The sequence below is a fragment of the Aotus nancymaae genome, unplaced genomic scaffold, assembly GCF_030222135.1.
Source record: "Aotus nancymaae isolate 86718 unplaced genomic scaffold, 86718_ANA_hifiasm-v0.15.2.pri h1tg000108l, whole genome shotgun sequence".
Taxonomy (NCBI): domain Eukaryota; kingdom Metazoa; phylum Chordata; class Mammalia; order Primates; family Aotidae; genus Aotus; species Aotus nancymaae.
This window is the reverse complement of record NW_026988523.1, coordinates 36,961,350-37,105,528: the sequence shown is the minus strand read 5'-3', so window position 1 is coordinate 37,105,528 and position 144,179 is coordinate 36,961,350. Positions and strand designations below refer to the sequence as shown.

The following is a 144,179-nucleotide window of genomic DNA, read 5'->3' as shown; positions in this document are numbered from 1 at the left end:
TGCCTGCAGGTGTGCAAAATGCAAGAATGAAGGAGGCTTGGCGTCTCCCACCTAGATTCCAGAGGATGTGTTGGAAAGCCTGGGTGCCCAGGCAGAAGCCTGTGGCAGGGGAAGAACCCCCACAGAGAGACCTTACTAGGGCAGTGCTGAGAGGAAATGTGGGATTGGAGCCTCCACACAGAGTCCCCATTAGGGCACTGCCTAGTAGAGCTGTGGGAAAGAGGCTGCTGTCCTCCAGACCCACAAATGGTAGAGCCACTGGCAGCATGCTCCTGAATCTGAAAAAGCCACAGACACTTAACTCCAACCTGTGAGAGCAGCCACAGGGATGCACCCTGCAAAGCCACAGGGGTGGGGCTGTCCAAGGCCTTGAGAATCCAATTCTTGCATCAATGTGCCCAGGATGCAGGATGTGGAGTCAAAGATTGTTTTGGAGCCTTAAGAGGTAATGATTGCTCTGCTGGTTTCAGACTTCTGTGGGGCCTGTTGTCCCTTTCAGAGCGGAATGTTCACCCAATGCCGATATCTCCTGTATCACTGTTGTATCTTGGAAGTAAATAGCTTGTTTTTGATTTTACAGACTCATAAGTAGAAGGAACCTGCCTTGAATCTCAGATGAGACTTTGGACTTTTGATTGAGTTGAGGCTGGAATGAGCTATGACTTTTGGGGACTATTGGGAATGGATGATTGTATTTTGCAACGTCAGAAAAACATGAAAGCTGGGGAGCCAGGGGCCGAATGATATGGTTTGGATGTTTTGTCCCCTCCAAATCTCATGGTGAAATGTGACTTATAATGTTGGAGGTGGGCCTGGTGGGAGGTGTTTCAGTCATGGAGGCAGATCCTTCATAAATGGCATGGTACCATCCTTGTGATAATGAGTGAGTTCTCAGTCTATGAGTTCACATGAGACCTGGTTGTTTAAAAGAGCCTGGCACCTTCTCTTTCTCTCTCTCTCTCTCTTGCTCTTTCTCTAGCCATGTGATACACTGACTTTTCTTTAGTTTTCCACCATAATTGGAAGGTTCTGAGGTCTTACCAGGAGCAGATGCCAGCACCATGCTTCTTCTTCTTTTTTTTTTTTAATAGACGGGGTCTCACTATGTTGCCCAGGCTGGAGTGCAGTGGCTATTCACAGGCGCTATCCCACTACTGATCCGCACCAGAGTTTTGACCTGCTCTGTTTCTGACCTGGGCCGGTTCACCCCTCCTTAGGCAACCTGGTGGTCCCCCGTGCCCACCATATTGATGCCGAACTTAGTGTGGACACCCGATTGGCATAGTGCACTACAGCCCAGAACTCCTGGACTCAAGAGATCCTCCAGCCTCAGCCTCCCGAGTAGCTGGGACTACAGACACGTGCCACCGCACCTGACAGCACCATGCTTCTTATACAGCCTGCTGAGCCAAAATATACCTCTTTCCTTTTCTTTTTTCTTTCTTTCTTTTTTTTGAGACAGAGTCTCACTCTGTCACTAAGCTGGCGTGTAGTGGCACGATCTTGGCACACTGCAACCTCCGCCTCCCGGATTCAAGCAATTCTCCTGCCTCAGCCTCTCCAGTAGACTACAGTGGACCACAGGCATGTGCCACCACACCCAGCTAATTTTTGTATTTTTAGTAGAGATGGGGTTTCACCATGTTGGCCAGGCTGGTCTCAAACTCCTGACCTTGTGATCTACCCGCCTCGGGCTCCCAAGTGCTGGGATTACAAGCGTGAGCCACTGCCTCTTTTCTTTATAAATTACCCAGCTCCAGGCATTCCTTTATAGCCATGTGAAATGGACTAACGCAAATACTTTGAAAAGATAAGTCCCAAACCAAGTCTTGAAAGATAAGTGATTTTTATCCAGGGGAAGAAAGAAGGGAATGGTATTTCAGGTAGGAGGGAGAATATAAATCAAATCATGGAAGCCTGAAACAGCTTGTTGTGTGTGGAAATCGCAGAGAGTATAGCATTTCTCTTCTAGAACTGAACTGCCTGGGTGTGACTCCAAGACTCTCTGCAAGATATGTGATATGTGACCTTGGGCACATTACTAAACCACGATGCGAATCAGTTTCCTCAGTCATAAAGCGGAGAATATCATAGTGTTTGCCTCATAGGGTTGTCATGAGAAGGAAAGAAATCAATTCATGTGAAGTGCTTGGAACAGCGTCTGGCACGTCGTAGATGCTCAATAAATGACAGCGTTTCTTATCACCGAGTGCAGACAGTGAGGCAGGGATTAGATGGAACACGAGATTGAAAATGTAATTAGCCAGATGGAGAAGGTCTTGTATGCCATACCCAAGGTTTTGACTTTGTCCTGGGGATGCTGGGAGCTACTGCTGGATTGTAGCCTAACAATATGATGGGATTTGGTGTTTTAAGTGGCTCACTATGGCCCCCTAGTGGAGGATGGTCACGGGGTGGGGAGTTTGGAGGCAGGATTTAGAAGACTGGACTGTAAAATCTGGCTCAACACTTGCCAGTGCGTGAGTCATTTCCTTCTTTGAGCCTCAATTTAATAATCTGGGAAGTCGGAATTGTAAAACACATCCAAAGGGCTGTGTTGTAAATTAAATAACAGAATGACTGAGTTGTAAATTAAATAACAGAATGAAAGTCCCTAATCCAGCGCATGACACATATAAATAGGTTGGCAACAAATATTTGTTTTGATTTTAGTATCAGAAGTCTTACATGAGAGGAGCAAAAAGCCTCTCAGTTTCCCCATCTTTATGCCCTGTCCCACCAGGCCAGCTCTCCTTGCTTCTATAAATGTGCTAGAAACAGCTGAACTGGCTCACAGACCCGCACGGTGAGCGTCGTCCTCTCTCCTGCTGCGTTCTCCTCACCTCCATACCCGTCCAGCTCGCCCCGACTCGGTGGTCGGAACCCTGACCTCTCCCTGAAACGTCTGCCACATCTAAGGCTAGGACCACACCCACCAGGCTGGAAAGTGGGTAAAAGAAACTTCTGATGTCACAAATCTTTTCTTTGTCTGCTTATTGTCATCAGAGAGCTGTTTTCAACTGACCCTCGCCACAGTCAACACCTGTTTTACACAATCATTTTGCAACACCTCTGTCTCATCTCCCCTAAGAGTCTGTACATTTCTAGGAGGCACAAACTGCACAGTAAACATGTCTTAGTACCCGCCTCTTGCTCGGGCCAGAGGCTTGCCGTGGAATGAACCAAATGAAGAGTTGACTGATGCCTACGCAGGGCTGAAAGCCTGCCAAGCTGTGAATAAGTGTGAGTTGGTTTGATTATGAAAGATGGGAAATCATGTCTTCTTTTCTAGAGTGGAACATAAAGCTTCCCAGCCTCCTCAGGCTTGCTCAGGCAGAGCAGGTAGGGCTGCGGCCTGTGAGCCGAGAACTGTACCCTTGATCATCTAAATGACAATCAGCTCATTAAGCCTCACAGTCCCCTGTGCAAGCTGATGAAGGAGGCTGGGAGCCTCAGTGGTCAGCAACAGTTCAGGGATCTCCTCCCAACAATAGCTCTGTGCTTCTACGAGGCAGTTTGAAACACTCACAGAAAACCAGCCGATTTACACACGCTCCTTCCTGCTGTTCCCTTGGCACACATTTTGTGCTGACGTGGTAGCCACAGGGACAGATGTCTCTTTGGCCTCTGGGAAGGCAGAGGAAACCCAGGCCGCATCTGAAGCTCTTCCTCTGCTTTCCGGGCCACCTGGAACCCAGGCCATGAGTCATGTAGGACTAGTGCAGAGATATGGTCCAGGAAGGCCACAAGGCGTGGGGGTGATGACAGCTGGAGAAAAGAATCAAAGGCGTCGGTGGGGAAGGGGAAGTCGAAGGATTCTCTGGCCCAGCCCTCGGGTTATTAAATAGTATTATCGCTCCGGTTTTGTAGTGAAGTAACCGAGGCCTGGGTTGGGGGAGTGACCCGAGCAAGGCAAACGCTTCATGTGCGCAGAGAAGACAGAAGATGGTGGCAGCTCAGGCCTGCTGCAACGCCCATCACTGCCACCTGCTTCTGACCGACGATGGTGGCGGTGGTGATGGAGAGAGGATGTTGGAGAGGACGTTGTTACCTCAGACCAAGTTAACCAGTAAAGGTGAGTGTGCACGTGCTGGTGGGTGTGACTTGCTCTTCGATATTCAGCTTCAGAGGTCCACTTCTGCAGGACACTGCTGCTGCTGTCACACCTCAGGATAATTACAATGGTAATAACAAAGGCTAACAGAGCAACGGGGAATTTACCATGCGCCAGGCATGGCGCTCAGTGCATGACACAGATGATCACATTTAATCCTCTGGGAGGTAGTCCTTACTATTCTTCACCCATTTCATAGCTGAAGAAAGTGAAAGGTAAGTTTAGGAACCTGCTCACAGATGTAGAGTCTTGCTTAGATTGGGTTGCTATGGCAAATACCATAGACAGGATGGCTTAAACAACAGAAATGTATCTCTCACGGTTCTGGAGGCTGAAAGTCCAAGATCACGGTGCCAGCAGATGGGGTCCTGGGCCGCTCTTCCGAGCTTCAGCAGATGGGGTCCTGGGCCGCTCTTCCGAGCTTCAGCAGATGGGGTCCTGGGCCGCTCTTCCGAGCTTCAGCAGATGGGGTCCTGGGCCGCTCTTCTGAGCTTCAGCAGATGGGGTCCTGGGCCGCTCTTCTGAGCTTCAGCAGATGGGGTCCTGGGCTGCTCTTCTGAGCTTCAGCAGATGGGGTCCTGGGATACTCTTTTGAGCTTCAGCAGATGGGGTCCTGAGCCCCTCTTCTGAGCTTCAGCAGATGGGGTCCTGGGATACTCTTCTGAGCTTCAGCAGATGGGGTCCTGGGATACTCTTCTGAGCTTCAGCAGATGAGGTCCTGAGCCCCTCTTCTGAGCTTCAGCAGATGGGGTCCTGGGATACTCTTCTGAGCTTCAGCAGATGGGGTCCTGGGCTGCTCTTCTGAGCTTCAGCAGATGGGGTCCTGGGCCGCTCTTCTGAGCTTCAGCAGATGGGGTCCTGGGATACTCTTCTGAGCTTCAGCAGATGGGGTCCTGGGATACTCTTCTGAGCTTCAGCAGATGGGGTCCTGAGCCCCTCTTCTGAGCTTCAGCAGATGGGGTCCTGGGATACTCTTCTGAGCTTCAGCAGATGGGGTCCTGGGATACTCTTCTGAGCTTCAGCAGATGGGGTCCTGAGCCCCACTTCTGAGCTTCAGCAGATGGGGTCCTGGGATACTCTTCTGAGCTTCAGCAGATGGGGTCCTGAGCCCCTCTTCTGAGCTTCAGCAGATGGGGTCCTGGGATACTCTTCTGAGCTTCAGCAGATGAGGTCCTGAGCCCCTCTTCTGAGCTTCAGCAGATGGGGTCCTGAGCCCCGCTTCTGAGCTTCAGCAGATGGGGTCCTGGGATACTCTTCTGAGCTTCAGCAGATGGGGTCCTGAGCCCCTCTTCTGAGCTTCAGCAGATGGGGTCCTGAGTCCCCCCTTCTGAACTTCAGCAGATGGGGTCCTGGGCTGCTCTTCTGAGCTTCAGCAGATGGGCTCTGAGCTTCTTGCTGGACTTCTTGCTGTGTCCTCACATAGTGGAGAGAGACAGAGAGAGATCTTCTCTTTTGTGTATTTTAGGGCACTAATCCCATTTGTGAGGGATGCACCCTCATGACCTAATCACCTCCCAAAGGCACCACCTCTAAATGCCATTGCATTGGAGATTAGGGCTTCAGCAAATAAAATTGTAGGGAATGCGTGCATTCAGTCCATAGCAGTTCCTAAATTCACAGGACCAGAATTTGCACATGGGGTCATCATTAGGATTGTTCACAAATCCTTTGTATTTTCCTCTCTTTTTCCCTAGGTTAGAATTTCCTATCTCAGTTTAATTAAAGCATGACTATGGATCTTTTTTTGACCCATAAAATGTGAGTGGAAGTGTCACTTCTGGCCAGAAGTTCTAGGAACCAAGTTATGCTCTGCCATGTTCTCTTTACTCTTGGTCACAGAGACTAGCAATAACCTAGATGACATTGTGCCATCAGCCCAGGTCCTGGGGAGGAGGATGATGGGGTGAAGCAGAGCCCTCAACTGACCCTCAAGATTGCATAGTGAGAAATAAGCCTTTGTGGTTGTAAGCTACAGAAATTGCAGGGCTGTTCACTATCATAGCGATAGGGCCCAGCCCATTTGGACTGAATTGGAGTGAGGCTTTTCTAGTGCAGAATGAAACTCAAACCTCATCCTTTACCATCTCCTCAATTTCACCTGAGCTAGATATTCCCCCAGTGGGCTCAAGTAGTGCTGTGGCATGGCATCAATTATATCGCATGTCCAGCCTTCTTTCCTTCGTGCGACCAAGCCCACTGGGGCACACTTCTGTGTCTTTGGTGTCCGGGTATCTAACACAGAGCCTGGGACACAGGACATGATAAGTACATGCTCATTGAATGGAGGCCTGTAAAAAAAAGATTCTGGCTCTGCCACATTGCCCTGTAGGACAGACTCCAAGTGGCCCAGAAGGTCAGCCCACCTCTGACCCCACATTTTTGTCAGATGATGCAGAAGACTTGCCATTTCTGGTATCCTCATCCCTGGGGGCTTAGCCAGGTGGCTTGGCACCTGGGGAGTCTGCCCAGCTGGCCAGCAGAATTTGTATCACCCTGTGCAGACCTCAGCAGTAAATCAGCAGGTGTGAGGAATTTACCCCAGAGAGTGACCCAGCAGTGGCATGAATGAGTAATTTACAAAGCCCATTAAGGCGACACAGAATTACTTATTTATGGGAACTTTTTGACAGATCTGTGGCTTAATCATTTATCCCTGTGAACATTTAGCCAGGGTCATTGGTAAATAATTCACTTATTACACACTCTGGAGTGGTTTATGGTACTGTGACTTATGATCTCACATGAGTTCGCAGCTGGGGAATTGGAATGTGAAGGCCGGGGAGGGGAGGGGGAAGTGGGGGCCTCTGGATGCAGGCCCCAGTAGAAGGGCCGTCTGCTTTAAGTCACAGGAGGATTTTAGTCCCGGTCTAACCTTTGGGGAGATAGTGAGGGGAGGAAATAGGTGTTAAAAGACTGGTCTGAAAATGCTAGGTCTTAGCTTCAGGCAGAGTGCAGACAGGACTCCAGCTTCACTAGCTCTCCAGGGCCTAGTGGAGAAATCTGAATACCCCTGCCTGACATTCAAGATCCTCTAAGAACTGTCTCCATTCCTTCTGGGTCTTATCACTCATTACTTATCTCAGCAATAGCCACAGGGGCTGAGATCTAGCACATCTCCCCAAGTAAATCTCTCCCCAAGCATTTACTCGTGGCATTCCTCCTGCCTGCCTGCCCTTCTCTTCTTATTGTCTGCTACTTAATATTCAGCTTTCAGCTCAAACCCCATCTCCTACACGAAGCCTTCTTACACTACACAGCTACATTCACCACCTCCACGGAGTTCTTGAAAACTTGCAAAGTGCCATGCACACATGAAACATATTATACCTGCCATTGATTATCCTGCTCGCCTGGCTGACTAAGTGTTCCTTCAGCGCCAGGACTCAGACCCCAATGAATATGGTCCCACGAGAGCCAGCCCAGAGCCTGTCCCGCAGTGAGCGAAATAAACATGGACTGTTGTTGTTGATGATGATAATATGAGGATGCTAATGAAGATGGTTGTCAGGCCGACTTCCTCAGCACCTCATCACAGCCTCTCTTTTCTGTCCCACGTTCCCCAGGCCCCAAAGACAGTGGAAGCAGGTGGTCACATCTCTAAGGTTCTTCGAGATTCTAACTGATACCATAAGTCGAGAGAGGCACTTAGATGGAGGAGGAGTGCATTTGGGCATGTCCACCAGAGAGGAGTCAAGTTGTGGGGGAAGGAAATCCATGTGCAAGCACCGAGCTCTTCCCTCTTATCGATCCATTCCAAGCCACACCTGTCTTGCCCATAACCTTCCAGGAAGACCCCATGGATTCCAAATGTGTTTCCCAGAGCTCTAGTTTAAAAAGATTCACTTGACTTCTTGAGGTTGAGGCCAGTTAAATAAGGTCTTCTCCCTTTGTATTCATACCAATTGTGGCCCAGATGGTAGAAAGATTTAGCAAGATGGCTTCCTCTTCCCACTGGAGTTTTTAGATCTCCCAATGGGAAGTCACAGGAGACAATTCGCTATCTCCCACCTTCTTCCCAGTGCTTCTTGCCCACCAGGAAGTCCTTCTTCAAGCCTAGTCTCATGCAGTTTTGCTGTAATGGTGAAGAAGCAGCACAGGACATTGGGCAACTTGTATTCCAGGAAGGGAAATCCTGGGCTTGTCTGAGATGAGCTGGGAGATGGGAAAATATAGAAGTGGGGTCGTTCTTAAGCACAGTGCTCTGTTCTTCCCTGGGTCTTAGGGAATTTTAAACAAGTTTCTAATCACTATCTAGAGTGGCCAGAACCATACAGTTTGTTATCATATTCACATATTTTTACATGCCCCCATAACAACCATGTCAAGTAGGTATTCTTGTGAGCTTATATTATGGACTGAATTGTGTCCTCCCTGAATCTATATCTATATATTTATCTATATCTATCTATCTATCAATCTATCTATCATTTTTTTTGAGATGGAGTTTCGCTCTTGTTACCCAGGCTGGAGTGCAATGGCGCGATCTCGGTTCACCACAACTTCCGCCTCCTGGATTCAGGCAATTCTCCTGCCTCAGCCTCCCGAGTAGCTGGGACTACAGGTGCGTGCCACCATGCCCAGCTAATTTTTGTATTTTTAGTAGAGATGGGGTTTCACCATGTTGACCAGGATGGTCTCGATCTCTTGACCTCGTGATCCACCCACCTCGGCCTCCCAAAGTGCTGGGATTATAGGCATGAGCCACCGCGCCTGGCCAATATATGTATTTTTACCTTTCAAGATAAGGGACTGAATCTATATGTTGAAGTCTTAACCCCCAGTTTGACTATTTGGAGACAGAGCCTTTAGAGAGTTAATTAAGGTGAACCAAGCTCATAGGGGTACAGCCTTAATCATATAGGACTGGTGTCCTTATGAGAAGAGACACCAGATCTCTCCATCTCTCTCCATCTCTCTCTCTCTCCTTCTTTTCCAGAACTATAAGGAAATCAGTTTCCGCTGTTTAAGCCACCTGGCCTATGGAGTTCTGTTACTGCAGCCTGAGCTGATGAGACGGCTTCCTTTCGCAGGTGAGGACAATTCAGGCTCAGAGCAGAGAAATGACTTGACCAAAGTCATCCAAATACCAGGTGGCAGGATTTGAAATGAGGACTGGATGCAAGCGTGGACGGACCAGATCCTGCATACTCCATCCCAGGATGGAACTCCGCAGTCTAGACCCTGCATCTGGCAGTCTCCCTGCCGGCTGTCCTGCTGTGGGTTGAGGTTACAGCTTCTCCCTCAACTCTGCGCTCCCACTCCAAACGTGCTTCACTTTGGGTCGCTCCTCCCCTTCTGTCTGCTCAGTGCTCATCAGGTTCTGTGGTGTGTTGCTGCCATCTGCTGGCGGGAGGCACCAGCTGCTCTAACTGCCAGGGCGGGATTCTTTCTCTCTTTCTTTTCTTTCTTTATTTCCTTCCTTCCTTCCCTCCCTCCCTCCTTCCTCTTTCTTTCTTTTTCTCCCTTCCTTCTTTCCCTCCCTCCCTCCTTCCCTCCCTCCCTCCTTCCCTCCCTCTTTCTTTCTTCTTTTCTTTTTGAGACAGAGTCTCCCTCTGTCGCCCAGGCTGGAGTGCAGTGGCACAATCTCGGCTCACTGCAGCCTCCGCCTCCTGGGTTCAAGCAGTTCTCCAACCTCGGCCTCCTGTGTAGCTGGGACCACAGGTGCATGCCACCACGCCTGGCTAATTTTTGTAATTTTAGTAGAGACAGGGTTTTGCCATGTTGGCCAGGCTGGTCTCGAACTCCTGAACTCACGCGATCACCCGCCTCAGCCTCCCAAAGTGCTGAGATTACAGGGGTGAGCCACTGAGCCTGGTCCAGGATTTTCTTTACTATATCTCTCTCTTATTTCCACATACCATCCACCTCTCCCTCCTGAATCCAATCCTTTTCACTCTCTCCTGTAGGCAGGTGGCTAATATGATAGGTCCCTGGAGGGAAAATAAAATAAAAGGAAGTGGGTACAGAGAACGCTCTTGAGTTTGAGAAGGAAATGGATTATAAAAGGGAAAAGATGATTGATTCCCAAGGGGTGAATTCCCTGCAGAGTATCAAACCAGGCCCTTCCAGCCTAGGTTAGAGAGAGGGAGAGGTCTGAGGCAGTGGGCGTGGTGCCCTTTGGCCCCTGTAACCACAAACAGGAGTACTGAAAGCCTCCTTGCATGTCCTGTGGAGGTGGCAAGAGCTCCTGGAAAGCCTGAAGGAAGAGGCTACAAAGAATAAAATACTATCATCTATCTATCTATCTATCTATCTATGAATGAGACAACACTGTTACCCAGGCTGGAGTGCAGTGGCACGATCACAGTTCACTGCAGCCTCCACCTCCTGGGCTCATGCCCCATTATCCTGCCTTCACCCCCTGAGTAGCTGGGACTACAGGTGTCATGCATGACTAATTAATTTTTTTTTTTTTTTTTTTTTTTAGAGATTGCGTTTCACTATGTTGCCTAGGCTGGTCTTGAACTACTGGGCTAAGGTGATTCTCCTGCCTCGGCCTCCCAAAGTGCTGGGACTGTAGGCATGTGCCACCAAGCCTACTGTCCCTTTATTCCAGAGAATGAGGGTGATCTTACTGATTGGTTTCTGTTCGGCATCCTCCAATAGTGACATGTGCGGTAAACAATCCCTCCTCACTTGACAGATTTGGAAACTGAGTCTCAGAGTGGTTTATCAATCCACAGATTAGTGTGGATGAATCATATCATACTTTGGGGGTGTGGCTGTTGAGGCGGAATGTACTTCAAGGGCACCTGAAAGCTCTGAGTCATCTCATGCCAGCGTGTGAAATATCAAAGTCAGTGCTTAGGTGGGATCTCACTTTTTCTCCCCACACAAACCCTAGCTTCGGTGTCTCTCTGTGAGGTCACCCAGAGTCTAGTTCATAGGGCTAAAAGGCAGATATTACAGGCACGGCCACAATCAGCAGCTGGCTTCTGCTCTCCTGTGTCACCAAGGCTCAAGGCAGGAGAAGCAGGTTGGTGGATGGGAGCCAGAAGGGTGCAGAGAGGAGGAATGTCCAAGAGGACCGAGCATAAAAGAAGGGCAAGTCATACAGAAGGAAAAAAGTACAGACATATAACACAAAGATCAGAGCTGAGTTTGCACTTACCAACTTGTGTGTGTTCAGGGAATTCTTCATCTGTAAAGTGGACATAATACAGTCGTGCCTGCCTCACACATCTATTTTGAAAATTAAGTGAGCTAACATGAGTGAAACCACCAGCCCCAGTGTTCAACTCACAGTCAGCCCTGGAGTATGTTGAATCTGAAACCATGAAAGGGAGAGGGCTGATTCATTGTCCCCTCATCTCCTGGGACTGCTGACCTATATCAACAATGAACATCCTGGCAGCCACTCATCACATGCACAATACCTCCTGAATGAAGGCTCTGAGCCAGTCCCAGCATTCCAGAAGCCGGGAGATGGTCTTGCTCCCTCCAGCTTTGCTCTTCACAGGTATGGGCTTTGCCACATTCTTCTAAATGCATCAGTATCGCAGACGCCACATCCTGTGTGCCAGAATGGAGCAGATTCTGAGGAGCCACAGGGAGTCACGTGCCTTCAAATGGAAGGGGGTAATTTTGGTAATTGTTGTTTTTTTTTTTTTCTGAGATGACGTTTCACTTTTGTCGCCCAGGCTGGAGTGCAATGGCGCAATCTTGGCTCACTGCAAACTTCGCCTTCTGGGTTCAAGTGATTCTCCTGCCTCAGCCCTCCAAGTAGCTGGGATGACAGGCATCTGCCACGATACCTGGCTAATTTTTGTATTTTTAGTAGATATGGGGTTTTGCCATGTTGGGCAGGCTGGCCTTGAACTCCTGACCTCAGGTGATCCACCAGCCTCGGCATCCCAAGGTGCTGGGATTACAGGCGTCAGCCACCGCATCCAGCCAGTTTTAGTAATTTTGTTTCCTGGGAAGGACAACTCATTTCCATGGCTTTCCAACATGACTAACGAGCCTCGAATCTAGTCAGGAATCTGGCTTACCGTCCAGTCTTGGTCACCAGTTTTATCACCCTGGGCAGGCCCTTTTCTTCCTTCATTCTTAGAAAGTTCATCTTTGGACGGTATCACTAAGTAGGGTGACAAACCATTCTCGTTTACCTGAGACCGAAAAAGCTCACAGGGTGTAGGACTTCCAATACCAAACCCAGGAACGTCCTGGGCAAACGAGGACAAGTTGGTTACCCTGTCTCTAAGCCTCTTTTTCTCTCATGTTTCAATCACTAGCCTACCCAATGTTACCTCTTGGAAATGTTTCCAGTTGCAAGAAACAGAATACTCAACTAACATTAGCTTTTGACAAAAGAGCGTTTCGTGTTTGTGCACGAGCACTCTGGACAGCGGCAGGCAGTCTGTGTCATCGCAACAGCACAATCAAGGACTCGGGCTTCATCACTGTCTTTAGTAGAGATCTTGGCTCCTGGTCCTCATGACTGCCACCTGAAGTCACAAGATAGCTACTGCAACTCAGGTGTCACACAACTATTACAGGCAGAAAGAAGGAAGGAGCTGGCATCAAATGCTCCTGTTACTTATGTCAGGAAAGAAAAAGATTTTCCAGAAAACCCCTAGCAGACATCTCCTTTGCTTTCATTGTCTAGAACTCTGTCTTATGAGAACTTCTAGCTGCCAGAGAAGCTTTCTACCCTCTAAGCGGGAAGCAGCATGGGAGATCTCACAGTCCTTCCACGTGCCACCCTGATGAGCGTATATTCCCTGGTGTTGCTTTCCTGAGAGCAAGGATGAGGAGCCAGCGAGTAGCTCTTGATAAAGAGGGCAGGAAAAGCCCTGAAAAAATTTAGGCCTTCCCCATGGAGGTTAGACAAGGGTAGATATAATATGAAAGCCCTGGAAACCATGAGGCTCAGGGCCCTGGGGTTTGGAGTGCTAAAAAGAGGAGTCTGAAGGTCTGGAAGGTTGCATTGGGTTTTGCCTAGCTTTATTACCCTCAAAGCTTAAGGGTGTATCTAGGGCAGACTCCCCAGCTGTTCAGCTGGCTGGAGCATCAGGGGCTGTAATGCGTTTCTCTCTATGGAGCCCCAGAAAGCCTGACAGTGATATCCTCTTCTATCCTCCCCTTGGGAGACAAGGGGCTCCGGAATCTCTAGGTGCCCAGGGCTGTGCCATGCACTGATGTTGCTGAGTCCTGTAAATGCCACTATTGTACCTCCTCCCAGGAGTTTCACTACTTCCTGACCTCATTGAAGTGGCCAGATAGGTTCTTCCCATGCCTGAACAACTGTGCCTGTGGGATCTTGATAAAGCAGGACATTATTTTTTCCATAATAAGCATAGCTATCATTTACTGACTTACAGCAAAACAATTCAGAGATGACCAGCCCAGAGTCACACAGTGACAGAGCCAAGATTCCACTCAGGTCAGTCTGATTCTACTGGACTTACCTTTCTTTTTCTTTCTTTCTTCTTTTTATTTTATTTTTTGAAACAGGGTCTCACTTTGTGCCCGGGCTGGAAAGCAGTGGTGCGATCTCTGCTTACTGTAGTCTCAACTTCCCGGGCTCAAGTGATCCTTCCACCTCAGCCTCCCAAGCAGCTGGGACTACAGGTGCACACCACCACACCAGGCTAGTTTTGTTTATTTTTGGAGAGACGAGGTCTCACTATGTTGCCCAAACTGGTCTTGAACCACTGGGCTCAAGCAATCCTGACCTGACTTCTCAAAGTTCTGGGATTATAGGTGTGAGCCGTTATGCCTGGTCAACCTTATCTTTCCTGTTGCAGCAGTCTGACTTCGGAGTGGTTTCCGTAGACTTTGTGCAATATCCGGCACACGATATATGCGTGGGATTGCTAATTTCCTCCACTGGTTTCTTTCCATTTCCTGGTTCCTGAAGAACTCAGCTTTCTGTATAAAAAGACTTATATCCCCGTGCCGGGAGCAGTGGCTCACGCCTGTAATCCCAGCACTTTGGGAGGCCGAGGTGGGTGGATCACGAGGTCAAGAGATCGAGACCACCCTGGTCAACATGGTGAAACCTCGTCTCTACTCAAAATACAACAATTAGCTGGGCATGGTGGCGCGTGCCTGTAATCCCAGCTACTCGGGAGGTTGAGGCAGGAGAATTGCCTGAACCCAGGAGGCGGATGTTGCGGTGAGCCGAGATCGTGCCATTGCACTCCAGCCTGGGTACAAGAGCGAAACTCCGTCTCAAAAAAAAAAAAAAAAAAAAAAAAAAGACTTATATCCCCGATACCTTTCAGAGTAGTGGCTGGCACCCAGTAATGCACATTTGTTACATAAAGAAGTTTCTCATTTCCCAGGCTTTCCAGATATTTGGACTCATAGAAAAAAATGGGTCTGTCTACATGTGGGTCTGTCATTCTAAGAGATTATTAACTTAGTTATCCATTTCTGCAGTGAGAGGCTGAGATTAGGGGAGACGAAATGTTATGTCCAAAGCTCATACAGCCAATTCGGGAAGCACCTCTTCTCTGTTCTACCCCCTCAAGCAGGTACAGCCAGAACAAACACTTCTTTTCTAAATGAAGCCAGCGAGGTGACAAGTGAACCTGAATGTTTTCAGGTTAGACTGCAACATCCACAGGTGGATCCCAGTTTCCTGTTGGGGGACTTTGCCTCAGTGAAACTGTAAAGAAATCTAGCTTTCAGCCGAGTGCGGTGGCTCACGCCTGTAATCCCAGCACTTTGGGAGACCGAGGTGAAGACTATTTCACTTTGACATGTCACTTTCCCATGTTGTTTTTTTTCTTGCTGTGGGAGGGTTTCTGCAGCTTCAGAAGGTCACTGACGTCTGAGGTTTGGATCACCTGAGGTCAGGAGTTCAAGACCAGCCTGACCAACATGGAGAAACCTCGTGTCTACTAAAAATACAAAATTAGCTGGGCGTGGTGGCACATACCTGAAATCCTAGCTACAGGAGGCTGAGGCAGGAGAATTGCTTGAACCAGGGAGGAAGAGGGTGAGGTGAGCCGTGATTGCGCCATTGCACTCCAGCCTGGGCAATAAGAGTGAAACTCCATTTCAAAAAAAAAAAGAAAGAAAGAAAAGAAAAAGAAATCAAGGGCCGGGCATGATGGTTCGCCTGCGATCCCAGCGCTTTGGGAGGCTGAGGTGGGCGGATCATGAGGTTAGGAGATCGAGACCATCCTGCCCAACATGGTGAAACCCCGTCTCTACTAAAATACAAAAAAAAATTAGCCGAGCATGGTGGCTCAAACCTGTAGTCCTAGCTGCTCAGGAGGCTGAGGCAGGGGAACCACTTGAACCCAGGTGGCGGAGGATGCTGTGAGCCAAGATCATGCCACTGCACTATAGCCTGGGCAACAGAGCAAGACTCCGTCTCAAAAAAAGAAAAAAAAAGAAATCTAGCTTTTTCTTAGAATAAAACATCAGGTCAAATCACAGTTTCACAGGGAACTAGCCTGATGCTCTGGGAGTAAGTTATTTAACCTGGTTAGGTCTCTGCTATAAAGTGGAAAAATGAAGTGTTTACCTTGTGGGATTGCTGTGAGAAGTAAAATGTTTTAGCACAAACGCATACCCAGAGTGATCATTCAGTCCATTGCAGTTATGGTCATTACTGTCATAATTAGACTGTGGTGTGTTGAAGAATACTTGACTTTGTCAGTTTCCCATGTTGTTTTTCTTCTTGCTGTGGGAGGGGTTCTGCAGCTGCGGAAGGTCACGACGTCTGAGGTTTGGTTTTGTCTTTCTCCTCTGTCTCTTCTGACACATTTTTCTGCCTGTTTCTGTCCTTCCAACCCCCCGGGAACCTTCCACTTGGCCCAGATGAGCAGCTTGCTGGGGTCACAGGGCTGGCCTGTCAGAATGCCCTGACATCCTGCTGTTGAAATGGGTGACCCTTCATTTCTCTTGGGCAGAGGCTGGCCTGTCAGTCAGCTGGTAATTAACAGAGCCTGGAGATGAATTGCCAGAGAAAGGGCTCTGGCCACAGCCTCCCACACGTCGCTTTTCTGGTGTGCTACGGCCAGCAAAGCCGATGGTTACATATCCAGGAATTCGGCAAGCCAGTTGTTAAGCTGCTGAATATCCAGGAATTTTGTGAGCCAGTCGTTAAACTGTTGGTAGCTTGAAATCAATTGTGGTGGGAATCTTTATGCCATGGAGATATCAGCAGACACTACAAACCAGGATACTGTCTCACCCTGCAGCAGCGAGTTTACCAGCACATCCCTGAGCAAATTCTCTCCTAAAACTCACCAGCTGAGGGAAAGACTACAGGATTCTGGGCTTGACATGTGGTTAACATCCACATTTTAAGAAAATTAATTCTTTTTTTTTTTTTTTTAAAGACGGGGTTTCACCATGATGGCCAGGCTGGTCTTGAACTCCTGACCTCAGGTGATCCACCCACCTCGGCCTCCCAAAGTGCTAGGATTACAGGCATGAGCCACCAGGAGAAAATTAATTCTTTTAGTTACAAAAGTAATGCAAGATTGTTACGAGACATTGAAATAATATAGGACAAAAAAAAAAAAAACACCTGAAAAGTAAAGGTCTCTGTCCATTTGTCCCTCCTGGTGGCAGAGATATCCACTCATTTTTGTTTCTTTCTTGAACTCTTTTGCAGAGAAGGAAAAACAGCTATTTTACATGTCTACTGGTTTATTGGATGGGGCTGAACTTGAAAGAAGAAACCGCTTTATTTTTCTCTTACCTCTGCTCCTGCTATGCATCATGTTACACAGAATCTCTCTGACTTGTCCCTGAGGACTGGCTTGAGCAGACACAATAGCTTTCTGGCCATTTCTAGGCATCGGAAAAATAGCGCAGTCCAGTTCAATGTAAAACTTGAATCTCACGTCCAGTTCAACACTCCTCTCATCCCCCAGTCTTAGGCCTGACCTGTGGCCCAGAAACCTGCAGTGGGAAAGGGCTGGGGTCACTCATTTTCCTTCTGTCTCCTCCCACTTAGGGCAGAGGAAGATACATAAAACCCTTTTGATTTAGGGGCTGCCCTCTGTAGTTCTCTTCCGGCTCAGTGGACCCACACACCTCTAGCATGGCAGCAGGTTCTTGGGAGGTCTTTTACCTGGGTCTTCGAATTGCTGTTTCCGGCTGGCTGACCACTTGTAAGTCCTGCCCCTACAGGTATAATCTGTAACCGCTTACTGGCGGTGTCCCATCTCCAATCAGGCAGGCTTCTTGGGTAGAATCTCATCAAAACAGCTTTAGTGTGGCTACTTCCCCAACATCCACTTGGCTCTCAGGAAATTCACGCATCTTTGCCCTGCCAAATGGTAGGAATACAGCTGACCCATCAGCCCCATCTCTTCCCACCTTCCATCATGAGTGGCTCCAGCCGCAGTAAGTAGGCAGCTGTCACTTGCCCAGAACTCTCCCCTAGCTGTGCAGCGGTGCGCGCCCAGGCGAGCTGTGAGTTGCTGCAGTCGGGGAGGAAGCAGCCAGCCTCCATTCCTGTAGGCTCCTCCAGTCTCTGCAGTGATTCTTTTGGGATTTCCCTCTGTTGTGGTTTGAGATGGGGAGAAAGTCACTTCTTCCCCTTTCCCTCACAGCACCCTACTCACACGTGTAACCTAAACGTCCCTTTAAATGTGTAGCCTCCCTGTAAGGTGGGGCTTGGGACTGCGCAAGGGCTGCAGGACAAGTTTTGTCATCTTATCACAAGTTCAACAAGTTGTGTTTTGTACTTTTCTTTAGAATGTGGGGGATTTACTACCTACTCTTTTCAGCTGTGGCATTGGAACTGAAATTTAAAGATGGTCTCTCTATATAATTGTATTAAGCAAATGAGATTACTATATGCATGTTGTTCTACCATTTGCTTTTCTTTCTAAGCAAAATACTGGATTTTAGGTATATTTCTTTGTCACTGTATGTAGATCTTCCTGTTTTTCCTGACATATTACTTCTTTTTATTCTCTTGTGTTCATGACCATTTCTTCTTCTTCATCTTTTTTTTTTTTTTTTTTTTTTTTTTTTTTTTTTTTTTGAGACAGAGTCTTACTCTGTCTCCCAGGCTGGAGTGCTGGAGTGCAATGGCACGATCTTGGCTCACTGCAAGCTCAGCCTCTGGGGTTCCACTGATTATCCTGCCTCAGCCTCTCGAGTAGCTGGGATTACAGGTGTGTACCATGAAGCCCGACTAGTTTTTGTATTTTTAGTAGAGATGAGGTTTCACTATTTCGTCCAGGCTGGTCTTGAACTCCTGACCTCAGGTAATTCACCCGCCTTGGCCTCCCAAAGTGCTGGGATTACAGGTGTGAGTCACTGCGCCCGGCCCATTCCTTAAACTAGAGATTTTAGAACTGCCTAGAGCAGCAAGCAATGCTTCCTCTTCATGATTTTGCATTTCCTTATTGTCACTGGGTGTCTTAAGAAAGGTTGACGGGCTGGGCGCGGTGGCTCACGCCTGTAATCCCAGCACTTTGGGAGGCTGAGGCGGGTGGATCACAAGGTCAAGAGATCAAGACCATCCTGGTCAACATGGTGAAACCCCGTCTCTACTAAAAATACAAAAAAATTAGCTGGGCATGGTGGCACTCGCCTGTAATCCCAGCTACTCAGGAGGCTGAGGCAGGAGAATTGCCTGAACCCAGGAGGCGGAGGTTGCGGTGAGCCGAGATCGCGCCATTGCACTCCAGCCTGGGTAACAAGAGTGAAACTCCGTCTTAAAAAAAAAAAAAAGAAAGGTTGGGGAACTTGAATGTGCCTGTGTTCTTTGGCAGTGGGGTAGATCTTTTTACTCAAGCAGCACAAAGTTTTCAAAACGATTCAGTATTTCCACTAAATATATCACGTGCATGTGTGATAATCTATTGAATTAGCCCCCTGTTAATGGACATTTAACTGTTTTCAATTCTTCCCAATTGTAGATAACATTATACTGAACATCTATCTTATATTCTTGTGCACTAACTCATTGGTTTTTAAGTAAGCAAAAGTTATAAGATGTGATCCTGGCAGAGCACACTGGCTCATGTCTGTAATTCTAGCACTTTGGGAGGCCGAGGCAGGCGGATCACAAGGTCAAGAGATTGAGACCATCCTGGCCAAGATGGTGAAACCTCATCTTTACTAGAAATGCAAAAATTAGCTGGGCGTGGTGGTGTGCACCTGCAGTCACAGCTACTCGGGAGGCTGAGGCAGGAGAATCGCTCGAATTCAGGAGGCAGAGGTTGCAGTGAGCCAAGATTGCGCCCCTGCACTCCAGCCTGGTGACAAAGCAAGACTCTGTCTCAAAAAAAAAAAAAAAAAAAAAGATGTGATCCTTTCCCCTAGGACACTTTTCCGGAAAACCCTTTTGTAATAAGAATGCAGAGAGAAAGGCTAGGATTAGGACACAAGTTCCTAGAAGGGACCTTTGAAGGATGGTGAATTTGTTAACCTTCCTTTTTACCAGGAATTCCTCGAGAGTTAGCACCTCATGGACTCTGAATGTGTCCATGGCCTATTGAACAGAGGCCTGAACAAGACCCAGTGTGGGGCATTCAGCAGGTACTCGATAAATGTTTGCTTAACCTGAAGCATATTAGCCATCCTTGTATAATGACAGGCAGCCCAGGATCAGTTGTGCACATAATTACAACTCAGTCAGACTGACTCGGCTGTAAATTGTAAATCAGGCTTGCTTTCCACATCCTCCTGTTCACTGAGCTAGGCCTTCACAGCTCACAGTGCCTGACAGTCATATGACCCCATGAAGGACTAGTTTTTTTTTTTTTTTTTTTGAGACAGAGTCTCACTCTGTCATCCAGGCTGGAGTGCAGTGGTGTGATCAGGCTCACTGCAGTCTCAGCCTCCTGGGCTCAAGCAATCCTCTCACCTCAGCCTCCAGAGTAGCTGCGATTACAGGCATGTGCTACCATGCCTGACTAATTTTTTTTGTAGAGAAAGGGTCTTGCTGTGTTGCCCAGGCTGGTCTCAACCTCCTGTACTCAAGCAGTCCTCCCATCTTGGCCTCCCGAAGTACAGGGATTAGAGGTGTGAGCCTCTGCACACAGCCCCATGAAACACTCTGGGCCCAGAGTATAAATCCTTAGGGTAAAGGGAGGAGGGAGCCTTACAAAATGTGATCAGAATATTGCTTTTTGAGGCTATACCTGTGCCAAGTCACATTTAAGGAAATGGTTGGCTAGTAGAAAAATCTAACTGAAAGCATTTCAAATGTTTAATCAGGGGATACTTGTTCGTATGGTGCATTCCACCTTAGACACTCCTCTTAGTTTCAAGCTCTCTTCTTTGCCAGGCAGAAGGTCCAGAACAAATCCTTTCCTCTCCTTCTCTAATTTTCACAAGCTCTCCTTTCCCCCATCTACTGAGCTCTCCTGCGTATGTCTCTCCCTTTTAGACATCTCCCTAGAATGGTGCTCTCCATTGCTGATGTGCACACACAAGCGCGCGCACACACACACACGCTCACACACACACGCGCACACGCACACACACACGCGTGCACTCACCCACAAGCACACGCACACGCTCACACGCGCGTGCACACACGCTCACACACGCTCACACGCGCACACGGACACACACGCTCACACGTGCACACTCACACGCTCACACACGTATGCTCACATGCGCACACACGCTCACACACTCACGCTCACACACGCTCACACACGCACGCTCACGCGTGCGCATACACACGCTCACACACGTGCTCGCGCACACACTCACACACACTCACACGTGCACACACGCGCACACATGTGCTCACGCACACACACGCTCACACACGTGCGCTCACACACGCACACGCACACACACGCGCGCTGTCACACACGCACGCGCGCACATACACACTCCTCTAGACCTGTGTCTTTTTTTTTTTTTTGGCTATACTCTGTTCCCTGGGAGGTATAGGCCACCCTCCCTGCCCACACAAACTATTGTCATTTTTTTCACAACCTTCAGCACTTTTGGCAATTACAGGGAAGAAAATTTCCTATCACTTTACACATGGAGTCTGATTAGTGAAGGCTGCATTCCCCTGGCTGCCACACGTGGCATTGCAGGTCTTTCTCAGTGTCTCTGGCCGATGCTGTCATTGGACTGTTTCTCCAAATCCTGCTGTAGAAGAACCAGAAACACTCCCAAAGCGATGATCATGAGCATTCCAAAGTCTGGCATTGGTGGCGTTATTTCTGAATTCTTGGGACTATTCGTTACTGTCTCCCTCCCAAGAGAGGTGGGACCAACTGTTCTCAAGTTTCTGGTTTTGAGTCTTGTGGTGTTGTACTGACTTTCTACTTCTGGGCAGTGTCCTCTCTGCCCGGATAACTCCGCTCATACTCAGTTCAGGTGCCATCTACCCTGAAGCTAATCTTGAATATCCATGTAGGACAATGACTGATCTCTGGGCTCTCGAAGGTGCTGTGTTTACCTCTACCTTAACACTCAGCATCGTTGGGGGTGGGCTGGGAAGGGGATATAGATCTGTGATGATACAACCACACCACTTTCCACTGTTGGTAGCATGCTTTAGGAAGACATTACTCTAGGGAGATCAAGGCTGCCTATGGCCAAGGAACAGATTGCTGGCCCTGCCCTCATGGGTCCTGAGCCTGAACTGCATACTTAGGAGGGCAGTGCTTTTCACTCCTCACCCCACCCTGGCCCCCAGAATTTTGTATATATTTTTTTATTTTTTGAGACAGTTTCACTCTGTCACCCAGGCTGGAGTGCAGTGGTGTGAACTTGACTCACTGTAACCTCCACCTTCCAGGTTCAAGTGATTCTCCTGCCTCAGCTTCCTGAGTAGCTGGGACTACAGGCATGTGCCACTATGCAGGGCTAATTTCTGTGTTTCCAGTAGAGAAGGGTTTTGCCATGTTGGCCAAGCTGGTCTCAAACTCCTGACCTCAGGTGATCTGCCTACCTTGGCTTCCCAAAGTGCTGATTACAGGCATGAGTCACTGCACCTGGCCCCATAATAATATTTTTAAAAATAAATTTTTTTCCCTAATAGAAAAATAATAAATGTGAATTACAGAAATACTGAAAAATAGGGGAAACAGAGCATTCTTGTCTCAGCAGCTGAAAATAAGCAAAATTAATATTTCAGTGTATTTCCTACCAGTCTATTTACTGTACAAATTTTAATTTAATTTAATTGTGTTCATGTGGTAAACATAAAATTGTACATGCTGATATATATGAATACACTAACTAGTCCAGCATATTAGAGAAAACACCTATAAATACAGAAGAAATTACAAATAAGGAAACGGTAGCGTTTTAGAATTCCACACCAAGAAACAACCTAGTTACATTTCAGTATATTTTCATAAAACCTCAAAAATTAGCTGTTTGCATAATCTCATACTATGTGTCTTGAATTTTAATCATAGTTAACAAAGGAACACTAATAAAATTTAGTTGGCAGATTTTATGCGAAAGTTTTAGTGACATGCATTTTCCACCTGGTGGTTTATTAGTCTTGTTTAATTAAAAAATGATTCAGGCTATACTGATTGGCTTTGAAGATGTAGAAAGTCATTAATAATATTCTTTAGCAATGAAAATAGTCATTATGCTCTTTTGTGCACTTCTGCTTTGAGAAATGGAAGAAAGGGGGGAAATAACGATTTTTAGTTTAATAACTATCTTGGCTCAGCATCCCAACCATACACATTGTTTGGCCATACTAATCAAAGTTGAAACAGGCCCAGTTAGTGGTTTGTGTAGTCTTTTATCAAATTGGCAAGAGATTATCTGTAAACTGCTTCTTTTACCCCCCCAGGGGGAAGAGGAAGCACAATCAAAATAGAATCTGCAGGAAAGCAGAAGACAGTCTTGGGGAATATACAGAGCCAGACTTTGACCTCAGGCTGGCAAAGCTGCTTGATAACACATTATTCCATTGTTTCTCTTGGTTCTGAGTCTAATTTGAGCAAGGGAAGATCTATCAGTCTTTCATTCCATGACATCTCCATTCTCTACTTTTAAACTTTACTTTCTCTCTTTAAGGACTGGAGAGTATGTTCAAGTGATTTGTTTCAAGATTAGCCCATGCATGACAGGTGCATGTTCTAAAGCCTTTCACTTTAGATATGTGGTTTTTTCTTTCTCTCCCACATAAAGGGAGCAATTTGGCTGGGCACACATTCTTGGGGGGTAACTATTTCCCCACAGTACTCCAGATCTTTTCCATCGGAAATTAAGTGTAGAGAAATCTGATCAGCCTTCAAGAGAGTTCTTTCAGTGAAAAGATGGATGATTTGGGTGGTGGGTGGGCATCACTGTCGCTTCTCAAAGGCAGCTCCCACACAGTCGAGGTGAATGTCCAGGTCTCTGTTTGGTATAGGTTCAGCACGTTTTAACTGGGTGAGGGGAATGTGAGGTGGAGGTAAGAAAATGGCTTTTTCTATTAACTTTCAGATAAGCCACCTGCTCTGTTTTTTTCCAACATACCCAAGGTATACCTCTCTTCTATTTATTTTTCCAGTTCAAAGCTAATGGCCTTAAAGTTCATGCAAATTCCTTTTGCCTCTGACAATAGTTGTTTTTTAAAAAGTCCTCATTTTGAGTGTCACTATTAGGTTTGTCTTTTCCTGGAACTTTATAGGTCTTTCATGTGAAGCTTTAAGAGACTAGGGTAGGAGTGGTTAGCCAGATATTATTTTCATTCATAAGTTTAGCTGTGTCATTCAGCAGGTTTAATCAACCTGCCGCAAAGTTATCATTTGGTTTCAGAGGGAAGGCTGCTCAGAACTACAAAGAGAAATGAGTTTTGAGCCATGTAAGGGTGGGGACAAGCACATATGGTGATTGCTAGATTCAGGGTTGCTAGACTCTGTTCTATCTCACTTTTTAAAAAATTGTATTCCAACTCACTGGATGGTCTATTGGGAAGAAACATGAATATCACCTCAGCTGACAGGGTGATTTCTCTCTGTCATTATCCTTAAGTAGAAGATGGTTCTATGCGGCTCATATCAGTACACAAGCCATGTCAGTAATGGCATGAGTGCAACAGCGTTAAAGCCACAACGGAAAGAGGGCTTGTGTCAGTTCAGGTCCTCTGGGAAGCAGATACTAAAGATGAAATTGTAAGGTCAAGAGATTTTGAAAGATGGGAGAGAGGGAACAAAAGGAGTCAGGGAAAGTCTTCAGATAGTGATGCAGCTGATGCCTGTAAAATGAGAGGGGAAGGAAAAAACTCTGACCCTGGTGCAGCTCTGAGGAAGTCTCTCCAGCCTAGTGGGAAGCTCCAGGGCAGGTTGCCAGTAGTGGAGTCTATGTTAGGAGAATGGCCATGTGGAGCAGAAAATACCACTGCTGTCCCGCTGTGCTCAGTCGCTGACACCGCCTGGGGAGACTTTAGCTTTGGTTCAAACGTTGCAGCAGATCCTGGTGCAGCTGGAGGCTGATGGCTAAGTGTACTCCTGGAGCAGGGTCTTCCTTGAGGGGAGATCTGAGAAGTTCACCTTCATGGCTGCCACAAGCCCCCTTCCATAGTCTCCAGGAGGGACCAGGAGTGTTACTCATCCTAAGCAGGTGATGCACAAGCTTAGCTCCTGTGGCTGGGTGAAAACTGAGCAGGTCCATTCATAGGAGATGCCTGTAACTGCTCTTTGGCAAAGCTGAGTGGGCAACCCTAAGCAGATTATCTCTTGGCGTTGTGATCTTCAGCTTCAGGTGATTTTGAATGTCTGCTTGAATGGGCCCCCAGAACAGCACGGAGCCCAGCCAAAGGGTTAACTAATTTATTTTAATTTTAATTTTTTTTTTTTTTTTTAGTAGAGACAGGGTTTCACCATATTGGCCAGGCTGACATGGAACTTCTGACCTCGTGATCCTCCCGCCTTGGCCTCCCAAAGTGCTCGGATTACAGGCATGAGCCACCAAGCCCAGCCAGGGTTAACTTATTTTTGAGCAGACATTTCATCTCTCCATCAACAATGATTGAATAGCCACAATGAAGCAGATCTTGTACTAGTTACAGGTGATGTAAGAGAGAACAAGAGGAAGCTTCTGTCCTCAATTTGCCTATAGTCTAGTGATGGAGAAATAATATCAAAAAACTGAGAATGGTGATAAGCACAACTAGCATTTGTGATCAGTATTAGGGATCAGATAGGAAAGGGAAGTTAAAAGAGGAGAGACGGCTACTCATACAAACTTCATCTGTTCTCTCTTTGGAAATGAAGTATGAAAAGCATGAGTTTGGGGTTTTGAAACGTCTCAGAGAAGAGTGGTCCAGGATCTAGCCTCTGGTCTGTCCCATTGACTTCCATTAGAGTGGAAGTTAGGTAGGTGGTATCGTGATGGGCAGAGGGAGCAGAGTGAACAGGCATCTGGATCTCTCTCTACTCCACCCTGGTTGGAGATGGAGAAGAATGGCGTCAAATCAGTAGACAGATTTAGAGAACACATCAGGTTTCCTTCCACTGACCTCTTTTTCGGCTTCTGCATCGTGGAGCCATTCCCTTTTCCTTTCCTCCATCCTCTAACATGGATGATTGGGGTTGGACCAGTCTAGGTGTGGAAACATGGTCTGCTGTCTACAGGTCATGGACTAGGCATGCTGTATCTGGACTAGGGCTGTTGGGGAGACACTTGTCCACACTTTTCCTTTTCCTTTTTTTGAGGCAGAGTTTCGCTCTTGTTGCCCAGGCTGGAGTGCAATGGTGCCATCTTGGCTCACTGCAACCTCCGCCTCCCGGGTTCAAGTGATTCTCATGCCTCAGCTTCCCAAGTAGCTGAGATTACACTGGGATTTACAGGCATGCATCACCATGCCAGGTTAATTTTTTGTATTTAGTAGAGATGGAGTTTCACCATGTTGGTCAAGCTGATCTTGAACTCCTGACCACAGGTAATCCACCCGCCTCAGTCTCCCAAAGTGCTGGGATTACAGATGTGAGCCACTATGCCCGGCTGCTATATTTTTCAGTCCTTCTCTCCTTTCATCATTAATTCCTTTTTATAGCATTTTAAAAATTATTAAACAGAAATCAACCGTGATGAATGACATCAATATCACTTTTCCTTATTCTTGTCCTGCAAATCTCAGCAGGGCCAGACCCCTTCAGTCCTCACCCACTTGGTGCCTTTCTCACATCTTTCTTTCTCCTTGGGTCCAATTCCGCAAGTTTAGCTCTGAAGGAACCGCTATCATTACTGCACCCTGGCTGCAGCTCCACTGGGGTGGGTGAGAACAGGGAGCCATCATCTCAGGCTGAGCGGACGCCTTGAGAGCAAGAAAAACAAAAGATGTTCACTGATACAGTAAGTGAGACTGGAATAGAAGCCGGGAAGAAAAGGGGTTGGGAGGGAGGATCTCAGAAACTCAGTAGTCAGGAAAACAAAGGCCCTGCATGGATAATGAGGTAACAAAATGTCTATGGGACCTTTCAACGTGGATCTTACAGTGGGGAGGAATAGGAAGAGGGAGAGGGGGAATCTCAACTGGAGAGCAGATGGGCAACTGGACATGGGGCTAAAGGGTGCTCATCACTCAGTGACCACAAATCTCCATCTAGTTTGAACTTAAAATTAATCTGGATGCAGCAATCAGAGGTGAAGCCCTCCTAGCCAGAGGACTCAGGCTGGGACTGGTTGAATTCTTCTTACAGCTCACACTGTGACACGGATGGTCTCTCTCCATTTACACCAGGGACCGAGACAGCAGAAATGTGTCTGTGTCAGCAGAGGGCACTCCTTACTAACAGGCTGGGCTTGCTCTGAAAGACTGGGCTAATGAAGGAAGGCTCAGCCTCAATCAGGAAGAACCAAATTACTCCTTCCTCTCAGTCAGAGGGGTCTAGGCTACCTTACTCAGAGCTGGGACAACAGCCACCCATGCGGTGCTACTGGCAGGCCCGCCAGATGCTGGAAGAGCAGCAGACGTGGGTTTCTGTCTGTTGGCCTGTCATTTATCCTCTGAATATTTATTGAGTGCTGAGTGCGTTAGCACTCTTCTAGGGCTGGGGACACAGAAGAGATGAATGAGGAGGCAGTATTTTGTGGTGATTAAGAGAGTGTGACCCGGAATATCCTGCCTGGGCTAGAGTCCCAGGTCTGCTGCCTTCTGTGTGAACCTGGGCAATTGACTTCAGTTCCCTGATCTGCACCGTCTTCATCTGTAAGATGGCAAAGATGATAAAAACCATCTCAGGATTATTCTGAGGGTTAAATAAATTAATACAAATAAAGTGCCTTGAACGCTTCCCAGCATATGTCAAGTTTTCGTTAATGCTGGCTACTATTCTTTTCCCATGAAGTGCCTATGAGGGTCAGTCAACAAATATCTACTGGGCCTTCTGCTGTATTCCGGGACCTCTGTCAGGTGCTGGGAATGGTGTGGTGGAGGCAGATGTGACAGTGCCTGTGTGGAGCTTACAATCCAGATGATTGGTTAGAAAGTATCCTAAATGCTGGAAAGCAGTACGTGATGTTACAAGAGCGGGCGCTGGCTCTGCTCCCACAAAACAGTGTGAACTTGAGACGGTCAACTCATCTCTCTGGCCTTCCGTTTCTTCATCTAGAAAGGGAAGGGTCCCTGATGGTAGCATTGCAGCCTGGTAGCCACGGTGATAATAGTACCCTCAGATCCACCTGGCAATTCAAAGGGTCCATCTTGGGGAGGTTCCACTGACTCAGAAGTCCCCAATACATCTTTCTTGACCCCTCCTCGCAGTATCAGTAGGACTTATGGTCTATCATGATGCTTTTGAGGTTAGCGTTGTTTTTCTACCCACAAAGGTGGTGATCCTTGGCAAAGTTAGCCTCTAAGCTTCCTTCCAGCTTCGGTATACAGAGCCCACAAAAACTTCTTCCTTTTGGACCTGCTAGCAAGTCTAGAATCCCCCTTGTTCCTTTCCTGTCAAAACACAATTGTTCCTTGCATAGTGACTTCAGTGGAGCAGCTGTGAGTTGCTAGATCTCATGGTCATATGGGTCCTCCACAATGACAGGTGCTGGGGGAGGACAGTTTCACAATAGAGGACTCTTGGGTCCTGGCTGTCAGAGCCCAGCTACGGGTGAGACTGGCAGTCTGCTTCTGAATAACAAGTGAACAATCAGTTGCACACAGAAAGCGTTGAATGGGCAATGACAGCCTGGCTGCTGTTTTCAGAATTTCTGGTTGATTTGATCCTTGTCTGACTTGAAAAACCATAATGCTCTCTGAATCATCCTCCTGAAGCAGAACGAAGCTCTGCAGTGACATGTGTGTAAAAAACAAAAAAAAAGAGTGAGGTAGGAAAATGGTCTTGTTGGGTGCTGGCGTTACAGAAAAGACACCTGGTGTCTCTCCTTCACCAATGATGGATGTACATGAACTTGTTGGAGAGGAAAGTTCTTCCAAAGATTTATTATATACCTGATAGGTCAATTGCTTTGATTAAATACAGGGTGTAAAAATAAACTCTCTGGGACTTCTGACTCTTCTTGGTTATGGAAAGGGGACTGTGGTGCCCACTGTTTGCTGCCCTGTCCTAAAGCTGCACTGATGTTTGAGTCCGATGCCTGACTGCCCAGCGAGTCAGGGAATTTTCCAAGCGTGTGCTGTGCTAGTGCCTCGCTCCCACAGATGAAACGTGGGTTAACATGGGTTGGTGAATGAAGACTGTGGTTGGGGCTTGTGGACTCTGCAGCGCCGGCGGAGGCATGGGAAAAGTATGGAGTGTGGGAAGTCTCTCTTCCATGTTCCCAACCTCCCCATCAGTTTGTTTACTCTTCGGATATTCCTTCACACACCCACCAACAGGAGTGTCAGAAAATAAGATTACGCAACCTCAGTGGCTTCCTGGCACTAACAAAATAACTCCTTCCTGAAGCATTCAATGCTCTTTACAGTCAAGGTCCAATGTTCCAGTGTCTCTTTCAAGCTATTCTAGTTTTTTTCTCTAAACACACAGTGATGTCTCATATGCCCGTGGCTTTTCTCCTGCCCATCCAAAGTGGTGATATCCTATTGTTATCTGCCATAGACTTTTACTTAAGCTGCCCAATTTAAAATGTACCTTTGGGGGAGGCTAGAGAGAGCAGTGGTTATCAGTCGGGGACAGGCCCCAGTGTGAATACCAGCCCCATCATCTTGGGTTGAGAGTTCCAACAGGTTTCCTGCTTCTGACTTTATAAAAGAGAGAGAACATTATCATCCTTAGAGAGTAGTTCTGAGGATTAAACATTAATATGCTAATGCTTGTAAAGTTGCTCAGCTCACTGTGGGCATGTAGCAAGTCCTACGAGAGCTATTCTTAGTAATTTTGTAGAACCTCATCTTAGTCAGTTCAGGCTGCTGTAACAGACTCCCAGAGAGTGGATGGCCTACATACAACAAACATTGATATCTCACAGTTCCCAACACTGAGAAGTCCAAGATCAAGGTGCTAGCAGATTCCGTGTCTGGTGAGGGTCTACTGTCTGGTTCACAGACAACCATTTTCTTGCTGTGTCCTTACCCGGTGGACAGAAGGGAACTCTCTGGGATCTCTTCTATAAAGTTACTAACCCCATTCATGGGGGCTCCACCTTCATGACCTAAACACCTTCCAAAGGCCCCATTCATTCCCTGATGCTGTCACTTTGGGGGATAGAATTTCAACATATAAATAATTCAGGGGAAACACAAATATTCCATCCATAGCAAACTTCAATAAAACTTACCACCTATAATGATAGACTGTACTTCTATTTAAAATGTGCCTTTTGCAGAGGCTAGAGTAAATGTATTTTTCAAGGAGGACTGTACATATGTGTCTCGTTCCAATTTTAGTATATGTGCTGCTGAAGTGAGCACACATATGTGTCTCATACCAGATTTCTGCAATTTCCCGAGTAAAGGACTCGTCTGACTACTCTTTCTCCCACTATGCTTTCTGTCAAGCATATTATATAATAGAGGTTTAGTAACAACTGCTGCAAGGGATTTATGGTTGATAAGTCAGTTCAGAACATTCCAGTGGAAGTTTAGCACTGTCCCACCAGCACTGAAAATATTGCTTTCCCTTTGGGTGTCTATTCAGCTGCAGTTTGCTTGCAGAATAAGAAGGAGCGAAGATCTGTTTAGCAAAGCCTTTCTTTCTCTTTTTGCACAGGAAGAGGGCAGGTCTATTTAGGGGAGCTCTGAGGTGTCAGAGACCACAGTCAGATTCAACTATCTGATCTCCTAAGAGAGATCTTCAGCCTCCCTGCTGGTGAGAACACTTTCCTAGGAGTGACAATGGTAAAGGAAAGTGTGGAGATGTGTGACAAAGGGAAATTATGAGAGCCTACAGTAAGGAGGTAATGATAGATGCTGTTCTCACTGACTGGCAGTAAAGAAGGGGAAGTGAGAGAATGTTGAAATCTATGACAGAAATAGAACATGAGGAAGGGAACTAGTTCTGTGGAGGAAGAGGTTTTTGATTTTAGATGGGACTGAGTTGAAGTAACCATGGAACAGAAATCTCTAGTAGTTGAAAAGTTTTAAAACCTGAAGCTCAGGATGGAGATCTGATGCACAGCATGCTTGGTGACTAGTTAACAATTGTATTGCATACTTGAAATTTGATAAAAGGGTAGCTCTTAAGTGTTCTAACCACAAAAAATAGAAGAAAACAAATGATAACTATGTAAGGTAACGTACTATGTTAATTAGTTTAATTTGATTACTGTTTTATGGTGATTATTTCACAATGTACATGCATATTAAAACATCAAGTTTCACACCTTAAATATATACAATTTTTGTCAATATATCTTGATAAAGCTGTTTTTTTTTTTTTTTAGACGGAGTCTTGCTCTGTCACCAGGCTGGAGTGCAGTGGCTCGATCTCAGCTCACCACAACCTCCGCCTCCTGGGTTCAAGTGATTCTTCCGCCTCAGCCTCCCGAGTAGCTGGGACTGCAGGCACGTGCCACCACACCCGGCTAAGTTTTTTTGTATTTTTAGTAGAGTTGGGGTTTCATCATGGTGAGGATGGTCTCGATCTCTTGACCTGATAAAGTTGTTTTTTTTTTTTTTTTTTTTTTTTGAGATGGAGTTTCGCTCTTGTTACCCAGGCTGGAGTGCAATGGCGCGATCTCGGCTCACCGCAACATCCACCTCCTGGGTTGAGGCAATTCTCCTGCCTCAGCCTCCTGAGTAGCTGGAATTATAGGCACGCACCACCATGCCCAGCTAATTTTTTGTATTTTTAGTAGAGACGGGGTTTCACCATGTTGACCAGGATGGTCTCGATCTCTTGACCTCGTGATCCACCTGCCTTGGCCTCCCAAAGTGCTGGAATTACAGGCGTGAGCCACCGCGCCTGGCCAATAAATTCATATTGTTTAAGCCAGCCAGCCTGTCCATGGTGCTTTGTTATGGCAGCTCTAGCAATTAGATAAAATGCCGAACATAATTTACCCATCATTTTTATTCTGGGATCCAAAGAAAATAGGAATATCAGTAGCAGACGGGAAGATCATAATAAACACGGCCACATTCCTTCACAGGGTCAGCTGTGCAGGAGGCCTGTAAGACTAAGGCAGTGGTTTTCAGTTTGTCTGAATCTGTAATAACCTGAGGGCTAACTTGAAGTAAAAAATCTTTTTTTTTTTTTTGGCCAGGGCTCTGTGGCTCATACCTGTAATCCCAGCACTTTGGGACACCAAGGAGGGTAGATCACCTGAGGTCAGGAGTTTGAGACCAGCCTGGCCAACATGGTGAAACTCTGTCTCTACTAAAAACACAAAAAAATAGTGGGGCATGGCGGCAGGCACCTGTAATCCCAGCTACTTGGGAGGCTGAGGCCACTACACTCCAGCCTGGGCAACAAGAGGGAAACTCTGTCTCAAAAATAAAATAAAACAACAATAACAACAAAAACAAACAAAAACAATTTTTTTTTTTTTTGACAGAGTCTTGCTCTGTCGCCCAGGCTGGAGTGCAGTGGCGCAATCTCGGCTCACTGCAACCTCTGCCTCCCAGTTTCAAGCAATTCTCCTGCCTCAGCCTCCCGAGTAGCAGGGATTACAGGCGCCTGCCACCATGCCCAGCTAATTTTTGTATTTTTAGTACAGACGGGGTTTCACCATCTTGGCCAGGCTGCTCTTGAACTCCTGACCTCATCATCCACCCGCCTTGACCTTCCAAAGTGCTGGGATTACAGGCGTGAGCCACCGTGCCCTGCCGAAGTAAAAAATCTTGATGGCCCAGCATCATCCCAGACTCCTAGAGAATTTGGAAGTAGAACCCCAACATCAGTACTTTAAAAAGCTCCTCAGGTGATTCTAATGTGCAGCAAAATTGAGAACCAACAATCTAAAGAAAAATCCATCCACCAAAGGCCAGAGGAAACAGACTGGGTGTCTGAAAGTCTAATGGGCAGCAAAGACCCAGCCACACTGAGAAGTCCACATGGAACAGAAGCCTATGAGATACAGACTTTTCAGGACTCTTTGGCTGGGCTTGAGGATGGCACACAGAAGATCATGGCTTGCATGAGACTTGTCTGATACAGAATATGCTCCTTCTGTTGTTCCTTAGAATGTGGTGAAGTCCTGAGAAGTCAGAGAAAAGGGTATGAGTTATGCATTGAGCAATAAAGATATCATTGAATCCTTACTACCCTCTAGGAGTGCCAAAAATTTGTGGAAAAGAAAAGGAACAAATACTTAGTAAGGGAAATTTATGTGTTTACATTTAAGTCCATCTCCCATTTAACAAAACAGGAATTAATATGCCCATTTTATAAAAGAGGAAGCTGAGGGGCTGTGCAGGATTTGTGAATTTTCCTGAAGACATGTATCTGGTGAGTTGTACTTTGAACCCAAGTCTATATGACTACAGTATTTCTTGATATTGCCATCGCATCATGCTTTCTCCCAATGCAAGTATGAGTAGGGGTAGGGTCGGATAGGAAGCATGCTGGACTTTTATTCTGTCAATTTAGCTAAACTGGAACCACATTTCCTAAAATTCTCTGCCCTGCATTGTTCCAAATTACTGTGGGCTACGAGCGACATTTTGTGCAAGATTTGTAAGGTGGAGGTGATGTAGCAGCCATATTCTTGTTTTTCCTGGAGGGTCCTCAACACCTGAGCCTCTCTTGCAGTTCAGTCTCATAGCTTATTTTCTGGCTCTCTGTGCTGGTGTGGGGTGGCAGCCTGCAGCGACTCAAGCTCCTGCAGGGTCTTCTTCCGCTTCTCTGACTCCTGGCCTCATCCATGCTTAGCTAAGTGATGAAAGGTGCCACCTTCATCCTCATCACTGATGAGGACATCCTCATTGTCCTCGTTGATGAGCAGGACATTCTCATCATTGAGGCTGTCAGCTGGAGATGCTGAGAGACTAATACAGGCTCTAGCTCATCCTCATGGGTTTCCACTCATTCTTGCAGGCTCCAGGTTATCCTTACTTTTCCCAAATGCCTGCCCTGTGGACTTCAGGCCGCCACACCAGCCACAGAAGAAATAACCTCCTGTCGACTGTTGAACCATTTCTCACAATTGTGTAATGCCAAATCCCTACAATAAATCCCTTATTATTTATATTGCTTAGTAGGTCCGTTTCTTTTCTTGAGATCTGACTGACATAGGAAGCATGGCTAGGGAAACTTTTGTTTTTTTTTGAGACAGGCTTGCTGCTCAACCAGGCTGGAGTGCAGTGGTATAAGCAGTCCTCTGCGGTCTCGACCTCCCAGGCTTAAGGGATCCTTATGGAAACTCTGTGATGAGAGCACAAAATAGAACCACCACGCTGAGAAATTCTGTTCCTGGATATTCCACACCCAGGTAGCTCATCAGAAACACTGTTACATATTCTGGAATCAGAAAGCAGTTTTGAGCCACGAGATTGGAAAGTATGTTTCAGCTCAGTGGCTTATGGCCTATGGCAGGTGAACAGCCAATCAGTGACAAACAGTGCCACTGCCTCACTGTGCTGGGTGCTGGAGCCATCATCTGCCTCACAGGAGTAGTTTTCAGAATGCTCTGTAGTCAACAAGAGACTGAATGATGCTCCTCTTCCAGAGAGTGCTGAGCCCAAGGGGACATCCCGTGATAAAAGTGGTTCAGGGGCCAGGTGCCAGGGCTCACACCTGTAATCCTAGCACTTTGGAAGCCTGAGGCGAGCAGACCGCCTGAGTTCAGGAGTTCGAGACCACCCTGGGCAACAGCAAAACCCCACATCTACTAAAATACAAAAAATTAGCCCGGCATGGTGGCCGGTGCCTGTAATCCCAGCTATTTGGGAGGCTGAGGCACAAGAATCGCTTGAGCCCAGGAGGTGGAGGTTGCAGTGAGCCAAGACCTTGCCACTGCACTTCAGCCTGGGCAACAGGGTGAGACTCTGTCTCCAAAAATAAAAATAAAATTTTAAAAAGTGGTTCAGGATTGGGAGATCCCCTTCAGGCCTCACAGTGGAGCCCCACCATTTCCCCCATGTCAGCCTGGGCACCAGGAGCTCTGAAGGTGGGAGACAGACATTGTAAATGACAGAGAAAAAGGGACTGTCAGAGAAGGCCCCCGCTGCCTCCACCATCCACCCATCTGTCCATCTACTCAAGGAGGCTAGAGCAGGTCAACAGCCCATTCTCATATCTAAGATCCCCACAGTCCTGATCTTACATTCAGAGGAATCACCTGCAGAGTTATTTTGAAGAATTTTGAGTGACATTCCATATAACTGCCCTGAATTCTGAAGTTCCGTAAATTCCCCATGGCTATCCCTCTAGGACCCTGTAGTACCTTCATCATCACCACCATCGAAAGCAATAGCAGCACCATGGAGCTGGCAAGTTATCGCCCAGGCTCTGCCACGTACAGTGGCTAATTGTGGTCCATAGGGTTGGCTCCTGGGTCCTCCTTGAAACAGTCTCATGATGCCTCTGGGGATATTGGCCATACTTTGAGATTTGCTGGTTGAGATGAATGAAGATAAACGTCCTTCTGATATTGATATTTACCTGCCCACTAAAAATACAGCCTTGGCTGTTCCCAGCTGAACAGCATCACCCCCCACTCACAACAGAGGTCATCTGTTCACTCTCTGGGAAGGCCTAGTGCTTTTTTCCAAACCTTCCCGGTGCCTTCTCTGTACCAGGAGAATGTGGTGTCCCCTGGCACCTTAGACACCAAGGAGACAAAGAAGAGATTCATTCAATCATTCAACCTACTCTAGGGAAGGAAATGGGCTGGGACTCAGGGTTAATGTAAATACGGGGACCCCTGAGTGAACACAAGATGTCACAGGCCGGGTTTCCAGGAAGGCAGATGCCGAGATGGAAATGAACATGTAGGAAGTCTATTAGGGAGTGATCTCTGTATCGAAAGTTGTCGAAGGGAAGGAAACAAGCCTGTGTTAAAAGAGAAGCTGGGCTTTGATGCAGTCTCCACAAAAGTCTCAGCCCACCCCATAGACAGCCTAAGTCTAGGACGATCTTTCAAAGTGGTCCTGAGTTGGGATTTAGGGGCCCTGCCTTTATACCCTAGTGTGGACAGTCACTGGACACAGTGCTCTGGAGAGGGAGGATGTCCCTGGATGGAGGGGCCGAAACCTTTCCTGAGAGGGCTAACAACAGGATTGTCTGCTGGCAGCAATTCTAGTAGCTGGGGAAATAAGTCCATCCCTGACAGGGGACCTGGGTGGCGCATCACAGAACCCACTACGTGAAATGGGTGTCAATTTTGAACCTATTTCTGTGGAGGAGGGTTAAATCCTTGCCTCCTCAAGTAGGAACATGTGGCCTCCAGATACAGATCACTTTGGGAACTCAGAAAGGTTAGGGTGGGCGAGTCCTGAGACATCACAGAGCATGTGTCTGGGAGCTCACTGGGTGGCTCTGAGGGAGGATACTGGAGGATATTAACCCTGGCTTGAAGGTCACTACTGAAGGTCATAAATCCCCCTTGCTTCTCATGTTTACAGACCTATCTCAAGTTTAATAGTTTTCCCGACATTGTTTTCTCTCTGCTCCGACCCATACTAATCTCTCTCTTTTGCATGTTCCAGGTTTGTAGACCATGTTTCCCAGGTGTTTATCAGCTTTTGTCAGAAGAGTTCAGTTCACTTACCCTACCGTCTTCCCCTAAAACCTCCATAGCTAGCTGATGGGCACCCTGTAGTTACCTAGTGCAAATATTTGGTGAAGAATAAGGATATAGAGATATAGAGGCCTTATAAAGCCTGAGATTTGTGGAATATCATGATAACCATCCCAGTTCTTTGCACCATCAGGAAATAGAGGAGACCAGGATGACTGATGGACCTAGATGCTTTTAAGAGGAACTCTGTTTCTAGGAACAAAATAGAAAAGAAGAAACAAATCTCTTCCCCCTTCCCTTCTGCTTAGCCCTCAGACTGGCAGACAGGTCCCTTGGACACTCACTATTGACTTGAATCTGGGGTTGTTGACTTTCTTCCCATACCCTGTGACCCACATATTCTCCCTCTGACATCAGTACACACAGAACCTTTAACTTTCTCCTGTCTCCAGGAATTGCATCAGCTTTGCTCTAGAGCTCTGCCATTTCTAAAGAAGCCAAAGTGAAGCTGGGTCTCCCATATCTGGAAGAATTTGGTTCCTGAACTTTCTTCCATGGGATACTAGTACCTGGCTTTTGGGACAGAAGATTGAATAAGCTCTAGAGAAGATTCAAATGCATTTCCCAGGGCAATGAGCTCAAATTTATGGTCAGAAGCGCACTGTGTTCTCAGTACTAGAACGTGGGACATATATCCCGTGGGACGTAAAGACCATGGCTCACATAGCTCTTTAGGAGACTAGTCTGGGAGAGTGCTAATCAAAGAGCTTTCTCTTGTCAGCACCTTCTCTTTCTTTATAAGCCAGTCCACTACCTCTCCCAGCCTAAGCCCTTGAAGAGAGTTAGCCTTGCCCTAAGCTTTGAGCCTCATTGTTTAGGAGGTGTTGAGATTCTGAGATGTCCTGCAGTGGTACTTGAGTGTGTCACTGGAGTCTGTGATTGACTTGTCAAAACCTGAGTTTTTTACTAAAATAAAAGCTCTTTTCTTTCATCTTAAGGAAGTCCAAGTAGTTAATAACTTTTCCTCCTTACCCAAACATCTGGGTATCACAGAGCTGCAGTGTCTCCGTCAGAGACAGACTGTGTGGCCCTGGACTGAGTCAATCTGTTCTCTTGTTTCAAGTTCCTCTAACTTTAGTCTAAAGGAGAAGAAGCCACAGCCCTAAAGGTGCCTGAAGATGTTCCGCTTCCACATTAGCCACAGGAACCATCTGCCTGACCACTTCTCTGTCCGGACACCCATCTTCCTGACCACTTTTCATGGGATGCCACAACTTCCTTGGACACTTATGCTTTTCCTTCTCCAAGTTTATTCTTCATTCAGAAGTCAGTTTTTTCTTTCTTTCTTTCTTTCTTTTTTTTTTTTGAGACAGAGTTTTGCTCTTGTTACACAGGCTGGAGTGCAATGGCGCGATCTCGGCTCACCACAACCTCCGCCTCCTGGGTTCAGGCAATTCTCCTGCCTCAGCCTCCTGAGTAGCTGGGATTACAGGCAAGCGCCACCGTGCCCAGCTAATTTTTGTATTTTTAGTAGAGACAGGGTTTCACCATGTTGACCAGTATGGTCTCGATCTCTTGACCTCGTGATCCACCCTCCTCGGCCTCCCAAAGTGCTGGGATTAAAGGCGTGAGCCACCGCGCCCAGCCAGAAGTCGGTTTTTTCTTAACTTGAGCTTCCTCTCCTTTTACCTGGAGAAACAGGCAAATATACATGGTTCTTCAGGGAATAATCTGCATTCTCTAGTAAAACTCATTTGAATTCTATTTGAAAGAGATTCTTTATTCCATCATCCCTCCCATTCCTCACTGTCCCAACATATTCTCTTTGATTTAGGAGAGAGAAATTCTTTGCATGTTGCATTGACCTTGGGCTTCTTTGCCCTCAAACCCATTTTTCACCTTGCCCTTGATCTGCTCTTTGTCACAGGGTGTAATAATGGAGTGTTTCTGTGCATGCCAACATTTTGATTTGCTAAGTCAAAAAATACCACTTCATGATAGGCAGCTAAGGTCACATGCAACTTGGTGGCCCAAGGTCAGGGGTTCAGTCTCTATTAGGACAGTAGCAAGTCAGAAGCTAGTTTTCAAAAGGAGACTAGTTATCTACGAAGATGGACGTGGCTTTGCTCTAAGACATGTCCTTCACCTTGGAGAATACATTCTGACATGTCTAGGAGCCCTGGACCGCCAGAAATTTCACCCAAATGGGATTTATTTATCACCCTCTGGCATGCATATGTCCTACCAAGATGTCTAGAGTTGCTGCTTTGTGCTCAATTGGTCTAATCAGTATGACGCCATTGATATAGTGGATGAGTGTGTGATGTCCTATGAAGAGGAGAAACTAATCAAGGTCTTTGTGATTCTATGACAGAGGGCTGAAAAACTGATATAGCTCAACGTCGGGACAATAAAGTGTATTGTAAATGCTTCTGGTGGTCTCAATTAATAGGAATTGAGGTAAAAAGGCATTTGCCAGGACAAAAGCTGCATGGTGAGTGCTAGTAGCAAGATGATTTTCTCTGTCCAACAAAACCACATCTGGAGCAGCTACTGCAATTGTTGTTCTTCAAAATACACCTGTCATTTGCACAGACCAAGTAAGTCAGTTGAATGGAGGCTGTGATAGGAATCACTCCCTGTGCGTCTTTCAAATTAATCTATAAATGTAATAAAATACTACTAAAAAGTTCATCTGGATTTTTTTAGCCATTCAATATACTTACTCTGAAATTTTATAGAATAATAAAAATCTATGAAAGGCCAGGTTAACTTTGATAAAAAAAAGAACAGAGAGGGGTTTTACATGATCAGATATTAAGGTAGATCAGAAGTCCAGGGCAATTAAATCAGCATAATGTATGTGCAATATCAAAGAAATAAATCAACGGAACTGAGTAGAGAGAGCATAAATAGACCTTGCATGGACACACACACACACACAAGAAAACTTAAAGTTGACATCACAAAATAATGGCGAATGCATGGGCTATTTAGTACATGGTTCTAGATTACTCTAAGTAGAAAACAATTTGCACTTATACCTAATATCAAATGTGAAGTTGGACTCCAAAAGATCCATAAAAAGTATAACTATAGAATTAAGGGAAGATAATTGAAGAAGGTATCGTGATTTTGGGGTCAAGAAGGATGAAATGAAACTCTAAAAACAAATGTTAAAAGGAAAAATTGAATGAGTTTTATTGCTTAAAAATTTAAAAAAAATTCTGCTCCACAAAAGACACTCTGGACAAAGCTGACTGAGGGCAGAGTAGGAGATAATGCTTGCAAAGTCTAAAACAAGCAAGAAACATACATAGAAAAAGCAGTAGCTCCTGTATACCAAATAGGAAAAACCGGAAATTATAGTAACAAAATGGGCAAAGGACACAAAATGGTTATTTCATAGAAGAGGAAACTCAAAAGGCTAACAAGCACATGCAAAGATGCTTACACTTATTGATAATTAGAAAAATGGGAACAAAACACCAATTATATCCTGTCTTCATCTGATTGGCAAAGTTAGAACACTAAGCTGTTGAGTGGGATGTGGGGTTAGGGAATGTTCTTGTCCTGTTGGGGCACTAGTAACTTTGGGTATCACTTGGCATTACTTGTTCCATCAATCACTCTCTTAGGTATAGATAGATCTAGAGATGTTCTCACACAGGTCTGTGATGGGACATGAAAAACCACAATTAGAGGTCATGTGCCACCATAAATGAGAACTCATGAGGGCTCCAGTAGTGATGGTAGGAAGATGCAACGTTGTGAGCACGCTCCTCACAGATTTGATTACCGGTTGATCAACCTGGGAGGTACATTATTGGAGATTAAATGAGATCCTGAAAGGTCCGGTTGATGCCTATGCTGTTCCCCATGGATGGCCCAGACTTCACAGGATTTGAAAAGGCAAGGATACCTGAGGCACTGATCTTAGTTATGGAGAAGAGTGACATCTGGTGGCGCTCATTAAGAAAAAAACTGTGAATATGCCATCCTCACTTATCAAGAGGCATAATAGGCAGATGTTCCTACGACAGCAGCCAGATCTGTCGATGTGTTTTCCATCAGGACTGTCATAAATTTCTAAAATCTAAAGTTTTTGAGAGAATTCTGGCAAACGTATGTAGGTTGAGCCAGGTAAGATCACTCCAAAGGGTGGCATAGAGGAGCATGCAAGGACAAAATAATATCAAGGATGAGCATAGACTCTGAAGTTGCAGGGGCCCTAAGTGGCCCAATTAAATTTCAAAAACCTCTTTGAAAAAGTTGCAACAATTTCCCTGGATAGAAAGTTGGCAGGGACGAAAATGAAAGTGTTTTATACACTGCATTTTCTCTATCCTTGTCTTTTGTGGAGGATTCCTTGTTTGCATTGCTCAGTTGGGCTGATCCATGTAACCAAAGGAGAGTGTCAATGTGAGGTTTAGAGTGTATTTGAGGGTGGCTTGGAGACACATGCAAAACTTTTCAGATGCTTACAGTTTAAAACAAAACTTCCAAATACAAGTTTACAAGAATAAAAATTTAACAAGTATTTTGAAAAGGGAATTTTTAAATAGCTTAGTTAATTAAATTTCCTAGACATTTACAACTGCGTTTTAAAATTTAATGCACTGTATTTGATTTACTTTTCCAGTAAATTGTCTAACAAATCTTCTCATGTACTTAAGTAATCACAAATCAAATAACTTGCACTTATAAATAGGGCAACTATTAAGTTCTCCTCAATTATGCTTACAAACTGAGTGAAATTCTCTTATAAATTTTAGCTCCAAACCACAATTCTATTGAACAAATTTTTTCTCAACCCTCTAGTTGTTTGGTTTATTTAATTCGTCACTTAAGAGGCCAGGTCATGAAAACAGGTGTGCTGTGATTTCTCTAAATCAGTGGTTAGGAGATAGAGCATCATCAAGATGGGCTGGTATAATTACATGCTGCTACTCAGAATTCTTGCCTGTGTTTTTACCCAAAGAAGTTTCCTATCAGAGGTTTGGAGTTCTGACACAGTTATGATACTTGTTTCTCTTGAGGGTCCTTTGCTTTTCAATGTTTAATGCATCTGGCAAGTTGTTTGCTGTGCATACCACTGGACATTTTTATAAACACAGAGATAAGGTTTTGCCCTTATTGAATCTGGCTATTCTGTTCTTTGTGGTATTAAACAGAAAAAATGAGAGCTTGAATAAATTATTAAATGAAGAGGAAAATGAGAGCCCAAATGAAGAGAAACATAAAAAATAAGAGTCATCAATTCAAGATGCTAAGATTGAAGTCATGAAGTATTATGAAAATATACTGCATTCAAGAAAATATACTGATAATTGAGTATTTAGGAATGTTTCCCTAGTATACAATGAAAATTCCTTCTTAATTAGAAAACTCTTAGAGCATCATGTGCAAAAAATATTAGAGCCCAAATAAATATTGATCGTTTTTCCTCTCAACTCCCCCCACTATTCTAAATAACATGCTTGTTACACATTTTAAAAATTGGAATCTTATGGCTAATTTATTAGATACTATAATATTCTACATTATCCTATATATTATAAATATTCAAAGCACACAATATACAAAGATCACTTTTCAATAAGTAGAGAAATGTTAATATATGTTTACTTCATCATCTCAAGTCTTATTTTCATCTTCATTGAACTAAGCCCCCTTAATTATTAAAAAAACAATTTTAGCATCTGGATATAATTTTGAGTTACTAAATATTAGGAATTTGCTTAATAGCTAGTTACAAAAACCTGAAATCATGATGGCTTAAATATGTTAGGAACTTGTTTTTCTTTCATGTAAAAGATAACTATTCCTGCAAAGATTGAATCTTTTCAAAGAAGTTCACAAAAGCTTTCCCAGAAGTACCACCCAAAAACTTCAACCGACATATCATTTTGCATATTTACTTAGCATATTATTGAATGCAGCATATTTTACATGTCAGCTCCTGGATTTGAAGTAGCGGCTTTTAGGATCTTTCTAATGAAGAGAGGGAACCAGAAGGTATACAAAAACAAAATATAAAGAAAACTCTGGGAGGTGAGAGGAGGGGCAAGAGAGTAAGGAAACAGGGATAGCAGGTCTAGAGTGAGACTAGGAAGGTGAAGATTTGGGAAAAATAAGAGATTCAGGGTGAGCAGGTGCAGTGATGACTAAATTTGACATGAGATATTTCTAAGGGATAATTTTGGAAAGTTTTTAAATGTGCCATTATTATAATATCCACCATATCATTTCCCAAATTTTCTGTCTCCTCAAGAGACAGTCTATAAAAGTCTGTGTTACTGTTCAAAACTTTTGGAGGTTGAATTTCGGTATTTTTGAAAGTGATACCTTGTCCAAATGGATGTTGATGAGAAAGCAGAACCTAATTTATTGGGATCCAGTGGTGTCATGACATGTGATACCCAACCTCTCTGTTAAGAAATTCAGTGAAGATGCAGCTGTGGGTGTCAGATTCCATTCAACCTTCAGATAAGTTGTGGGAAATCCAATGCATACCTGCTTTATATACAGAGCTCTGGACAACAAGAAATGCTGTATTCTGCCAGGACATAGAAACAGGTTAGAGACTGCTATGTGGGGACACCAAAGAACAGAGAGTCTATCAATCAGCAAACATTTATTGAGCAGGTACTATATTCTAGGTATTATGCTATAAACTGGGAGAACAATGGTGTACAACTTAGGCAGCATCTCTGTTCCTAAAGAACCTATATTTAGTGAACCTGAAGGAGCTCCACAAAATCTCCAGAGGCCACATTTGGGACAAGGAAGCAAATTGCATGGATTGACCTGCAGGGAATATGGACATCTTAACAGATGTCAACCTGGAGAAATGATCTAGCCTGAAGACCAGAAGACATGCTCCAGATGCCTACAGGGATAGAAAGTGACTCCTAAGGACCTGATTCCCCAACATGTGCCTTTCTGCACTGCATACATGCCCCTTATTCTAGAGCCTTTTTCAGAGAAAAATGGGAGAGGGAAATATTGGGCTGAGTGAGAAAACCCTGACATAATTAAAATTAACCTGAGTTGGCAAGATTAATGTCTATTTACTTACTTGGCAGTAGGCAAAATGGAGATTAGAGATAGAAGTTAAATTTAATTATACACATCATAGAAAAGTTAAAATTATTACACACTTTAGTTTATGGTTTTTGGATATTTTTATCCAGTACATCTGGTTAGAAATCTAACTGAACAGAAATTATCTAGAAATAACTTTGAAGTCGATATGTTACATGGTAACTGAGATAAGCATTTGTACAGGCATTAACACATATTCTAGGGGATACCAATTACCAGGGTCATTAGAAAGTTTTTCCACATGATTTTGGATTAAGTAAATATATTATTAAAATAAATTTACTTTTATGTTTTTGACGACATTTATGGGAGTTTTAGCATTAGAGTCATAACTGGGTGTAGGTCTAGGATCCCTTTGGTTTAGGATTGATATCTTGATGTCTTGAGATTTGAGTGTTTATAAAACATTTGGCTTCAATATAAGGCTAGGGATGAAGAGTGAGTTCAGCTTTTGATTCCATCAGGGTTTGCACTGACAGTAACATAGTACAAATGCAGATGTTCCCTTTGTTGTCTTCTTAAGGATGTGCTGAGGTAAAGAGGGTTAAAAGACAGGTTGTTACATAATCAAGTATCTGACAACTTAGGCTATGGTTGAGAGATCAACTCAAGTTGTTTACCATGGATCAGTATTAGAGAAGATCAGGAAATGGTCAGATAAAAAAATGGAAATAGAAACAAGGTAGGGGACAGGGGACCTCAATGAGAAAGGGCTGGGAAAAAGAAAGTGTTAGAAAGCTCAAGAAATGAGAAGCTATGCTCAGAGGTTTGGCTGGTGGCATTTCATATTTCAGAGGAGAAGCAGTTCTGGGCAATGATGAGGTCCAAGACAGGGGACTAGAAGAGAGGGAAGAATTTAGGAGTTAAAACTCCAGCGCTGATCCCTTGCAGAAGCCAAGGGGTTCCGGGAATTGAGATAAGTTTAGAAACAGGAAGCTCTGCCAGCTGAGACAAATGGTGTGGGATTGTAGGGAAAGAGCCCAAAGCCTTCTGGAAGTAGACAGTTTTCTGAAGAACACTGATATAAGACATACACTAAAGGCTAGAAGACGGCCGGCATGGTACTCTAACAAAAAGTGGGCTCCGTATCCTGTTTGTTTGGCATCATTGTGAAGCCCCTGAACTTGAGGCTCTTTGAGTAGTTTCCAAAGTTTCAGTCCACAGGAGCTCCCCTGGCCCAATGTTGAGATGAGCTAATATTATTTCTCCCAATGAACTTTTCTTTCGTTGTTGTTGCTATGTTGTTGCCTAATTACAGTAACCTAAAGGTGGTAGGGGATTTACAATGTTCTGTAAGCACAGTTTCTTTCACCTGAATTTCTATGTATTGCATATGTCAATTACCAGGCTGTGGACTCTGAAAGTAGGAAACCATCTGAGTTGTTCCCCCTTACAATCCCAGTGCTTGGCATGCAATAAATGGTTACTAAATCAATGAATGTTTGAATGAAGGTATCAGCTGTGAAAGAACATCACCAAGCCTTTTGACACAGCAGAAATGCCAACTTTGGCTCGACTTCTGGCCCATTATGTCCACATCGTCTTGTGCAGGCTGGGGGATAGAGGCAGTAGTGACTTCAGGAAGAATAACTGGCAGGAAATAAGTGCTCTGTCAAGATGGAGTTTGCATCATCAAAGACGTGAGAGCTAATAGGTTTCAGGTCATTCAGGAGGGCCACCACTGTAATATTAGTCCAGGAAGATTCATTTCAGTCCTTCTTGGCCAAGATGAGGCTCTTAATATGCACTTGTCCTGCTTAGGATTGATTGGCCTTGGAGCTGGGTGAGGCCCACTGGTGACAGTCACTGGGGGTATGCTTTCTAGGGTGGAGAAGGCGACACCTGATGTTCTGAGATAGTTATCAGAATGACTCTCCTAGGCTGCTGTATGCTTTCTATGAGCTGTAGATCTAGATTCTTGTGGGTTTGGTTGCTCTTTCCTGTGTACATCTGCAAACACTTGGAGATAGGAGCTCTGATTCTCTTCTGTTGCTCTCATTTTTTTCAGCTGCCTCCATCCCTCACAGTGACCAGGATGGAGAATCAGCTCCAAATTATGTCACGTAAAGAATAGATCCAGGACTTAGGGTTCAGGGAAGGTGAACCCAGTCTTTAGATATTTAGGTTAAATTTTCTCTGTGCCATTCCTGAGGAGAAATCTCTACCTGTATGTGGAAACTGTAGGAAAGCATTTTTCTGTCAATTCATCAAAAGAAACAACTGAGAATGGATCAAAGTTGACCCAGATGCCATGAGCTCTCAATGAAGTCAGTGTTTAGTCACATTGTCTGTTTATAGATATTCCGTTACTTGTGGCTGGTTGATTATTCTTAATACATTTTTTAAAATCACAAAATCTCAGAGTCGATTACTGCAAAAAATTTCCAATCACTCACAGGAAAGAGGTCCTAAGGACTTAGGCGTTAAAACTCCAGCACCGACCCTGTCAGCTTGGGCCCGTGTGGATGCCGCAGGGCAGACAGGACTCCTGCGGGGTCATAAGAAAATCACAATGGTTTTCCTGTGGCCTCCCTCGGGGTCATAAGAAAATCACACTGGTTTTCCATTCTTCAGGTATCTGCAGTGTGGGATCCAAGAGGACAGAGAACAGGTGATGGCAGCCCAAAGACTGGAGTCCATGGGGAGGAAACTCAGCGAGCCTGCCCGCCCAGGGTGCCCTGGCCGAACCCGGACTGGCTGCCCACATCCTGCTGCAGAAGAACCATCCCTAGCTGTCCTGTGTCCCTGGTATGCTCTGCCCTGGAACTTCTCCCTGTAATTTTCTGGACTTTCCTGGAACCATTTTAAAAAGCAGCCTTACAGTGCAGAGGCTAAGAGCATGAGTTGTGGAGGCCGGTAGACCCAGTTCTAATTTCCACTCAGTTACTTACTAGCTGTGTGGCCTAGAAAACATATATTGGCTCTTTTTTGGTAGTTCTGGGGACTAGAGTTATGCTTTTTAAAGTTTTGCTAGCGTGATCAGTTTTCATTTCCACCTTTTATCAAATAATTATTTAAGTAGTCTTGCTTAATCCACATTCATGTTCCTCCTCTAAATAGGAAATCAAAAGTGATGGTAAAGCAAGTAGCTTGCAGAGTCACACCTCAGAGGAGCACAAAGCAGGGAGGCCAGCTCGCTTCCTACTGCTCCTTGGCCTTAATTAGCCCTTCTGTGATTCAAAGCTTATTCCCTGGACATCTCTGATTCTAAACTTAGGCCCTGTGAAAGATAGAAATTTCCATGTTAAAAGCCCTTATTCTGTTGATGTCAAAATAAATGATTCAGTATGGGGCTCACAAGAAGAGAGTAAAGCAGAGCTACCTGAGGAGTTGATGTTGTGTTAATGGTGTGATAAGGACTCTGTAAAAAGACACACACACAGTTTACTCATGAGCGCTTTCTACTTAGCCTTGGGAATATCGTACTGTGCAATTTCAACCCTTCCTCAACAAGGAGATGATTTTTTAATCTACGTGATTGAGAGAACCGTCTACTCTATTCAGCCCCAGTTTCTCTTCTTCAGGTTCTGCCAGTCCTCTCTGTATCCACACGTGTTTGCTCCATGTTGTCTGGGCAGGTTTTTCAAGGTCCTAGTTTCTCTTTTATCAGCTGGAGCATGCCACCTCTTGATAAGAGGCTGGAAATGGTATAAAGAGATAATAATTATCTAATTATCTAATCTATCACTTGTATGACAATTTTGATAATTGACCCAATAGTGGTTTTTAATAGCATTTTTTTTCCTCCTGGATCAAGTGGTAGAGGATACAATCTACAGTAATTTAATTGTTAGGTCTTTTTAATCTCCTTTAATCTGGAGCATTTCCACAAGTTTTAGGTTTTAATATACCAATGAGAGAGAGATATATAGGTGTATATATACCTATATATATAGGTACATATATAGGTATGTATGTATATGTATACCTATATGTATAGCTATATATGTATATATGTAGGTATGTGTATATATATACACCTATATATATATACACACACACCTATATATATACCTCTATATATGCATACACGCACATATATACCTATATATATACACCTATATATATCTATACCTATATATATACACCTATATATCTATGTATACCTATATATAGAGATATATACCTATATATATACACACACCTATATATATAGAGAGAGATATATAGGTATATATATATCTCTCTCTCTATATATATATATCTCATTGGTATATTGTTCCTTTGACCCTGTTTTTTTAAGAAACACATGTTTCTCATTTTGAATCTGTCTGATGCTTCTCATAAACTCCCAGCAAGAAAATAGCATATGTGATGCTGTTGCCTTAGTGTATCACAAGTCAAGGCTCAAGATGTCCATCTGCCCCTCGCTGACAATGTCAGTTTCCATTATGCAGTCAAGGTGCTGTTTTTTTTTCTCCTTTCTGTAGTTACACTTTCCCCCACTTGCACCTAATAAGTTTGTGAGAAGACACTCTAAGACCCAGCAAACATTCTGCTTCTCATCAAACTTTTTATCCCACAGGCATTCCACTGATTTCCTGAACCAATCTTTAAGCAATAGCAAAAAAGGATGATTTTCCATCTCCAGCACTCCCTAAACACTCTCCACTGCCATTTACCATTCCGCTGTAAGCACAAGTCCTCTCTTCTCCCTCATGAGAACTTCAGTATGAATTTGTCTAGCTTGATGATACCTAACCAAAAATAAGAATGTCTCTCCACTTGCTCAAGTGTACTTTTGTGATTTTAGGTTTTGAGCATCTCTTGTGTAAATCAAAAATAAAATTCTAATCCCTCTCCTATCCCCCAGACAACTGAATGGAGCCCTCCTCTTGGCCAAGGGCATTCCAAAGTTAACCCAAAACATGAGTTCAAACCATGATGGAAATGGGTGGTCAGATGTGTCTCATTATACCTTCCTGTCTTTGGAATTCAGGCACAACTGACCAGCGTTCACATTAAAACAGAGGCCTTAGGACTGACAAAGCAGACTCTTTGTAGTAATAAGATAACAACATGACAGAGAGTAGTCCTTAAAAGAAATCAAAGTATTTTACCCCAAAACATATTTCTTTGATATATTTGAAATGGCCCTGCCAAGCTGTCACTTGTAGGGAAAATCTATATTCTGTAGAGAATTCCCTTCCTGATACAGGAGAGAATTCACTGTGAATCTGTCACCTTTCTAAGTCTGAGAAGAAACATTTACCCTCCCTGTGTTCATGTGTTCTCACTGTTCAACTCCCACTTATGAGTGAGAACATGCAGTGTTTGGTATTCTATTCTTGTGTTAGTTTGCTGAGAATTATGGTTTCCAGCTTCATCCATGTTGGGGGCTAGGGGTGGGGTAGCACTAGGAGAAATATCTAATGTAGATGATGGGGTGATGGATGCAGAAAACTGCATGGCATGTGTGTAACTATGTAACAAACCTGCACATTCTGCACATGGACCCCAGAACTTAAAATATAATAAAGAAAAAAAATTTAAAAAAAAAACATTTAAAATTTATTCTCTCTGAAATCTGTTACCTAAAGGCTTCATCTGCATAAAAAACCTTTGGTCTCCACAACTGCTATCTTAACACAGACACTCCCTTCTATCGATTCTAGGTCTTTAGATAAACTCTTTCAACCAACTGCCAATCAGAATTGAATCCACCTACAATCTATAAGCCCTCGCTGAAACTTCGAGTTGTCCTGCCTTTCCAGACTGAACCAATGTATATCTCCTATGCATTGATTCAGGGGTCTCCAACCGGTATTGTTCCACGGTCTGTTAGGAACTGGGCTGCCACAGCATGAGGTGAATGGCAGGCAAGAAAGTGAAGCTTCATCTGTATTTACCGCCGCTCCCCATCACTTGCATCAACACCTGAACTCAGTCAGATCGGCAGTGACATAAGATTCTCATAGGAGCAGATAAAAATATAGTACATCTGGAAAACATTAAGAATAAATGGTAAAGATAACTCAATAAAATAATTTAAGACAGCAATAAGATACAAAATTAACCTGCAAAGTTAATGACATTTATAATCCAAATAATGACATGTACTGTTGGAATTATGTTAGAAAAAACATTAGATGAAAAAAGTTTAAACAGTAATAAAAACACAGAATACTTAGGAATAAACTTAACTAGTGTACAGCAAAAGTATCTGAGACAGGTCTCAATCAATTTAGAAGTTCCTTTTGCCAAGGTTAAGGACATACCCATGACAGCCTCAGGAAGTCCTGAGAACACGTGCCTAAGACAGTCAGGCTTTTACACACCCTACACTTGAGTCACAGGGCTCACCTCCTCATTTTATAAGCATACTTAGGCTTCTGCCCTCGTATGATACTGATGAGCCTCTTCCTTTAATAGGAAACACCCTGCCCTCCTGTTCCCCTATTGCTACTCTACTTATTTTTCAAGGACAACCTCCTAATTGGATTTAATTTCACTTCACTCTACTCTTCTTGAACACTTATTATCTGTATTTCAACTTATCTTTTATTACAATCTACTGTTTACAAATCAGTCTCATTTCCCAGCTTCAACCTCCTTGAGAGCAGATACTGTACTGTATTCATCTTTATTCCTTCATCGTACCTACCATAGGGTCTGATACAAGACATAGCTTATGCACTGACTATGTTAAAGGCAATCATCTTTTCTATGTAGCCAGATACAATGTTCTCACTGACCCTGAGAACTGTCTTATTTCATGCCTAGCTACAATTTGTCAACAAAAAAGCAATATGAAGATAAGCAAGTCATAGAGAAGTTATAAAGATCACAGATTTACAAATCTCACTGTCCTTTGTACCTATCCTATACTTCTTGACTTCTTGCTGAATTAGAAAATGGCAGTCCTACCCCATCTTCTCTTTATCATGAGTCTGTGCTCATGAAGTTCCCCTGTGACTATGCAGTTAGATGACATCAATGATCATAGCAGAAAAACTGTGAAAAGAAATATTGTCTATGTGCTTATTTTTGAGAGAACCTAGAGAGATGAGATTTGTGGAAACTATCCGATGCAAAGCCAGTCTTGGGGCAGGAGAGAGAACTCAAAGAAATTTGGAGCTGTGGGACTTAAAAAAGAAATGATACATGGAGCAATTCTGGATTTGGGAAGGAGCCTAGGCCTTCTAGTAGATGAGCTCATATTAGCACCCTTAATGCATACTCTCCTTGCTCTGCAGCCTCAGGAAGGCCCAGGCCAGACCCGGTGGTCCTGCAGGGTCATTGTCGAAGTATTGCAACCTAGTCACTAAAGACACAATGGTACGGTCTTATCCAAGGACCTAGAGAGGCAACCCCATTCCTTTTGCTGGCCAAGCTGACATCAGTTTCTAGATGCAAAGAGCAGGGCGAGTCAGGACCATATGCTGGCCTGAGCTGAAAGACAGGCATAGACCAAAAAGCGGTGATTTTCAAAACCATTTGCATGTGTTGCCTGCTCTGAGAAGCTCTTCAATCTCCACACATTTCCTTTTGGTCCCTGCTCTGCTTTCCCCACTTTCATGACATAGAAGCAAATAGTTCCATTACCTTGTAAACACACAATAGCTAATTTTTCTCAGAAGTTTCAGTGTCTATACCTTCCTACTTGAGAACTCTTACTTATCTCTAAGACATACTGTAAGAGCAGAGTAGGGAGGAGGTGTGGTGAGGAAGTTGCTCACCTTTCCTCCTCTTACCTTCTCTTACCTCCACCCCTATCTCAGATCTGGATTGGGCTTCAAGTCTGGAGGATATAGCTTCCTTGGAAGACTTCCAGCTGTGTGCCAGTCTGGGGCAGATCCTGACTCTCTAAGTCATACCTGAGAGGGAGTGGTCTGGCTGGGCTCCATGGCCTTCTACATCCTTCATGGAATCTGTAAAGCAGCAGGTTTGGGGGAGGCTTCTAGATAAACGGGCCTGCGGGAGAGCACATAAAAAATGCAGGACTTTGAGGGCTGCGGCAGGTGCACAGAAATGATGAGAAGACCTGTGCCCTGGCAGAGGTCTTGGGCTTGGATAAAAAGGCTGCAGATAATGAAAAAGAAATAATAATGCTTCAAGGGAAATGGAGCGTATCACAGAAATGAGCAGTAGGTGCCAGCAAAATGCCCCAGAAAGCCTGGACAGAATTAGCCACACCTCAGCAGACAGCAGTCCAGGATGTCCCAAGATGATACTGGACCACCCAGGCACCAAGGATACTAGCCGGGAAACTCACTGCTCACAGGCCTGGCTCTGTTGCCTTCAGGAAAATAAGTGCCTTCTGTGCCTCCTCCTCTCCTCCCAGCTTGTGCCTTCCTCCTCTACTTCCACCTGCCATCTTCAGAAGGAAAACAAAGAGAGTCGTCTTATGAAAGGAAATAAAACAACTATTTGAGGAGTTTAAATTTGGAATATGTATCCAAAAGAGGCTGAATTAGGAAAGAAGAAACCACTTAGAATTAGCCAAGTCTGAGATATATTTAATTAGCATAATTTTTAAGTATATGAATTTAATTGGCATACATCTTCTTATGACATCAGCAAGGGTGAGAACTAAAACATAAGATGTGGTTGGCTGTAGACAAAAATGAAAGTTTATTTGTTTTGCACTTCTGCACTGCAGTATATAAGATTTACTCTCTCTGTCACATATGTCTGACATTAAGACTATCTTTGTATTATATCCCATATCAGACCGTAGACATTTACAAAATAAATATTTATTAGCTTAGAGTTTTTATATTGAATGAGAGTCACATTATCATCACCGTGTCCTTTGCTCCTCTGTAACCTGGATGGTGGATGTTCCCACAAAGCCCAGCTTGATGCAGCACTCATGTCTTTTTATCATTTCCAAAAGAAGCTTCCAGAGAGCAATAATCCTCCACAGAGCATTATTGACTAACCAGGCAACTTCAGTCTATTAAATTATTCGGTAGGGTGTAAACACAAAGTAATTTTATTATCAGCCAATAACTTATTTGTTAACTTACTTTGTTGAGTCTTTAAAAATTTTCCACTACCAGATAAAATCTCAAGCAAATATTGTAAGATTTCCAATCACTTTCAGGTATTTATTAAGTAGTCTTTTCTTCAGATAGGAAAGAAAGGAAGAAAGAGAGAGAGAGAAAGAGAGAATGAAAGAGAGAAAGAAGGAGGGAGGGAGGAAGAGAAAGAGAAAGCAAGGAAGCAAAATGCAAATCCGGTTATTTTTAAAGGGTGACTTCTTCATATGACAGCCTCTTTCTTGCCCCTCTCTCAGCACAGGGCTGATTTTGCTTGGAAGCCTGCAGCAGAGAAAGAGGAGATGCTGTTAGTTTTCTCTCTCTCGTTTTGCTTCACTTCCTCCCAACTCATTAGCTGCTATTTTGGGTCTCCAAAGGAGTAGGAGTGGGACAAGAGAGTTAACAGTGAAGGGCAAAGTCTTCTTTAAGAAGGCAGCTACAGTGGAGTTGGTGTCCCTCGAATGAGTGCCCTGTCACCTGCTCCCTGTCTAGCAACCCTTCTCCAGAGACTTATCCACATAAGTATCCACCTGCTGTTCCCTGATGCTGTGGTGCCTCTGGCCGACTGCTTATTGCTCCTGGGCCTTCCTCATACAATTCTTTTTGTGGGGGTCACCTCACCCTCCCAGGAATCCTCTGAGTAGTGTCACCTTCATTTGACCAGCCTGGGAAGCGTGGTGAAACCTCATCTCTACAAAAAATACAGAACAATTAGCCAGTTGTGGTGGCATTCACCTGTGGTCCCAGCTACTCAGGAGGCTGAGGTAGGAGAATCACTTGAGCCTGGGAGGTCAAGGCTGCAGTGAGCTCTGATCGCACCACTGCACTCCTACCTGGGTGACAGAAAGACACGCTGTCTCAACAAATAAATAAATGAATAAATAATAAATAAATAAATTTGTGTGCACAGGTGATTCTTGACACACCTCTAGCCAGCTGCTGACCATCAGACGCTTACAGATATGAGCCAGCTACCAGACCGGGTCCCTCTAAACTTCGGTGAACCTGAGTGGAAATTTTTCATGGATTTTCCAAGCCCCTCTCTTGGTTTGTTTAGAGAAAGACAGAAGAAAGTACACAGTACACTAAAAACTTTATTTAAGAAAATTCCTTGTTATACATATTTCTCATTAATGAATGAATTCTTGGCATTGTCTAATAAAGCCCAGGTGGGCAAGATGGGCCAGTTTTATAATCTTTGAATATGTCCTGAACAAATGGTCTAGCACTTAGTTTTCCAGGTCTTGGGGGAAGCCCTGCAGAAGCCCCCCAAGGCCTACAAGGCCTGGAAAAGTAAGTGCTAGACAATTTGTTCAGATTATTTTTATTTTATTTTAAAAATATTTTTATATTTTATGTATTTTATAATTTTTGATTATTTATTTACCATTTGTTCAGATTATTTTTATTTTTATTTTATTATTATTATTTTTTGAGTCTCGCTGTGTCGCCAGGCTGGAGTGCAACGGTGTGATCTCGGCTCACTGCAACTCTGCCTCCCGGGTTCAAGGGATTCTCCTGCCTCAGCCTCCTGAGTAGCTGAGACTACAGGAGTGCACCGCCATGCCCGGCTAGTTTTTGTGTTTTTAGTAGAGACAGGGTTTCACCATGTTGGCCAGAATAGTCTTGATCTCTTCACCTCGTGATCTGCCTGCCTTAGCCTCCCAAAGTGCTGGGATTACAGGCACGAGCCACCGCACCCAGCCGAGACCATTATTTATAATGGTTAATTTTTAATATTTTAATTAATTATTAAGTATTGATTGACTAGAATATTTATTAACCAAATATTAAAGATAGATACTGTACTAATAGTTGCAAGAATACAACACAGACAATGAATAAACAACTATCCCAAGTTTCTTACATTTCTATTGTAGCATTCAAAAGTACTGCCTTTTAGTATGGTGCTTGTGGGTTAAAGACTATGTTTAAACCAACTCTAAGTCTTGTTCTTCTCTTTCCCAGAGCCTAGGACAGTGCTTGGTTCACAAGAGATAATCAGTAAATATTTGTGGTTCAATTAGTAATATTCAAAGAAAATTGCATTACCAGCTTTGAGAGCACTGATATGAGCAGTGACAGAGGATAGCCTCAGTCTGCTCTTCCTTCCCTCACTCCTACATGCTTTTAGCCATCTCCTATATCCCTATCATCTCTTTACTCCATTTCCAACCTGTTTTCAAGAATAGGTCATGTACACCAGTTGATAAAACAGGAGTGAGGAGCTGAAAATAGAAAACAATACCTTTCCCCCGCCCCCAAGACCACATGTGCCAGAAATGATGTGGACACACAGAGAGGATTGGCAGACCCTAAAGAAGAGAAATCGGAGTGGCGGGGAGCTGGGCAGAACAGATGGTTCTCTTAATTTCACAGATTAAGGAAAATCATCATCTCCTTGGTAAGGAATGATTGGAATTTCACAGTACAATATTCTCAAGGCTAAGTTGGGTGTGCTCATGAGAACACTGTTCGTGTGACTCCTTACGAAACTCCAATTTTGCGCTTGTTCTCCATACCGGGGCAACAAAGTGCAGTGATGTCTAGTAACCCTCATGACACTTCCCATGCCAGGTCAGCTCCTGGGACAGCTCCTCTTCCCTCTTCCCTCACAGGTCCTATACTGAACTATTAATTCTGACATTATGTGAATGTGGGCTTTTAACATGAATATGTGTCCACTGACCCTACTTTGGGGCTCACAGGTGCCTAGGCAAGGCTAAGCAGCCTTTGGATGCTAGCTGGCCTCCTCTCAGGGTGCTTCTCTGAGGTGTGACCCTGTAAGCTATTTGCTTTCCTGTCACTTATGATTTCCCATTTAAAAGAGGAACATGAATGTGGATTAAGCAAGACTAAATTAATTAAACATTCAGTTTTTAAAAGGAAGAAATAAAAACTGATTATCCTAGCCGAAAAATAAAAAGTATACACCTAGTCAACAAAACTATCAAGAAAGAACCAATATGTCTTGTTCAAGGGTCCACAGCTGGTAACCGACCAAGTGGGAATTGGAGCCAAGTCGGCCCGCGTCCAAAGCTCACGCTCTTAGCCTCTGCACTGTAAGGCTGCTTTTTAAAGATGGTTCCGGGAAAGTCCAGAAAAGCACAGGGAGAAGTTCCAGGGCAGAGCACACCAGGGACACAAGGACAGCTAGGGATGGTTCTGCTGCCAGCAGGATGTGGGCAGCCAGTCTGGGTTCGGCCAGGGCACCCTGGGCGGGCAGCCTCGCTGAGTTTCCTCCCTGTGGACTCCAGTCTTTGGGCTGCCATCACCTGTTCTCTGTCCTCTTGAATCCCACACTGCAGATACCTGAAGAATGGAAAACCAGTGTGATTTTCTTATGACCCCGAGGGAGGCCACAGGACAGGTGTCCTGTCTGCCCTGTGGCATCCACAAGGGCTGACAGGGTCAGTGCTGGAGTTTTAACTCCTAAGTCCTTAGGACCTCTTTCCTGTGAGTGAATGGAAATTTCTTTGCAATAAACATCCTAAGATTTGGTGATATTAAAAAAATATTAATAATAACCAACGGTAAGTAATGGATCTATTAACAGGCAATGTGACTAAACATCTACAGTTATAGAGAGCTCCTGGTCTCTGGGGCAAACTATTTTGTCTTCTGTTTTTTTTTCTCATAATGGGTTTAAAATTGTTTTCTTATATAGTCATTCCTTATTGTACATGGATACTCAGTTCCTGTATATGTTAAAAATTTGCCCTCTTTATTTGATTGAAAAAAATCTGTGTATCAGTGGAGGGACCCTCAAAGTTCAAACCTGTGTCAACTGTAGTTTCCATACGTAGGTGGTCTTCCCTCCTCAGAAATCCCACAGAACAATTTTATTTTAAACGCCTGAAGACTGTGCTTCTGTTCCCTCAACCCCAAGTGCTGCATCTATTTATCATGTGATATAATGTTGAGCTTCCCCTCCATCTTGTTCACCGTCGGGGACGGAGAAGGGACACAGTGAGAGCAAGAAGAGGGAATCAAAGAGATTACTGACAGGTGTTTGCAGGTGTACACAGGAAAGAGCAACCCAACCCACCAGAACCCCATGCTCTAGATCAATTGCTTAAATACATCGGCCTGGGAGAGGCCCAATCATTCTGTAACCGTCTCAGAATGTCAGTCCCAGCCACCAGAAAACACAATGTGGACAAGGAATAGAGCCAAGAGATGGCATTTCCGGTGAGTCTAAAGGCTCGGTGACGTTCTGTCGCATAATGGAATCATTCACACATTCATTTGTTGAGTCAGCAATCATTTATTGCATACTAAGCACTTGATGTGTAAGATGAAGCAATTTGGATGGTTTTCTACTCTCATGGAGCCCACTGATAATTGACATACTCAACTACTTATCCAAGGGGTTTCACCTTGATGCCAAACCAGTAGGACACGAAGCCTGCCCTTCATGAGAGGGCCTCTCACAGTGTCTTCCAGCTTGTGCTGTGTGTCATGTATTGACGTCCTCCAGATGAGAGGGCCTCTCACAGTGTCTTCCAGCTTGTGCTGTGTGGCATGTATTGACATCCTCCAGACAGGTATCTGCTTCCACACAGCTTTGGGCTTCCCCAACCTGTGGCTTCCATTCCACCTCCCTCTTCTGGGCAGTCCTCTTCTTGATGACTTCTCAATTCCCTAAACTCCTCAGCATCTGAAACTTTCTCCTTCACTCTCTTCCCATACCATAGCTTGTGCCTGGTCATTGCCCAGAACAGGTTCTCTGAAACCTCAAGCACTTTTCTCCAAATCTCTGAACAACTTCCCATATCTTGAATTTTCTAACACTCTCATTTTCCCCAGCACTTCCTCACTGAGGTTCCCTTTCCCAGAACTTATTTCTGTTTTCACTTTTCATCAGCCCACGTCCTGATCTTCTCTAGCCTCATATACCCCTTGGGTGGGTCCCTCAGCTTGAACTCTGTGGCTTTATGAGCCTTTCACACCAGCCTTCTGACTGCAGCCTGAGAAGATCCCACAACTGGGCACGTGGATGCTGCTTGCAAACGGAAGTTTTTCACCCGATGCTGAAAATAGATAGTTTACTTGTCTTTTTTTAGTCTCCCTTTCCTTTTAGTGATTATTTCGGACCTTTACCACTTTTTAGAAGCTCCCAGCCAATACAGCCTCCTTGCTCACGTTAAGTAACTTTTATCCCCCAAACACAGTCACTTTCAGGTAGGTTCTTCTGCCTCCTATTTAAGTCCTCCTCTGCTCTCACTGGTGCAGTGGTCTTTTCATGGGTCTTAACAACCCATTACTGGTCTTCTCCATTCCAATTCCTCCTCAGTGCTGCAGCCAAAATACACACCTCATATGTGTAACACCCTCCCATGGCTTCCTGTGTCCTGTGGGATAATATCCTTCCTGGCTGAAAAGCTTCCTTTTCCTTTCTTCATGTTCTCTTACCCATTAATAAAATACTATACTGGGGGGAAGTTTTCTTTTTTTTCCTCCTCTTCCTTCATTCAATTTTCCACATGGAATGGGGAAAAATATATTACTGAATCATGAAGTCTGTTTTGGCTAATGGGTTTGTCTGCCCTCAGGCCACACAACGTCTTTTCTTTGCCGAGGGTAAACTCAGTCATGCACATTTGGCTCCTAAAGAAAGAAGGTACTATAATCCAAGCACTTTGGGAGGCCGAGGTGGGTGGATCACGAGGTCAAGAGATCGAGACCATCCTGGTCAACATGGTGAAACCCTGTCTCTACTAAAAATACAAAAATTAGCTGGGCATGGTGGTGCAACCTGTAGTCCCAGCTACTCAGGAGGCTGAGGCAGGAGAACTGCTTGAACCCACAAGGCGGAGATTGTGGTGAGCTGAGATCATGCCATTGCACTCCAGCCTGGGTAACAAGAGCAAAACTCTGTCTCAAAAAAAAAAAAAAAAAAAAAAAAAAGAAGAAGAAAGAAAGAAGGTAAATGCATAGCGTCTTTGATTCCAGTGGCAGTCCAATATAGCTTCATCAACAGTAAAGCTGGTATTTCTGTACCTGTTACTGTGTCACTTCAAAATCTAGAGAGGGAAGGATGTGAATAGTTAGTATTTACAAACCCATTCGTAATAGACGCTCCATTATCTGGCTCTTCTTGCTACTTGCGTATCATCTAGTGTCTTTACTTTTCAACATCAATAACTCCTGGTCCCTGATCACCAAGCAGGCTGTGATCCAGTCATTCCAGACTACCTGTGGTTCCTTAAACAAGTAATGCTGTTTCACATGTCTGCATATGCGTAGCAAAATATTTTCCTATTTTGATTCTCCACTTAACTCATCCTAAACTCCTGCTCAAGTATCATCATTGCTGTGAAGTCTTCTCTGATTAGCTCCAAACAGAGTAGCCATTTCCTCCAAAGTTTTATTTCTTTTTATTTCTTTTTTTTTTTTTTTTAGAGATGGGGTCTCACTCTGTCACTCAGGCTAAGTACAGTGGCCTGATCATAGCTCGTTACAGCCTCAAACTCCTGGGCTCAAGCAATCCTCCCACCTCAGCCTCCCAACGTGCTGGAATTACAGATATGAGCCACCTCACCTGGCCGCCAAAGTTTCTTTTGCTTTTCTCTCTTAACAGCAGTTTCCACTTGCTATTGCAATTACTAGACCGTATACTTTTACAGCGCAAGATTACTCCTTGTTCCTTCATGTACTGAATCCACCCATCACATTGCCTGGCATTCATGAGTGCTTAAAAACTCTTCATTGAATGCAATATTAAGTAAACAAAGAAACGCAGGATTAAAAATGAATGCCGACAATGAACCAAGCCTTCTGCTGAGTGACCTGAACACTACAAAGAAGCAAAGATGTCTCACTGTAGAGGAATGATTACTCTGCTTGGAATGCAGGAATTATATTAGCATATGAAACTGATTGCTTGATGGAGTAGAATAGCTCATGAAGCACAGGAGTGCTTAATAATAAAGCAAGGCAGAGGGGCTGAGAGGGTCCATCCTGAGAGGGGCCTGAGAGGCAGAGGGCCCATCATACCTGAGACCTATAGGCAACCTGAGTTCAATGATCACGATGTCCCTCACCTCGGGGATCTGTTTCCACCCAGCTTCCAAAGATGGGCATACACCGGCACAAGCTGAGAAGAAGAACAGATCTGTATGTTGGACCCTCTGCTTAGCACTGAGAAAGCTGGTTTGAAGCCAGTAAAGCTGGGCCTAAATGCAGAGATTGGCACCTTGATACTGGATTATGGTTTATGGGATGTACCTCCAAGGGCAACGCTGCACTTGTCCTATGGCCTCTGGCTTCCATACTTCCTAGGCACTTCCTTCTGGAGTAAAGGAATCAAAACTGGCCTACTTCCCTGCAGCCATCCTTGGAGACTAAGTACTGCCTTGTCTTCTATTGAGAGGTGCCATATTTTTGGCACCTGCCTTTCCTTGTGGTAGGTCTTTCCTTTGTTTACATAGGAAAGGGGCTGAAGCAGAGATGCATGGAGCTGGACTTACAGCAGAACCAAGTCATGATAGCCTGTTTTTGTTTCATTTTCAGCATCTTTCTGCCAGTTCTGGCCACCTCCCTTCCCCTGGAACGTGCTGATATCAGCAAGTCCAGCTATGTCAGTTCTGTCCCCTGAGTCTGTTGGTTTCTGGTCATCTTATAATACTTTGACTGCACTCAGGACCTGTCTTTGTCCCTCCTCTTAACATACTTGCAGCCAAAACTAAATATTGCTGCTTTGGGGCCTCCTTCTAGCCTTAAATTTCAGCTCATCATCTTCAGCTGCGTTGGTCATGGCTCTGCTATTCTCCTTGATTCTCAGTGAGTATCTCTGCACCTGTTGGTTTAGGCTTCAGAATTTTCTAGAACTTTGGTTAGGAGAACTGTCTCCCTGCCAACCTGGAACAGATTCAGATGTTTTTCAAGGATGAGCTTCTCCCTCCTTTCTACATCTTGTAACTATTCAAATCCTTAAAAAGCCACTTAACCCATACCCATTTGTAACTCAGGTTATCAGATTTTTTTTCTATTTTACTATGTTTGTAATGACAGATTTATGATGGTTTATCCATTTCTCTTTTTACGTAAGTTTTCCTAAATATACTATTAGAAGACGAATGAGTGGGCACTGGGTAGCAGCAAGTAGAGCCAGGAAAGGAAGCAGAACTGCAAAAGCTATCCCGTTTCATTGATCATGTTGCCTGTTTTCCTCTTAAACATGTTTCATACAATGTTTTTCTAGTTTTCTTCAGTTTCTCATTGCTTAGAGTAATCTAGAGATTAACCTAGTGAATCTGGTGATTGTGGAGCCAAAGAGACCTGGTTTTCCATCCTCCCTTTTTGATTTCTTAGCTGTTTGAATTTGTAGATTATCATATCTCATTGAAATCTTGCTCTCTCATCTATGAAGTGAGGATAATATTACGTTCCTCAGAGGTTTGTAGGAGTATTTTTTTTTTTACAAGATAACTAATATAAAGCACATAACAATGCCTGGTAAATCCCTATGCTAATCAATGCATCCACTTTTACGTCTTGATGATCTAGTGCATCATCGAAGCCCACGCAAGCCTCTCAATAGGTCACTTTTGTGTTCAGTGTAAGGTACTGACCACGTCTTAAACATCCATGCATCCCCCACAGCATCCACAGCGAGTCCTGCCCTTCACGGATGTACTACTGGGTCTTCCAGGCTCATCTGCGCTTCCACCTCCTTCCTGAAGCCTTTCTGGTCTGTGCCTTCTGCAGTTACCCAACCTACTGCAGAGCTTCCAAGTCGCTTCCCGGCTATATCACTTTTGTACCTGCATATCAGGCTTGGAACGCTCACTTTTCTTCACAAGTACACATATTGGGGTGAGGTTAATATATTATTCCCATATGTGTAATATAACCTTGAGTTTTAGACAGTTGAAGAGAAGGCCTCATTGAGTCTGAGAGTGGCTACATTCTGAAGATTAAGGGAATGAGGCTAATGAGAAGTTATTTGGAAACCAAGAAAAGAAACTATTCCAGGACAAACCACTGAACTACTTGAATGAAAAGCTGTGGGCTGCAGGTCCAAAGATATTTGCTTCTTTTGAAAACTCCTATAAGATGGGGGTGGTGGGTGAGTTTTGCAGCTGAAAATGCATAGGCCTCAGGGACTCCTGAAGGTTATAGGGCTCAGAACTCTCTACAGCATTAGGAGGGAACTTATGGAGAGAGGAGTCCAAACACGGGGGAAGAAACCCCCATGTTTTAAAGATAGGCTGGCGTTGGAACCTGGAGGTTTGGAACGACATGTACAGCTACTTTCTGAGTTGTTCCTCTAAATCAGCTAAAAGAGCCTGTAAGTTGATAATGATGTTTACTTTTTAAATGGTAGGGAAAAAAACAGAAGAAAAATAATATTTTATGACACATGAAAATGACAGGAAATTTAAATTTCAGTATCTAATAAAGGTTTATTGGAACATAGCCATACTCATTTGCATACATATATGTGGCTGTTCTCATGCTACAGTGGCAGAGCTGAGTGGCTGCAACAGAGACTGTATGGCCCACAAAGCTGAAAGCATTACTGACTGACCCTTTACAGTAAGAGTTTGCTTACCTGGTCTGAATGCTGTGCCAATGCACACAGGTGAATCCCGCCCCTTTCCCCTGCTTTCGGCACTGCCCACCATGGCATCTTTACCTCCCTTGACCAGTGCATCTTCCCAGCGGCCTCCAGCATTCTTTTCTGTTAAGCCAAGAGGCTGCCTCACCACACTTTTACTTCAGGCAGTAATAACCAATCAATCTAATTGACTAGAATAGAAAACCAATCTATCCACCATCACATGTGAAGGAAACAGGCTGAACCAGTTAGCTGTGGTAGAATTGGTCTCTGTGGTTCCTAGCCAGTGTCCCTGTGGTCTGGTCATCCCAGCAGAAGAAGGTCCCAACAGAACTGACCTTGGAGGCTCTGCATCAACCACTCTGTCTCACATGGCTCTGTGAAGGCCTTCTAGAGGTCGTGTTCTTTGAATAAAGCCTTGGAAACTGACCTCACTCATTTCCTTCTTTCTTCCCCAGCCATTTGCATCAGACCTGGATTCCTAGGTAAGATTTTTTGGGGTTTCTGAGAGGGAGGCCTCCAAGCTCAGGGGAGGGGAAAATTTGAAGCTTCTTGAGCCACAGAGAAAGACTGGTTCAAAACAGGCCCAGCAGACTTCCTTTCTGGCTTCCTGCCTCACGCATTCAGTCTTGTGTGGGCGGATTGCCACCTCCAGAATTTAGAAGGGTTTTGGGTGGTTTACCCTGGCAGGGCACCTCTCCTTATTTGGTTTCTGTGGTCACTCGGCCTGCATCCCAGTAATAGCTAGGTTCATTTTAGGTCTAGAATGCACTTCACCGCCTTATGAGCATACCTGAAAAATGAACTTCCTTTTGGTTTCTTCTCGTTGGTTTCCAGCATATCTGGGTCTCCCTGCCAGGCTTAATGGTATTTTTGAATTGAAATGCATTGTTGCTTGTAGCACATAGCTTGGCCGGCAGAGTAGAGGCTGGATTTCCTGCTCAGGGAATCTTTGGGTAATGCACACATTGTAAATCCAAGGAGAGCGTGAGACAATAAGTCTATAGGAGAGGGAGGCTACAGGTTGTGGATTATCAGTTTCTTGTATGTTAATCCCCCTAGTCTCCCCTTCTGCTTGATCGTATAGACTTTACCAGAGAGGGACAGCTACAAACATTGCTATTAGTGTGGAGAATCCTATACCCTGATGGATGCAATTTGGTTCCTTAAGAAACGCTGCTTCTGGGTTCTCATCTTGACATTCAGATTATTCTTTTCTCTTGTTTATTGATGTTCCCTGAGTTCACTAAAAAAAGCCAGAAACGTAATATGCACCTAACAAATGTTTGCTGTCTGAGAGGCTTTTTTCTGGTCTCCCTACACAGCCATCTCTACCCTCCTTGCATGTCTCGTGGAAGGAAGAGAATTTCTGTTAGTCTTTCCTTTTTTTTTTCTTTTTCATTTCTTTCTTTCTTTTTGAGATGGAGTCTTGCTCTGTTGCTCAAGCTGGAATGCAGAAGCATGACCTCAGCTCACTACAACCTCCAACTCCTGGGTTCAAGCGATTTCTGACTAATTTTTGTATTTTTTTTTTTTCTTAGACACAGGGTTTCACCATGTTGTCCAGGCTGGTCTCGAACTCCTGACCTCAAGTGATCCACTTGCCTTGGCCTCCCAAAGTGCTGGGATGACAGGCATGAGCCACCATTCCCCATCTCTGTTAGTCTTTTCTATTTCCAGAGTTCTAGTCATGAACCAAGTCCTAGGTTTCTCACAACTTATCTGGAGGCTCTGTGGATCATCTCTTCTGTTTCTAGTTCCTAGAATTAGACTAAACTCTTGGGGCTCTGGGACTCTGACTCTTCCCTTTTCCAGTGCTCTGTATTTCTTCTGAGCTGGGCACTTGAACAAGGAACAATTTCATAGGAAGCAGCAAGGGTGGCCATGATGGGCCACTGATAGTGAGAGAGAGTTAGGTTGTTCAGCCTAAATTATAGACACTCTGCCTCAATCTGGCTGCCATGGAGACAGACAGAGTCAGGAAGAAGAAAAACACAACAGATAGTCTCTTTATACCTCTGTTCTGGCCTGGGGCTTCCACTTTTGGGTGGTGTAGTCATAGGGCCACCACTTTGATCATAAAATCTACCCCATTATTTCACAGATGAGGAAAATTGATGGAATACATGCCTACGGACCCTCTGAGCCTCTCAGGTCTCTAGCTAACAACCTGTCTCTTTGCAGAGTCTCCATCTAGAGTGCGACTGGTGGGGGGCCCCCACCGCTGTGAAGGGCGGGTGGAGGTGGAACAGAAAGGCCAGTGGGGCACTGTGTGTGATGACGGCTGGGATAAAAACGAGGTGGCTGTGTTGTGCCGGGAGCTGGGCTGTGGAGATGCCAACGGAACCCCCAGCGGTTATTTATTTGAGCCGCCAGCAGAAAAAAACCAAGAGGTCCTCCTCCAAGAGATCAGATGCACAGGAACAGAAGATACATTGGCTCAATGTGAGCAAGAAGCAGCTTATGATTGTTCACATGATGAGGATGCCGGGGCCTCGTGTGAGAGTGAGTATACGACGGGGCTCCGGGACCATTTGCCAGCTGCCATACCCATCGTGGCCACTCTCATTGGTCTTCTTCCCCACCATAGACTTTCACACAATGACTAATTGGTACCTCGCCCCCACATCTCATACTTTATCGATTGTTAGTGCTGGAGATAAACAACATTCTCACTTAGAACTGCGACTCCAACTTGGTTGAGCAAATGCTTTTTATCTTCGTTTCAATCTATATGAAAACCTGTTTCACTTATTTACACACGTGCAGCATGCACACCACTAAACATCTGTTGAATAGCGTATCCTGTATCTAAAGCTGGGCATGGAGTTATGGGGAAAGAAATGAGCTCCCAAGATATAATGTATGCTTTTTACAAAACAGTTTCAGTTTTCCAGGAGTTTATCTTCTAGTCAGGTAGACAAAAGATACTCATAGGAAACTAACACAATCTAACAGATAGGTGGATAGATGAGAGAGAGACACAGAGACAAACAGATCTGTGTTCCTTTGATTCTCTCCAGATACTTGCTTGCTACGTATGAATAATCTCTTCTCTTTTGTCCATAGACAGTGACGTGAGTAAGGAGCTAGTCCATGTCTCCTCTTTGTCTCCCCACAGAATTTGTTTCTAGAGAAACAGTCACCATTTGCCTTGACACTGAAGACTCAGTCCTATTTTTTAGAAAGACTGAGGGCTGGGAGCACTAATCTGAGATATTTAGTTCCCAATGCCAACAATGAACCAAAAAGCGTTTGGTGTTGAACATATCTTGTATGTTATGATTGTATTTATTTTTAAAAATCTACACGAGATCTCTTGTGAGGAACAAATGACAAGTTGGACGTGAAAACAATTTGAAGAATTAAAATGCTACAGAAATGATAATGATTCAGCTTGGAATTTGGAAACTACATTTTCTTCATTGATTCACTCATTCATTCTTTCAACAGGCATCTATGAGGCAGTGTTAAACACTTTAGCATGCCTCGTACTGAACACGAAGAACTGAGAGATGTGCCCGATGGCCCCCCTTTACTGAGAAGACCATACTCTGGCAGGGAACAGACACATTCTCTTTCTTTCTCTCCAGACCCAGAAAGCTCTTTCTCCCCAGTCCCAGAGAACGTCAGGCTGGCTGACGGCCCTGGGCACTGCAAGGGACACGTGGAAGTGAAGCACCAGGACCAGTGGTATAGCGTGTGCCAGGCAGGCTGGAGCCTCCGGGCCGCAAAGGTGGTGTGCCGGCAGCTGGGATGTGGGAGGGCTCTACTGATACAGAAACACTGCCGCAAGCCTGCCCAGGGCCAAAGACCCATCTGGCTAAGCCAGATGTCATGCTCAGGACGAGAAGCCACCCTTCAGGATTGCCCTTCTGGGCCTTGGGGGAGTAACAGCTGCAACCATGATGAAGACACATGGGTCGAATGTGAAGGTAAGGCCTGTGCGTCCAGAGGCTAGGGTTATTCATGGATTTAATTATGTGGAATCTCATTCAAACAGTATTTGCAAAGAGCTACTCATGCACCAAAGGACCATAGCAAACTTCTTTAATCGGACAGATAAACAATTCTTTTTTTTAAATGGAGATAATAACACCCATCTTTGTATCTGAAAATGCTTTAAATATTAAGTACTATATTAATATTAACTCCTATTATTTTGAATTCTATATTGCATGAACAAGGTACATCTTTCCATGTATCTGTTAAGTTCGTCAATTTTTAAAACTTACTAGAATGCCATTTATAAATGTTAGATTTATAAAATAGATGGGGAAGTGAAAAGGTCCTTGTGAGGGAAGCCAAACCTGATGGAGAGCTCGAGAAGGAGTTCTAATCACAGAAACACATGTGCAGAGTTTCAAGTGTGCTGATGGGGTTTGGTGAGAATATAGGGAATCTTCTTGGCCAGGTACAGTGGCTCACGTCTATAATATCAGCACTTTGGGAAGCCAAGGTGGGAGGAGCTCCTGAGCCCATGAGTTTGAGACTAGCCTGAGCAACATATAGAAAACCCTATCTCCTTAAAAAAGAAACGCTGAGCTTGGTGGTATGCACCTGTAGTCCCAGCTACTCAGGAGGCTGAGGTGGGAGGATCACCGGGGCCCTCGAGGTCGAGGCTGCAGTGAGCAGTGATCACACCACTGCACTCCAGCCCGGGCAACAGAGTGAGACCATGTCTCAAAACAAACAAACAAAAAATAGAAAATGAAAAAAAATTAAAAATAAATGATCTTCTTTTTTCTCCTTTCCCTTCCTGTCTCCAATCCCTGACTTACTCCCCCATCCTGCAGATGCCTTTGCCTTGAGACTAGTAGGAGGAGACAAGTTATGCTCGGGGCGACTGGAGGTGCTGCACAAGGGTGTATGGGGCTCTGTCTGTGACGATGGTTGGGGAGAAAAGGAGGACCAGGTGGTATGCAAGCAAATGGGCTGTGGGCAGTCCCTCTCTCCCTCCTTCAAAGACCGAAAAAGCCATGGCCCTGGGGTCGGCCGCATCTGGCTGGATGATGTTCGTTGCTCAGGAGAGGAGCAGTCCCTGGAGCAGTGCCAGCACAGATTTTGGGGGTATCACGACTGCACCCACCAGGAAGATGTGGCTGTCATCTGCTCAGGTAAGTCCTACAGATGGAGTTCATGAGGGCTGGCAAGGAGGATGATAAAGGAAGAGGAGATGATGGGGGTGTAGTCTGGGGAAAAGGGAATTTCCACAAGCTCCACGAAGCTGCTCATAGTCATCACCTGCTCTGTAAGTACTTCCAGGCATATGGCGGGAAGTCCAGGCCCTGTGGCAGGTTTTATTCCTGGGGTCAGTGGGTAGAGGTAGGGCTGAAACTATACAGGTATTGATTGTGAGAATATACAGGTATTGAATGTAAAAACAAGAGGTTTTTTTTTCTTTTTTGTATAGCAGAGCAGCGTCCTATAATCCTAGACCTTTTATGACACTTAAAAAATGATGCTTCATCCTCTGATTGCCCCAATAAAAATCTTTGTTTTCCATCCCTATACAAAAATTATTTGAGCAACATCTTTATATTAAACACAAAGTGAGAGTTGGAGAAAATAAGCAACTCTTCAAAATCATTAAAATTGCGTTCACATCATATAGCAGAACCATAACAGTCTTCACTCTCAACCCAAGGTTATTATCTTAGAAACAACCTTGAAACTCTAAGTTTAATCTATGAAAGATGGTTCTACCTCATGCCATTTGTCATCACTCCCAGATTTTAAATTAGTCTGTGACAGTGGGACTATGGTAGGGAGCGCTCTGAGAATGTCCATGAGGGAGTCTCATCAGAGAGACCACAATGCCAGCCCTGAACCATAGACCTCTTCAGGGGATCGAAGGGAGCAGGAAAAAGCCCTGTACCAATTTAGGTTAGAAAATGCAAGTGTAACCCCTGGGTGGCTGACTCTAAGAGCCACTGGTTTGAAGCCCAATTGTGTGATCAGTGTGGGGCTACTTGGTCAAACCACTAACTCTGGAATCAGGTAAGAACTGATAGTTGACCAAGGAATGTGGGGAGCAGTTAGTGCCCAAAAAAGAATAAATTCAGCTGCAGGAGGCTCGGGTTTGAGCCCTGCTGCTGCTGCTTTGAAGTTGGGTTATGTCCATCACCTAACTCCTCTGAACCTAGGTGTTTTCATGGGTGAAATGGAAAGACACTTGTCTGATTTACCTCAAAGACTTTGTGACTGTGTGAGAATAAGATACGTTAGTATCTGTCAGCATTGTTTGTGACTCACATGCAGCTAGATGAGTAAGTCCCTGGGATATTGCACCAGGTTCTGGCCTGGTCACACCAGTGTGGGATCTGTGCATAGCTTAGCTCTTTTTCCTATGTTGGGCTCCAGTATTCTTCTTTAGCTGATGTGAGTTTCAATTGAATAATTCCTTCCTGGCCTATACCTATCCTTACTGCATTTTCCTCTTCTCTTTCCAGAATAGTATCCTGGCGTTCTCCATGCTTGACCTGGCCCCACTGGCCCTGACTGCCCCATGCTTCTTCTCCTGGGCCCTGATTATCCTCATTCTCATGCTGGGCCTCAGGCTTGAGCCACTACTCCCTCATCTGCTCAGGAGTCTGAACACTGGGCTTGTGCCTTGCTCTCAGGGACAGACATTCACCATTGCTGCCTGCGGATGTGAGTTCTTGAGTTACTCTTGCTGGGGAAGATGAGCTTCCAGGTATCCTGCGCTCACCCCTGACCCTTTGGCATTGGTTCTGGCCTCTTCTGCCTCTTCCCAAGCTGCCTGGAATCCTCAGGCCTGTCACTTTGACCAGAAGTACAGATCATCACTGAGGCAAGGTCTGTGTCTGCAAACAACATGTAAGGAATGAAACAATGAAAGGAACATTTGAAAGGAAATGTGGGTAGACAGTTTCCTGAAGCTTGGGGAAAAGCTTAGAATCATTTTGATTGAACTTCCTTTTTTTTTTTCTCAAGCTTAAGGTGATCACAACAGCAACACCGCACTATTCTGCTGTTTCTTCATGAAGGTAGACTATTGTTTCAGGAGCAGAGGAGTGTCCTATAATCCTAGACCTTTTATGACACTTACAAAATGATGTTTCATCCTCTGATTGCCCCAATACAAATTTGTGTTTTTCATCCCTATACAAACTGCTAACATGGTTGACATTTAACAAGAGGAATGTCAAAAAGACACTTTATTCAAAGAAAAATATATTGGTTACTGGGAAAAGGTCAAGAAAGAGGCAGAGAGAGGTTGGGGAGGGGTAAAGTTGTATCTTACGCCAAGCAGAAAATATCATTTTCACTTTCTCAGCTGAGACATTGAGGCCTGTAAGCCTGAGGCAAGATGGAATAATACTAAGGAGAGAATCAAGATTTGATTGTAAAAATTGACTTTAGACTCTGAGTCTACGCTGAGTACTTATCATATGGCTACATTTACACATTTACACTTGCCAAATAAATCAGATTTCACAGCCTCGACAGTTGTGACATGATGTTCTTTCTGCCCACGGAGAAGCAGCTGTGTCAGATTCTCTGTGGCAGTCTCTTAAACAGGGTTAGGTAGAAGAGAACCCTCCAGCAAGCACTTTAGGTTCAAGACATGCTTGTCATGTTTACTCTGCATTACTCAGATATGAAATGTGAGACAGATTGCCTACAGAAAGAGCTAGACTCTTGAATACTGGCTACGGGATCCCATGACTTGTAATGACACTGAAGTGTGGTTCTGCATCCTAACCCACTATTCCAATGTAGCTCAATTTGTTTAATAAATATTTAAAAGCTAGTAGGGGAAAATAGGTAGAGAAACCTAGCTTCAGAAAAGGCAAGAAAATGCTTTACCACATGGATCAGAGAACAAGAAGAAGCCCTTCTGCAGAGATAGATGAGTAAGAATGAAATAGATGCTCAGAGGGGAACAGAGATGAGACACACAGAAACCCCACAGAGCATTTTCGGTTTCTCATTCTTGTCTCTTCCTGGGGTCAAATGGCATTCCCGGCCCTGGGTTCTGTGGCAAACTGCTGTATTGTACCTAATAATTTTTTTGAAGTTATTGATTGACTTATGTTGGGTTTTATACTTCCAACCAAAAGAACCCCAGCCAATTTACTTATTTTAAATTCATAAAATGGTAATTCATTAATCTTTTGTGAGGCTGAGTAGTTAAATCTGGTTATTACTAATGAATAGACTGTCATTGCGTTTATAAAATCAAGTTTATCGATCTGAAAAGATAAGGACCAGGGCCTATAAACAGAGGTATCACTCCAAGGTATTACTTTTGAGTGGCCCTGGTTGTATAAATGCCCTATCAACTTCTTTTACACAGGTGACATTTAAAACTCTTGGCCTCCATATTAAAACACAGATCAAGTAAAGGTCCAGTGAAGGTGGGTTATAGAAGACAGGCACATCAGAACTGAAAGCTGTCCGTGTTTCCTGTTTCCCCTGTTGGAAAAGCTCTCTTCAGCTTTGCTACCTAGTGAAGTTTTAATTGTTTCCCTTTTAATTATTCTCAGTGTCTCACTTCTGTCTTAAAATGTAATTTAAATCAGGTCATAACCCTGCCAAAGAGCCTCTGAGAGCTTCTCATTGCACATGAGTTAAATGTTAACTTCTTACTCTGACTTAAATGCCTGTACACGATCTGGCCCCCGCCTACTCCTCCAACCTTATCTCACGCTACCCTTATCCTCCAACTCATTCTTGCCTAAAACACATGACATTTACTAAACCATGGTGAAGTCTTCCGGAGGACGTGGTTTTTGGGAAAGGAGCTATCAGAAGCTCTGTTTAGACATGTTAAGTCGGATGCCTGTTAGATCTTCATGTGGAGGTAATGAGTAAAAGTTTAGAGGAGTGGTCTGAGCTTGGAAATCACTGGACATACATGATATTCAGTCCCTTAGACTAGAGAACTTCAGACCCAAGAAAATGAATGAGACAGAAAAGGAGAAGAGATCCAAGAACAGAGCCTCAGAGAACCAGTACTTAATCCAACATTTAGCTTGGATTGCCCTGAACCAAGGACTTAGGTGCAGACTTTTTATTAGGTAATAATTCTAGGAAACACTTATGAAAGACTGAGGAAAGTTAGCAGAAAAGACATAAAACCCCATAAAGTGATCATTAATGAGTTGGTTACTGTTAGGGGCAACTGAGTCTCCATCTCCCTGGGGGTCTTCTGAATATTATTTCAAAATATTCTCACCAAGGAATGAGTAAGCTGAAGGATTTATCTACCGAATCCCATATCCCATTGATTGAGAGTTGTTCCTGTTGGTGTTAAGCCTTGCGTATGGGCTAGTGAACTCCTGAGTACCAGTAAAAATTACAGGTAGAAAAGCCAAGACATGTGGGCACTTGAGAGGGGAAGCTGTCAGCATGCATAAGATCTGTCCACCACAGGTGTAGAAGACAGTGAAGTAGAATATCTGTAAAACCAAATGAAGAAAGTGTTTCAAAAAAGAGATACGTATTGACTGTGCTGATGGGCCAAATACGATGAATGGATTATTGGGTTTGACACCATGGAGTCTACCCTTCCTAGATGCACCCTAGAGATGCTCCCCTCCGAGTTTCCACTGTCTTCCTAGGGCATTGCAAGGACATGAGATGCAAGTTGTTACCCCATGCAGAACCCAGAACCACTCTATTCCCTGGTCTTGTGGAATTTATCACCTTCTCCTCCACTTACTCCTCATTTCTTCCCTTCCTCCATCAAAGGTTATTTTGAGTTATACTGTGTAATGGTTGAGGCAGAAGCCAAATATGAACCTTCATCTGGGTTCTAGAAGAAAATGGAACATGAGGAAGAGCTAATAAAGTTGCAATGATAATAAACTGGAAGTGATAATGACACTTTTAACTATTCTACTATGGGAATTTGCAACTAAGTTACTACTGCCTCTGGACCCCACCTTATGCTGCCTACCCAAATACCTCTGGTTGGGCTCTGTCTTGGTTATTTTTCTCCTCCTTAACACTTTCCCTGAAAACTACCTGTGACAGTTAATTCTATATGTTCATTTCACTGAGTTATGGGGTGTCCATATATTTTTAAACATTATTTCTATGTGTGTCTGTGAAGGTGTTTCCAGACGAGTTAGCATTTGTATCAGTAGACTGAGTAAAGCAGGTTGCATTCCCCAGTGTAGGTGGGCATCATCTCATCTGTTGAGTGCCTGAATAGAAGAAAAGACAGCAGAAGGGAACATTTACTGTCTACGTGATTGCTTGAGATGAACATTGATCTTCTTCTGTCCTTGGACTGAGGCTTAAACCTGGTACACCTGATTCTCAGGCCTTCAGAGTCGAATCAGAACTTACAACATCAGGTCTAGTTCTCAGGCCATCAGACATAGTCTGGAACTACACCACCACCTCTCTTGTGTCTCCACATTGCACACAGCAGATTGTGGAACTTCCCAGCCTCCATAATTGTGTGGACCAATTCCTTAAATATATTATAACATGCACACACACACACACACACACACACACACACCCCATTTGTTCTGTGTCTCTGAAGAGCTCTGAAAAAATACAGATTTTGGTACTCAAAGAGATTCTAGAGGAACAGAATTTTAAGGATAAATTTTCTGAATTGGTTATGGCATTTCTGAAATTTGCTCTATAATCTGATTAGATATAAAAATGTTAACAACCTTATTTATGATAATAAAGATAGCACTGTTTTTTCATGGCTTGAATTGGTAATAAAGATACAAAAAATATCTGCATTAGATATTCCTAATCAATCACTCATAAGAAGCAAGAAGCTGAGTGACTATGTTTATGATACTTTCAAACATTTTTGGAAAACTAGCAAATACACTGAGGTTGGCTGGTTACTCTTAATACTACTGGACAAAACGGTGAAAGAAAAAGATGAGCTCAGGGATTTGACTTCACAGCTCACTTATCACATTAATTACCTGAAAACTTTCATATGTGCTCTGAAGGAAAACCCTTATGTCCTGTAGCTACAGAACTGAGACTGCTGAAAATCAAACACAGGATCTTAATTGTGCAACTGGCTAAACTACAAAGCAATTTAAGCCCCTAGACTTCCAGAATGTCTACCATTAAAGTGCAGGCATTGACTGGGAAATAATGCAATCCTGTAATTTAGGATGGGGATGTGTGAGAAAACTCTGGTGAAGCCTAACCACACCTGGCAGAGTGGCATCCACACCCCAGAGGTATTGACCTGTCTATTCCATCTGAGGGACTAACCTTTTATTGCTTGAGGAAACTGTATGACCCCCACAGAGTCATGAAAGACAATGCTGGTTCTCCTCAGAAGACCCAAAACATCACTGTGTTCCAGAAGTCAGAATAGGAGCTTATGAAGTTCAGGTGATCAATGGAATTTTAGCTGAGATCTGTCTCACATTGGGCCCACTGGGTCCCTTAGCCCATCCTGTGGTTATAATCCTAGTTCCAGAATGCGTAATTGGAATAGATATACTCAGCAGATGACAAAGCCACTACCTTGTTTCTCTGACCGGTGGAATAAGGGCTACTATAATGGTAAAGTCCAAGTTGGATCCAATAGTACTGCCTCCCCCTTGGAAAATAGTAAGCTAAAAGCAAGACTGCATTCTTGGAAGAACTGCAGAGATTAATGACACCAGTACAATACCAACATTTTGTTATTAATTAAGGACAATTATTATTTAGGATGAAGGGGTGGTGATTTCTACCACAATTCTATTTAACTCATCTATCTGGCCTGTGCAGAAGACAGATGGGTCTCAGAGAATGATAGTGGATTATCATAAGCTTAACTAGGAGGTGGCACAAATCGCAGCTGCTGTACCAGATGTGGTTTCATTGCTTGAGCAAATTAACACATCCCCTTGTACCTGGTATCTAGGTATTGATCTGGAAAATGCCCTTTTGTCCATCTCTGTCAGTAGGGTTCACCAGCAACATTTTGCTTTCATCTGGCAAGGCTAGCACTGCACCTTCACTGTCCTACCTCAGGAGTATTTCAATTTTCCAGTCCTATATCATAATGTACTTCACAGAGATTTTGATTGTCTTTCTCTTCCACAAGATATCACACTGGCCCATTATATTGATGACATTGTGCTGATTGAATGTAGTACGTGAGAAGTAGCAACTGCTCTAGACTTATTGGTAAGATATTTTTGTTACAGAGGGTGGGAAATAAATCTGAAAATAATTTAGGGGCCCTCTACTTCAGTGATATTACATGAAGACGGGTACACAGTCTCCACTCCTGCTACACTGCCTTCTCTCTCCCTGACTGCACCTATGGCTTCATGGGGAGTTCCCTACAATCAGTTGACAGGGGAAGAGAAGACTCTCTGGCCTGATTTACAGATGGTTCTAAATAATACGCAGTCACCACGTGAAAGTAGACAGCTGCAGCGCCTTCCTGAGACATTCCTGAAAGGCAGTGGTGAAGAAAAATCTTCTCAGTCAGCAAGACTTAAAGCAGTGCACCTGGTTGTGCACTTTGCTTGGAAGGAGAGATGACCTGAAGTGTAATTCTATACAAATTTATGGACTGTGAGCAATAGTTTGGCTGGACGGTCAGAGACTTGAAAGACACATGACTGGAAAATTGCTGAATAAGGAAATCTGGGGAAGGGATATGCAGTTAGATCTCTTTGAATGGGCAAAAAAAAAAAAACAACAGTGAAAATATTTGAGTTTCATGTAAATGCCCACCAAAGGGTGACCTCAGCAGTGGAGGACTTTAATAATCAAGTGGATAGAATGACCCATTCTGTGGAAATTGGTCAGTCCCCTTTCCCAGCCACCCATGTTGTGACCCAATGGGCTCATAAACAAAGTGGTCATGGTGGAAAAATGGATGTAATGCAAAACTGGCTACAGCCACCATGGAGTGCCTAATACGCCAGCTGCAGAGACCACACTGAGTCCCCAATATGACACTACTTCTCAGAGTATATGGGACCACTACTTCCATGATTACATGGAACCACTTCCATCACAGAAGGGGCAGTGTTTTGTCCTTACTGGAATACATACTTACTCTGGATATAGATTTGTCCTCACTACAAACAATGTTTTCTGTCAAAACTACCATCCATGGACTGAAAACCTTCTCCATTATCATGGTATTTCAAACAGCATTGCTTCTCATCAGAGAACCCATTTTGTAGCAAAAGAAGTGTGACATGGAATTTACTGGTCTTATCATATTTCTCACCATCCTGAGGCAGTTAGTTTGACAGAATGGTGGAATCACTTCTTGAAGACTCAGTTACAATGCTAGCCAGGTGGCAATACCTTGCAGGGCTGGGGCGAGGTTCTCCAGAAAACAGTACATGCTCTTAATTAACATTCAATATATGGTGTTAGGTATCATACTTATGGGTCCAGGTATTAAGGAGTGGAAATGGGAGTGGCACCACTCACTATTACCCCTGTGACTCACTACCAAAATTTCTGCTTTCTACTCCTGTGATCTTATGCTCTGCTGCACTAGAGGTATTAGTTTTAGAGAGAAAAGTGCTTCCACCAGAAGGTACAAGCTACCTAGCTATTTTGGAATTCTCATGGCTCTGAATCAACAGACAAAGAAGGGAGTTACTGTGCTGACCAGGGCAACTGATCCTGACTACTAAAGGAAAATTAGGCTACTATTTCAAGATGGAGATAAGGAAGAGTGTAGCTAGAATACAAGAGATTCCTTAGGACGTCTTACACTATTACCATGCCTTGTGATTAAGGTCAATGGATAATTATAACAACGAACTCAAGGTAAGAGTACTAATGGCCCAGACCCTTCAGGACTGAAGGTTTGGGTCACTTCATGAGGTAAAGAACCATAGCCAGCTGAAGTGCTTTCTGAAAGAAAGGGAGCACAGAATGGGTAGTAAAGGAAGATCACTGTAAATGCCAGCTGTGACCACGTGAACAGTCAGACGTGATGACTGTAATTGTTATGAGTACTCCTCCTCATTTTGTTATAAATATACATTCGTGTGTGCTTGTGTGTATATCTTTCTTATTCCCTTATCGTGTAACTAAAATGTATTAACTTATTATTATGATATTTAAGAATTGTTCATTTTACATCACAGTATTTACATTAAGGACATAAAGAAGAAGAGCAAACATCACTCAAGGGCTTTACTTTCTCTTCTGGGTAAGGGATTCGTGTGTTTTTAGGTGTATGTAAGAGAATTTTATCATGTTGGTGGAATGATGGTATTTATTTTGCATAGAAGTATGGTTTAAGGAGACGTGTATGGGTGCCAATGTGACAAGAGAGGGACTTGTGATAATTGATTTTATGTCCATTTGGGTCATGAGGTGTCCAGATAACATTATTTCAGAATGTTCCTGTGTTTTCAGGTTAGATTCACATATGGATCAGAAGATTGAGTAAAGCAAACTGGGGCCAAGTCTCTTTAAGACTTTACCAATTCATAAAGTACTGCCCTAAACTCACGTTTTCAAAGGCTTTCTCCCTCTCTGATCACATAATCAGGAATGACCTCCAATGTTTCCCTTCCTGTTATTTAGACCTGGACAGGGCTTATCTTCTGTGTTTCTGGAACAAATTCACCCATCAAATAAGTCATATCTCCTCAATAGCATAGTATGAAGAGAAAAATCTCTCCCTTTCATGGAAACATGAGGAGTAAAGAATGTGAATCTCGGGCTGGGCACGGTGGCTCCCGCCTGTAATCCCAGCACTTTGGGAGGCCGAGGCAGGTGGATCACGAGGTCAAGAGATCGAGACCATCCTGGTCAACATGGTGAAACCCCGTCTCTACTAAAAACACAAAAAATTAGCTGGGCATGGTGGCTCTTGCTGTAATCCCAGCTACTCAGGAGGCTGAGGCAGGAGAATTGCCTGAACCCAGGAGGCGGAGGTTGCGGTGAGCCGAGGTCGCGCCATTGCACTCCAGACTGGGTAACAAGAGCGAAACTCCGTCTCAAAAAAAAAAAAAAAATGTGAATCCCTAACAGTATATAGCAGAGCCCCACTAAATAAACAACTAATACTATTTTGAAAATGCAATCAAAGTGATAATGCATTTAAATTCCTAGCCATTAATCTGTTATGTGACTCTGTTAGCTTTTATTGTGCTAAAAAAACATGCCAATATCTCATGGTTTACAATGTAATCTTGTATTTCTTGCCCAGAAATAAAACAGAGAGATACAGGTCAGCTGAAATTTTGCTGGCCTCAGCTGGGCTTGGTTCTAGGCTGCAGGATGGGTTCAAGTTTCCTCCAACTGTCTTCTCATTCTGAGATCTTGGTTAAAGGAGCATCTAATCCAACCATGCAGCTGAAATTAAGTGTCTGCTTGGATGTACCAACTGCCTTGTATACTTATATTGGAAGACCAGCTCCCAATACGTCAACATGGATTAGAGATCTTTCAAAGTGATCAAGTGGTCGGTGAAAAAAAAAAAAAGACAAAGAAACAGTTTTCCTCAAAGCTGGGCCCAGGGGAGATACCATATAAAACCGCTCTGTGGATGTCTAACATTTCCCTGAAAACCTCAGTTTTTTATTTAGGCTCTTTCAATAGGGGAGAGTGAGTGAGGTTACATAACATTGTGGTAATAATCATACAAAAAGAATACATTTGCAACCATTGACCAAAGATCACAATATGATATTGTAAAAGCCGAACAATATAAAAGTTACTTTCTGTGTGTCAGCATAGAAACCATACACTTTAGCTAGAATAGAGGTTAAACATAAACTTATAATTATCAGTAAGAAAAGCACTGGGCTCACCGCTGCGGGGGGAACAGGATCTGACACAAGACAACCAGCTTGACCACAAAACTGCAAGAGGAGGGGGCCTCCATGCAGGCCTAGAGGAGCAGTGGGAGAAGAAAGACTTTTACATCCGTATCTCAACCACAGAGGTTTCCCTCAAAGCAACCCCTCCTGAGTAGCTGGGACTACAGGTGCACATCACCATGCCTAGCGAATTTAAAATTTTTCCTTGTGCAGACAGGATCTTGCTATGTTGCCCAGGCTGGTCTTGAACTACTGAGCTCAAGCAGTTCTCCTGCCTTGGTAGATAATTCTGTTCTTTGAAAGACACTGTTAGGAAAATAAGACATCAGTTCATAGACTGACTTAAATGTTAATGATGTATATCTGATAAAAGACTCTTTCTCAGACTATATAGTAAATCAATTATCGGACAAGCAGCCTTATGAATAAATAGGAAAATAATATGAAGAGACATTTCAAGGAAGAAAACATACAAAGAGCTAATAAGCACATGAGAAATGTTCAGCTTCATTGGCTACCAAAAAATGCAAGTTAAACTCATAAGGTATTTCTATACATGCATTGAATGGCTGAAAAAAGGAGCTGGAGACAGACTGCTAGTGGAATTATAAAATGGCAAAAATCACTTAGGAAAGTAATTTAACAGTTTCTTGAAAAGATAAGCATATTTTCACTCAATAATTTCACTCTGGAATATTTACCCCAAATTTGTACATGAATGTTTATAGCAACTTTATTCATAACACATGGATAAATCTCAAAAATATTATGCCAAAGGAAAGAACTTAGAAACAAAGGGGTAAATGTTACGTGTTTCCATTTATACGACACTCTAGAAAAGGCAAATCTATCAGTAGAAAGTAGATGGAGAGTCACCTAGTTCTGGGAGGTTTGGGGTGACTGGGAAGGCACACAAGGAGAGCTGTTGAGATGATGGAAATGGTCTAGATCTTGACAGCGATTGCATTCACATCAGTGTGTATGTTTGTCAAAAATCATTGAATTATATACTTATGATGGGTTCATTTTGATGTATATTAATTATAACTCAAGCTGATTTTTTAAGAAAGAGGAATATAAGCAAATTATTCAGAGGCACACTCAAGTAGATGCAATGGTATCATATTAGTTATGTTCAAGGCCGTGAACAGACTCTCAAGTAGATGCAATGGTATCATATTAGTTATGTTCAAGGCCGTGAACAGACTCTCAAGTAGATGCAATGGTATCATATTAGTTATGTTCAAGGCCGTGAACAGACTCTCAAGTAGATGCAATGGTATCATATTAGTTATGTTCAAGGTCGTGAACAGTCTGAGGATAGGCTCATGGTTTTCATTTCATCATAGTATTTCATAATTTATACGCATGTTACTTTTTTGTTTGCATGCATGAACTATCACATTATAAAAATAAAAATGTGAGAGAGCTTAATGAATAACGCTATATAGCCTTTCTATCTGTGGAGGAGGAAACACATTTTAATCTGAACAGCTGGTGAGGGCACTGGAGCAAGGCACACAGGAGCACAGGAAGAGATGTGATGTGAATCAACCTAAGGCTCCAACAACAGATGAATCCATAAAGAAAATGTGGTGTGTATACACAACAGAATGCCACTCAGCCACCCAGAATGAAATTCTGCCATTCATGACAACACGAATGCACCTGGACGGCATCACGTTAAGTGAACTAAGCCAGACACAGAAAGAAAAATACCATATGATCTTATCTGTGAAGTCTAAAAAAAACGAAAAGTTGATATCATGGAAGTATAGCATAGAACAGTGTTTATCAGAGACTGAGGAGGGAATGGGGGGACGGAAGAGAGGGAAAGATTGGTCAACGTGTACAAAGTGACAATTCGATAGGAAGAATACGGTTTGGTTTTTTATTGCACAGTAGGGTGACTGTGGTTAATAGTAAGGTTTTATATATTACAAAATAGCTGGGAAAGAGGCTTTTTCAATTTTTATTTATTTATTTTTATTATTTTTGTTAAGACTAGTCAAGTGCAGTAGTGAGAAGGGGGGAAAGAGAAGAACAAGGAGTTTGATCTGTAACTGACTGTGAACAGTCAATTGAGATAACTCACTACCTTCGGACCAGCTGGGAAGAGGCTTTTGAATGTTCTCACCACATCGAAATGAAAGCTGCATGAGACAATGGATATGCCAACCACCCTGATTTGATCATCACTGTACAACATATATGTGTATTATAATGCAATGTCAAATTGTACCACATAAATATGTACAATTACAATGTGTCAACTAAAACACTGAAAAAACCCAACAGATTAAAAGAAAAAGTGAGAGATGAAACAGCATGCTGTATGCAAAAACAGCTTTACACCCTGGATTTAGAGAGGTCTATATTCCCATTGAGGAGAATTTTTGCTTTGGTCCTGAAACTTGTCACTAAGCAAGTTTATCCCCACACAGACTTTCCCAAGCCAAAGAATAGAGCTATGGGATATCTATTTGTTTTCAGTACTTTCCGTGGGGATGTTAGCCTGGTTACCAACACTGCTTCCTTTCCCCTCTAGTTTTGTGTATCACTGACCACTAGTTTCTTTTCTCAGTCATATTCAGTGGACTGGATACCTGGACTTAGACATCATTGCCTGATAGCATCTTTCCCCTAAGAGCTTACCTTCCACATGTTCTAGTTATTCTTAATCCTAGACACTCACAGACTTAAGAAATGTTGAAAATTAAGAATGGCTTATTCTCCTCCAATCCCTAGTCTAGGCGTCACTTGCCTAGAACTGGTAGCCCTAATGTGCTCAAGGTAGCAATGGGAGAGATTATAGTTTCCCTGATTTTAAGGGAAAACAGGGCCAATTTTATAAATGCCAGAGTTAGTACTAATGATGAACACTTCTCAAGTGCCCTGAAGCTAATTTGCATGTGCTGCTTTTCTGTATTTCATTTTGAACCATCCTCCGGATTGTAATTTGCCATGATTTTATTTTTCAGTGATTTCATGCTCCTTTACTGGTACGCTGAAAGTTTAAATATCAAAGTATGTATCTGTATGAACAGCTTGACCCTGTACACAAGTCATCATATGCAACAAGGGTCAGACACTACACATAACCTGGGTAACAGCCCCATCATTCTCAGACTTACTGACATGTTTGCATAATGTGACTATGCTAGAGAAAATTTGCATAGTGGGCCTATGTTGCTGAGAAAGAAAAATGTGCTGATTGGAAACAATCCAGGAGACAGCCCTAACAAAGGTGAAAAGTATTATAGATGTATCAAAGATGAATTTCAACAGGACCATAACCTAATGAGATTCATCGAAGTAAGAAACTGCCTTTAAGCAACTTCCTTTGAGATACATGAGTTCTTGAAGTCCCTCAAATAGTGATGTGTACTATGTGCAACTTGTGGAGTTGAATCAAACTAAGTTTAAAAAGGAGTATCTTTAATTTTCTCAGCCTTCATAGAAGAGGAAATGCAGACGGGTCATTGGAGGGTTCTTCTTTCTTCTTCTACTTCTGCTGAAGGGTAACTCCCCATCCCGACTTCCTCAAACCTCTGACGAGCTGCTGCCACTCGACTCTGAGGTGCATTCTTTTTTTGATGAGCGGCATCTCTAGGTACCATCCCTGACCTGGTCCTCATGCTGCCGAGGCTGTTGCTGTTGATATGTGGTGAGTTGGACGACTCAGAGCAGGCTATGGGATGTGATCATACTTGGGCTCTGCTTCCTGAAGAGCTGTAAGGACTTCTCAGGGCTAAGGTGCTGTCAGCTGATGCTCAGGGATGCGCAGATCTCTACTTCCACTGGGGGCTCAGAGTCAGGCAAAAAAGTTATAGTTACTTCAACAAGCCAGAATTTTCAAGAAAACTATCATTTCAGTTTTATCTCATAGGGAGTGTTCACTGTCTTCCTTCCATTAATAACTGTCTTTGTTCTCAGTGTTTTCAACAGCTGCAAAAAAAAATCATCTGTATAACAATTTTTAGCCTCTGAATTCCTTGCTCTTCTTACTATCAACATTATTTCCTTTTATCTCTTTCTGACTCCCCATTCCCATCGTCAGGCCTTAGAACTCGTCATCACCCCCTTGTTTTCAGCATGCATCCCCCGACTACGTTGTGTTTCTAGCTCACTTTCTCCCACGCTCTGTCTTCCAGCATGTCTTCCAATTACTCCAGGACTACTTCACCACTTTCGGTGAATACGCTTCATGTGCTCCCTTCTCATGGCACTCAGCTCAAATTCTGCAGCTCACCACCACAACCCTCCCTTGAGTACACCTTCATCTGTCTTCCCCCATAGCACTCTCCTGGTTTATACGCCCTTCTGCTTGCTTCACTCCCTGGCATAAACAGCTGAATGGGATTTTTTTTTAAAGGCAAGACCCTGATGATTTATCCTCTTTTATGTGTAGGACCCCTGAATCTCAGGTAGACAACAGCAATGCCAGACAATCATCCTACTTGTTCATAGTAGGATTGCTCCGTGATCGCTGTTGCATGCCTTATCCTGTCACCTCAAACTTTCCTGTTCACTCTCATTGTATAATCTTGCTTCATATTTCATTGAGAAAATAAAAGCAGCCAGAAGAAAACTCTCTCATCTTTCTATTGCTGTTGACCCACTCACCTTTGCATTCATCTGCGCTGCCTTCTCTTCCCCTACCACAAATATGTTGCCCCTCATCCTGTTGATGACAAGACTGCTCCACTTGTGCATTGAGCCCGTGAGCCTCTTACTTTCTCAAAAACTTTGTCCCATCATCAATATGTTTCTTCAGTCTAAATTGTTCCCATAAATATACAAACATGCTATAATACCTTTTATAAAAACAGCTTTATTGAAATATTATTCACATATAATACAATTCACCCATTTAAGCTATACAAGTCAATGGTTTTTATTAAAATCACAGAGTGGTGCAACTATCACCACAATCAATTTTGGAATGTTTTCATCACCCGAGGAAGAACTCCATACCCAACGCCTAGCAGGCATTCCCAATTTTTTTCCAACCCCTCACCTATCCTTACCCCTCTATCCTCTGGCCACGTGCAATCATTATCTACTTTCTGTCTCTCTATATTTGTCTATTCTGGACTCCTCCATATCTAACTGTAATTATATATCCCTTGAGCAACATTTTCTCATTCTTTCCTCCCCCCTACTACCCAAGCCTCTTGTGAGTAAGATAGTGCAGTACTTGTCTTCCAGTGCCTACCTCATTTCATTTAACATAATACCATTCAGGTTCACCCACGTTGTAAATGATAGGATTTCATTATTTTTTATGGCTGAATAGTATTCCACTGTGTATATATGCTGCATTTTCTTTATCCACTTATTCATTGATGAACATCTACATTGATCCTGTCTTGGCTGTTGTGAATAGTGCTACAGTAAATGTGGGAGTGCGGATATCTCTTTAACACACTGCTTTAATTTCTTCTGAATACATGCCCAGCAGTGGGATTGCTGAATCAGATGATATTTCAATTTTTTATATTTTAAGAGCCTCCATACTGTTTTCCATAATGGCTCTTCTAATTTACAGTCCCGCCAACAGCATGTAAGGATTCTCTTTTCTCCATATCTTTGACAACACTAGTTATCTGTGGTCTTTTTGCTTATAGTCATTCTTACAGGTATGGGGTGATATTTCATTGTGGTTTTGACTTACATTTCCCTGATGATTAGTGATGTTGGGCATTTCTTCATATACCTGTTGGCCATTTGCATGTCTTCTTCTGAGAATTAGACCATTGTTAATAGGGTTGTTTTCTTACTATTGAGTTGTTTGAGTTTCTTGTATATTTTGAATATTAACTTTTTCTCAGATGTATTGACTGCAAATACTTTTTTCTATTTTGTAGGTTGTCTCTTCACTCTGTTGATTGTTTCTTTTACTATGCTGAAATCTTTGGTTGTGTGTAATACCATTTGTCTATTTTTGCTTTCATTGCTTTTGCTTGTGAGGTTATAGCCAAAAAATCACTAGCCAAACTGATGACATAGAGCTTTCCCCCATGTTTTTTCCTAGTCGTTTCAGTTTAGGGTCATACATTTAAGTCTTTCATTCATTTTGAGTTGATTTTTGTCTATGGTGAGAGATAAGAATCTAATTTCATTCTTCTGCAAATGGATATCCAGTTTTCTTAACACTATTTAGTGAAGACCCTGTCCTTTCCACATTGTGTATTCTTAACACCTTTGTTGAAAATCAGTTGGCTATAAATGTGTGGATTTATTTCTGGGCTCTCTATGCTGTTCCATTGGTCTATGTGTCTGTTTTTATGCCTGTACCATGCTGTTTTGATTATTATAGGTTTGTAGTATATTTTGAAGTCAGGTAGTGTTTTTTCCCAGCTTTTTTTCTTCAAGATTGTTTGAGCTGTTGTTGTTTTTGTTGTTCCATACAAATTTTGAGATTTTTTTTTTCTATTTCTGTAGACAATGTCACTGGTATTTTGATAGAGATTGCATAGAATCTGTAGAGGATTCTGGGTAGTACTGACATTTTAGCAACATTTATTCTTCCAATCCATGAACATGTGATATCTTTCAATTTACTTGCATCTTCTTCAATATTTTCATTAATGTTTTATAGTTTTATAATTTATAGTTTTATAGTTTTCAGTGTAGAGCTATTTCATCTCTTTGGTTAAATTTATTCCTAAGTATTTTTTTTTTAATAATTATTGTGAATAAAATTGTTTTCTTAATTTCTTTGGCAGGTATATAGAAACACTACTGTATACTACTATTAGTATGTAGAAATCCTCCTGATTTATTAATTTGTCTATTGTCTATCTATCTATCTATCTATCTATCTATCTATCTATCTATCTGGTATCCAGCAGCTTCCCTGAATTCATTTATTAGATAAAACTTTTTTGGTGGAGTCCAGAGTTTTCTATATATAAGATTATCTCATCTGCCATCAGGGACAATTTAGCTTCTTCTTTCTCAATTTGGATGCTCTTTTTTTCCTTTCTCCTGACTAATACTTTGGCTTGGACTTCCAGTATTATGTTAAATAGAAATGGCAAAAGTGGGCATCCTTCTTCTGTTCTAGATTTTAGAGAAGTGCTTTCGACATTTCCTCATTCAATATGATATTAGCTACGGGCTTGTCATATATGACATTCATTATGTTGAGGTACATCTCTTCCACGCCTAATTTTTGGAGAGTTTTTAACATGAATGAATGTTGAATTTTTTCAAATGCTTTTTGTCCATGTATTGATCATGTGGTTTTTATCCTTGATTTTGTTAATGTGATATATCATGTTTATTGATTTGCATGGTGAACCATTTTTTCCTCCCTGAAATGAATCCCATTTGATCATGGGAAATGAATTTTTAAAACGTTCTGTTGAATTTGCTTTGCTAGTGTTTTGTTGAGAATCTGCACATCTATGTCCATCAGAGATACTGCCTGTAGTTTTCTTTTTGTTGTGTTTTTGTCTGGTTTTGGCATCAAATAAATATTGGCCTCTTAGAATGAGTTTGGAAGTGCTTTCTTCTTTTAATTTTTAATTTTAATTTTAATTTTTATTTTGAGACGGAGTTTCGCTCTTGTTACCCAGGCTGGAGTGCGATGGCGCGATCTCGGCTCACTGCAACCTCCATCTCCTGGGTTCAAGCAATTCTCTTGCCTCAGCCTCCTGAGTAGCTGGGATTACAGGCATGCGCCACCATGTCCAGCTAATTTTTTGTGTTTTTAGTAGAGACGGGGTTTCACCATGTTGACCAGGATGGTCTCGATCTCTTGACCTCACGATCCACCCGCCTCGGCCTCCCAAAGTGCTGGGATTACAGGCGTGAGCCACCGCGCCCGGCCTTCTTCTTTTAATTTTTTTTGAAATCAATTGGTATTAGTTTTTTAAATGTTTGATAGAATTGAGCAGTGAAGCCATCAGGTTCTAGGTTTTTTTTTTTTTTTTTTTTTTATGGGATACATTTTATTACTGATTGAATTCCCTTAGTTGTCGTTGGTCTGTTCAGTTTTTCTATCTCTTCATAATTCAATCTTGAGACGTTACATGTGTACATGAATTTATCTGTTTCTTCTAAGTTACCAATTTGTTGGCATATAATTGTTCACAAGAGTCTTTTATGATCCTTTGTATTTCTGTGATGTCAGTTGTAATGTTTCCTTTTTTATCTATGATTTTATTTGTTTGAATTTTCTTTTTTTTCTTAGTCTAGCTAGTATGTCAATTTTGTTTATCTTCTTAAAAACTGATTCTTTTTTTTTTTTTTGGTATCGTTTTTCTTTTGTATTGTTTTTCTAGTCTCTATCTCATTTATTTCTGCCATGGTCTTTATTATTTCCTTCCTTCTACTAATTTTGGGCTGAGTTTGTTCCTGTTTTTCTAGCTCCTTGAGGTGAAACTTAGGTTACCTATTTTAGACCTTTCTTCTTTTTTTTTTTGATATAGGCATTCATTGCTATAAATTTCCCTTTTAGAATTGCTTTTGCTATATTTCACTGATTTAGGTATGTTGTGGTTCCATTTTTATTTTTCTCAATAGATTTAAAAATTTCTCTTTTAATTATTTTCCATTGACTCATTGGCTCTTTGGGAGCATGTTGTTCAATTTTCATGTATTTGTGAAGTTTCTGAAGTACCTTCTGTTATTGATTTCAAGTTTTATACCTTTGTGGTCTGAAGATACTTCATATGATTTCAATCTTTTTGAATTTAAGGAATTTTGCTTCCTAAAATTTCATCTACCCTTGAGAATGTTTCATGAGCAGTTGAGAAAAATGTGAATTCTGCAGCTATTGGGTGAAATGGTGTATAAAAGTCCACTAGGTCTATTTTGTCTAGAGTGTAGTTTATATCTGATATTTCTTTTTTTTTTTTGAGACGGAGTTTCGCTCTTGTTACCCAGACTGGAGTGCAATGGCACGATCTCGGCTCACTGCAACCTCCGCTTCCTGGGTTCAGGCAATTCTCCTGCCTCAGCCTCCTGAGTAGCTGGGATTACAGGCACGCGCCACCATGCCCAGCTAATTTTTTGTATTAGTAGAGACGGGGTTTCACCATGTTGACCAGGATGGTCTCGATCTCTTGACCTCGTGATCCACCCGCCTCGGCCTCCCAAAGTGCTGGGATTACAGGCTTGAGCCACCATGGCCGGCTATATCTGATATTTCTTTATTGATTTTCTTTCTGGATGGTTTTCCATTACTGAAAGTGGAGTGTTAAAGTCCCCTACTATTATTATATTGCAGTCTACATCTTCTTTTAGATCTAATAATATTTTCTTTATATTTTTGGGTGCTCTAGTGTTGGATGTATATAAGTTTAAAATTGTTATATCTTCTTGATGAAGTTACCCCTTTATCATTACAATGACCTTGTTTATCTCTTTTTATAGTTTCTGACTTAAATTCTATTTTATCAGATATGAGCATAGCTATTCCTGTTCTCCAGTTTCATGGTATTTATTTTTCATCCCTTCAGTTTCTGTTTGTGTCTTTACAGGTAGAGTTTCTTATGGGCAAATATAGAAATACAGAATATAGTTGGGTCTTGTTTTTTAAAATCCATACAGCCACTCTATATCTTTTAATAGAATAATTTAATCTATTTACATTTTTTGTAGCACTAAGTTTTGATTCTTTTCTCTCTCTCATTTGCATACATGCTGTCAATTTTCTCTTTGTGGCTACCACAAGGCTTATATAAAACATCTTATAGTTATAATAGAGTAAGCTGATAACAACTTAACTTTGGTATACACATTTACCATTGCCCCATAATTTATATTTTTGTTGCCTTACATTACACATTTTATATTGTGTATTTCTTAACAACTTATTGCAACTATAGTTATTATTAACTATATTGACTTTTAACCATCATACTAAAGATTTGAAAAATTTAAACATCACCATTACAGTAGTGAGATTTTTCTGAATTTGATGAGCAATTTACCTCTATTAGTTAATTGTATACTTTCACATGTTTTCATGGAGTAATAATTATTTTCCTTTCACTTCTGGTTGGAACACTCTCTTATGCAGTTACTTTAAGGCTTGTCTAGCTGTCTTGAAGTCTATTAACTTTTGCTTGTGTGGGTGAGACTTTATTTCTCCTTTATTTCTGACAGATAGCTTTTCTGGGTATAGTATTCTTGCTGTAAGCTTCTTCTTTCAGCACTTCGAATATATCATCTTACTCTTTCCTGGCCTGCATGATTTCTGCTGATAGACCTGCTGATACTCTTATGAGAATTCTTTTATGTGTGACTTTATGTTTTTGCTGTATTTAGAATTCTCTTTGTATTTGACCTTTAACGGTTTCATTATAATGTACCTTGGAGAGGACCTTTTCGGGTTAAATCTATTTGGGGATTTTTGAGCTTCATAGACTTGGTTGCCCATATCCATCCCAAGACTTGAGTAGTTTTGAGATACTATTTTATCAAATATGCCTTTCATAACTTTCTTTATATCTTTTCCTTCCAGTACTCTAATAATACAAAATTTCTTCTAGATCTACTGGTTTATGTGCATAGAAAAAAAAAAAAGCCAACCCCATCAAAAAGTGGGCAAAGGATATGAACAGACACTTTTCAGAAGAAGACATTCATGTGCCCAAACATGAAAAAATGCTCATCATCACTGATCATTAGAGATATGCAAATCAAAACCACATTGAGATACCATCTCATTTCAGTTAGAATGGCGATCATTAAAAAATCAGGAGACATTAAAAAATCTGGAGACAACAGATGCTGGAGAGGATGTGGAGAAATAGGAACACTTTTACACTGTTGGTGGGAGTGGAAATTAGTTCAACCATTGTGGAAGACAGTGTGGCAATTCCTCAAGGATCTAGAAATGGAAATACCATTTGACCCAGCAATCCCATTACTGGGTATATACCCAAAGGATTATAAATCGTTCTATTATAAAGACACATGCACAAGCATGTTCATTGTGGCAACATTTACAATAGCAAAGACTTGGAACCAACCCAAATGCCCATCAACGATAGACTGGATTAAGAAATTGTAGCACCTATATGTCAGGAAATACTATGCAGCCATAAAAAAGGATGAGTTCATGTGCTTTGTAGGGAAATGGATGAATCTGGAAACTATCATTCTCAGCAAACTCACACAAGAACAGAAAACCAAACACCACATGTTCTCACTTATAAGTGGGTGTTGAACAATGAGAACACATGGACACAGGGAGGGGAACATCACACACTGGGTCCGTTGGGTGGTGGGGGCCTGGGGGAGGGATAGCAGTGGGTGGGGAGATTGGGGAGGGATAACATTAGGAGAAATATCCAATGTAGGTGATGGGGGGATGGATGCAGCAGACCACCATGGCATGTGTATACCTATGTAACAATCCTGCATATTCTGCACGTGTACCCTAGAACTTAAAGTAAAATAGTAAAAACATATCAAAATTAGCCCAGCATGGTGTCAGGCAAAAAAAAAAAAAAAAAAAAATTGAAAGGATATGTCTTTGCCTTTCAAAAGACATAGATATGATACAAAGAATAATCTCCAACACAACTGTGAGAGTTAAAAAAAAAGGTTATAATTTTGAATTTTATTAGGAAATTAATAAATCTCCAGTTAGTTATTGGAAAATAATTGTGTTCTTTTAGTGGGGTCATGTCCCTGCTTTAATATTTGTGCATCTGGTGGAAGAGCCACCTCTTGCAGTTTTATAGAGTGGCTTTTATAACAAAAGACTTTCACCTGCAGATGGATCCTAGGGCACAGATGGATTCTTAGCTGAGCAGAGTGCACTGGCTTTGGTTCAGGTGAGGATAGTAGTGTGGTCTCTGTGTCATTTCTTCAGCAGTAATCAATGTCAGTAATGCTTGTGTGTGCCTCAGTGGCCTAGGCTGTAGGAATTTGTGGGGGTGGGGGTGGCAAGATAGATTGTCACAGTTCTCAGTGGCAAGAGCTTTAGGAATCTTCTTGTTCTTTTCCTCGTAGACCCTCATTCCTGAGAAGATCTCTTTTGGTGTTGGTCCTGACGTGGGTCACAGGCAGGCATGGTAATAGTGTGTTTCAGGGCACAGATGCTTGAGGTGGTTGTGGTCCTGGACTCAGTGTCTTGTTGAACTGCTGTGGCATCTGTGCCCGGATGCAGGGTCACTGTCTTAGGCATAGATGGACACAGCTCTTCCACCAAGCCAAAGAATGTGACTCTGAGGCATTCCTCAGTATCTCAGGCCCAAGGGGCTAGGTTATAGCTGTGACTTTGATCCTAGGGGTCAAGGCACAGCATTGCCATGGCTCTAAGGATAAAGGGTATTCCAAAGACTCAGACACTGGAAAGCAGATCATAGCTACAAGCCAATGGGACACAGTGGCAACTTAGGCACCAGGAGAGAGTGTATTACATAGTGGTGACTCTGGCCCCCAGAGTGGTGGAACACAGTAGTGGCCCCAGCACTGTGATGCCAGCTGTAGTGACAGCAAAGACCTGGGAATGGTAATGGTATGCAGCTATGTACTGGGTTTTGGAGAGTGGGGAACAGTGCATGTTGGCTTCACTCCCCAAGGAGACGGTGTGCATCAGCAGTTCAGGCTCCAGAGGGCTAGTTCAGATCCAGGCAGAACACAGGCTGTTTGACCCAGAAGGGCAGAATAATACATATTGGCAAGTGCTCTGTTTCCCCAGGGGTGAGGTGCCAGGATGATTTTCACACCAAGAAGGCACACAGTTGGTCTGCTGGCTCAGCTGTGACTTCCCTAGGGACAGGATGCCTGACCGGTCATATGCCAAGGAGGCAGGCACATGGCTGGTCTTCTGGATAAGGTTTGACTTCCCCTCTGGGCAGGACTGCCTAGTCCTAGGCAGGGCAGAATGTCATGTGGACTGTGGACTCAAGTGACAGGATCACAGCTATCTCACCGAGCCCAGGTTTTGAGTCCCTGGGTTGGGGCACTGAAGCCATTAGGATGGAGAAAATGGGGTGCTTCTTAGACAGCTTGTTCTCATGGGTTAGGAAGCTGGGCAGCTTGGCTAGTAAACAGTGTACTACTGTATGTGAGCGTGATGCAATGATGATGAAGCCTTGAGGATGAAGAGATGCAGTGACTACTGCCCTCAAGAACAGAACACACTCTAGTAGTTGCTCCAGTTTCAAGACGGTGCTGTGCAGTAGTAGTAGTAGCTTGGGTCACGTGGCTGGGAGGAGCCACAGTACGGGTTCTTTCTCTAGAATAATGCACCCATATGAACTCTGGGCAGCTTCCAAAACTGGACTTAGGGGCTGTGAGAACTGCAGGATTCTCCAGCAACAAAGACTACCAGTGTCCACAGATATAATCAGGGCTTCTGGGGACTTCTTTACCTTTTGTTTTCAGGGAAAAACCCCTCCTAGGACTGAATCCCAGCCTGGGTTCCAAGCTGATCCTGACCGAGGAGACAGGGTTGCAGAGGCAGGGTGTTCCACTCCCTTCTTTATGTAGCCATCCTGAGTTTCTGTGCCCCGTCAGGTTCCTGCCACTTTCTTGCTGTATGACTTCAGTGCTCTCCTGTAGACAATGCAGTCAAAATGTAGTTGTTTCCTTATTGTTTCAGTCTTTTTTGAGGGGGAAAGGGATGAGTAACAGACACCTCTACTCAGCTATCTTGCCAACATCACTGACAATGTCTATTCTCTTAAAATAATTGAAATAGGCTTCTGTTTACTACACCATTTATTCTGTCTCCCTTTATAAAGTTTTCAGTGCACCAGGTGTGGTCATTCCTGTAATCACAGCACTTTGGGAGGCTGAGGAGGGAGGATCGCTTGACACCAGGTGTTTGAGACCAGCCTGGAGGACATAGCAAGATCTCATCTCCACAAAAAAATAAATAAATAAAATAAACAATTAGCCTGGCATGGTGACACATTCCTGTAGTCCCAGCTACGTGGGAGGCTGAGGTCAGAAGATCACCTGAGCCCAGGAGGTTAAGGCTGCAGTGAGCCTTGATAGCACCACTGCCCTCCAACCTGGGAGACAGAGCAAGATCTTATTTTAAAAAAATAAAAGAAAAAAAAATAAAGTTTTCAGTGAGTTGCTGTTTTTGCTTCACTTCCTCTCATTATTTATTTAAAATTTACTTTTAATTTACATACATTAAGATTTACTTTTTTGAAACACTGTCTATAATTTCTGACCAAGGTTTAGAGCCATATAACCACCAGAAGAATGAAAATACAGGACATTTTTATGCCTTCAAAAATTTCCTGGCCTGGGACAGTGGCTCACGCCTGTAATTTCGGCACTTTAGGAGGCTGAGGCAGGTGGATCACTTGAGGTCAGGAGTTCAAGACTAGCCTGGCCAAGATAGTAAAATCCCATCTCTACTAAAAATACAAACATTATCCGGGCATGATGGTGCACGCCTGTAGTCCCAGCTACTTGGGAGACTGAGGCAGGAGAATTGCTTGAACCTGGGAGGTGGAGGTTGCAGTGAGCCGAGATTGCACCACTGCACTCCAGCCTGGGTGACAGAGCGAGACCCCATTTAAAAGAAAAATTCCTTGTGCCTTCAATTCCTTATAGTCAAATCTTTCCCCATTCCTAACCCCTGGTAAACTGGTGTAAGTCCTTATAGTTCTTCCTCACTCTTCCTGGAACCCACTTAAATCGATCTTTCATCCTTACCACTCCATTGAAACTGTTCTTGCAAAAGCATCAACTATCTTCATGTTGCTGCATCCAGGAGTCAATTTTAATTTTTTATTTTACTCAATTTCTCAGGGCCATTTGATCACTCTATTTTTTGAAAACATTTTTCACCTGGCTTCTGGAATATCATATTCTGCTGGTTTTCTTTCTAATTCCGTATCTGTTGCTTTTCAGTCTCTTTGCTAAATTATTTAATTTTTTTAGAGTCAAGGTCTTACTCTGTTGCCCCAGCTGAAGTGCAGTGCTATGGTCACGGCTCATTGCAGCCTTTAATTCCTGGTCTCAAGTGATGCACCTGCCTCCGCCTCCTGAGTAGCTGGAACCAGAGACACATGCAACCATACTCGGCTAATTAAAACAGTTTTCTGACCGGGTACGGTGGCTCATGCCCATAATCCCAGCACTTTGGGAGGCCAAGGTGGGTGGATCACCTGAGGTCAGGAGTTCAGACCAGACTGACCAACATGATGAAACCCAGTCTCTACTAAAGAAAAAAAATACAAAATCAGCCAGGTGTCATGGCACATGCCTGTAATCCCAGCTACTTGGGAGGCTGAGGCAGAAGAATCATTTGAACCCGAGAGGTGGAGGTTGCAGTGAGCCAGGATTGTGCCACTGAACTCCAGCTTGGGCAAAAAGAGTGAAACTCCTTCTCAAAATAAATATATATATATATATTATAGACAAGAGTTTTGTTTTGCTGACCAGGCTGGTCTCAAACTTCTAGCCTCAAACAATCCTCCCTCCTCAGTCTTCCAAAGTGTGGGAATTACAGTCATAAGCTACTGCATCTGGCTTGGATTCCTTGCTGACCTCAAAATATAGGACCTTCTCAAAGTTGATACCTAGACTTCATCCATACTCACCTCCTCAAGTTATATAATTATGTCACTTCATACGCCACCTTAAGCTTAAATGCAAGCTTATGTCTCCAGCTTTGACCTCTCTTTTAAATACCTTTTATGTACTGAACTGCATTCGGGTGTGTAATAGACATGTTAATAATCATCTCAGACTTCACATGCCATCAGGTGTTCAACAGGCATCTTAAACTCAAACAGATCTCTTGATCTTCCAGCTGTACTACCACCTCCACAAAACTGAACCCATTTCCCCCCACAACTTCTCCAAACGTCACTACCATTCTTCCAGTTGCTGTGCCCAAAAATCTAGGAGTCATACTTAATTCCCCTCTCTCTTCTTTTGCACTTTCTATTTAATCCATAAGCCATTCCTATGACTTCTACTTTCAGAATTTATACTAACGCCTGACCACTTCCTAACACCGGCGCTGTCTAATCTGAGCCACCATCTTTACTCTCCTAAACTAAGTTCCTACTAATGTTCTCCCTGCTTTCTTGCACTTGTACACTGTTTTCCTCATAGCGTCAGAGTGATACTGTAAATTAAGTCAGAACTGTCCATAGCTCCCCATCACACCTAGAATGAAATCCAAAACTGTTGACAAGTCCGTAAAGTGCCCGTGACTGCATTTTTTCTATTTCTCAGACACTGATAACTAACCCCTGCCCCCTTACCTGGTTGGCTCCAGGCGCCCTTGCCTTCTCTTTCCTCCTCGTACAAGCTTATTTCATCCTCAGGATACCTGCATTTGCTGTTTTCTTTGCCAGGGATGCTCTTTCCCAAATATTCAGAAGACTTGTTTCCTGATTCATTTAGGTTTTTACTGAATCTATCTTAATCTATCTAAACAGTTAAGACCATCTTGCACTTTGGGAGGCCGAGGGGAGGTGGATCACGAGGTCAAGAGATTGAGACCATCCTGGTCAACATGGTGAAACCCAGTCTCTACTAAAGATACAAAAAATTAGCTGGGCGTGGTAGCGTGCCTGTAATCCCAGCTACTCAGGAGGCTGAGACAGGAGAATTGCCTGAGCCCAGGAGACGAAGGTTGCGGTGAGCTGAGATCGTGCCATTGCACTCCAGCCTGGGTAACAAGAGCGAAACTCTGTCTAAAAAAAAAAAAAAAAAAAAAAAAAAACCCATCTTACGATGTTCTGTATCTTACGTCTCTGCTTTATTTTTCTTACAGCACCGATCACCCTCTGAAAAAAAAATTATATACTTATTTTTAAACTGACTCTCTCTCACTATAATATAAATTTCTTGACATCAGAGATTGTCATTCACGTTCACTCCCACCACTCCATGTCTGGCATATAGTGAGCACTTCAGATTATTTGTTGTATGGATAAATATATAAAATATGATTTTATGCTATCTCCTATTGATACTTTTCTCCTACCTAAGGAACTAATATTTCAAGGAAACATTAACCTAAGAAGTATCTCAAACCAAGCTTGGGTAAAATAGACAATATGACAAAATGACTGTGTCATCCAGCTACACAGTCTGCATTTTCCCCAGAATTATTACTTTTTGATCATTGAGCCATAATATTATGGTCAACTCCTCAGGACAGAAGAGAAGTTTTGGAGAAATCTGAATTTCTTTTCTGGACCTAAGCCTCTTCTGATCTGAAATTGGTAAAGAAAGGGTCTCCGCGCCTTGAGTCCGAGGCTTTGCACTCTCCTTGCCTGACTCTTGCTCCCATGAGACAGCGAGTCCAAAGCTGGATCCTCAAGACTTTTGAGAGGAGGAGGTGGGAGTGGGAAGGAGGAGCTTGAAGAGGGAGCTGCTAGGTAGTTGGCAAACACGCCATCTCCTAATCACAGACAACAAAAATCACTGGCAGTTACTTTATGATCATGAAAAGATCCATGTGTGGTTCTGCGGGCAGGTGCTCTGTGAATGATGTGAAATGCGGGGAAAGGAGCAGACAGAAAGAAGAAAAGCAGCGGGGGTAAGATAAGGAGGGAGGAAGAGAAGATGAAAGAAGGAAGGGGAGAAGAGAGAGAGGGAGGGAGGAGGAGAGAGATGCAGGGATGGCACAAGGGATGGAGGGTATGGTGTTGGCGAATCTCTCAGAGGATTTAAACTTTGTAGATGTGTGGGATTTGCTGCTCTGTACTGATCTCTGCTGCATTCTCTCCTAGCTCCACTCTGTGAACCCACTGGTGAGTTGCACTTCCTTTTATTCTTCAGGCTCTGTGGGTATTTTGTCACTTAGGTCAGCACAGGAGGCCTGCGGATTGCTGTCTTAGCAGCCCCTCCCTGCCCAAGACATATCAGGGTGACAGCTGCTGAGGCATACACACATCAGCAGCTCCCTTGGGCCTGGGCTGCTCTGTCTTTACATCAGCCTCTGCACCTGACACGTGTCTGCTCAGCGGAGTGAATAGGTCTTGCTCTGACCTTCTCAAGAACACAGTCTTATTTCCGGGAAGTCCCAGGACAGGGAGAGAGACGCTGTTTACACGAGGAAGGCAAAGGGTGCTGAAGATTCATGCTAGAAGCATCTCTGTCCTCCAGCCTCAGGAGCTCCTATTCCCAGTTGTGCTCCAAGGCTGTGTGTGTCACCAGGGGTGATGAAGGAAATGCCAAAATCCCACATCCATGGAGAACATTAGAGTCAGTCCTCCAGCCACGTGTGGAATAAGGTGGTACTGCTGCCTCCTTCCTCTTTTTAACTCTCCTCGCAGCCACACCTGTAACCCCAGCTCATTTTTTCTCTTTCGGACTCTGGTTTATGCAAACTTACTTCATTGCTCTGATCCTGATTCAAAGTCTTGCCTTTACCAGAGGAGGAGAGTAGGGAATTCCTCTCTCCACCAAGGACTCTACACAAGATCATGCTCAATGTTAAAAATGTGAGGACTGCTATCTTGTACATTAAATACTAGCCACAGAGTTCAAAGGGATTGGCCTGCTACCCCAAGAACATAGGCTGCAGGTGCAACTAGGGAGCACAAGACTAGGAATTCCTGTGGCCAGAGAGATTCCGAGTCAATTTAGCCTTCTAGGTTCCTTACCTAATGGTTGCCCAAGCCTAACTCGTGACTTGTGTTAATACCATGCTTGCCTTGTGTCTGGTCTCATCTTTACCCCTAACTCAAGTGCCCAATCCCAGCCTAAGCAGAAATCCAAAGCCATATCAAAGATGAGGAAACCAAGTTGCTGTCACCAGGTATTTTCCAGGTGGTCTCTGCTGTCGGAGAATTATCTGAAACAGGCTCTGAGCTGTAAGACTGAGCTCCAGACCCTTGCAGTCTGCCCTGTCCAGTTTCCTACTTCATCACCACCCTAGCCCCATTGAGAAAAGTGGGTTACAGATGCCCAAATGCCCCCGCCCCCTTTTTTTTGAGACGGAATCTCACTCTGTTACCCAGGCTGGAGTGCAGTGGTGCGATCTCAGCTTACCGCAACCTCTGCCCCTTGGGTTCAAGTGATTCCTCTGCCTCAGCCTCCCAAGTAGCTGGGACTACAGATGCATGCCACCATACCTGGCTAATTTTTGTATTTTTAGTAGAGACGGAGTTTCACCATGTTGGCCAGGCTGGTCTCGAACTCCTGACCTCAGGTGATCCACCCGCCTCGGCCTCCCAAAGTGCTGTGATTACAGGCATGAGCCACCACGCCTGGCCTAAATGTCTTTTTTATTTATTGTTCTTTTTAGCTCCAAGAGCTGTGCTACTGGTCAGTTTCCCGGGCACTACAGTTTTCCAAGGAAAGACAGTGACTCTAAGATATTCTATGTCTCAGGACAAAGAAAATATATGGATGAAACTGATGTTCAAAAGGTTTTTTAAAAAAGCACATTTCAGCAGAAAAGCTTAAAGTTTACAGATATTGAACTAGGAATCCCCCCTTAGTAATCCAAAACACTTGTCATTTTCATCTGGAGAAGAAAGGAGGTTTTGTCTTAGGGAAAGTGTAACATTTTCCAAGGGGCAGAGACTCTGAGAGTTGAATAAACAAATGCCCAAACAGCCCATAGCTATTAGGGATTGTGACATTTTTATGGGCTACTGCAAGTTGGGGAGATGAGGAGAGAGCAGAGCACAATTTTAACCATCTTTATCACCATAAAAGAGTCCCAGGCCAGGAGTGGTGGCTCACACCTGTACTCAGTACTTTGGGAGGCAAAGGTGGTAGGATCATTTCAGCCCAGAAGTTCGAGACTAGCCTGAGCAACATAATGAGACCTTGTCTCTACAAAACAATAAATAAAATTAGCTGGGCTTGGTGGCATGCGTTTGTAGCTGCAGCTACTTGAGAGGCTGAGGTGAGATGATTGCTTGAACCCAGGAGGTTGAGATTGCAGTGAGCTGAGATTGCATCTCTGAACTCTAGCCTGAGAGCCAGGACATGACCCTGTCTTGAAAAAAAGAAAAAATAAAAAGAAAAGAGCCCTAACACTCCAAAGGGACACATCCCTGAGGTTTAAGGTATGAATTAAATTAGCTCCTTAGATCATAGTTTCTACAGAGGTTTGTACAGAAGCCCCAGATCAAGGGAGCTGACCTGTGTAGATGGTGGGTACTGGGCATTTCCAAGGAAATACACCTCATTTATTCAAAGAGAAATAGCAATAATAGGGGCGGGACAGAGTCAGCAATGAGGGGACTGGATTCTTCTATGTCTTTCCTGGACAGATCGACCCTGCAGGTCCCATATTCTGTTTTTGAAAAAGATAGTGTGGTTCTGAGATGCCAGGGGAAAGGGAGCAGAAGAAGATAATGAAAATGGCTTACCAGGATAAAACAAATATATTCACTTTGAATAAAACGTCAAGCTTCACCATCTCCAGTGCCAACTCCAGTGACAGTCTTTAATATCACTAGGCTGGCTTCAAGAAAGGTGTTTTTAGTTTATGAACAGAAACTTCAAAAAATAGTAAGATCCAAGTCACAGGTAAGGGTTGCCTTCTGAAAGATAATGCTGCGCAGGGGTAGGATGTGCCAGGGGTGAGCAGGGTGAGTTCATGGCAAAGGAAAGCCCATGGGTCATCAGAGGGTGGTGGAGGCATGTTGGGTGGCCTGTGTGTCCAACTGACTGTTTCTTTGAGTCTTGTCTGCAAGTGCTGAGACACAAAGTGCCTCTTACCAGAAACTCTGAACCCCATTAAACGTTTGTGTTTAATTCCTCTCTCTAGGGCTGTTGTTGATAGCCAACCCCTCCCGCCCCACAGAGGGGAGCCCGGTGACCCTGATCTGTAAGACACACTCTTTACAGAGGTCAAATGCCCAGTTCCAATTCTGCTTCTTCAGAGATTCCAGGGCCTTGGGCCCGGGCTGGAGCAGCTCCCCTAAGCTCCAGATCGCCGCCATGTGGAAAGAAGACTCAGGGTCTTACTGGTGCGAGGCACAGACGATGACATCCAAAGTCTTGAGGAGCCCGAGATCCCAGATAAACGTGCGAAGTGAGTGGTAGTGGGTGGCAGTGGGGTCAGTCTGCCCCCTACTGGCTGAGAAGGGCAGGGGCAAGAGGCTAATCCTCACTGTTACGGATTCTACCTCTGCAAGAGTAGGAGGTGTTTGAAAGATATTTTTGAGTTTCTCTCATTTTCAGGATCCTTAGGGGATCTTCCCTTATTCACTCTGTTTCCATTCAGGCAAACAGAGAGTACTTAGGAACCCTTACTGTGTGTCTTCACTGTGCTGGAGGGTGGGAGGGGGAAGAGCTGCCTGACTACACGAAGCTGATGCTCAGCCAGCACTCCGGATAACTGGGGTGAAATACGTGATGCTGCATTGTGGAGGACTGGCTGTTGACAAAGACTACAGAGAAGGGAGAAATAGGGCTGAGGTGCTCAGAGAAGGTTTTGTGGAAGGAATGCGTAGAATAGGTTACTGGAGCAGGGCTTATGGAAGGGCAGTTGGGGCTTGATTAAAAAAAATACATAGAAAAGAGTGCTTTGTAATTCATCGTGTTATTCCACGTCAATGTTGACACTTCCAACATCCTCTCCCATTCTATGGTGGCGTGAAGCAAATGTCTAATACCTCCAAAAGGCTGTGCTCTCCCACACTTGCTAAAAACTCAATACTGGTGAAACTGAACCACCACCACCACCACCACAATAATCATTGAGCAGTTTAGTTTATACATGGCAGGCCCTATCCTAGTGTTTCACAGATATTGTGTAATTGAACCATCCAACTGCAGGAGATAGCTATCATTACCAGTTCTCTTTTACATACAGATGGGAAATTGCATCTCAGAGAAGTTGAGTAATTTGATCAAGCACACACAGCAAGTGAAAGAGTTGGAATCCCTCTTCAAATAAGGCAGTTTGATTTACAGTTTGGACTTATGATCACTTCACTATACTATTGTGCCTTGAAAAAATGAAAGTTTGAGAGATTAGGGTAATGGAAGTCACATTGTTCTAGGGAGAGAGGTGATGCTACACCCTCTATGGTAACACCAGGGTGTCTTTCTTATCCTACCATCATCAACCCAAACAATCAGCAGGCCCCCTCCCCCCTCTCCCAAATTAAGGTATATACATCACTGACTTCACTCATGGCCTTTGCTTTCAGGACTGTCACATCTGCTTACTATCTTTGAAACTCTCCCTATTCAGGGTCTTCCTATGTCATCTTGTGTTCACACAGGAATCCCTGTCACTGATGTGAGCTTGGAGACTCAGCCCCCAGGAGGACAGGTGATGGAGGGAGACAGGCTGGTCCTCATCTGCTCAGTTGCTACGGGCACAGGAAATATCACCTTCCTTTGGTACAAAGGGGCCACAGGTTTAAACCTTCAGACAAAGACCCAGCGTTCACTGACAGCAGAGTATGAGATCCCTACAGTGAGGGAGAGCGATGCCGAGCAATATTACTGTGTAGCTGAAAATGGCTATGATCCCAGCCCCAGTGGGCTGGTGAGCATCACTGTCAGAAGTAAGTTCCATTACCCTCCGTTCGGCCAGCTGGTCTCAAATTGGGCTCCACACTTCCCTGGGGCACACAAAGTTTCCCTGGGGCATGCTGAGGAAGTTCACTGGGGCTGAGCATCGGTGGGCAGGGATTATGAGTTTGCTGCATCGTCAGAGACCTTCTCTTACAGTCTACCATCTCCCTCAGTTCCAGTGTCTCGCCCCATCCTCACGCTCAGGGCTCCCAGAGCTGAGGCCGTAGTGGGGGATGTGCTGGAGCTTCGCTGTGAGGCCCGGAGAGGCTCTCCCCCAATCCTGTACTGGTTTTATCATGAGGATGTCACCTTTGGGAGCAGCTTGGCCCCCTCTGGAGGAGGAGCCTCCTTCAACCTCTCCCTGACTGCAGAACATTCTGGAAACTACTCCTGTGAGGCCAGCAATGGCCTGGGGGCCCAGCGCAGTGAAGCGGTGATACTCAACTTCACAGGTAAAGCTCAGGCTCTGGAGTGTCTTGGTCAATGTCTCCTTCCCAGCATCCTGGGAGAGTTTTGCTGGTGCCACTATGCTTCCAGGGGTGTGCTACCAAAGGCGGGGCTTCTGGGTGAGGTGCTGTCATAAATGATGTATCGGAGAGGCGTGGAGAACTTAAGTTTGGGTGTCGCTCTTCTCTTTTCATAAATGTGATAAGCCACAAGTCCCTAGACAAATAAATAAATCCCCACTTGGAAGAGCAGACCTTGGGCACAACCCACACCCAAGATGTCTGCTCTCTAAGCCCCAAGCCCTTCCTCCCAGCAGATCATGCACAAGTCTCTCCCTCTAGTGTCTACAGGAGACAGAAGCAATCATCTTACCTCAAGAGTCATTGAGGGGCTGCTCGGCACCCTTGGACCTGTCACCGTGGCCTTATTATTTTGCTATGGCCTCAAAAGAAAAATAGGTTAGTATTTAAGGAGAGTGGCATTTTGTTACTGTGATCTTTGTTTTCACTGAAATAGGCTGAAATTGTGACACGTATACTGCAAAAGATGTATATGCTGTTAGCCACCTTGCCTGTGAATCTGCCCACACCCCCAGCAGGTAGGAATGGTGCCTATTAACATAGTGTGAAGTTTTGTAAAGTTCTCCATTCCCCATGTGCTATTAATTGAGGTTCAAGTGGTATTTTGTGCTTCTGGGATTTAATTTTTATACAAAAATGTACTATTCAAAATAATTGGTCACAGAAGAGAAATACAGTCAGCAGTTCCAGCTATCCTGACTCTATCCCAGCACTAAAGTCAGTGCAGCAATTCTGATTCACCTTCAAGTATTGTCACATGCTTTTTCCTCTCTGAAATGCACATTCACACATCTACACATTCTACCTACTACTGGAAATTTCTCACTTTTCCTCTGAAATGTCATTTTGTCCGAGAGGCTTCACCTGGCCTGCACAGCCTACAGCAGTTCTCTCTTATGAGTTTCAAGTTATTAGATTCACACGTTATCAAAACTGGTAATTATGTATTTATTTATATAATTAACCTTGGTCTCCTGTTCACTGAGGAAGTTGGAGACAAGGCAAGAGAGGACACTATGATTCCCATTTAAATTCCAAGCTTTTCTGACATCTTTCGGTACCTCACGCCATCTATAGCATGATTGTGGCAGCACCTGCCTCCAAGGACTTATGTCACAATGAGATTGGGTGGTGTGGTTGTAAAACAAAACATGCAATACACGTAGGAGTTTAGAGACTTGGGTCTCAAGTCCTAGATCTGGTATTAATTGGCTTTGGGAAGCTCACGTAATCATGGGCCCAGTACACTTCTGCTGCGCCACTCTGCTGTCTAAGCTCACTTAACTATTCAGGACCCGAGTTTCTGTCTGTGAAATGAAGGCTCTGTAAATGATTGCCAGGATGTCTTCTGGGCACACAGTGGCACCCACAGTGGGCGTCTGAGCATGAGGGACATCCCTGCACAGGGTATACAAAAGCACTGACAGTGAGGTTCCTCCATTTATGTGTATGCGCATTTGTCTTGCAGGAAGACGTTCAGCCAGGGATCCACTCAGGTGAGGCCTGTTTTCTCCGTGTGTGCCAATAATGCAGAAAAATCGATTTTAACAATAGATTTAGACTTGTTCTCTCCTCAGCTTTCTTTTTTTCCCTATTTTATTATACTCAAAGTGCACTCCTGAGTTCTCCTACTGGCAACTTTGAACAATTCACTGTCACTTCCCTTCTTCTAGATTTCGTACATTAATGATAAATCTTTTCATTATTTTTCCTATTGATCCCCCTCCACACCCCTGCAGAATATTAAAATCACATTGCAGCCAGGCACGGTGGCTCACGCCTGTAATCCCAGCATTTTGGGAGGCCACAGTGGGTGAATCGCCTGAGCTCAGGAGTCCAAACCACCCCGGGCAACAGGGTGAAACCCCGTCTGTACTAAAATACAAAAAATTAGCCAGTTGCGGTGGTGCGCACCTGTAGTCCCAGCTACTCAGGAGGCTGAGGGACGAGAATCGCTTCAGCTTGGGAGGCGGAGATTGCAGTCAGCTGAGGTGGTACCACTGAGCTTCAGCCTGGGCGACAGAGCGAGATTCTGTCTCAAATAAATATGAATGAATGTAGGAAGGAATAAATAAATAAATAAAATCATATTGCTTTCAGCAGGATCATGCATTAATTCAATCAATCAACCAATATTTAAGGATCTGTAAATCATTCTGTTGAGTGCTGAGAGGTGTGAAATATAAAAAGCTCTTGAGAGTTTGAAAGTATTTTAGGGTAGGTAAGATACATGCACATTTCTGGAATGTAAGACAGACAGGAATAAACATACTGAACAGTTATTCATGAAGTTCTTTAGATGTTTAGAGGAGGAAAATATTTTTTAAAATATTTCCATCTAGAGATACCAATGTTTAGTTGATTTTTTAAAATAATGTTTTATCATTTATGCCAACAATAAACAGATATTTTTTTCAAATCAGAGTAGCACTCTTTGGCACCTGCCCGTGAAGAACCATTTTCTTCTGCCCCTTCCTCAAGTTGCTTGCTCTGCCCAGCAAAGTGTTTTCTGTCTGGAATGAATCGATATTTATTCATTTAATATTTAGGGAGCACTCATGATACGAATGACACTATTCTGGGAATGGGCAGTACCACAGTGAGCCAGTCAGATAAGAACTTTATGCCCATGGAGTTACCCTCTGGTGCCTGCTCTGCAGTGCCCCACTCAGCCTGTGCACAGGGCCAGGGCTCATCCCTCCACCCTGCTGTGCCTTCTAGCTGCTCATGTCCCCATAATTTAGTGTTCTGCTCAGGACCATTTCTTACAGGCTTCTCTCCTTCAATGTGATAGCTGCATTATTTGGGATGCAATTTCAGATAAATAACATGTGTCTCTGCATTTGCAGGAGCCTTCCCAGCCCTGTACCCCAAGAGTTCACCTTCCTCACCTCAAACTCACCTACCCCAGGGCAGCTACAGCCTGTATATGAAAATGGTGAGCCTTCCCAAATGACCCACGCCAAAGCTGGTAGAGCAAGCTGGGGAAGGGACAATGGGATAGCATCTGCTAGCCAAACCTGACTTTGCTGTGTCCCAGCCTCTGCTACAAACAAATGACTCATCTGTCTTCATGGCTGTGACTGGTGGATGGCAGGGAGTAATTTGAAAGACAGGAATCAGGGGCTGTGTCATCATGTCTCCTTCCTTCTCTTGCAGTGAATGTTGCAAGTGGGGATGAGGTTTATTCGTTGGTGTACTATAACCAGAAGGAGCAGGAATCAGCAGCAGGTGAGACATGGGGAATAAATTTGTCTCTGACTTTTATCTTTCCTGGAACCAAGAGAACAATCAGGCTGTGCATATCAGATAACAGCATTCTTCAGAGCAGAAGGCTGTGAGCACCACTGTGTGTACTTGGAGGCTGTCCTTTGGTCTGGAGCTACCTTGAGTAGAGCCCAGAGCTGATGCTAAGGTCCTTTCTTTTCTCTGGGGACTGGTTCTCAAACTTCCTAAATTACAGCCACTTAGCAAGAGCAAAAATCCAATGGTCTACCTCTTCCCTGCTTCCAACACAATGAAGGTAAAAACATGTAGTTATGATAAAGTGTCATTGTAAGGCCTACATTTTATGCCTTACTCCTCATCATGTGGCAGAATCAGAGGTGATGGCTTCTGCCTTCCCTCTTTGAGTAGCCTGACACACTCCTCATAACCCCATCACAGCTGCCTAGCTGCTGCTCTTGTTTCATCCTATACGTGGTGGCCCCAGAATAGCTGAGATGTATAAAGGCCCCCACTGGCATAGGAGGCCTACTTACCCCCTCCCCCCGCAGCCCCAGGCTGCCAATTTTCCTCTGGCTACTAAGGGAATAATATTTGTGATAAACAGAAAAGCAAGACAGAAAAAATGAATGGAAATCAATTCATGGGAAATAGATGGGAGAGAAAGAAGTTTTTCTTAACACAAGTTTAGTGAAGGACTTTAAATATAAGTGGAATCTCACATGACTTACCTTTTCTCTACAGCAGAAACCCCGGGGGCACATAGGGAGGACAAGGTAAGAGTCTTTATTGTTCTCTTCTCCATGTTCTTTCTTTCCTCTGGGGCCTGGCTCTCAAACTTCTTAAATTATAGCCACTTGGAAAGAGCAAAAACCCCATGATCTACCTCTTTCCTACCTCCCAACGCAATGGAGGTAAAAACATGTAGTTACAACAATAAGGTGTCATTGTACAAGGAAATTTTGGAGGCTTACAAGCATAGTTACTTCAGCAATGGACACACGAATGATTTTTAGTTAAACTGCAGTGCATACCTAGTCTAAAAATTCTATTTCTTTGAAAATCTTTATCCTAAAATATTATTGAGCCATACATCCATTACTTTATGCTATCAGGTTAGCCAAACAATCCACAGCAACTAAATTAATATTGAACAAAGCTAAGCTAATAGTAATTTGTGTCATTAAAAATTAGTAATTGGTTAACTTGGAATAATCCAAGATATCACCAATGATACAAAGATACTCTGAAAACTGCAGAAATTCCAACTCTGTGCATGTGTTCAAAAGCAGTAGGGGCTTTGCAGTTTTGTCTAGTGTAGTGTGGCAGCCAAGTATCTCAGGACAAAATGCAAATCCTTGGCAAACTCCAGTGACATGCCAAATTTAGTTTATGGACACAAAATCTGACAACCTTTTAAAAAATGACAGCCCACGGGCCTCCCTAACAATGGCCCATAAGAATGAGGGAAGGCATTGTATGTTTGCATCAGTTTGCAGCTTGTCAGGAGCATCTTTTTAGTCCACCAGTGGGATACAGGCACTCTGAAAATGCTGGTCTTGGACCACACTTTCCCAAGAGGCCCTGATTTTTGTGTTGTGTGGTGTGCCATGATAAGATGCATCAGACTGACTGGGGAAGAGGACCAGTGGAGGCATGTTTTGCTTGACTTCCTGTTCTAGTCCTAACCTTTGCTTCTAGGTTTCCTTAGACATCTATGCCAGGCCGAGGAAAGCAAGCATCACAGATGTGGACTATGAAGACGCTGTGTAAGGTGATGGAAAATTCTGCTCTTTGAAAACTAAGCCTCAGACCTGGTACGTTCTTCAGAGATCCTGGAGCATCAGCTTTCTGGTATATCTCTTCCGGGTGCCATTCTCCAACAGGAACTTTGTTATCAGAGCCAGATTCCTGCTGCCTCCTTTGAGAACAGATCAAATTATGCTTCTCTGTTTACAAGACTAAACAAGATGGAATAAAAGAAATTGGGATCTTGGGGTGGAGGCACAGAAGCTTAGAGCACATGAATTCAAGGTCTGTGATTCTGCAGGACTTCTCAGTACAGAGAGCTGTGCCCATCGTTAGGTCTAAGCGCTTTTTCTGCCCAGGCAACACAGAACTCCAGCCCTGCCACTTACATGGATCGTCATGTTTCCACCTAAAATATGATTCTATTTATTTTGAGTCATTGTTACCAATTTATAATTAAAACAAAGTTACATAAAAAGTTATTGTGATTACACTTAATTTGACATATTTTGTATGTATAGGCCAAGCTACACTGCATCCAAAATTATCGATTACAGCCTCTAAACATTTTATGAATACAGTGTGTCTTCTTTTATTCATAAAATTTTTGAAATTGTGGTAATATGGTTTGAAGTCTGTATTATTTTTTATTTGAGACAGGGTCTTTTTATAAGTTTGTCTAGCTGAAAGTTTGTCAATTTTGTTTATCTTTTCAAAAGCCAACCATTAGTTTCATTGATGTTTTCTATTGTTTTTTTCTAGTCTCTATTTTATGTATTTCTGCTCTAACCTTTGTTATTTTCCTCCTTCTACTAATTTCTGGCCTAATTGGTTTTTCTTTGTCGAGTTTCTTGAGGCATTATGTTAGGTTGTTTATTTGAGGTATTTCTTATTTTTTACTATAGGCATTTATTACTACAAATTTTCCTTTTAGAACTGCTTTTGCTCCATGTTGTAAATTTTAGAATGTATTTTCATTTTCGTTTGTCTTGAAATTTTGATCATTTTCTATTTGACTTATTCTTCAAACCATTGATTGTTCATGTGTTGTTTGATTTTCACATATCTATAAATTTTGCAATATTCCTGTTCTTATTTCTAGTTTCATAACATTGTGGTTGGAAAAGATACTTGATATGATTTCAATCTTCTTAAATTTATCAATAATTATTTTGTAACCTAACGTGATCTATCTTGAAGAATGTTTCATGTGTACTTGAGGAGAATATCTATTCTGCTACTGTTCAATGGAATGTTCTGTGGATGTTTGTTAGGTCCATTTGGTCTAAAGTGTAGTTCAAATGTGATGTTTCCTTACTGATTCTGTGTCTGAGGCATATAGAGGCATCAACAGCAGAAATGAGAAGCTAAAGAAAGAATCTGTGAATTCAAAGGCAGGTTATTTGAAATGTGCAGTCAGAGGAGCAAAAACAATGAAAAGGGATAAAGAAAGCCTATGGAATGTACTGATTTTTACAACCCATTCATTGTCAAAAGTAGAGTACTCAAGAATTTTACTGTTATTATATTGCAGTTGATCTTTCCCTTCATATCAATTCAATTTGCTTTATATATTTAGGTGCTCTGATATCGGGTGCTTATACATTTATAATTGTTCTATCTTCTCGATGAAACATTTTTATTATTAATAATCTTCTTTGCCTGCTTTTGCAGTTTTTGAATGAAAGTCTGTTTTGTCTGACATAAGTATAGCTCTGCTTGCTCTCTTCTGGTTTCTATTGGCATGGACGACCTTTCTCTATCTTCTCACTTTCAGTCTATGTGTACCCTTAAAGGTGAAGTGAGTTTCTTTTAGGCAGCATATAGTTTGGTCTTCTAAAAAAATCTGACTCAGTGCATAGATCACTCCTGTAGTCCTAGCATTTTGAGAGGCCAAGGCGGGTGGACCACCTGAGGTCAGGAAATTAGGAGCATCTTGGCCAATGTGGTGAAACCCCGTCTCTACTAAAAATACAAAAATTAGCTGGGTGTGGCGGTGTGTGACTCAGGAGGCTGAGGGAGGAGAGGTGCTTGAACCCGGGAGGCGGAGGTCATAGTGAGCCAAGATTGCACCACTGCACTCTAGCCCGGGCGACAGACCAAGACTCCATTAAAAAAACGATTCTGTAATTTTATATCTTTTGATTGGAGAGTTTAATAATTCACATTCAAGGTTATTGATAGGTAAAGACTTACTACTGTCTTTTGTTAAATTGTTTTCTGATTCTTTTTTTTTTTTTTTTTTTGAGATGGAGTTTCGCTCTTGTCACCCAGGCTGGAGTGCAGTGGCACAATCTTGGATCACTGCAACCTTCACCTCCTGGGTTCAAGTGATTCTCCTGTCTCAGCCTCCTGAGTAGCTGGGATTACAGGCACCACCACCACACTCAGCTAATTTTTGTATTTTTACTAGAGATGAGGTTTCACCATATTAGTCAGGCTGGTCTTGAACTCCTGACCTCAGGTAATCCTCCAGCCTTGACCTCCCTTGGACATTTCTTTTTTTCTTTCAGAACTTTGAATATAACATCCCACTGTCTCCTGGCCTGCAGAGTTACTGCTGAGAAATCCACTGATAGCCTTTTAGGGATCCCCTTATAATAAGACCTTCTTTTCTCCTGCTGCTTTCAGATTCTTTTGTCTTTGCTTATTAACAGTTTGATTATAAAATGTCTTGGTGTAGCTTTCTTTGAATTGAATATGATTGGAGATATTTGAGCTTTCTGCATCTGAGTGTCTATCTCTTTTCCTAGATTTGGAAAGTTTCCAGACATTATTTCGTCAAATAAACTTTTGATCCTTTTCTTGCTATCTTCTCTTTATTAAATTCCTACAATGCAAATGTTAGCTCCCTTGACGCTGCTCCATAAATTCCATAGGAAATTTTCCTCATTTTCTTTCATTCTTCCTTATCCTCTGCCTGGATATTTTAAAATAACCTGTCTTCAAATTCACAAATTCTTCTGCTTCTCAATTCTGCTATTGATGTTTCTATTGCCCCTTTTCATTTTACTCATCATATTTTTCACCTTTTGAATTTATCTTTTTAAAAATAATTTTAATCTCTCTGCTAAATTTTCCATTTTGTTCGTATCTTATTTTCCTAATTTTGTTAAATTGTTTGGGTGTTCCCTTGTAGTTTACTGAGTTTCCTCCAAACAATTATTTTGAGTTATTTGTCAGGAAAATTTAGAATTCAATTTCTTTGGTGTCAGTTACTGAAAAATCATTTTTTTCTTGAGACAGAGTATCATTCCATTGCCTAGGCTGGAGTGCAGTGGTGGAATCTCGACTCACTGCAACCTCTGCCTCCTGGGTTCAGGTGATTCTCCAGCCTCAGCCTCCTGAGTAGCTGGGATTACAGGCATGCAATTTTTAGTGGTATTTTTTTTCCTTGTTTTTTCTTGTTGCTTTTCTTTGATGTCTGCAAACATTGATGGAACAGTCGTTTCTTCTAGACTTTATAGACTGATTTTAGCGCGAAAAATCTTGGCTTTTAGATGGAACTAAAGGTACCAGCTGAGAGTGAAGGAGTGTAGCAATCCTAGTACCAGTGAGGATACAGAGCTTTAGTCTCCAGGCAGCTCTGTCAGCTGAGATTGGTATTGACAAAATCGAAGGTGTTCTCAGTGGCCAAGGCTGTGGGTGTCCTCAGCAATAGTGAGAGCTGTTAGGATCTTCAGTGGTGAAGGCCATCATGATTCTTCCAATCTCTTTTTCTTCCACTGCGGAAGTCATGGCCAAGAGGATCTCTTTTTATGACAGGTTCAGCTCGAGGGCATGCTTGCAGTGGTAGTGGCACCAGTGTCTGACCTGTAGTGTCCATGGAAAACAGGCACAGACCTGGGGTCTGAAGCATGGTCACATGTAGAGGAACCACTGCTTGAGTTTGGCATAGTGTGTTCAGGGCACGGGCATCCTTATTGCTGCATTAATAATGGTCTGCCAAGGACCTAGAAATAGAAATTCCATTTGACCCAGGAATCCCATTACTGGGTATATATCCAAAGGATTATAAATTGTTCTACTATAAGGACACATGCACACGAATGTTCATTGCAGCACTGTTTACAATAGCAAAGACCTGGAACCAACCCAAATGCCCATCGATGATAGACTGGACAGGGAAAATGTGGCGCATATACACCATGGAATATTATGCAGCCATCAAAAATGATGAGTTCGCGTCCTTTGTAGGGACATGGATGAACCTGGAAACCATCATTCTCAGCAAACTGACACAAGAACAGAAAATCAAACATTGCATGTTCTCACTCATAGATGGGTGTTGAACAATGGGAACACATGGACACAGGGAGGGGAGCACTATTCACTGGGGTCTGTTGGCGGGGAGTTGGGGGGGACAGCAGGGGGTGGGGAGTTGGGGAGAGATAGCATGGAGAGAAATGCCACATATAGGTGAAGGGGAGGAAGGCAGCAAATCACACTGCCAGGTATGCACCTATGCAACAACCTTGCATGTTTTTCACATGTACTCTCAAACCTAAAATGCAATAAAAAATTAAAAAATAAAATAAAATAATACAAAAAATACAAAAAAAAATAATGGTCTGCAAGGTGGCATGCAGCAGCTTCTCTTCTTTTGGAGTCTGCAGCAGGGATGGCTGTTGGTTGCTGTAGTGGTGAATGATGCCCATGTTCCCTTCAGAGCAGGCCACTGGGGACTGTGAATGGCACCTGCTGCATGGCTGATCTAAATAGCCCCTGGCCTTCTTCTTTTTTTCTAGCCCTCACCAGATGTCTCAGATACACAAGTCTCCCCAGAAATTATTTCTATGTAGTCAGTCTTCATTTTTGTCCCTAATGTGTTGCTGCAGATTCTTAAATGAACCCCAGAGCCCTCCCAAGGCTATTATCAATCATAGATTTTTTGTGTGAGTGGGAGGATGAAGGCTAATATCTTCTAGTTAGCCATCTTGCTGATGTCACCGTGGCCTGGGCTTTTGCTGTGTCCTTCAAAATCCATTTTGCATTTGTTTCACTGGCTCAGGAACAATTTTTATGGTAATTCCTTATTTGGACTTTCCTGGAGCACACATATTAATGTGGCATGGTCCTGGGGTTTTGTTATTTCAGGGGAAATTTTCTGATTTTCCTGGAACTCATGCAAAGACAAACTTGCTTATCATCTGTCTGTCTGATGGGTGGATTTTTTTTCCCCCACCTGCCACTCATTTATTAGAAGGAAGTCTTTTGAGGGTTCACATTTTATGCTGGTGCTTCAGTTTCATGTTTCTGCCTTTTGCAGGCTTAAAGTTTTGTTTCCTAGTTCCACATGGACTTTAAACACTAAGCTCATAAAAAGTATCTAGTGTTGGCTGGGCGTGATGACTCACACCTGTAATCCCAGCACTTTGGAAGGCCAAGGCAGGTGGATCACTTGAGGTCAGGAGTTCGAGACCAGCCTGGCCAACATGATGAAACCCTGTCTCTACTAAAATACAAAAATTAGCCGGGCGTGGTGATTAGTGCCTGTAATCCCAGCTACTCAGGAGGCTGAGGCAGGAGAATTGCTTGAACCCAGGAGGAGGAGGTTGCAGTGAGCTGAGACTGTGCCACTGCACTCTAGCCTGGGTGACAGAGCGAGACTCTGTCTCAAAAGAAAAAAGTATCTAGTGTTTAATTTCCCCCTTATTCCTCCCAGGGGAACAGTAATGCCAATTTACATGTTATAACACTCTGCTTTCACTTCCTCTTCATCTGCAATGGGGGAATTTCTCTTCTTTCTTATATATATAGTTATGTATTTAAAAATTATGTAATATTTCTTCATCAATTATAAGCATTTAAATGGGAGAATTCAGAGTGGGAGAATTTTCAGGTGCTTTAGTCTACACCAACCTGCCAGAACTTCTTGTTTTCCCAGTAGTGGTATGATTTTATTTTGATTTCAAATTTTTTCATCATCTAAGGAGACTTTGGAAGTGAGAAGATTTAAATACCAGTGCTTAGTTTGCCATGTTGGCTCATGTCTTCCATTATAAGTAATTGATGATCCAATTGACTGGAGTCAGAGACTTTCTGATAATATTGATGACCTTAATTTTCTCTGTATTTGTGGAGGTCTATTAGTCTATAATAATCTTTCCCTTGCAACCAACACCTTTTTCATTCTCCCAATATTGTGTCCACCAATCCCACAATTATATCTTAAAACATTTTCTCTTTATAGTTTCTTATGAATGTGATGCCACATAAAAGTAAAAAAAAATTAATTACTTGAGAAACACTGGAAGGAAATTCTAATTTTAGTTATGCACAGACACGGAAGTTGTTAGAAGGCAGCTCTAGAACCGATCCCACCCTTTGCCTTATCCTTATCTCAGCTCTGGATTTCTTAACCATGGGCCGTTTATAGCTTTGCCATATACCGTCTTATGACTAGTCTTCCTGGATGGGTCAGTAGTGGTGGTTTCTTGTCATGAGGTGCGTAAGTTTCCTGTGAGACACAGATAAATCTGCCACTATGGCATTCAGGAAATGACAATGCTAACTTTGAGTGAGATGGTTACAGACAGAAGAAAGAAGAAAGGAGTCTAAAGCTGAGACAAAATATGAGGAAGCAACCATTCTGGAAGAACCCTGCAAAATTTATATAATGAGATTGCGATTAGCTTGGTCACAGGAAGTATGGGATAGCTTCTAAGAGAAATCTTGGGGATAAAGGATTATGAGGGGGAAAAAAGATTTCAATCCAGCGAAGCAGAGCAGGCTGCCTTAAATAAAATTAAAGCAGATTTGTAACTCATTAAAAACAAGGTCCAGGAACCTAGGTATCTGCCTGGATTCTGGCTCCACTCTCACAGCCACATGTAAGCAGTCACCAAGCTCTGCAGATTTTGACTCTGGCAAAACTTATCTCCTCCTCTTCATCAGTACCACCTTAGTTCACGCCTTCATCTTTTCCATCCTGGACTCTATCAGTGACCATACATTTCTTCTCTTTATCTTTAGTTTTATTTTGTTCAGTCCACATAAACCCTGCTATCCAAATCCAAAATGATTATGCTCTGATCGTGGTTGAAATGGCCTCATTAGTCCTGAAATATTTAGGAGTTTGTGGGTGCTACTCACCTTATGTGTCTTCTACAGGCTCAGAACTAAGCTGGCAAATAAAGTCAGATTGAAGAGAAAATATCAGCTTTAATAATGACCATACTAGACTAGATCATGGGACTTATATTTGAGCCAAATGGAGGTTTTCTTTACTTTTCTGTCAATAGACTTTGGGACTTAGTGAGAGTTGTGCTCAGCCAGCAGAGGACCCTGGCTTCTGTGACAACTCATTGAGATAATTACACATGGAAACATGAGCAGGAAGAGATTATTTTCTGCTTGAGGACAAGAGAAGAGAGGGAACAAGAGGTCATGAGCTGACATCTTCAACTCAACTCACCAATCAGATGAGCTTCTCTTCCCGTGCAGAGGAACAAATAATAGGAATAAAGGGGCATTGGTAAAAGGACCAAACGAATTTTATCTAATGGTGTTCTTTCCTGGGAATGGAGTGAATGTGTCTTCCACCCTATGAAAATGCAAGGGTTTTCCCACCTTCCTACCTTTGGGCCTTACCTCTTGTGATGCTCCTGCTTGTGCCCTTGCATCTGCCATCCTAAAGTGCCTGTGGATACCTGAGCAGCCCGAATGGGTCCCTGCCCTCTTACCATGCTGCTTTCTAGGCCTAGAACTTCTCCATCCTCCCAAGTCTTAATTTGTTTGACTAAAATCTTTCTCTCAATATTCATTTACTCCTTAATCTCTACTGCACCCACTCACATGCTGTATGGAGCTCCACCACATGTGAGACACCAGTATGTTTACTCTTCTCTGTCAGTCTTCTGATGCTAGAATGTGATTTCCTTAAGGGTAGAGACCATATCGTTTTATCTGTGCACATCTAGTGCCAAGTATATTGCCCATAAAGTAGGGGACATTGAATAAAACTCTACTGAGTAACTGAATGTATGGATGCATGCATGAATGAACCAATGATGATTATGCTTAGGAATCATACCTTTATGAACTGTGAAAACGTTATTAGCAGAGTGTGTTAGAAGAGTGAGCAAAAAAAAAAAAAAAAAGTGGTAAAACAAGATAGAAAGCCATCAGTGTAATCTGGATCTTGGTTCTTGCTTTTTTCTTCTTCTGCAACAGAACTGATGCTCACCAGCCTGCCAGAAAGACATTCACAGGAAGCTGCTCTGCATTACTCTGTTAAGGGTTGGTGTAGTCGACGACCCATGGTTCACAGCTCCCCTTTGTCTTCTTGCCTGAAAAGTCATAACCCATCCACCTTCTGGAAAACTCACACTTACACAATTAAAACAGAAAGTAGAAAGGTTTGAACTGAATTGTCTTTGACCCCTAGGCATCCCTCCCTACCTGCTGTTCTCAGGGGGCCCAGGTCACCTGCCAGGAGGTATTTTCACACTCAGAGTGAAATATCAATGTCAGAAGACATTGAACACAGTTCACAGAGACGACTGTTGCTTTGCATCTGGCAGAATAGGCTTCCGTATGTTACCACCTGTGGAATCTCTATGTTAAGGGTTCACCTGGTTGATCCAAGAGGCATTTATACGTATGTCCAATGCTGCTTCTTGCTGATACCTGTGACTCCATCCTGTCGTTGGCAAAATATCCTTGCACAAAGAGTGTTGTTTTCTCTCACTTTGATCAAACCTACAAACACACAATTTTATTCCTGCCACTATTACCTTAATTTTTAAGTTGCTCCCCCTCCCACAAATATCTGTTAATCCTCTTGATCTCTGGCCATGGTCCCTGGCGTGTGTTCAAGTTTAGGTATGCTTCCTGGATATGCCTGTTCACAGGTAAATTACTGCCGTCTGTCAGATACAGAGTAGCACCCACATGGAACGTGTTAATCATCTTAGAGGATTTGTTGCCACCTCTGTGGCCCACCCACCTCATTTCTGCTGCTTTCCACCTGTACCTTTTAGGCCAACTGTGAATTTTACCTCATACCATTTGCTAAGACCTTAAGAAATATTGATTTTTTTTAACTAAAGAGGCCACATTTCCATAGAGGGTATATAGAAATCAGTGAAGGGATACAGATATTTTGAAAAATCTCCTTGATGTCTATGAAAAACCTGTACCTACCACCAATCCTCCACCAACTTTTTCATGATCCTCTCTTTACTCCTTTCTTTAATTCCCTCCCAACCACAAAATTTCTGTACCTTCCAGGTTGGTCAGAATGGTGAGGAATTATAGGCCACCTAGAAACCCATTGAGACTTGATGATAAGATCAGTGACTCACTTTGGTCCTGAGAGAGAACAACTGTCTCTTTCAAACACATATAGACCATTTGCCTATGCAGGAAGTTAAAGTAGTATTGTTTTCAACACTTTAAGATGAGAGAGGCCATAAAACCTAGGTTTTGTTTTATGTGAGTCTTTAAAAAGTACATAAATAGCATATGTTTATTGTAAGAATAGTAGAAAACATAGATAAGCAAAATGAGGAAAATAAAACTCGGCTTTAATTAGATTTTTCGGATGTAATTACACTAACTCTGTGGTGCTGATTATCTCAGACACTTTTTAACTGGTGAGCAGGGGGGTGATGTGCAGCAGATAAAATGCACTCTGAAGCCACTTTTTTCTTAACCATATATCCTAGACATCTTATCTTGCTATTAAATATTCTTCTACAGAATTATTTTAATGGCTGTTTGGTTTTCCATATCATTTTGACACACAACTTATTTTTAACACTCATCTCTCCTTGTGAGATATTTTGTATTTTCTTTTTATATTCTTTTTTTCTGAGACGGAGTTTCACTCTTGTTACCCAGGCTGAAGTGCAATGGCGCGATCTCGGCTCACCACAACCTCTGCCTCCTGGGTTCAGGCAATTCTCCTGCCTCAGCCTCCTGAGTAGCTGGGATTACATTTCTTTTTATATTCTTATAAGCAAGGCTTTAATGACCATCCCATATAAATATAAGCATTTCTCAAACGAAAACTATGATAATAGTGAGAATAAAATGTTAAGTATTCAGTTGTTAAAAATTCAATGTTAAGTATTCAGGTAAATGTAAGTACCTGAACACGTTACACAGAGTCTATGAATACTTTATTTTCAGGTAGTGCCCAGTTTAGAAGGACCTACGATTTTGCTGTTTAGAGTTTCATCCTGCATAAGGTTCACTTATGAGACGACATCCACCGGGACTACATCTGGTCAAAGTGAGCATGATAAAAGGCGTTCACATGACGCATGCTTCGCTTTGTGTGGGTTAACTACATTAGGATCAGCCAGGGGTACAAAAGGAAAAATGGCAATGTCTTCAGCAATACGCAGCAAGTGTTTAAGGTTTAGTAAAATATCATTCTAGAAAGTCAGCGATTGACTAAAGAAAATTTTACTTAAGAAATATGAGCTATTGAAACAATGGCCTTCTTATTTTAAGGACATTCAGAAACAATATATCAAGATAATATGGCACAATGTTTAAGAGGCAGCCTGTGGAACTGGGCTCCCTGGGTTTGAATCCCAGCTCTGTTACTACTAGAAATTGACTATGCTGATCTTGATCATTTTACTTGCTGCTATGGTCTGAATGTTTGTGTCCTGGAAAAATTCTTATCTTGATACTTAATACAATAAGAATAAAAGGTGGATACCTTTTATTTGTTTTATCTCTCATTACTAACAATTTAGTCTCCCTTGAGCACAGAGCTGTCATTCATTGTATAGTCACAAGGCAAGTTGCAAACCCAACCCTTGACTAAAGGGATTGTCAAGAATACCCATGTTGGGTATTTAGTGACTCTCCTTGATTTCATTAATCAGTAATTAATTTCATTAACTCATTAATAAAAGATGGATCCCTTTAGGGGTCATGAGGGTGGAATTCTTATGAAAGGGATTAGTGTCCTAGTAAAAGAATCTTGAGGGAGTTTGTTTGCCCTTTCCATCATATCAAGCCACATAGAAGACACCATCTCTGAGAAACAAGGTCCTCATCAGACACGAAATCTACTGGTGCCTTGATCTGAAACTTCCCAGCTTCTTGAACTACAGGTGATAGATTTGTGTTTTTTATAAATTACTCAGTCTAAGGTATTCTTTATAGCAGCCCTAATAGTCTAAGACACTTATCTTTACTAGTGCCTCAATTTCCTCAATCATGTGAAAGGAGATAGTGCCAACTTCAGAAACTCGCTGAAGGTAATAACTTTGTAAGCATGAGGCACTTAGAACTGTGGCTGACTCATTACAACCCATATGTAAATGTTTGCTCTCATCATGAGTGTCAGGGTATGGAATTTATCTGGCATCGAGAGGGTTAGCTATAATTGTTTTAGCCCCTACAGGACAAAGGATAATGGTCAAACATTGTGGCACTCTTCTACTTCCCTTTTTTGCTAATTATACAAAACCTCTTCTGAAAACCACATTTCAACCCCTGCTCAGAGGCTCCGGTTGGTGGCCAACAGTACATCTCTTTTCAAATAGCTGGATCAGGTCCTCATGCTGCTGTGGTCATTGCTGGTCATCTTTGGTGAGTTCAATAATTTGGCTGAGAACTGAGGTGGCAGCAGAATGAGGTCTACAGCTCCCAAAAGGTTGAAGCTTTTATCGGACCCAGGGAATGGTGGGGGTGCTTAGGTCCTTCCTCCAGCTTGGGCTTCAGACGCAGATACAAAGAAGTAGGCTGAGGACAATGAAATTGCTGCACATCCATTAAGCATTAAGCACAATGCTTAGTGTTCAAGGTAGAACGCTTTGCCATTTGCTGGTCATGAATTGCTATTTTAATGTCTTAGATCTCATTGAATAATATGTTCTCATAGTAAAATGTTCATAATATTAGCATTTAGCACTGCCCTTCTCCTCCATGAACACCGATTATTTAATTGTTATCTATAAGATTTGGGTTCAGCAGATGCATTGAGACCCTTTGCTAATTCTTCTGTTTAATTGTGGACAATGAGGGCGATGACAGCTGCTGCTAGAAAATAAGATTCCTGGCTGGGCGCGGTGGCTCACGCCTGTAATCCCAGCACTTTGGGAGGCCGAGGTGGGTGGATCACCTGATGTTAGGAGTTCGAGGCCAGCTTGGCCAACATGGTGAAATCTCGTCTCTACTAGAATACAAAAATAAGCTGGGTGTGGTGGCAGGTGCCTATAATCCCAGCTACTTGGGAGGCTGAGGCAGGAGAATCCCTTGAACCCAGGAGGTGGATATTGCAGTGAGCCAAGATCACGCCACTGCATTCCAGCCTGGGTGACAGACTGAGACTCCATCTCAAAAAAAAGGAGATTCCTCTCTCTATGCTGTGTAGGCAGTAAATAAGTATTTGTTATTGGAATAAAAGGGCTCTAACATAAAATATGGCCACAGGAAAAAGACTGATTTATTGATTTCTTTGAACTCTCATGATGTATGTTTCCTGATGAGCCCTTTATGATCATGTTGTCATGTCTGTCTACCACTTGAAAAGTCTGAGTGTGAGATAGACTTGTGGGGGATGGCAGAAGAAAAATGAAATTAAGGAGAGTCACTAAATATCCAATTCGGGTATTCTCGACAATCCCTTTAGTCAACGGTTGGGCTTGCAACTCGCCTTGTGACTAATAATCTATTTCCCTAATGTCTCCTTACTAACAATTCAGTCTCTCCTCGAGCACACATCTTGAGAGATTAGGGAAACAGAAAAGAAAGAAAAAATGGAAAGAAGTTTTTGAGCAATTTACCACGGTAATATAAATTGATTAACTATGAGGGCAAATGCTGTGTGCTAATCTCTGGCTTTTGATCTCCTCACAGCTGCAGTCAATGAACAGGCAGGTGAGTCCTCCTTGTCTTTGTTGTTCTTGGTCTCAGGTGTATCAGTTACCCAGCTACCCCAGGGTTCTGTAAAGGTGGCTCTGGAAAGCCTGTGAAGACATCCTAACATTACAGCCCTCCAGGCCGACATGTTCTGAGGTCACGCAGCCTGTTTCCACCACCGCTTGCATGTCTGGACGACCAGGTCCCACCCAGCCTTCTCAAGGTCCCAGATGCTTGCCTCTGCTTTAACAGCCGGGCTGTATTGAAGGTCAGTAATGTCTGAAAGAAGGCGTGCAGATTGGAGAGAAGAACAATTTGGAGAGAATTGCTTTCCTGCCCATAGAACTGTAATGCCTCAGTACTGTCTGGCTGAACGCTCAATGTTTTCACAGCTCTGAAAACAGTTATTTATAGAGGAAAATGTCAGAACTACAAACTTCTGCGGGGTCAGAATAAACGTGTCCTCATTGCTTCTCTAGCTCTAGCTCAGGAGTCAGCAAGCTTTTCTTGTAAAAGGCTAGAGACTAAAGAGGCTAAGCTTTCAGGTGTGTGCTGTTAACTACTCAGTGTCATCGCTGTGGTAGCAGGAAAGACCGTAGGTAAATGAATAAGGATGGCTACATTCCAATACCATTTTGTTTACCAAAACAATGTTGGCCAGCTCACAGGCCATAATTCGCCAACCCCACCTCTAGATTTAGTATTTAGTGTTGAGTTTTTAAAAATACAGGTATTACTGTTCTAGTCATAAAGACAGAAATAAAGCTAGCTTTATTTTACTCTGAGTTAAATCTGTGCTTAGTGAAGAAAGTCAATGGGAAAAAATATTTTATTCTGTAAACAGAATCTTCACATGAGCTAAGACAAAATCTAAAGTAAGGGAGAATTGTTCTCTTGTCTATTGAATGTTGGCTACCAAGTGGAAGGGGCTCTGAGCTCTAAGGAACAGTGTGGGGATGAGCAGATCCCGGCCTCACCTTGAATAGAACAAGAGCATCCAGGGAGAACTTCAGGGGTCCTATGTGGAGCTTGCTGAGGAACAAGTCTGGTCTCTTGCATTCATTCTGCCCACATAAGGTCCCAGAGCTCCACCCTGTGATACCCATCCCTCCGCTGTCTGTCTGGATGGAAATTAGAGGAAACCTCAATCAATACTCAGGAGGTTTCTGACCATTAGTGGAATCATGCCGGGGTGGCGGGCTCCCTGAAGTGAATCACCTACAAGCATTCGGCGAACAGGGCAACAGCCACTTCATTCCCTCACCTTTCCTTTCCTTGCACAAGAGCTTCTCAGAAAGTTGAGATGGTCTTCTCAAGTTTGAGATGTTTTCTTTTTAAAAAGAGTAAGAGGAAATTTAGTCCAGCATGAGGTATTGGAAAGAGCAGGACTTATATAGCCAGAAAGACCAAATTGAAATCATGGCTTTGCTATATACCTGCTGTGTAGGCTGGGCATCACTTGGCCTCTGAACCCTAGTCTTGTCTCCAGGGAAAAGTTTCTGGTCTGTTGAGAATTACACTCCCCTGCAAGGTTTGAAAATGCTAATCAGCATAGCAGCTGAGAAGGTCTTTCTGTCCCCATCCATTGCCTCAACGTGGTCTTCTACCCCATTTCCTCTTTTCAGCCCCACCCATACGCTGCACTCACCACCTGGGACCTTGTCCTTTCATGTGATATTCTGAGAAATACCATTTGCTTTTGGTTTTTACTGAGAAATACCATTTGCTTTTGGTTTTTGCCATAATGACATTTTTCACTGAAATTCTTGTGAAAAAACATGATTCAGTCCTGTACATCTTGCCCCGAGTTCAATCTTTGTGCTCCTACTTATTTGCTTTTCCCAAGAACTTCTCTGTTCACAACCTACCCTTCTCCCTGCCCCCTACCATTGTCCCTCCAATGCGCTTCTCCTCTGTACTCTCTGGGGGTCAGGAAGATTCTACTGGGCACCTCTGTAGGGAGAGCCACTCTCAGCCAGTTGCTGGAGGATTTGGAACTCCCTGGGAATGAACGAGTCAGCATTAGGGCTTATTTCCCTTCCTTTCTAGGGCCTCTGACTCCTTGCACTCCACTAGCGGTGCACGCAAATTACAGCTCTTGAGATTGCACACCCCAGTGACAGCCAGTGTGGAGCCAGCACACTTCTGCTGAGGCCTCCAAACTGCCAGGTGGTTGGAATCAGAGCAGTCACTGCCGTGCTGGAAGCAAGTGGATACAAACTCTCACACAAACCCTATTCTGACTCTTTGGGTTCCCTCATATGAAACTGTGGACCAACTTGTCTACCTCATAGGTAGGACATCACTCTCAGGGGTTTTGACTTCAAATCACCTTCATTTATTCAGTATCCCTGAATCCACCCCATCTCACAGACCTGAAACCCATTATTTTGGTTGCTCTTGAAGTGCAGTTATGATGTCCTCTTATTCCTCCTCAGCCATCATTAGCCTCTGCAACAAAGACATCCCCCATTGAGGCTGTGAAGATGTGTGGCTGAGTGGTTCGTAAATGCCAGCACCATTGTGTGCTTCTCACAGAATCCTTAAGGCAGCCTGATGAGAGACAAATGCTCTTTGTTGTTCCGTTTCTCAGATGAGAAACTGTAACCGAACACAGGTGCAGCTGCCCACTGCTTGCAAAGTCCAATTAACAAGAGAGAGATCTGGAAGAAAGAAAGTGACTTTTTAATTCAAAAACTTAGCTGAGGGGAAGCAGTACAGGCTCCTGCCTTGAAAGTACCGCTTCAGCTTCTGGGGCAGAAGGCAAGGACTTTCAAAGGGGGACTTGGTGTGAACAGCATGCAGGGGAGGGAGCAAGGTGGTGCAAGTCTACATGATTTGCTTTGGATGGCATCTGGCTGGCTGGCACCAATGTGGGCAGAGCCAGGTTGTAAACTGAGACAATCTTCTGGTGGGAGAGAGTTCTGGAGGCACCTGGTTTGCTTCGAGTTTCTGTCTCTGGAAACTTTTTTTTTTTAATTGCATTTTAGGTTTTGGGGTACACATGAAGAACATGCAAGACTGTTGCATAGGTACACACGTGGCAGTGTGATTTGCTGCCTTCCTCCCCATCACCTATATCTGGCATTTCTCTCCATGCTATCTCTCCCCAACTCCCCACCCCCCGCTATCCCTCCCCTATTTCCCCCCAAGAGACCCCAGTGTGTGGTGCTCCCCTCCCTGTATCCATGAGTTCTCATTGTTCAACACCCACCTATCAGTGAGAACATGCGGTGTTTGATTTTCTGTTCTTGTGTCAGTTTGCTGAGAATGATGGTTTCCAGGTTCATCCATGTCCCTACAAAGGACATGAACTCATCATTTTTGATGGCTGCATAATATTCCATGGTGTATATGCGCCACATTTTCCCTGTCCAGTCTATCATCGATGGGCATTTGGGTTGGTTCCAGATCTTTACTATTGTAAACAGTGCTGCAATGAACATTCGTGTGCATGTGTCCTTATAGTAGAAAGATTTATAATCCTTTGGCTATATACCCAGTAATGGGATTCCTGGGTCAAATGGAATTTCTATTTCTAGGTCCTTGAGGAAGTGCCACACTGTCTTCCACAATAGTTGAACTAATTTACACTCCCACCAACAGTGTAAAAGTGTTCCTATTTCTCCACATCCTCTCCAGCATCTGTTGTCTCCAGATTTTTTAATGATCACCATTCTGACTGGTGTGAGATGGTATCTCAATGTAGTTTTGATTTGCATTTCTCTAATGACCAGTGATTATGAGCATTTTTTCATATGTTTGTTGGCCTCATGTATGTCTTCTTTTGTAAAGTGTCTGTTCATATCCTTCGTCCACTTTTGAATGAGCTTATTTGTTTTTTTTCTTGTAAATCTGTTTTAGTTCTTTGTAAATTCTGGATATCAGCCCTTTGTCAGATAGGTAAACTGCAAAAATTTTTTCCCGTTCTGTTGGTTGCCGATTCACTCTAATGACTGTTTCTTTTGCTGTGCAGAAGATGTGGAGTTTGATTAGGTCCCATTTGTCTATTTTGGCTCTTGTTGCCAATGCTTTTGGTGTTTTGGTCATCAAGTCCTTGTCTACGCCTATGTCCTGAATGGTTTTGCCTAGATTTTCTTCTAGGGTTTTTATGGTGTTAGGTCTTATGTTTAAGTCTTTAATCCATCTGGAGTTAATTTGAGTGTAAGGTGTCAAGAAGGGGTCCAGTTTCTGCTTTCTGCATATGGCTAGCCAGTTTTCCCAACACCATTTATTAAATGGGGAATCCTTTCCTCATTGCTTGTTTTTGTCAGGTTTGTCAAAGATCGGATGGTTGTAGATATGTTGTCTTGCCTCCAAGGCCTCTGTTCTGTTCCATTGGTCTATATCTCTATTTTGGTACCACTACCATGCTGTTTTGATTACTGTAGCCTTGTAGTATAGTTTAAAGTCTGGTAGTGTGATGCCTCCCGCTTTGTTCTTTTTGCTTAGAATTGACTTGGCTATGTGGGCTCTCTTTTGGTTCCATATGAAGTTTAAGGTGGTTTTTTCCAGTTCTGTGAAGAAGGTCATTGGTAGCTTGATGGGGATAGCATTGAATCTGTAAATTACTTTGGGCAGTATGGCCATTTTCACGATGTTGATTCTTCCTAACCATGAACATGGAATGTTTCTCCATCTGTTTGTGTCCTCTCTTATTTCGTTGAGCAGTGGTTTGTAGTTCTCCTTGAAGAGGTCCTTTACGTTCCTTGTTAGTTGTATTCCTAGGTATTTTATTCTCTTTGTAGCAATTGTGAATGGCAGTTCATTCTTGATCCGGATCTCTTTAAGTCTGTTATTGGTGTATAGGAATGCTTGTGATTTTTGCACATTGATTTTGTATCCTGAGACTTTGCTGAAGTTGCTTATCAGTTTCAGGAGATTTTGGGCTTAGATGATGGGGTCTTCTAGATAAGAGAGGGCATCCTTGTCTAGTGCCAGATTTCAAAGGGAATGCTTCCAGTTTTTGCCCATTCAGTATGAATATCATACTGATATTATTGAATATCATACAATATTCAGTATGATATTGGCTGTTGGTTTGTCATAAATAGCTTTTATTATTTTGAGATACGTTCCGTAAATACCTAGTTTATTGAGGGTTTTTAGCGTAAAGGGCTGTTGAATTTTGTCAAAGGCCTTCTCTGCATCAATTGAGATAATCACGTGGTTTTTGTCTTTGGTTCTGTTTATGTGGTGAATTACGTTTACAGACTTGTGTATGTTGAACCAGCCTTGCATCCCCAGGATGAATCCTACTTGATCATGGTGGATAAGCTTTTTGATGTGCTGTTGCAATCAGCTTGCCAGTATTTTATTGAAGTTTTTGCATCTATATTCATCATGGTTATTGGCCTGAAGTTTTCTTTTCTTGTTGAGTCTCTGCTGGGTTTTGGTATCAGGATGATTTTGGTCTCATAAAATGATTTGGGAAGGATTCCCTCCTTTTGAATTATTTGGAATAGTTTCAGAAGGAATGGTACCAGCTCCTCTTTGTATGTCTGGTAGAATTCGGCTGTGAACCCATCTGGACCTGGGCTTTTTTTGGGTGGTAGGCTCTTAATTGCTGCCTCACCTTCAGACCTTGTTATTGGTCTATTCAGGGTTTTGACTTCTTCCTGGTTAGGCTTGGGAGGATGCAAGTGTTCAGGAATTTATCTATTTCTTCCAAGTTTACTAGTTTATGTACATAGAGTTGTTTGTAATAATCTCTGATGATGGTTTGAATTTCTGTGGAATCTGTGGTGATATCCCCTTTATTGTTTTTTATTGCATCTATTTGGTTATTCTCTCTTTTCTTTTTTATTAATCTGGCTAGTGGTCTGTCTATTTTGTTGATCTTTTCGAAAAACCAGCTCCTGGATTTATGGATTTTTTGAAGGGTTTTTGTGTCTCTATCTCCTTCAGTTCTGCTCTGATCTTAGATATTTCTTGTCTTCTGCTAGGTTTTGAGTTTTTTTGATCTTGCTCCTCTAGCTCTTTCAATTTTGATGATAGGGTGTGAATTTTAGATCTCTCCTTGCTTCTCATGTGGGCATTTATTGCTATATATTTTCCTCTAGAGACGGCTTTAAATGTGTCCCAGAGATTCTGGTATGTTGTGTCTTCGTTCTCATTGGTTTCGAAGAACATCTTTATTTCTGCCTTCATTTCATTGTTTATCTAGTCAACATTCAAGAGCCAGTTGTTTAGTTTCCATGAAGCTGTGCGGTTCTGAGTTAGTTTCTGAATTCTGAGTTCTAACTTGATTGCACTGTGGTCTGAGACACTGTTTCTTATGATTTCCATTCTTTTGCATTTGCTGAGGAGTGATTTACTGGAACCTTTAAGTAAACACACAGATAAGCTTTCAGTGCAAGGAGTGGCTTGTGGAGAGAAGGTAAAGATTCTAATTGCATTCCTAAAGAGCTAAGTAGGAGGTGGGGGAAGGAAAAAGGTAAAAATACTTCTTCTTTTTTTTTTCTTAGAAAAATAGGATAGTTTATTACAAACCAAGGTCCAAAGAGTAAAGTGCTTTGTCCGGTATCACACAGGTAACAACAGTAGACTTGGATTCAAAGCAGTGTGATCTGGCTTTTCCCCACTAGGTTAATGTTCTGAGAACTGAATCAGTATCCCTGGTGAGACTCTCCAGCTGCATCTTTACTTTCCCGCCTCCAAGCTTTAGCCTCTCTCTCCAGCGATTCCTCTCAGGGCTGCAAGTCAGCTCACCCTGCTGCTTCCACTTGCTGGTCTGCTGTTAGGGACTCAGGATCCTCCACTCCTCACTGCTTTCCCTCCTCCGGCTTGCTCTTGGGGCAGTCTGCCTCTTACCAAGCAGTTTGAGGACAAGAATCATCCCTAACGACCAACTCAAAGTCCCACTTTGTCAGCAGTAGCTGGAGCCAGTGAGACTGCCTGTCTTGCCCTTTTCAACAGCGTCTCTAATCATGACTCCTCTTCCTATCACCAGGGGCGTTCTCTACAGGAATCTCTTCTGTTTGTGGAGGAAGACTGTACCAGTGCTTTAAAAGTCAGCTTGATTCCAAGTCCCGCAGTGGAGTTTCCATGAGATCTAGTATCCATTTGCAAAGGAGGGCACAAGTCTTGAATTAAGTTAGTTGTTTCTCCAACACACCTTTTCTGCCCTTCTAATTTCATTAAAAAAAATTAGATTGTTCCCCAATGTCCAACAGGTAATTCTAGTTCTGTTGAAACAACCAGTAGCAAACCATACATTTTTCCAAAAATGATACTTCCAAACTCCACGAATCTCCTGTGACGTTTTGGCTGTAGCTCTGCAGTAGTATTTTGTGAGTCATTGCATCTCTTATTTTATTGACTTCTACTTCCTTCTACACATCTGACAGTGATGACACAATTGAATAGTGATAAGAAGATTTTTATTTGAGGTATAACTTAATTCCTTATTTTGTGGTCAAAATCCTCTTCTATAATCCCAAAATATCATGAAGATGTCGCAAACACGAAACATAGTCTGGTACCATAGATAAATGAAGTGACAGGGTCAAAATAAGGAAAGCAACCTCTGGGGAGGACATTTGCCTTTGGCAATAGCTTTTTTCTTTATATGATCAGTCTCTAGGAACTGGGTCTTGGATTAAAAACAATCTCTACTTCATCGAATAGATGAGAAAAATATTTTCTGTAAGCATTCAAGTAGAGAATTCAAGTAGAGAATTAAAGATACTGGATCTTATTCCAGTAACTGGCTTATTTCCAATAATCCAGGCCACCTGATGGTTTTATCTGGCGAGGCAAGAAGAAGGGATGAGACCTGAATTTATAACACAGTATAGAGCTCTGAGGGTTGGATGAAGGCATGGGGGATGAGAAAATAAAGTGCCCGCTGTGGACAATGGTTTCCCTGTGCGGTGTAACTGATGGAGAAACCTGAAGATGAGGAGTTTATCAGAACACTCCTTCATGAACATTAAAAATCAAGATTACTTTGACACCCCTGCAATAGACTGAATGTTTGTATCTCCCTCAAATTCATACGTTGAAACCCTAATCCAGATGTGATGGTATTTGTAGGGGGGGCCTTTGGGAGGTAATAAGATCATGAGGGTGGAACCACCATGAATAGGACTAATGCCTTTAAAAGAGTCCAGAAAGCTAGCTGGTTCTTTTTCTACCATGTGAGGGTAGAGCGGAAATTTGGCAGTCTGCAGCCTAGAAGATGGCCCTCACCACAACCCGACAATGCTGGCACCCTGACCTCAGACTTTCAACCTCCTGAACTGTGAGAAATAAATCTCTGTTATTGATAAGCCACTCAGTTCATAGCATTTTGTTATAGCAGCACAAGCTATAATATCCCCTCAAGAAACATGGGATGCAACTCTTAGTAATTAAGGCATGGGTTGGAACCTCTACGTTGTCTAAAGAAGTAGAGGCTATGCCTGAGACCACCTCACTGCCAACGAAGCCTGTCTGGGTTCTCTGCAGAAATGGCAAATCCAGTTTCCCTCCTTCCCTTGCAGGCAAGCTGACCCTTTCGGCGCCCTCTTCTGTCTTTGAAGGAGACAGCATAGTTCTGACATGCCAGGGAGAATGGAACTGGAAAATTCAGACGATGGCTTACTACAAGAATAACAGAGAGTTAACTGTTTTCAAAGAAATGTCAAGTTTCCGTATCCAAAGTGCAGTTTTAAGTGACAGTGGTAACTATTTCTGTAGTACCAAAGGAAAGTTGATGTTCTCGGATCAAAGTTCAAATATAGTAAAGATCAGAGTCCAAGGTAAAACCCTCACTTCTTTGGGATGGGCTGGGTAAGAGACCACGGCAGCAAGGCAGGGTGGGTACTGGGTAGGCAGAAGCTGCTGGTGGGCCAAATGTAGACTGGAGCGCTTGTGGTTTGACCATCAAGGGAGCCATGATGGGTAAGAGGTGTCTGGCTCTGAATGTCTTGTTTGCTGGAGTTGCTTCTTACCAGGGGATTTTCAGCAGGAACCTAGACCTCACTGCTTTGGGGACTGTTGTGATCCTTCTCTCTAGAGCTGTTTCAACATCCTGTGCTGACAGCCAGTGACTTCCAGCCCATCGAAGGGGGTCCAGTGAGCCTGACATGTGAGACCCGGCTTTCTCCGCAGAGGCTGTATGTTCAGCTCCGGTTCTGCTTCTTCAGAGAAAACCAGGTCCTGGGGTCATGTTGGAGCAGCTCCCCGGAGCTCCAGATTCCTGCCATGTGGAGTGATGACACAGGGTCTTACTGGTGCAAGGCAGAAACGGTGACTCCCAGGGTCAGAAAACAGAGCCTCCAATCCCAGATTCATGTGCGGAGTAAGTACCGGTGAGGCTGGGCCTGGAGAGAAAAGATAGGAGTGCTGTAGCTTCAGTTTGAATTGCTAGCCTTCTTGTTTCCTTGTTCAACTCCTGTCCTTGAAGAAAGTGAACATTAAGCTAGAAAAACCCTCCAGATTGCTCCTGGCTTTTTCTTGATAAGAATCAGGAATGGACTAAGCCCCTTATCATCTTTTTTTTTTTTATTAGTTAAGTAATATTCATTGATCAAGCCTTGATTGATCACTGACTGTATGCCTTGTCATTTAGCAGTGGGTGGGGTACTTTGAAAGACAAACCACCTGCTTTCTAATGGCTCTCCAAATGTCTCCACATGCTGAAATTGCAACACAAATTGACTTATCCGAAGGCAATGTGGTGCTATAGCGTGTAGCACTATCTGAAGCATCAGGAAAAGCAGATCTGAGTGAACGGAGTGGCCAGAGGAGAAGTTGTATTTGGTTGAAACTTGAAATTAAGAATGATAGAGGAATTGTTATTGGGACTGTGACTTTTCCAAGGCAGGACTGATGATATCAGTGCCCTCTATATTCTGTGCAAAAGGCATCTGTCTGCAAGTGACTCTTCCAAAAAATTGAACAGTTTCCTGTCTGATGGAGTGGATGGATGATCCATCACAAATTCTTTAAATATCATCATCCATGAAATTAGCCAGGGTTAGGACATACAAATATCTTTATCCACATTCCTCAAGGATAATTGTCATAGATTCCTTACCTCCATAGGAATGCTTGTAATGATTCCTTACCTCCATAGGAATGCTTGTAATGGATTATCTATACAATCTCCACATTCCCACTCCTTGCACTAGAGAATGGAATCAGTCAAACCCTATTCCCAGAGTTTCCCTTAGAGTTCTCACCTGTTATCTTATATCCATCTAGGAATTCCCATCTCTAATGTGAGCTTGGAGACCCGGGCCCCTGGGGGACAGGTGACTGAAGGACAGAGACTGATCCTGCTCTGCTCAGTGGCTGGGGGTACAGGAAATGTCACATTCTCCTGGTACAGAGAGGCCACAGGCACCAGTCTGGGAAAGAAAACCCAGCATTCCCTGTCAGCAGAGCTGGAGATCCTGGCTGTGAAGGAGAGTGATGCCGGCAAATATTATTGTCAAGCTGACAACGGCCATGAGCCTATCCAGAGCGAGGTGGTGAATATATCTGTGAGAAGTGAGTGACACTCTCATTCATATCTGCCAGAAATTCCCAAACCAAGGTCATGGTACATAGGAGTCCTGAGGAAATTTCAGGAGGCCCCAGGGATTAGTGTTGTGGAGAATCAAAAGCAGTTTGCAAATGGGTTACCCTTGCAGGTTAGCCTGCTGACCTGTTTCTTTTTGTGGAAGGAAATATAAAGAGGGCTGCAACTGATTATGAAGCATAAGCATTCTTGCCATACTACAGTAGGATAATAAAACATCTATTACATGAAACCTTGGGGCTCTGGGCCAGGGAGTGTCATGGATCTAAAAGGTTTATAGTGGTAACAGCCTGCTTCATTTTATGTCATTTCCTTCAAAGTGATTAGAGTGTTTCTACCTTGCAGAGATTGCACCCAAAGGGAGACATGTTATTGGTGATTTACTGGTGTGGAAAATTACCTGGTAGCCAAGTGGCCATTTCTGTTCTAACCCATTCCTACAGTCCTGAACCAGGCTGAACAAACACACCAAAATATATGCTTAGAAATGCTCCTATGTATCAGTTTTCCCAGGAACAACTATAATATTATAGAAATCTTATAATTATTTCCTGATAAAAAATTATAGGATACAAAACAAAAGAAATAAAAAGAGGGCTGGATGGGCACAAGAAAACAATCAGATGAGGACAACACATGACTATGTCTGTAGGTAGCACCCCAGAACTGATATTCTCCCCAAACTTCTAAATATATTCCTGAGAAAATTACCTCTGACTGTTCTAGTGGGAATGTGAGAATGGAAAGTACACAATACCCACGGGGCCAGGCCCTTTGCTGAGCCTGCAGGATGGGAGTTTGTGAATCTATTGCAGCATCACAAATCTTTTCTGATAACTCCTCTGTGTCTCTCAGTTCCAGTGTCTTGCCCCGTCCTCACCCTCAGGGCTCCCAGGCCCCAGGCTGTGGTGGGGGATCTGCTGACGCTTCACTGTGAGGCCCAGAGAGGCTCTTCCCCGATCCAGTACTGGTTTTATCATGAGAATGTCACCCTGGGAAACAGCTCAGCCCCCTCTGGAGGAGGAGCCTCCTTCAACATTTCTCTGACTGCAGAGCATTCTGGAAACTATTCCTGTGAGGCTGACAATGGCCTGGGGGCCCACCGCAGTGAGGCAGTGCCAATCTCCATCTCAGGTGGGTGGGTGTTACCTGGATACAGAGTATGATGCAAATGGCTGCGTCTCACCAGTCTGGAGACGTCTGCTATGCGTGAGGAGGGGGGAGTTGATCTCAGCGTCCAGCTGTTCCTCTTCTCCCACACAGAAGAGTACAGACTACACTTCAATGACCTCTTCCATGAATTTGTATTTGCCATCCCTACATAGCATTTACAAGAAGGGCCCAAGTCTTTAACCTCTGGGGCTGAAGCACTGCTTTCTTTCCTCAGGACCTGATGGCTATAGAAGAGACCTCACGACAGCCACAGTTCTTGGGGGACTGTTCGGTGTCCTTGGTTTCATTGCTGTTGCTTTGCTGTTGTATTGCCTGTTCCACAAGATATCAGGTTGTATCTACTATTTGGATTTTCCATATTTTGCTATGACCTTTCCACTACTGATAGAGATTGAAATTACAAAAAAAAAAAAAAAAAAAAAAAAAGGAGAAGAAAGAAAAGAAACCCTCCAAAAGCCAATAATTTTTTTTTTAGTCTTCAAATTCTGCAAAGTCCTGTGTAATGCTCAATGTGGTCATACTGCTAATTATACAATATGTCATTGTCCCCTGTGCATAGTCACTTGAGATTTAAATATTTACACATTCCCTCCATGTTTGACTCTTAAATTAAAAATTCTAATTCTTAATTGCCATTTAATACTTTTCAATGGACATAATTACCTTATGTACAATGGAGCAAAATGTAAAGAGGCACTAGATTTAAAGGAACTAAAACAATTTAATGTGCTATTTTTTCTTTTATTTATCCATTTAGTATTAGCCACCTTCTTTATGAAAAGAGCACTGACTCCTTGAATTCTTGGATCTATGATATAGGTCATAAGAAGCCATCTTCACCCACATATCTGGCTGTTGATGCTGGCTATATGTTGCAGCTTCAGCTGATACTCAACGAGAGCACATATATGCAGCCTCTCAACATCAGCTGGATTTCCTCACAGCATGATGACCTCAAAGTAGTCAGACTTTTAACATGCTGGTTCAGGCTCCAAAAGCAAGTGTGGTAATGAAGCTGCAATACATTTAATCAACTAATTTCAAAAATTATGATGTTGCGTCACTTTGACCACAATGTTATTGTGTCCTGGTGCTTCACAGTTGCCCAGATATCAGTGGAGAGGGCACAGACTTTACTTCTAAATGGGAGAACTGTCAAGGAATTTTAAGCCACATTTAAAAAAATTTCCACATATGTCACCATGAGTTCCAATCTACTATGTCTTTAAATCCCACAACGCTATCAAAAGCACAAGCCTCTTGACTGTGCTCTCTGGAATCAGCAAATGCTCCATGGAACAAGTGATTCCAGATGTTAGGTTTTTCTCCCTGAGCCCCTCCCCTCTTTAGTTGAAGATTTTTGTGTCTATGTTCATCAGGGATATTGGCTGGTAGTTTTCTTTTTTATTTGTATTCATGTCCAGTTTTGGTATCAGGGTAATTCTATCCTTGCAGAATGGGTTAAAGAGAATTTCATTCTCTTCAATTTTTTTTTTTTTTTTTTTGTGGGGGGAATGGTTTGGGGAGGATTGGTATTAGTTCTTTATACATTTGGTAGAATTTGGTCTAAAGTACTTTGAATATGTCATCTCATTCTCTCTTGGCCTGTAAGGTTTCTCTGAGAAATTCACTGTTAGCATGATGGAGTATGTGTGTATCTGTGTGTGTGTGTGTGTGTGTTTATAAGTGATTAGATGCTTTTCTCTTGCTGTTTAAAAAATTCTCTCCTTGTATTTGACTTTAGACTGTTTTATTATAGTGTCTCATGGAAAATACCTTTTTGCGTTGTATCTGTTTGAAGATCTCAGAGGCTTTTGTATCTGGATGTCTAAATCTTTTGCTAGACTTTAGAAGTTTTCATCTATTATTTCATTAAATAAGTTTTCTAACCTTTTCATTCTGTCTTTGTCATCTGGGACCCCAATAATTTGAATGCTTTTCAAAAAGTATGCAAAAAGTGTGCCAATTATTGGTTCTCCAAGTGACTTAATCACATACCTGTAGTGACAATGCTGGGCCAGGCAAGGGAAAGGGTCCTCAGGCCCCTGGGCAGCCGACATGGCTTGGGCAATGGCAGTGACAGTGGCAGGACCACCCTCTGGGTCCCAAACAGTGCATACTGGTGTTGGTAGTGGCTGTGGTAGGCTGGGCAGGTCAGACTTCAGACCTGCAGGTGGTGCATGTGGGTAGGTATCAGTTGGGGTGATAGTGGCAGGGTTGGTAAACCCAACCTCAGGCGCCCTGGAGGAGGATTAGGTACCATGGTGGTGGACTGGGCTGGGTAATTCCCTGGCCTCCAGGCTGTGTGCTCTAGTGTGGTCAGGGGAAGGGCAAAGCCATGCTGGGTGGGCTTATCCTCACACTCCCTGATCCTCTCTGCTCTCCTGTCTCAGCAATTTTTCACTATCTTATTGCCTTTCCAATGCTTATAAACAGACTTTAAAACTCTTTTGCCCAGCCTTTCTAGTTCTTAGTAGAAGAGTTGGTCTTTGGTATGTTAATGAAATGAGTCTCAACAGAGGGACTCCTGGATAGCTTCAAGATAAGAGCTGGTTTTCAGAAACACCAACCTTGTGATTAGAGAGTTGAAACTTCCAGCCCTACCTGTGGACCTCTGAGGACAGGAGAGGGACTAAAGATTTATCTAACCACCAATTGCCAATCATTTAATCAATCATACCTATGAAATGGGAGCACTATAAAAATCCTAAACAATGGGATGTGGGGAGCTTGCCAGTTGGTCAATACATCTATGTCCTGGGAGGGTAGAGCACCCCATTCCCATGGAAATGGAAACTCCAGTGTCCAGCACACTTCCAGATATTGCCTTACCTGACTTTTTTCATCTGGTTTTATATTTGTATCTTTTATAATATCCTTTAAAATAAACCATTAAGAGTAACTGAAGTGTTTCTTTGAGTTCTATATAGAAAATTACTGAAACTGAGGAGGGAGTATGAGAATCCCCAATTTATAAACATTTGGTCAGAAGGATATGAAGCCCATGACATATTATTGGCATCTGGAGTTGAGGGCAGTTTTGCAGGACACAGCCCTTTACCTATGGGGTCTACACTAACTCTGAGTAGTGTCAGAACTGAGTTTAATTGTAATTAGTATTGTAAGAGTTGGAAAATTGACTGGTATGGGGGAAGAAAGACTCACACACCCAGCGACAGAAGTGTTGTGGATAAAAACAGTTAGCTATACTAAATATCAAATACTATTCAGATCTAACTTTAATGCTCTATTCTGTTTGTGTGTCTGTCAATATGTGTGTATGTGTGTTTGTGCGTATGATTTGTATGCCTTCACTTTATAGCAATACATTTATTTATTCTATCAAGGTTGTTCCCATCATGACTATGTTATTCTTACAGAATTTTTCTGGATGTTATTGCTTATTTATTTTCCCCACAGCAATCAAGTATCTCTCAAGAAATTGTTTTTGTTAGGATTCTCTTAAATTTTGAGATTAATTAAGGAAGAATTGACAGCTTTATAATGAGAAATTTTTCTATCCAAAAGCATGTCTACTTTTGGAAAATTTTGAGTCATAGTATTTTAGGGTTTTACTTATATAGGCTTTCATCATTTCTTGCTAAGCTTACTCCTGAAATATTGATTGATTTTTGCTATTGTAATTGATTCATTGAACCAGGATACTCTTGGAGTACAACCATAAAACTTAATTTTTTGTTTCCCTCTTTCCAATGCGCATTCACACTCACTGTTAGGGGCTTATATTTTCCCTTACTCTGGTTGAAATCTCAGGTAGGCCCATAGTCTATCCACTTACTCCTTTTATTAGTTGGTTTTCATGCTGCTTATAAAGGCACACCTGAGACTGGGCAATTTACAAAAGATGTAAATTCACTATCACAAGAACAGTACGGGGAAGACTTGCCCCTGTGATGAAATTACCTCCCACTGGGTCTCTCCCACAACATGTGGGAATTCAAGATGAGATTTTGGTGGGGACACAGACAAACCATGTCACTTCTATGTAATTTTAGGCAAACAACAACCACAACAACAAAAACGCGGTTTCTCCAAAGAGTCCTTGTTCATTAATCAGTGTGCTTGGTCTCATGTAATAATGATGAAAAGCTTTCTGAATCACAAAGTTAAAGCACTCACCTCCCACCCACTCACCTCAGACCCTCTTCAGGCTAGCCTTCTGCAGTGTGTAAAGGTTTCTAGCCAGATGTTTCTCTCTTTGCTCAACTGACTTCTGTTTTTGAAGCCCCCGTAGTTGGCATTGATTTCCTCTGGCTCCAAAAAAGCTAACTCTCCAGGTTTGCTGGATTGAGAAAATCAGCTCTTATTTTGGTGGGATGCTTCTGGATTCTCCAGAGCATCCCAGCTATTAACATTACCTACCCTTCTTGCAGGTGATTCATTTTTCTCCAGCTGAGCACTTAGCATCTCTCTTCAGTTTCTAAGAATCTAGAGCCTTCTTCCCCTTCCCCTCCACCCTCATTTTGGAACCCCATACCTTTCAGGCAGTCCTCTTGGGCAGATTTTGAAATGGCTTCAAGCTAGGCCTCTCTTCCACAGGGCTCAGATCCATCCATAAGAACACTCACACACCATTGCACCCACCTGTAAATATGCAGCTCCTGCCTCAGGCAGATGACCATATCTTCCCTGAAATGAATGTTCCTTCACCTGCTTTTCAAGAGGAAGTTTGCTCCTTAAGATTCCTCAGGCATGTGTCCACACAGGGCACTCCTCCCCGAACCAAGCTGGCCTTAATACTGTCCTCAGATTGACTATAGACTCCTCATCTCCCTTTTCCTAGAGTATTTACTTTAGAAAACTTGCAATTGTAAATCCTTTCTCTGCCTCTTTGAGATACAAATTTCTCTTAGCCTCTTACCAGTTTTACAACCCAGAAATGTCTATCTCTAGGACTTGGGAGCTGTCCCTTTGAAATGTAATCATCTAGAAAGATAGCACCTCTATCTCCTATATGGTAAAACTTCGAATTTATTATTTGTTCTACGTTTTGCTTTTTAATTCTAGAATTCTGCTTTCATCTTTGTTAGTTATTGCCTTTTGTTTTTGTTAGTTTTATTCTTTTGAACAAATTGGATATTTAGTTTTCCTTTTTTTCTTATATATTTGTATATGTATTCAGTTGTTTAAGACTTACTTCCTTTAAATTGATAAATTATAGACATATGTCAATTTTTTTTCATAGTTTTGTTATGAATTACCAGTTCCATTATATCAAAGAATATTATTTGTATCATGTCTATTTTTGAAATATTTTGGAGGTTTTCTTTGTGAACCAATGTATCATCAGATTTTGTTATTATTCAAAAGTGCTTAGATAGTAGAACTATTCTGAAGTCCATTTTAAAATAATTTCTTCAAGAAGGAGTTGCTAGAAACATATACACGGATTTAATACATATTTGAATATGACTGATTTCCCCTTGACATGCTTTAATGACAGTTTGGCTTGGTAGACAATTCTGAGGTCATTCCTTTCCTTGAAGACTAAACAAGCTAATTATAAAGAAGTTTTACCTTCTCCTTGGCAAACTAAATCGAAGTCAATTTTCTAGCACTGTTTTCTGTAAAACCTAACAAAGTTGAAATGTTGGCAGAGCTACTAGCAGCATTTTCCATGATTGGCAAATTGCATCTAAACTGGGAGGACTTTGACTAGGATTATATAAGCCTGATGGGAAGCACAACTGGAGAATCCTCAAGTGCAGTGTCCCTCTTGAAAATTAGCATGTGTCTTATAGGGGTGACCTCTGGAAGCTACACTCATACACTCACAGGAGTTACAAATGATAATGATTTCTATGAAGCATGAAGCTTTTGAGCCAGGGTGGCCCCTATACACATCCATGTGGCATTGTTTCCTGAGCTATTAATTGGAGGATTAGAAAATATCTCCTGGATCACTATGAGAACTCCCTCTGAAGACACAGCTGATGTATCGATGGTGATATGCTGCATTTCTTGTTTTACATCTCTCTGCAAAGCAAAATGGTGCAAGAGATGGCCTAGTATGCCTTACAAATGTCAATATTCAGCCTAGCCCCAAGATCACTGCTACAGACCAGGTGTTGCAAACATTTAAAAATTAAGAATGGCTGCATAAAATCTACTACAGAAGAGTAATAAGATAAAATTAGTGCCATCAGTGGTTAAAATATGTTACATTTTATGATAGTTAAAATAACATTGTACAGGTACATGAGTAGACAAAGAGACAATAGAACAGAATAGAAAATCAAGAAGCACTTACCAGTTCATGCAGGGTTTGCCATTTGAAGTGGCATTTTAAATCAGTGGGAAAAAAAAGAATGAATCGTTTTTCTAACAACTAGTTGTGTTGGAATAAATATGTAGCCATTTAGATGAAATACAATTGGATTACTCTTCTATATCCTATGTCTTACCAGCTGATTATACATAGTTAAATCATGTCAAAATTTTAAGAGACAAAGCTTCCTTCCCTAAATGAATTTTCTTTTATTTGCTTTTCAGGAGAAAGTTATGCAACTAGTGAACCCAGGTGAGAATCCTTTCTAGTAAAAATTTTAATTCTAGAGGTCTCCTTCATTCACAGTTTTAAGTATCCACTGAACTCTGTACACAGAGCTTGAGGCGATGTAATTACATGGCATCTTTTCATAACACTTACTCTTGTCTCTACTGCATTAGATTTACAACACCAGGGCACTGTTTTATTGTGTTCCACATGAGCCTAGGTGTTATCTTGTATAGGATTAGATACATTTAATTTAATTTATGAATTAATATATTCAAGATTATTGAATACATATAATGAATAAGTAAGCTTTTGTTAGGTATTTAGAGGAATGAAAATACACATAAAATGTGTATTTCCTCAAAGGACATACTGTCTTATAGATATGTAACATAAGTCCAGAGTACAAGAAGGAGTGAGAGAGATAAAGTAATGAGAAAAAGGCAGGCAAAATTTTATGACAGTTTATAAGAAAGAAAATGAGTCTGGAGCAAGACCATTGTCTTCTCTATAACTTTTGGAAAAGCCAAAGATGAGGAACATTTTGGCCAAATCAAAGTAGTCTATAAAAGGGACATAAAATCACCCAAGCATAGAGTCATGATTGCATGGCTTCTACCTGCTCTCTCCCCGGCCTGTCTTCCCTCTGTTCTCACTCACAGCCCTGGAGACTCATGCAGTTAATTCACTTTCTCACAGAGGTACTTCCAGGCTAAATCCTCAAGCATCCACCCATTCCAGCCCAATCCCAGACATGGAGGAGCTGCAGCCAGTGTATGCCAATGGTGAGTTTCTCCACTGGGAGGGGCTCTGAGGCTGAGGCAGAAAAGAAAGAGGAGACAGAATTAGAGACCCTGCTAGCCACCCCAACCCCTGAGGCCCAGCCATTCCTGATAAATAAATGACTCTCTCGGAATCGTATTGGAGTTGGGAGGAAGCCATTCCAGATCATTAAGCCAGGGTATGGGAAGATGTGTATGAAGTTTGAACCTTTGGCCACCAACTGTGAACTCTTGTCTTCTCTCTGCAGTGGGCTCTGTAGATGTGGATGTGGTTTATTCTCAGGTCTGGAGCATCCAGCAGCCAGAAGACTCAGGTGAGAAAAAGCAAAGTGGTTCTTGTCAGATGCATATTCGCAGGAAAGTGATGCATTATATGCAATAGAGGCTTTATTTATTTATTTATTTTTGAGATGGAGTCTTCTTCCGTCACCCAGGCTGGAGTGCAGTGGTGCAATCTCAGGTGACTGCAACTTCTGCCTCCTGAGTTCAAGCAATTCTCTTGCCTCAGCCTCCCAAGTAGTTAGAATGACAGGCATGTGCCACCATGCCCAGCTAATTTTTGTATTTTTAGTGGAGACAGAGTTTCACCATGTTAGCCAACCTGGTCTCAAACTCCCAACCTCAAGTGATCCACCTGCCTTGGCTTCCCTGAGTGCTGGGATTACAGGCGTGAGTCCCTGCACCTGGCCGGCAATAGAGGCTTTAATATATTGCTTGCCCTTGTTATGAAATCTGTCGATCCAGGAGGGAGCGAGAGACACTTGGAGGTAGTCTCCTGTGAAGAAAGCAAACTTAAAAAAAATAGGGAGATGGTCTAATGAGTCTTCATTTGAATGGGGTTAGATAGTCAGGGAGAATCTAAGATACAAGGCAAAGGAAGGAAATCAGGCAAGAATGAGCATGTCTAAAGTCCAAGAGGAATTCTCTCAGGTGAACAGGGTCATTAAAGTGTCTCTTTTGAAGGATCTGCAGTCTTCACATGGGATGGGAGGAGTAACTGGATGAATAAACCTGACCTAGAGAATTTTTACTTTGACATGTAGCTTTGCAGGAATTGTAGAGTTCTGCAGCAGTGCAGAGGAATGTCCTTTAAGCTTCTGCTCCAGTGCCCTTAAAACTATATAACCCTTATTCCAACAACCCTAAAAGCTGTCCTTTGTTCTGTGTTCCTGGTTGCCTCTGATGGAGCCAGTGGCTGTTGACAGCTTGGCTGATTTCCTGGTCAGTGGTCATCTAGCTACTCCCCTCTGAAGCTGGGTCCTCTGCCTGCCTGGCTTAGATTTGTGCCACTTCAGCTTCCTATAGCGAATTGATTACCCTGTCATTCTCTTTCTCTATCTGACCAGCCTAGCAGAATCAAAAAGATGCCTTCATTTTCACTGGATGTTCATTTTCCAAGCCCTCTAGCTATAAATCTTCAGGAGAAGAAAAGAGATTTCATCCCACTATGCATACCTGGAAAGAAGGGGAAAAGAAGCAGACATCACTAAGCAGCACCTGCAACCACTCAAAATGCTGTGTGATTCAGAGTCTATCTTCTGCTACCTATGCTTCTGCTCCGATTTCCTTCTATATAGTGAGGTGAACCACACAGCAACATAGGGAAACAACAGGAAACAGCCCTGACAGGATACTGTAATAGAGAAGTCAAGAAGAAAAAATTATAAAGACAGCGACCTATGGGAAGTTGCATTAGAGAAGGGAAGGGCTTTGTTAGCAAGTGGTGGAGGGCTTGGATGATGGATAGAATCTTAGAAGGACTTCAGCGTTAACAACTTTAAGAAGGATTTTACAGAACAGGAGAAAATGGAATTCCACACACTAAGCATAGTAGTTCTATGTTCTGGGGCAAGAAGTCTGGGAGTGAGGCCTAAGTGAGAATGCAAGGGCTCAGAACTATTACTTTTTTCTTAACAGCAAACATCAGGACATTTCTGGAGAACAAGGTGAGCTAGACTCCTTGGAAGTTCTTGATCTTTCCTTCCTCCACCATATTTGTTTCCTTGATCACTTAGGTCCTTATTCCTGTATGTCTCTCCCAGGACTCCCAAGTCATCTACTCTTCTGTGAAGAAGTAATAACACTTGGAGGAACCAGAGGGGAAGATCAACAACAAGAATGGGGCATTATTAAGACTTGCCATAAAATCTTATGAAAATGCTCGAGGCTTATCACCTTCCACAGCCAGAATGTGCTTCAGGAGCCATCTCCGGTCATCATTTTTGTTCTGATCATTTTCCTTCTCTAATATCTTCTTTTACTTATTAATAGTCATTGAACTGTTACTACATCCAGACACTGTGCAAATAAATTATTTCTGCTACCTTCTCTTAAGCAACGAGTATGTAAAGAGTTGAGGAAAGAATGAATAAGAAATACAAGGTCTCACCTTCACCTACTATGAGGTGATGAGAACAGGACTTGTGGTGTATTAACTTTTTTATGTGCTGCTGAATGCAGTTTGCTAGTATTTTGTTGAGAATTTTTGCATATATGTTCAGCAGGAATGTTGGCTTGAAATTTTCTTTTTCCATTATGTCTCTGCCAGATATTTGTATCAGGCTGATGCTGGCTCCGTAGAATGAGTTAGGGAGGAGACCTTCCTCCTTGATTTTTTGGCACTGTTTCAGTAGGATTGGTACCAGTTATTCTTTGTACATCTGGTAGAATTCAGCTGTGAATTCATCTGGTGTAGGGCTTTTTTGTTGGTTGGTAAGCTTTTTATTAGTAATTCAACTTGAGAGCTTGATATTCTTCTATGCAGGGTTTCAGTCTCTTCCTGGTTCAATCTTGGGAGATTGTGTGTTTCCAGGAATTCATCCATTTCCTCCAGATTTTCTTCTTTACGTGCATAGATTTGAGTGTAAACATAACTTATATTCACTGGGAAACAAAAAAAAATCTTTATGACTTGCTTTATTGCAATATTTGCTTTATTTTGGTGACCTTGAACTGAACCTGCAATATCACCAAGGTATGCCTATAGTTGCAAAAATGTGCTTTTTGACACAGTAAATATGGGTATTTGCAATAAACTATTGTATTACTTTTGTAAGTATATAGAATGAAATATAAAACTCTGTGGATTTGATACTATCATATTTCCTTTTTTTCTGTGAATGCATATTTTCTTTCTTTTTTTTTCAACTTACATTTTAGGTTCAGGGGGTACATATGTGGGTGTGTTATATGGGTAAATTGCGTGTCACAGGGGTTTGGTGTACAGATTATTTTCTTACCAAGGTAATGAGCATAGTTCCCAATAGGTAGTTTTTCAGTCCTCACCCTCTCCTTACCCTCCACCCTTCAGCAGGCCTCAGTGTCTATTGTTCTCTTCTTTTTTAAAGAAAAATTCTAAATTTTGGGGGGTACCTAGTAAGTGTATATATTTATGGGGTACATGGGATGTTTTGATTCAGGCATGCAATGTGTAATAATCACACCATGAAGAATGGGGTATCCATCCTCCCAAGCATTTATCCTTTGCATAAAAAAATTCGATTACAATATTTAAGATATTGTAAAATATAAAATTATTATTGATTATAATTGAACTATTAAGTAATAGTTCTTATTCATTCTTTTTATTATTTCGTGCCCATTAACCATCCCCACCTTGCCCCCTATTGTTCCCTTCATTGTGTGCATGTGTTTTTTTTTTTTAAATTTTGTGGCTGTGAATGTACATTTTCACTGATATTTTTTCATTCAAAATTTTAGATTCAATGTAATTGATGTTTATTTCTGGAAATATTTTACTGATCACTCCAATTTAAGAAAATTTCTGTGATCATATGTCTCTGTGTTAAAACATTTCTTCTGGATTGGATTATCTTTAGAATTATTATAGGTACAAAACTCATCAAAATCATGGAAATAAATTACATATTTTTTCAAAAAGAATTAAACATTAAATCCACCTTTGAATGACTCAGTGGAGTACATATATATATATATTTAACTGCACTTTAAGTTCTGGGGTACATGTGCAGAACATGCAGGATTATTGCATAGGTACATACATGGTAATGTGGTTTGTTGCCTCCATTCCCCAATCACCTATATCTGGCATTTCTCCCCATGTTATCCCTCCCAGACCTCCCTACCCCCTGCTGTCCCTCCTCTATCCCCTCCAACAGACCCCAGTGTGTGATGCTTCCCTCCCTGTGTCCATGTGTTCTCATTGTTCAACACTTGCCTATGAGTGAGAACATGTGGTGTTTGATTTTCTGTTCTTGTGTCAGTTTGCTGAGAATGATGGTTTCCAGGTTCATCCATGTCCCTGCAAAGGACATGAACTCATCCTTTTTTATGGCTGCATAGTATTCCATGATGTATATGTACCACATTTTCCTTGTCCTGTCTATCATCGACGTGCATTTGGGTTGGTTCCAGGTCTTTGCTATGGTGAATAGTGCTGCAGTGAACATATGTGTGCATGTGTCTTTATAATAGAATGATTAATAATCCTTAGGATATATACCCAGTAATGGGATTGCTGGGTCAAATGGAATCTCTATATCTAGGTCCTTGAGGAATCGCCACACTGTCTTCCACAATGGTTGAACTAATTTCCACTCCCACCAACAGTGTAAAAGTGTTCCTATTTCTCCACATCCTCTCCAGCATCAGGACAGTTGTCTCCAGATTTTTTAATGATCGCCATTCTGACTGGCACGAGGATCAATGTGGTTTTGATTTGCACTTCTCTAATAATCAGTGATGATGAGCATTTTTTCATATGTTTCTTGGCCTCATATATGTCTTCTTTTGAAAGTGTCTGTTCATGTCCTTCACCCACTCTTGAATGGGTTTGTTTTTTTCCTTGTAAATCTGTTTTAGTTCTTTGTAGATTCTGAATATTAGCCCTTTGTCATATGTGTAGATTGCAATTTTTTTTTCTCATTCTCTTGGTTGCTAGTTCACTCTAATGATTGTTTCTTTTGCTGTGCAGAAGCTCTGGAGTTTAATTAGGTCCGATTTGTCTATTTTGTCTTTTGTTGCCAACACTTTGGTGTTTTAGTCATGAAGTCCTTGCCTATGCCTATGTCCTGAATGGTTTTGCCTAGGTTTTCTTCTAAGGTTTTTATGGTGTTAGGTCTTATGTTTAAGTCTTTAACCCATCTGGAGTTAATTTTAGTGTAAGGTGTCAGGAAGGCATTCAGTTTCTGCTTTCTGCACATGGCTAGCCAGTTTTCCCAACACCATTTATTAAACAGGGAATCCTTTCCCCATTGCTTGTTTTTGTCAGGTTTGTCAAAGATCAGATGGTTGTGGATGTGTGGCATTGCCTCCAAGGCCTCTGTTCTGTTCTATTGGTCTATATCTCTGTTTCTGTGCAACTATCATGCTGTTTTGATTACTGTGGCTTTGTGTTATAGTTTGAGATCAGGTAGCGTGATGCCTCTGGCTTTGTTCTTTTTGCTTAGAATTGTCTTGGCTATGTGGGCTCTCTTTTGGTTCCATGTGAAGTTTAAGGTGGTTTTTTTCCAGTTCTGTGAAGAGGGCAATCATTAAAACATCTGGAGACAACAGATGCTGGAGAGGATGTGGAGAAATAGGAACACTTTTACACTGTTGGTGGGAGTGGAAATTAGTTCAACCATTGTGGAAGACAGTGTGGCGATTCCTCAAGGACCTAGATATAGAAATTCCATTTGACCCAGCAATCTCATTACCGGGAATACATCCTAAGGATTATAAAACGTTCTATTATAAGGACACATGAACACGAATGTTCACTGTGGCACTGCTTACAATAGCAAAGACCTGGAACCAACCCAAATGCCCATTGATGATAGACTGGACAGGGAAAATGTGGCATATATACATCATGAAATACTATGCAGCCACAAAAACGATGAGTTCATGTCCTTTGTAGGGACATGGATGAACCTGGAAACCATCATTCTCAGCAAACTGACACAAGAACAGAAAATCAAACACTGCATGTTCTCACTCATAGGCAAGTGTTGAACAATGAGAACACATGGACACAGGGATGGGAGCATCACACACTGGGATCTGTAGGAGGAAACTAGGGGAGGGACAGCAGGGATGGGGAGTTGGAGAGGGATAATATGGGGAGAAATGCCAGATATAGGTGATGAGGAGGAAGACAGCAAACCACATTACCATGTATGTACCTATGCAACAATCTTGTATGTTTTTCACATGTACCCCAAAAGCTAAAATGCAATAAAATATATGTTAAGAAAAAAAAGTAAAATTTGACAAGTGGAATCTAATTAAACTGAAGAGCTTCTGCAGAGCAAAAGAAACTATCAACAGAGTAAACAGGCAACCTATGTAGTGGGGGAAAATATTCACAAACTATGCATCCAATAAAGGTCTAATATTGAGGAACTTAAATAAATCTATAAGCAAAAACCCAAATAACTCCATTAAAAACTGAATAGAGGACATGACAGACACTTCTCAAAAAAGACATCCAAGTGACCAGAAAAAATGCTTATCATCATTAATCACCAGAGAACTGCAAATCAAAACCACAATGGAATACCGTCTCACACCAGTCAGAATGGCCATTATTAAAAAGTCAAAAAACATATGTGCTAGTAAGGCTGTAGAAAAAAGGGAATTCTTATACACTGCTGGTGGGAATGCAAATTAGTTTAGCCAATGTGGAAGCCAGTTTGAAGATTTCTTAAAGAACTTAAAATAGAGCTACCACTCCACCTAGCCATCCCATTACTGAGTATATCCTCAAAGGAAAATAGATCATTATACTAGAAAGACGCATTGAGTAGTATGTTCACCACCAGTCTATTTACAAAAGTAATGATGTGGAATTAACCTGGGTGCCCATCAATGGTAAATTGGATAAAGAAAATGTGGTACAGCACACACTAGAAAATCTAGAAGAAAGAGATAAATTCCTGGACATATATACCCTCCCAAAGACTGATCCAGGAAGAAAC

General features: G+C 42.8%; 3 protein-coding genes and 1 long non-coding RNA gene across 16 annotated transcripts; 3 read left to right on the top strand and 1 right to left on the bottom strand.

Annotated features, from left to right (window-relative positions):
- Positions 1–48,644: 48,644 nt before the first annotated feature.
- LOC105715544 (uncharacterized) lies at positions 48,645–51,496 on the bottom strand. 2 transcript variants are annotated; one of them, XR_002477956.2, is made up of 3 exons: positions 51,293–51,496; positions 50,974–51,178; positions 48,645–49,097 (listed from the first exon to the last, which is right to left on the bottom strand). It is a non-coding gene; the product is annotated as an uncharacterized LOC105715544 (long non-coding RNA). The 2 variants fall into 2 exon arrangements; XR_001107057.3 differs by having other exon boundaries at positions 51,372–51,496.
- Positions 51,497–59,725: 8,229 nt separating this feature from the next.
- Positions 59,726–69,173, top strand: CD5L (CD5 molecule like). The gene is made up of 6 exons (XM_012449760.2): positions 59,726–59,925; positions 62,164–62,190; positions 63,890–64,210; positions 65,299–65,640; positions 66,502–66,822; positions 68,158–69,173. Exons 1-6 carry the CDS (start codon positions 59,898–59,900, stop codon positions 68,160–68,162), a joined length of 1,044 nt encoding a protein of 347 aa, XP_012305183.2. The 5' UTR covers positions 59,726–59,897; the 3' UTR covers positions 68,163–69,173.
- Positions 69,174–80,976: 11,803 nt separating this feature from the next.
- Positions 80,977–136,471, top strand: FCRL1 (Fc receptor like 1). Of its 9 annotated transcripts, none has more exons than XR_010340286.1 (12): positions 80,977–81,139; positions 95,163–95,183; positions 98,162–98,428; positions 99,627–99,914; positions 100,098–100,376; positions 100,713–100,829; positions 101,920–101,947; positions 103,301–103,389; positions 103,611–103,682; positions 104,421–104,452; positions 118,311–118,524; positions 136,453–136,471. XR_010340286.1 is itself a non-coding variant. In XM_064370389.1 (12 exons), exons 4-12 carry the CDS (start codon positions 98,335–98,337, stop codon positions 105,447–105,449), a joined length of 1,071 nt encoding a protein of 356 aa, XP_064226459.1. In that variant the 5' UTR covers positions 80,982–81,139; positions 95,163–95,183; positions 97,662–97,920; positions 98,277–98,334; the 3' UTR covers positions 105,450–105,903. The 9 variants fall into 9 exon arrangements, 6 of the variants coding, with proteins under 6 accessions (XP_064226457.1, XP_012305195.2, XP_064226459.1 ...); XR_010340285.1 differs by lacking the exon at positions 136,453–136,471 and adding an exon at positions 127,258–127,339; XR_010340283.1 differs by lacking the exon at positions 136,453–136,471 and adding an exon at positions 126,743–126,831.
- Positions 116,311–140,334, top strand: FCRL2 (Fc receptor like 2). Of its 4 annotated transcripts, XR_001107036.3 has the most exons (13): positions 116,311–116,984; positions 118,254–118,274; positions 126,743–127,000; positions 127,258–127,542; positions 128,448–128,735; positions 129,622–129,900; positions 130,154–130,270; positions 136,453–136,480; positions 137,156–137,241; positions 137,487–137,552; positions 138,638–138,819; positions 139,156–139,184; positions 139,281–140,334. XR_001107036.3 is itself a non-coding variant. In XM_012449767.3 (12 exons), the coding sequence occupies exons 1-12, from the start codon at positions 116,954–116,956 to the stop codon at positions 139,314–139,316; spliced, it is 1,524 nt and encodes a 507-aa protein (XP_012305190.1). In that variant the 5' UTR covers positions 116,312–116,953; the 3' UTR covers positions 139,317–140,334. The 4 variants fall into 4 exon arrangements, 1 of the variants encoding a protein (XP_012305190.1); XR_001107035.3 differs by having other exon boundaries at positions 138,638–139,184; XR_001107037.3 differs by having other exon boundaries at positions 116,312–116,984; positions 138,585–139,184.
- Positions 140,335–144,179: the final 3,845 nt, after the last annotated feature.

Bases quoted from the DNA above. Each gene is read 5' to 3' on its own strand.
- FCRL1 (XM_012449772.2), top strand. From the start codon at position 81,109: ATGCTGCCGAGGCTGTTGCTGTTGATATGTG. The intron at 98,429-99,626 runs GTGAGTGGTAGT...GTGTTCACACAG, and splicing joins ATCCCAGATAAACGTGCGAA to GAATCCCTGTCACTGATGTG. The intron at 100,830-101,919 runs GTTAGTATTTAA...TTTGTCTTGCAG, and splicing joins TGGCCTCAAAAGAAAAATAG to GAAGACGTTCAGCCAGGGAT.
- FCRL2 (XM_012449767.3), top strand. From the start codon at position 116,954: ATGCTGCTGTGGTCATTGCTGGTCATCTTTG. The intron at 118,275-126,742 runs GTGAGTCCTCCT...CTTCCCTTGCAG, and splicing joins TGCAGTCAATGAACAGGCAG to GCAAGCTGACCCTTTCGGCG. The intron at 127,543-128,447 runs GTAAGTACCGGT...ATATCCATCTAG, and splicing joins ATCCCAGATTCATGTGCGGA to GAATTCCCATCTCTAATGTG.
- CD5L (XM_012449760.2), top strand. From the start codon at position 59,898: ATGGCTCTGCTATTCTCCTTGATTCTCA. The intron at 62,191-63,889 runs GTAAGATTTTTT...GTCTCTTTGCAG, and splicing joins CATCAGACCTGGATTCCTAG to AGTCTCCATCTAGAGTGCGA. The intron at 65,641-66,501 runs GTAAGGCCTGTG...CCCATCCTGCAG, and splicing joins CACATGGGTCGAATGTGAAG to ATGCCTTTGCCTTGAGACTA.